The sequence below is a fragment of the Lytechinus pictus genome, chromosome 4 (assembly GCF_037042905.1).
Source record: "Lytechinus pictus isolate F3 Inbred chromosome 4, Lp3.0, whole genome shotgun sequence".
In the NCBI taxonomy this organism is placed as follows: Eukaryota; Metazoa; Echinodermata; class Echinoidea; order Temnopleuroida; family Toxopneustidae; genus Lytechinus; species Lytechinus pictus.
Genome location: NC_087248.1, coordinates 31,447,031 through 31,591,209, shown reverse-complemented (window position 1 = coordinate 31,591,209; position 144,179 = coordinate 31,447,031). Strand labels below are relative to the sequence as shown.

The window sequence follows — 144,179 nt, the reverse complement described above, 5'->3', positions numbered from 1 at the left end:
GAAATATTGTTAAGTCCTAGGCCTTTTTTTTCTGGACCAGCAGCATCCTGTTTTATTTTAGCATAACACTGAAAAATTAATTGAAATCGGATGTAAAATAAGAATTTTTATGTCATTTTAAATTTAACATTAACAAAACAGTTATATCCTCATCCGCATCGCTATGCTGATGACGTCATCTACTCACTATTTCTTTTCTGGATCTGGGGACCGTTTCATCAATATTTTTGTCCGACAAGTTGTCAGATCTGACATCTTTCCCAGACTCTGATTGGCTGTGAGGCACTGTTACTATGGTAACTGTCGGATAAAACGTCTGACAAGTCCTTTCATGAAATGCTCCCCAGGGGAGCGTTTCATGAAAGGACTTGTCAGACGTTTTATCCGACAAGTCCCATTTTATCCGACAGTTACCATAGTAACAGTATCTCTCAGCCAATCAACATCAGAGAAAGATGTCAGATCTGACAACTTGTCGGATGAAAATGTTGATGAAACACTCCCCAGGATGTACCTGCATGGATCTGGATGAATACGATGCAGGGCCCTCCTGAGCATGAACGCATCGGGTACTTGATCTGAATTTTGCCGGGACCAGCAGGTGCAATACACCGGGTGAACACCCTACTCTTTGACGAATAGTGTATTGGTTTTAACGTGCATAATTATATTGTGATTCTCCTATAAACGGGACCAACATTTGCGTCCTTTCCGATGGACGGAGTGTTTTCCAACTGCATTCACACCTGCACTGAATACGTGAGACACGCTAACACACAACGCTAATAGCATCATACTTTTTTTGTTGTATTTTATGAAATATGAAATATTCTAATTGTCGAGTGAAATCATATGTTACTTCCTCCCTGAACACGTGGAATTATAGCATTCTTTTAATACTACAAGGTTCGGTCAAACTGATATTTTATTCCATGAAATATGAAATATTTTAATTTTCTTCTCATTGCCATGCATGTAAAACAAAGTTTAATTCCTCCCGAATGTGTGATATATGGCTCAGTCAAGTTGATCCTTATTGCCAAAACTGTAAAAATGAAATATTGTATATTTCAAACAGTAAAAAACAAAATAAATACTATAGTGAGGGACATCATCGACTGTCTCATTTGCATGTCACTGAGTTATGGATAACTGTTTTGTGAAAATAAGCGAAACTTTAAAATGTCATAATTTTCTTATTTTACATTTGATTTTGATGAAATTTTCAGCGTTATGCTAGTTTGATTTTCATCTTTTTATCCAAATCAACATTTTTCTGGGGTGGACTTGACCTTTAATTGAATAAGGGTGTTGTGCAATGTTAACAAGGTGCGAGAAGGGAGAAAATGTTTGAGTTTATGAATGATTCCAATGTGCGCGTAAATTTTCCTCATATACGCCTGAATTAATTCCAAAATTATTGTGTGGAACTAGAACGCTCATGTCATACTTCTTAAAAAAATATTTATTAGTCCAGGATAGAAGAGGCATAACCTTGTTTTTTTATATATACAATATTTTTTTATGGTTTCTTGTCAATTCGAGGGTGCTGATTACGAATCTGGATGATGCCACTCGTGTAACCTTGAGCATTTTCCGCAAATTGGCAAAATCCAATATGGCCGCCAAAATATGCAAATTACCCATGAAAATCATAAAATTGTCCGCACATTGGCTATGAAATGCATGAAATCGTGTGACAGGAGTGAAATACTCTCTGAAAAAAATATTTTTTTATACAAAATATTTATTTTCCTAATATTCAAAATGGCCGCCATAGGCCCTTGTATACTCTATTATGTACAATATGAACAGGGAAAACTAATTTTCAAAAAAATGTGCACTATAACTGCAAAAAATCTCGATGTATGAACGAAATAATATATGCAAATCATCATTACTGAGGAGATAATATCATTTATTATGTCATACATGTATATGGGAACATTGCTGTATTTTGATATCTAAAACAGCCACCACTGGCCCAAACAGTATTATGTAGAATGGCAATGGGGGCCAAAAAAATCACAAGAGTGATCACTAAAATGCATATTATTAAGATTAAACGAGTGGAATACTGACTAGAACCACAATTGTTAACGAAATATATTATTAAGATGCCATGTATGTGATGAATGTTGTATTTTGATATTCAAAATGGCTGCCAAATACCCTAAAAGTATTATGCACAATGAGAAAGAGGAGCAAAGAAATCACAAGAGTGAGCACTAAAATGCATATATATGTGATGAATTAATGGGATGCTGTCTAAAAACGTATTTTCTAACAAAATATATCATTCAGGTTTCTATTTTGTGTTAAATACTGCATTTTTGCGTTCAAAATGGCCGCCATAGACAATAACAGTATTATGTACAATGCAAAGTTGGAAACCAATATTTACAGGAGTGAGCACCATAAATGCACGTAATAGTGATCTATGAGTAAAATATTGTCTGAAAGCATAATTTCTATTAAGATATATCATTTATTCTGCCAGTTAGGGGATAAATACTGTTATTTGAAAGTCAAAATGGCCGCTACAGGCCCATACGGTATTATGCACAATGTGAATGGGAACAAATTATTTCAACAGAATTTGGCTTTGCTTGGCCAAATGGTGATGTATGCGTGAAATATTGTCTGAAAACATGATTTATAACAAAATATATCATATCTTATGTAATTTAGGTGATAAATACTGTATTTCAACATTCAAAATGGCTGCCATACTATGCCCTTTTGTGAACATTATTTGTCTCCACTCAAATTGTATATTATACGATAAGGGCCTATGGTGGTCATTTTCAATTTAAAAATGCAGCATTTATCACCTTAATTACACATTATGATATATCTCGTTAGAAACCATGGTTTTAGACAATCACTCTTACATCACAATTCACAATTATATGCAATATTTAGAGTCAAGCAAAGCCAAATTCTGTCAAAATGATATGTCCCATATTACAATGTACACAATACTTGTAGAACCTATGGCAGCCATTTTGGATTTCAAAGTACAGCACTTTATATTACCTCCACGACCAATATGTGATGTATTTAGTTTTAGAGATCATGTTTAAAACAATATTTTTACTCGTACATCACAGTTATATGCATTTTATGATTCTCACTGTTGTGAAAATTAGTTTCCCTATTCGCATGTTACATAATTTAGTAAGGGCTTGTAGAGGTTATTATGAATGTCAAAATACAGTATTTATCACCTATATGGCAGAAGAAATGCTATATTTGTCATGAAAATCATGTTTTCAAATAATGTTTTATCATACAACAGGACATATGAATTTCATAGTCAAGTAAATCCAAATTCTTACAAAATTATATGTCCCCATTCACATTGTAGATAATACTGTTAGGACCTATATAGGGACAATTTTGAATTTCATAATACAGCATTTATCCCGTGCATGACAATAGAAATGATATATCTCGCTATAAAACATGTTGTCAGACAATATTTTACTCGTAGATCACAATTACATGCATTTTATGTTTGTGACTCGTGTGAATATTAGTTTCTCCATTCGCATTGTACATGATAAATATAGGGCCTATGGCGGCCATTTTGAATGTCAAAATACATCATTTATCACACAAATGGCATATTAACAATGATGTTTTTAGTCTATATCCACTCGTTAATCTTATGATATGCATTTTAGAGCTCACTCTTGTCATTTTTTGACCCCGGCCGGCCATTGCCATTTTACATAATACTCTTTGAAGTTGGGCCAGTGGCGATAATTTTAGATATCAAAATACAGCAATGTTCCCATATATGGTAGAATAAATGATATATCTCGTTAGTAATGATGATTTGCATTATTACTTCGTTCATACATCGCAATTTTTTTGCGGTTTAGGGCTCGTTTTTGTGAAAATTTGTTTTCCCTATTAAAATTGTACATAATAGAGTATACAATGGCCTCTGGTGGTCATTTTGAATATCAGGAAAATAAATATTTTGTCAAAAATTATTTTTTCAGAGAGTATTACACTCCTGCCACACGATTTCATGCATTTCATAGCCAATGTGCGGACAATTTTATGATGTTCATGGGTAATTTGCATATTTTGGCGGCCATATTGGATTTTGCCAATTTGCAGAAAATGCTCAAGGTTACACGAGTGGCATCATCCAGAATCGTAATCAGCACCCTCGAATTGACAAGAAACCATCATTATATAAAAAACAAGGTTTGGTCAAGTTTCTATGGGGGCTATCCTGGACTATATTGGTCTCACTTCAGCGGATTTGAATACACAATCAATTAATATGTAAAAGACAAAAATAGTGCTTTTCAGCCCATTCCAATTTTGCATGCAGCACTGCTTTGTTTTATGCACGTATATAGCATATCAATGTCTTTGATCATCCAGAATCCGACCAGGGAAATCTCCATGATCTAACCAGGATCACTAAAGCAAAACATTGAGCATGATGTTCAGAAAAACAACGAGCGAACATGGCGAAGCAAGGGAGAGAGTGAAGCAGAGCGCCAGGCCTAATTCGCTTTGCGAATTAGGAAATCCCTCGCTTCGCTCGGGAAGCAGCCGCTAGGGCCTCGACAAGAGGCTATATTTTGGGGGACGCGCCGCTCTTCTATCAATATGAGGCTTCCAGGATAATTTGTTATCAATAACACCACAACATCTGGTAACATAAACATTTTCAAGAACGAAGTTGTCAATCCCGTTGTCAATGAATATGTATACTCTCTGGTAAAAGTATTTATTTTGTTACTTAAAGTATACATCCAAAGAATCAAAAGTATTTTATAATGACTTTATGTGGTCATCATTGTAAAGGGGAAGTATTACTAATCAGATATATAACTTCACTTTTCAAAATAGTGATCAGAGATGGCAGAAATCAGCTCTCAAAAATGATTTATTTTCATGCCATATTTCTGCCTTCCACCGGTCCTCTTGCGAGCTCCAGCTGAGTGACGTCACACAATGAGCAGTGAGCAGCTGAGCTGACAGCAGCCCATTGGAGACGATCTTTCCAATCAGCGTTTTTTGCTCTTAGAATTGTTTATTCCTCTTAAGATTGGTCTTGTTATATAGATAAAAGTTTGAATATACTGAACAGTGAAAAAAAGTGCACATTTAACGTATTTTGGTAACCGATATTTAGCTTAAAATTTTTTTTTTTCAAGAAATATATGTGAATAAACAAAGCATATTTTCACGTAGAAATCACACTTGCGTCACATTAATGCTATAGTCAATATAAAGCATAGACATTCTTCTTTATGACTGAACAAAAATTATGAAATTTCATTAAGTAGCAAAGTCAGGAACCACAAAAAAAACACGGCAATATCCATCGCGAAATGACTGAAATTGCCGAAGCATTATTAGGAAACAGCGGCGAGCGGACTTTCTTTCATATATCTTAAAAATGCCTTCCCGTTAGGGCGATGGTCTGTGGCCTAATGCGTTGGCCATTGTTTTGTCATGTGCGAGGACCCTGCATGGTTCGAAACTCGGATTTTTTTTCTGGGTATTTTTCTTTTATTCCTTCCCCGTCCCTACCCATCTTTTTTTTCTCTTTTTATTTTCTTGTGAAATTCTATTCAGACCTTTATTTATCAAATCTTGCTTCTTAGTTGCTGCTTTTGATTTTCAAGTTCTTGATTAGATTATTTCTACTCTTATTTGGGATGGGAGGGGTAGAGTTAAAAGTCAAGTCCGCATCAACTAAAAATTATTTGAATAGAGTAATTTCCCTTGTTGTTTTTACTCAAAACAGTCATATACACAAAACAATGATATGCAAATTAGAGTTGTCACTCACATCACATTCGTTTCTATTTTTTTGTGGCATTTTGTTTTTTATTCTTTGCAGATTTGACGATAGGAAACTCTTCATCTGATCACAATAGGTTATATTTACGGAACTGTTAAAATAGTAATTATATAAATTTGAATCAAAGTTTTTATGAAATTTCCTGCAATATCTTGTTATTTTTCTTTAAATTCAAATGAATTTTTGATTGCGTGGACTTCTCCTTTACTCTTAATGTAGGGAATGCATAGCAAAATTTATCCAGAAACAAAATTGTCTTAGAATATGCAAATCAGTAATTGGACACATGTTCACTTTTCTTTCATCCAGGCCACTTCCTCACATCCACCAGGCTTTCAGTCTTATAACAAAAATGATGAACCATCACACAACATTCACAGTGCTTCACAATAAATATTTCACTTCTGTTCATACATGCAATAAATATTGTGGAAAACAAATAAAAGGCGTACCCATATTCAAACACCGTTTAAAAGGACAAATATATTATACCTTTCGAGAAAAATCAGCACGTTAAATATCTGATAACAAAACATAATTATGGGGCACTGCAAGAAACTTATGTTCAATTGCAAATCAAGCGTAAGTCTTAAATTCAAATTCAAGCGTAATAAGGTCGAGTTGCAATCGCAATTCAACTACATGTTTAATCAAAGGACTTACCCTTGATTTGGGACGTGTGATTGAGTATAACATTTCTCGCAAAATTAAAATTAAAATTGTTCTTTCGTTTAAATTGTGTGTTATTATTTTTGACAAGCTGTATTCCTGTCCAAGTCAAATTTCTTAGTTCTCTCCAAAACTGTGCTCAAAATTGTTTCCAAGATTGATAAAGAAAAATTTTCTTTTGTATCATTATCAGTCCACAACTTGCAAACCGTAGGTCCTGGAAAGAGTGAAGAAAAAAATGGCTATACCCAAATCATAGTAAAAGGACATGATGGAATCTCCCAGATTGAGGTAGCAAGCAGAGACCAGAAGTCACCAGAGTCAGCAAGTGTGCAGATCTGTGTGTAGAAGAGAGAAAAAAAGAAATAGTTTAAATAATCAAATCAAAGTATGAATTTAATTATCGTGATGATTGATGACGTGCGGTGGCATGTAATTCCCGGTCAACAACAAATGATAGTAGGTTTAGACACCTGAAAAGTTCCACTCAGAACACTGGTGCTCTACCTCAAGTGATGTTTGTGTAGGCCCCACTCCACTTCACTACCGCTACACTACCGTACATGTACGCCACACCTACCCGGGTAGGTGTGTAGCGTAGTGTAGGCTGTAGCAGTACTCCAGTAGTGAAGTGGAGACTACACGAACATCACTTGAGGTACGGTGCTCTCTGAGTCTCTGTGTCATTACAAAGATTGCATTTATCTTCATTGTTGAAGGCATTACGCATACATATATGCAGCAACACTCTAATCAGAAAGAAACACCAGACTCTAATTTTGGCCCACCCAAGGGTTCATTACATGCCGCCGCGCACAGAAAATTCAAGCCATAGAAGTCGTGGACCCAAGAAGTGAGATCCCAGCACGCGCGACCCACTAGTTAAAAATCCACTGCCAAACGCGGTTCGTGGTAACCTCGCAATACGTACTAGTAGTATACTAATACTAACCTCGCAATACGTGTGAGTGATTTTGGCCAGGAATCAGGGTAATCACTGCTGAAAATTTGTCTGGCTTCATGACATCGGCATCATGGTGATATAATTCTGTGTATAATAAAAACTTAAACATTCCTCTGAAACAGCAGATTTTCAGCCATGGTCCATACCACTCAGTGCTCCTAAATAATTTAATCGCCTGCCTGAGTCCTGACCAGTTTTAGAAATCTGAAGAAAAAATCTGCTGGAATTGTGCCACTCACACGTATTAAGTATACTAACCTCGCACCACGAACCGCGTTTGGCAGTGGATTTCTAACTAGTGGGTCGCGCGTGCTTAGCCTGGAGGCGTCTGGGATCTCACTTCTTGGGTCCACAACACACGACTTCTATGGCTTGATTTTTCTGTGCGTGGCGGCATGTAATGGGTGGAATTGTGCAAAAACATTATTTCTAAAATAAAAACTTTTTAATTTTAATAGTAGTTATGCCAAAATGCATGATTCTAAACTTATATCAGATCTGTATCTGTCATCTGACCTGAATGCATCGTCAGAACAAGTACAGTTTCCAAACATGCTTACCTTGACTTTTGACTGGATCAAACAGCGTAGCCTGCAACATGCATCGGGAGCAAGTGAATGGGACCGTGCAGCTTGGAGTTTTTCAATAGTTAGTAGAGCAACACAACGAAGACTGTCGAGTGGACAAAATCGATCTTTCCAGTTCACAATTCAATAAAAACCGGGCAAAATAACACAGTTCTGGTTCCCTTATAGTCTGAAGTTGTCGAAAACAGAATTCGGATGTCACATTACATGAAGAAAACGGTAAATTCGGAAGATATTGAAGAGGTCAGTAAGGTGATTCAGTGTATTATGCACAGAGGGATGATGAGCTCGATGATTGTGTGACGTCATTATTCTCGACTGTTTTCACTGCGTGAACTGTCGGTCTGGGGGCGGCTGGGGGGCTGAGAAGGGTCTCTAATAATTTCATTTCTTGCATTTCCACGACATCAATAAGACTTTTTAGTGACATATTTGTGTATAAAAAGACAAGACCTTTCCATTCATATATAATTTGTCTATAATCATCACTTTCGTGAATTTTCTTTGGATGTATACTTTAAGAGCATGTATTTGTCTTCTGATGATTAAGCGAAGTCTTGTTTGCCTTGATCCAGTCTGTAACATTTTTATTTTGTTAGTTCAGAACTTACGATTCAAACGAGTTGGTTAACATCAAAAGAAAATATTGGAGCCGTCATCTTACCTCCGACCAAGATACCTATAGTCGGATGTTGGAGGATCTTGGAATGTCTTAATAACCCTGTCCAGATGGGCACTACTCCAACCTTTCCTCCGACTGGGCTTCCTCCCAAAATTTTGTCTGGGTCATGATCAGATAACCTTGGAATATTATTCCATGCATAATATTTTACTCCGACTAGAATCCTCCGTCCGAATGAGTCTACATTAAAATCAGTCAGCCACAGCAGCTCCAAGGGAATTAAATGGATCTCTATTAAGACGGGATTCCGTTTTCTTCTTTTACAGGATGAAGTCATGGCTTGTGTACACTGGTGCCTCCAAACATGCCAAAGAGCATTGCCCTGGGCTTTGGCAAGTAAAGTTGCAGTTCTTAAAGGTCAAGTCCACCTCAGAATAATGTTGATTTGAATCAATAGAGAAAAATCAGACAAGTATAATGTTGAAAATTTCATCAAGATCGGATGTAAAATAAGAAAGTTCTGACATTTTAAAGTTTCGCTTATTTTTCACAAAATAGTTATATGCACAATTTAGTCACATGCAAACGAGAGAATCGATGATGATTGTCGCCATGACCAAGTAGAGTAAGGACGTGTTTGAGCCGCTCCTCCCCTTCGCTATTCATTTTATACGCAACTTTGAGCTGGTGTTATATCGAGTAAAATGAGCAAGGCTACCTCTGGAAACGCCGAGTCAAAGCGGCGTCGACCGCTTACGCCAACAAGCCCCATCTATACAGCACGCCAGAAAGCCCGCAATTACTTCCTTCAATTGAGAAGATATTAGATTCCCATATGGGAAAAATAAATGAACGTTTAACTAAGCTGGGAACTCATCTATCCCAGCATGTTGAAAGCTTTGACAAGCGTTTGAAGGAGTTTTCTGAAGCGCTTAGATTTCAAAATCATCAAACAGAGCATTTAAAGAAGGAGATTCCGCGTCTGGAAAACTAAATGAAAGAAGAACAGCTGGAAAGAGGAAAAGAAATTGACAGACTCGCCGCTTATATTTGCCGTGAAAAGGTCGTGATTATGGAAATCCCTGAGAAATCGGAGAAGGAAGATACAGAAAATATCGTGAGAGAATTCTACAAAGTTAACTTGGGGCTAACAGATGAGCAAGTGGAAAATATTGAACACCAACGTGTACATAGAGTCGCTGCGTCGCGACCACGCCCTATCAGAGAGAGGTACCTTCGCTACAGTGACAAGATGTTGGTTATTGGCAATGCTAAAAAGTTGAAGGGGAGCTCTTTGCGGACGATTTGCCGAAAAGAGTGAGAGATGAACGACGATTGCAAATGCCAGCCTTGAGGGCAGCGAGAAATGAGGGACGGCTTGCCTTCTTTTCGAGAACGGAGCCTTGGAAACTGTATATTCAGGGGAAATACACCAGCAGAGAGGATCAGAGGAAATTCTTGGAAAAGGCCGAAAGACGCGACAGATTACCTCGTAGAGCTTCAGATCGAGGAGGTGCCATGGAAGTGACAGAAGGGACCCAGAAGAAAGGTGCAGACTTGGAAGGTGCAGTAGGGGGAGAATAAGCAGAGATGTGAGACTACAAATTACCCATCATTAACTATCATCATAAAAAAGCATGGAAATTGGTAAGAATCATCTATTACTTTTATTAATTTAAGTAGCGAATGTTTCTGAAATTCTGTGAACATGCTATATAAATCAAGACAGCTTATCAAGAACATGGAAACAGGAAGACGAAGAAAATAAAGTTGACATAAAGGAAAGGAATCAAGAGAAATGATAAACATACATGCTGTATATGAAATTGTGAACATCTGCTGAGTTTTGAGACGACAATTATGATTTGATACAGATGGAATAGACTAGAAACAATAAACATGTACTAGAGGATTGAATTGAAATGATGTTCTTCTTCGGAGATGATGAAAAATGTTCATCGATAACTTGACTGATAAGTGCCTATATAATGACAGCAATTTATGATCACATTCTACTTTCTAAACTATCATCATAAAAAAGTAGATCATGTTGAAACTGCATTTATTACAAGATTAAATTCTAGCCACAGATAGAATGTAGAACAGCGTGTAAATTTATTTTATGGCTATGATAATGGTTTAAATGATTTGATTCAAGAGAGGGAAAGACGCAGGGGGATGAAAAAAAAAAGACAGTGACCATTTTGTTTGTGTCTTATTGAAATGTAATAATTTACTATCATTAACTGCATGACATGAATATTGATACCTCATTGGTAAGGTTAAAGTCCTCCCCCCTGTCTTTTCTTTCGATTGTCAAACCTTCAATCAATTTAGTGGATGATATTCTAACCGCAATATGCTCTTCCATCATTTTTACATGAAGAGGTAATACATATTTATAATGTTCTTATCGGTAGTTTATATCACTTCATGTCATTTAGTTATTATTATTATTGTGTTCTCTCTCTCTGTAGAAAGGTGACTGCATGGTATACATATATAATTGAATGTGACCAGAATGCAGTAAATTTATTTATAACGCTGATTGGACAGTAAATGCAAATTTGAGAGGTGCATATAATAACATCACAGTTATGGAATAACTTCAAATTGGAAGTTAGCGCCTAATCAGAATTTTGCCTTGTTTTTGTTTTTTTGTTTTTTTGGAAAAAAGAAGACTTTATTATGCGACAGAGGCTATCTAAAAAAAAAAAGAATCCACATAATATATTGAACGGTAATTGGTAAACTGATTTGGTACTAAAGTCGCAACTCATAATCATTTTAATAACAATTTAAAAAGGAAAACAAATAGTCTGAAGGAAATATCATATGCACTATAATGCACGAGAGGGAGTAAGGATCGATGGTGGAGAGAAAGGAGATCAAATATTAATATTTGCATATTCAGGTCGATTTTGGGCCTAATGCCTGTTATTATTTTCTGAGAATATATAAGTTGATAATACTGGACATAGATGTTCACTTTGTAACTCTGAGTTTGGTGTATATGCAGAACTGAAAGGTGCATGAATTGAATATCGTGACACTAGAAGTTTATATTTATTCATTACTTCGCCTGAAGAAAAAAAAGTACGAGGTAGAGGCGTTTTAAAACAGACCACATTTTAAGTGGAACATTTTGAACCATTACATTGATAAATCTCATACTGCGGGACTGAATATTCTGTTTACATAATTGTCAAGAAAGTCACGATACCTTAGTATTGTGCCCCATGTTCCGCTTTTGCCAATATCAAAGACGTGTATGTAAACAGACGAGAAAGGCAGAGGGGGGGGGGGGGGGTAGAGCCAGATTTCTAATATAGAAAATATTATTGTATGCATGTGAAAATTTCCGTTTATATTTATTTAGTTTTTTTTTTCCACTTAATGTTTACGATCACCCCATGGACGATTGCTAAACTGACATATGCATTATCTTATGTCTTCATAGTTAGAAAAAAAAGTAATGAAATTGATGTATAGAGCATTGACTCACAATGGCATTTACATTCCTGGTTCGCCATCATGGCTGTAATTATCACTAATGAATGGGAGTCTACAAAACCATGCATGTCTTTTGGCACATTCTTTAATGGTACACTTTTTAAAGTGCGCTTTGTAAAAATGTAATGGAGATAATATACTTGTACTCGATCGGGTGTTTTAAGACATGAGCACAATTGAAAAGATTGCCTGCATTAACTTAGTGGGTGTGTCAGGCAAATCGGATAATTATCCATTACTTCAGCCATCTTTTTAAAAATGAAGTTGTTTAAAATGCATTCTTTAAAGAGGTAGTTAAAAGACAAGCCACATATTTTAAAACGGTCAAAACAATTTTATTGATGAACCTTATATCTGCATGTATAATGAGGTCATTGTCAAAAAGAATGAAATGTACACCTTGATTGATAAACCCACTAAACACATTGCTTTTTTTTTCATTACATTATTTGCATTTGTATTCTAATTCAGACAGTCATGACTAGCTACTCTAACTGAATGAGTCTTTTGGTACATTCATTAATTAAAATAACAATCATGATGACAAGTGGTCGTTATTGAGCTTTTCTATAAAGAAACATAAGGAGATGATTGTACTCATCGGGTATGTTAAATGGATAGAACTGAAAAGCTTGTCTTTACAAATGTTGGAGATAATTATGTGAAACAAGAAGTCTGATGTGAATGTATTCATTGTAATCAATCATCTAAAAAGTCTCTTTTTTTTGTTGTTGTTGTTGAAAAAAAAAGGTCTGGTGTGTATGTATCCATTGTAATAGAAAATCTGAAAAGGCTTATTTGAAAAGGTGATGCAATGCAGGCCACATGGTCAAGATATTTTTTATTGTTGAACCATACATGTAGTCTGAATATCTCCATAATATTTATTCTGAGATTATTGTCAAGAAGAACACATGAAAGGTAGTTTACAGTAGATCATACCATAAATGACGAGGCTATTTTGGTACATTGCATTCTTTATCACCTCATTTGCACGGGAATTTTTTCAATGCTATTTTCGGGTCATGATTACGGTTGTTATTTTTTCCGGCACACTCGTTAACGATACAGGTGATTTTTAATAATAAGAACTATTGTCACTAGTGTGCTTGGTTAGAAAGATATTGAGAGGTGCTCGTTCGCGGGATGTGTTAATTGAAAAGTTGTTTTGTATTCTTTCGTAGGTGTGTCAAACAAGACTATAGTGTTACATAATAACCTTTGAGTTATTGAGAGGTGACTTGTTTCTATTCACTATCTTATCCACCACTTTAAATGCAATCTTGAAGGAGTGATTTAGTACCAATCATGCACTCTAAATATCCAAGGTTGAATAACCTATTGAATATCTCCTTGTATACATTAGGAGGTTCCAATTAATACAGCAGAGCCATTAACCCAGTATATTGGAAATGTTATTATCCTGATCAAGCCAGGATTTCCTGTAATGCATTTGCTCTTTGATAATGAGGGTAAATGGTCGCACTTTAAAGTCATCTTATGAAAATAGAACACTGTACGTTTATCTGCATGAATAGATTGTGTATTAATGAGTTATCTATTTCGAAATACCTTCAGCTCAGACTGTTATGTTTTTACATCACATTGCCTGTGCTATGTATTTCTTTTTTTTTTGTATAGGCTGGCTTTTATGGCTTTGTGGAGTTGATATATTTACTATGCCGGTTATAAGGTCAGATATAAGCACTGAAAAAGAAGAATGGTAGATTTTACTTTATACAATTTGAAGAAAAAAAAATTCTCCAAAGAACCAATATTAAAGTAATTTAGGCTACAAAAGCCACTTTTTAAATTTTGCTTTGGATTTAATTACATGTACTGGATTATCCAATTAGAACAGGTTATTTTTTAATCAGAGGTCATTTTAAAATGACATAGATTGAATGTTATGTTATATACGAAGAAGGGGAGGTGCTCAAGCTTTCGCACTACCAAGTGTATGTGTGCAGTAGAGCGTGCCAAACACGGGATGTATGTCGGTAGGGGTGTTTGGGGGTGGAAGGTTTGGGGGAGGGCTTGGTTAGGGGTAGTGTGCATGATGTGTGGCTGTGTGTATGGGTGGATGTATATATCGCGACCCGTTTGAGATAAGAATCAACAACAAAACTGAATTGTTCTCGTTAGCTCTGTCGTTAGCATTCATATGTAATTGGAAAAGGCGAAAAAGAAGAGACTTATTACTACTCCCTTATAATTCTGTATGAATAGTGACGTACCAATAGATTAAAGGAATAAGGGAAGAAGCAAAAAGGCGGAAAATTTTTGAATGGTGTAAAGATAAACATGCGGATATTATACTCTTACAAGAGACATTTAGTACAGGAGATATTGAGGAAAAATGGAAACAATATTGGAATGGAAACATAGTTCTTAATCACGGCACAAGTCATAGTAAAGGGGTTATGATATTATTAGATTCAAAATTAGATGTCAATGTTACAAAAACAGTTAAGGATGAAGGTGGCAGATTTATTATTTTAAATTGCATTATGCAAGGGTTTAATTTAATCATAGCGAATGTGTATTTTCCGGTTAGAGGAAAGGAATTGGAACAAATAGATTTTTTGAAACACTTCAACGAAAAGTTGGATGAGTTAAACGCAAACAACAATCCAGTTATATTAGGAAGTGATTTTAATATTATTAGGAATATAAACTTGGACTATATGGGAAGTAGTAAACAAAATATAAACACCCGCTGTAATCTAATATTTGATCAATTCTTAGACCAACATAAATTATAAAGTCAAAAAGGGGCCTAAGCTTTCGATCCTAGCAGAATCTTCGTCGGAGGCAAAATGACAAACATATAAAGTGGAACAACCATAATATAGACCACAAACAAGCTACAGCAACACTAGAAACAAGGAGACAAAAGGGGCATTAGTGAGTAGAGAAGACCAATCAGGTTAGTGAAGGGGATGAAAGAAAAGGAGTAGGCAGACACAAAGGGAAGTTAGTGTAAGTAAGGCCAAGAGGGATTAAGATAATGAGGCAGGCAACATCAAACAGGATCTGGAACAAAACAGTGATAGAGGGATGAATAACTAGAGAATTAGTGAGAGGTGGGTCAAACAGGTTACAAAGAAAGGCTTAATAAACTGGTGCATAAGAGTGGGGGGAAAAAAGAAGAAAAAGAATGGGGAACAACTGATAATGTGCAAAAGACATATAAGTATATATGATAAAGCATTAAACAAACTAAAAGAAGAAGGTAAGTGTAAATATGTATCTATAAGTGATATGTATATAAATATATCCAAAAAAGAAATGTATATGAAAAAATATATAAATATATACACATATGGTGTAACTGATATGGTAATCCGCTAGGTGTGACGGGAAAAAACATAAGACTATATAGTAGGAAAGAAAAAAAATCTGTATATGTGAAAAAGAGGAAGCAAATTGCCTAAAAAGGTAAAAGCAAATATAGAAGAGAGGGGGTCTATTATGAAGAAACCATAGTATACATGTAAATAAGCAAATGTGGTAAATCTAAAAGAGGTGAGTGGAGAAAAAACAAATATATATATATATAATAATTATTATATCGCCTGAATAAGGAAGGAAAAATTGGAGCTGAGCTTGTATGAGATATGGGAGGAAAGTAGAGTAAGAAACTATAATGTAACTATTCAAAAAGAGCTGAGGGGAAAAATTATATGTATATATAAATTGAAAGTGGATAGGAAAGAAAAATCAGTCGTTCCCCTCTTGGATGTTCAGGCCATGAGGTTGGGTGGTGCGAAGTCGTCTCATCCAGAGCTTCTCCCTGCTAGTACGGACTGAGTCAGGACGGGTACCTAAAGATTCGATGCCCTGTAGCATCATGTCAGTGATGGAGTGGTTGGGGAGGTTAAAATGGCGGCCAACTGGAGTGTCCAGCTTTGCTGTGTTGACGGTGGATCTGTGCCCGTAGAATCGTTTCTTGAGTGTGGTCTTGGTTTCCCCTATGTATTGTACCCTACAAACTCTGCAAGTGATGAGATATACAACATTAGTGGTAGTGCATGTGATGTTGCCCTTGATTTGGTGAGACAGGCTGGTAGAGTTGCTGGTGAAAGTATCGCCCTCGTGAAGGTGTATTTCACATATGATGCACCTGTTGCTGGTGCATTTGAAGGTGCCATGCTGTATGGGAGAAGAATGGTTAGTGAGGGAGGGCACTTCAGCACGAACAATGAGGTCCCTGAGATTCGGTGGGCGTCGGTATGCTAGAAGGGGAGTATCGGGAACGGCCTGTTGGAGACGATCAGAAGTGTGTAAAATGTGGTGGTTATCAAACAGGATTTTGCGGAGAGGGGGTAGATTGGGATGGAAGGTGGTCACAAGCGGTATTCTGTCGGTGGTCTCCTTGTCACTTTTTGGTTTGAGAACTTCAGATCTGGGGAGAGAACGAACTTTGTTAATTGCCAGTTGGACTGCCCTGGCAGTTGATAGATATATATAAATTGATAGATATATGGAGGGAAAGGAATGCAAATAAAAAACAATTTACTTACAGGCAAAATAGCCCGTTCATGCAAAGCAGGTTGGATTATTGGTTTGTGTCTGAAAATATAGACGAAGTCGTGTGTAAATGTCAAATAATACCTTCTGTGGCACCAGACCATTCGGCAATCCAAATGCATTGTTATAACATGCCATCAAATGTAAAATTCAAAGGTTCTTACTGGAAATTTAATAGCAGCCTTTGCAATGATGAAGAATATAAAAAAAGAATGGCAGAAGAGATTTTAAGATTAAAAGAAGAGTTAGAGCGGGAAGTTGAAGATAAAAGGGTTCGTTGGGATTTTTTGAAAATGAAAATCAGCAACTTTACTAGGAAGTATTCTAGAGATAAGGCAAAGCTACGGAAACAAAAAATTTATATTTTGGAAAAAGAAATTTATCTTTGGAAAAGGAGTTATTAGAAAAGGTCGATGAGGGTAAGTTAGAATTGTTAGAGAGCAAAAGGAACCAGTTAAAAGCAATTTATGATTATGTTAATGAGGGTGTTAAAATAAGATCCAGGGCCTCATTTTATGAATGTGGGGAGAGGGATACTAGATATTTCACACAGCTGATGCAATCTAATAAACGGAAAACAGTAATACGCAAATTACAGAAGGAAAAGTCACTTTTGATCAAAAAGAAATTACTAAAAAAAAGAGATACATAGATTCTATAGTGGATTATATTCTAAATCAGTAGAAATTATTACTGATGGCTTTGATGATACTTTTTTTAAAGATTTACCCAAATTAGAGCCAGCTTCAAAAGAAATTTGTGAAGGGACAATTACTCAACGTGAATGTCTAGAAGCAATGAAACAAATGCAACTCAATAAAACACCTGGAAATGATGGGCTCAATGTTGAATTCTATTTAGTATTTTGGCAATTAGTTGGAGATGTTTTGGCTGATGCTTTGAATGAGGCTAAGTCTAAAGGAGAACTTTCATCATCTCAGAAGCAAGCTGTTTTTTATGTTTGCCAAAGAAGGGAAAGATCCCCTGTTAATAAAAAGTTATAGACCAATTTCATTATTAAATGTCGATTACAAAATCTTAACTAAAGTACTATCAAATAGAATTAAAAAGGTATTACATGAAATAATTTTTATCGACCAAGTTGGTTATATAAAGGATAGAAACATAGGAGATGCAATTAGATTGATTGACGATATGATTTACTATACACGGCAAAATAATGCACCTGGTTTCATAATGGCAATAGATTTTGAAAAAGCGTTTGATTCGGTCTCGCACATCTTTTTGCAAAACGTTTTACGTTCTTTTGGCTTCGGGTCCTCATTTTGCAGCTGGATCAAAACATTATACAAAAATGCCTTGAGTTGCGTATTTAATGGGGGTATATCGACAGGATACTTTAGTGTTGAAAGAGGACAGGGGGATCCCCTCTCTCCCTATTTATTTATACTTTGTATCGAGGTCCTTGCTAATACCATTCGTAAAGATAAATCCATCCACGGAATCAGCTTTGGTAATGTAGAAGTCAAACAAGCGCTCTACGCGGATGATATGACACTTTTTTGCGAGGGACTCCCAATCTATTGATAGAATATGAAAAATATTTGGAGATTTTGCTAAGATTTCAGGCTTAAAAATGAATAAAGACAAAACATTTATATTAGCGTTGGGTCCTCTTTCTAAAAAAAATATTGAAGTTCCATTTGGTAAATTAGTTGAAGCTATCAAAATATTGGGAATAACTTTTTCATTAGATGTAGAAATTCAGGAAAATGTTAATTACAAAGAGATTGTAAGTAAAATAAAAAAAATATTAATATGGTGGAAGCAAAGAGATCTCACCCTGATGGGCAAGATACAACTTTTGAAAACATTTGCACTTTCTAAAATAAATTATGTGTCTTCACTTTACCAGTACCAATATGGGTGTTTGATGAGATCGAAAAGTTAATGTTTGATTTCTAATGGAATGGTAAAGATAAGGTCAAAAGAAATGTGATGTCTATGGAGTACGAAAGGGGAGGACTTAAAATGATTGATTTTCATTTATTTGTATATGCACAAAGAGTCATGTGACTGAAAAGGCTTTTGACAGGAGATTTCAGAATAGGATGGAAACGTTTTTTTATATATGGAACCCGTGCATGCATGAAGTAGGAGGACTTTTGTTATTATTCACTAATACTTCACTGAATATTTGTAAAATATCATTACCAAAATTTTATATGGATATATTGAAAATTTGGGCCGCTACCAAAGACGTACTTCTTAAAAAAGAAACATCTAAAAGAAATGAGATATTTTTTAACAATAAACTTATTCGACTAAACGGGCAAATGCTATTTGATGAAAACTTATTTCTTAAAAATATATATAAATTGCATCATATTGTTGACAAGGAAGGTAACATCAAATGTCCTAGAGACTTTCTGAGAATGGGGTTAGATGGAAATGAAATAGATAAAGTTTATAAAGTTTTTGAAAATATTCCAGCAACATGGAAACACCTTTTGAAGAAAAAAGACAACTGTGAAGACACTGGTCTAAATCTAGAATTTATAATTAATGGTAAGATTAACAGTTTACCAAACGTGACATCCAAGAAAATATACAAGGCACTTTTAAGTATTAAATTGGAAAAATCGTATGCGTTTAATAATATAGAGAAGACATATAATTTCTCCGAAAAGATATCTGTGCTATATTTTCAAGACCCAGAAAATGTACTCTCAGCAGTAGGCTTAGAGAGTTTCAATTTAAAATGCTTTATGAATTAATATACACGAAGAAATATTTACATTTATTCAACATTTTCTCAGATAGTGAATGTTCATTTTGTGGGAATACTGAAGAAACTTACGAGCATCTGTTTTTTTTCATGTGAAAAGACGAGAGACGTATGGATAGATTGTGGTAACTTATTCAATATGTATGAAATAAAAAATGCCAGGTGGGTGGATATACACATTGGTGTTAAGCATGCTAATATAGGGAAGGAACAGATAATTAATCACATTATTCTTTTAATAAAATATCTGATCTTTTTTTACAGCAGGACTAAAAAAAGACCACCAAGTCCCAACGAAATTGGAGAGAAGATATTAGAAAATGAACGTGAAGAGAAAATTTTAGCAGTAACGCGGGGTAAATTATCAAACCATATAAGGAAATGGGAACATTTCCTTACAAGAATATAGAGGCGACAGAGCTCACGAGATTATGTTCCTTCATTATGTGTTTTTCTTGTTTCAAACGGAACGCGGGCACCATATGCAAGGGCGTATGAAGTGTGTGAGTGTTTGAGGGTGTGAAGTGTGGGGGTTTGCGGAGGGAAGGGGGGGGGGGTGAGGAGGGGGCAGGTACAACGCATATACTTTAAAAAGTTTTTTTTCTCTGATATTTGTTTGTTAAACCCATCTGGTAGTGGTACGATGCAGTGTCTTAGAATATTATTTCATGATGTGCATAATGTATACGAGTTTAAGAAATTTGTTCGAATTATTATTTACAATTGTTACTTTGTAAACTGCATTGTATGAAATTTCATTTGAGAGAAAAACAATAAAACATCTAAAAAAAAACAAAAAACTCACTATTTCTTTTGTTTTTTTTATTGTTCGAATTATACATTATTTCAATTTTTGCAGATTTGACAATGAAGACCAACTTGACTGAACCATAAAATGTTAAGCAATTGTAATTCAACATCCACATCCACAATGTGCTGCACTCAACCCAGGTGAGGTAAATGGGTACCGGTAGGAAGTAATTCCTTAAAAAGCTGTGTGCGCTATGAACGCCTATAGCTTAGCCGGGTAATATAGGAGCGCCTTGAGCACCTAACAAGGTGGATATGTGCGCAATATAAATACCCTATATTATTATTATTATTATTATTATGTTCAGGGAGAAATAAAACTTTGTTTCACAGGACAATGAGGATAAAATTAGAATATTTCATATTTCATTTAATAAAATACAAAAGAAATAGTGAGTGAGAGATGTCATCAGTTCCCTCATTTGCATACCGACCGGGATGTGCATATTTGTGAAATTAAGAGAAACTTTAAAATGTCACATCTTTCTTATTTTACATCCGATTTGGAAGAAATTTTCAGTGTTATGCTTGTGGGAAATTTCTCTTTTTATTCAAATCAACTTATGGTTGGGGTGGACTTGTCCTTTAAGTTCTTATTCAGAGTTGCGTTTCATGGTGGCTCAGTGGTAGAGCGCCCGCCTCATGGACGGGAGGTCATGGGTTCGATCCCCGGCCGAGTCATACCAGAGACTGATAAAAATGGGACCTTCTGCCTTCTTGCTTGGCGCTCAGCATTTAGAATGGAGAAGGGTAATAATAACATATTATGTTATGCAGGGCCCGCTGGAAGAACAGCTTACAGCTGAGAGTGGCTACCCTGGGTAAATAAGAGTTTTATTATAATTTATTAATTTATTAATCTATTGATATCTGTATTGTGCATTGTATTCAGTTTGCATCAGAATATGCTCGAAGAAGATGACCTATTGGTCATGCAATTTAGTTGGCACTTTCTACGAGTATAGGCTTCCCGGCCTGATGCACCAGTAACGGAAATACATTGAAATTTGTTTTATGTATTGATTATGAAAAATGCCAAACAAAATTATTATTTTTATCACGACTGCATATGATACGATGTCAACTGATTAAAGGACAAGTCCACCCCAACAAAAAGTTTTTTTAATTTTTTTATTTAACCAACAAAAAGTTGATTTGAATAAAAAGAGAAAAATCCAACGAGCATAACAATAAAATCGGATGTAAAATAAGAAAGTTAGGACATTTTAAAGTTTCGCTTAATTTCACAAAACAGTTATATGTACATCCTGGCGATATGCAAAGGAGGAGACTATGATGTCATCCACTCACTATTTCTTTTGTATTTTATTATATGAAATATGAAATATTCTAATTTTCTCCTCATCGTCAAGTGATACGATTAATTCCTCCCTGAACATGTGGAATTAGCATTGTTTAGTATTATATTGTTCAGTCAAGTTGGTCCTTATTGTCAAATTTATAAAAAATGAAATATTGTATAATTCAAACAATAAAAAACAAAAGAAATAGTGAGTGATGGACATCATCTACTGACTCACCTAGTTGTGCATATCACTGTTTTGTGAAAACTAAGCGAAACTTTAAAATGTCATAACTTCCTTATATTACATCCGATTTTGATGAAATTTTCAGCACTATGATAGTTTGATTTTTCTCTATTTATTCAAGTCAGCATTTTCCTGGGGTGGACTTAACCTTTAAGGAATATCCCCGAATAACGACATAGTCACACAAACATAACCGACTCGACTGATGGGATGTCACTGGAAATAACGTAATAGATTTGGTAACCCTGGAGTTGTGTTCGCCGATGTGACTGTGGTTAAACTTTTTGAAAGTCAGTTATAGATCATCAAAGACAAAGAAGTGTTATACTCTTTTGAATTGTTACTTAACAAAGGAACGTGTATTCATTCACAGTGCCTTGAAATGCTAAGTGATGATAAACATTTTGACATAGCACGGCAAGTTTTCAGTCTAAAATTAAAGCTTTCAATTTAAACTATTACGAAGTTCTAGTCGTGCAGACTGTATCTTCAAGAACTGTGCTGACTCGGGCTATCAATTAAGGATCTTTGAGTAACTTGAGAGTGCTCGGCTAATCAGCCACACTTGCATGGGTGTCGATCACGGGGGGAGGGGGGGGGGATATATCCCCCCAATATTTCAAGTGGGGGGGATGGCCTGTATTATCATCCCCCCAATAATTTAGGGTAGAAAATTTATAATAATGATGATGAAAAAATGAAAAGGTTTGATCACGGGGGGATCAAACCCTATGTCAAAATATATTAAATAGTGATCTCTCATGTACATCTATATATGGTTGACTCTATTGTCAAAAAAGCTAATGCTCGCTTGAAATTTCTATACCGGTACCAAAATTGCATGAATACGAAATCCAGACGCATTTTAAGCTTTTCATTAATACAGTGTTTATTTGATTATGCTAATGCAGCATGGTACTGCAGTCTTGGAAAGGTTGATCAAAAAAAGTTTATAATTATTCAAAATAAGATTGTTAGATTTATTACTTGCTTACACCCAAGAACACATGTTGGGAAGAATGAAATCGAAAAAGCTGGCCTTCTTCGCATAGACTTGAGGTCGCAACAACTTATACTTCACCATGTTCATAAAATTTTCTATTCAAACGAATATCATTACATATCAAACAATTTTACACGGTCATCTAATATTCACGGGCATGAAACAAGAAGTAGTCTGTTTAACTTTGTTGTACCTATGAGAAAAGGTCAAATTGGTAATACATTTTATTATAAAGGTATACATTTTTGGAATTCCCTCCCTTATCATAATAAATCGGTTAAGACTTTTACACAATTTAAAAGAGTATTGAAACAACACTTTAAAAATGTCCCCACTCTGTAATGTTAAATATTCTTTCTAATTTCATGTGTATCGTGTATAGTCTTATATATAACTATTTAGTTATGATTTATTTAATCAACTTGTTTTACATTGTTTCATCATATTTTGTTGTTTGCGTGAAAGTTTGATGTCAAACTTATTGTACTTTTTCATATCTTAGGTTTTAAGATTCATGAATTTTGTATTAGTTACGATGCATTTAGCGCTACTTAAAAACTGATTATTAGTGTAATTCTCATATGTAACTTAGAAGTAATGATCGTTTACTCAACCTGTTTTACAATTATTTTAATCATATTTTGTTGAGCTGCGTAAGTGTTTTTCATGGCAAACTTATTTGTTTTTGTCTTTTTATATATTAAGTTTTACAATTCATCGTGTAAATTTAGTGGTCTAGACTTAATTGATGTAGTTTGTAGATTTCTATAGGTGTTTTTTCATAGATTTACATGGTCTTCAATTACTGATGTAAGGACCCCATTGGAAATAAGCCATCTCGGCTTTCATGGGTAATCCTGTCAAGGTATACACTTCTGTTTATAATTTCCTTGTACTTGTTAGTTACCTGACAAATAAAATCAATCAATCAATCATGATGATTATAGTGATGATTATAGTATGCCACCAATCAGCTTGTTTCCCTCGCAATTTGTGTATATTGTTATTAAATAAAAACATTCTTTTCCAGGACTTTTAAACAGATGGGTGGAGTTTCAAGATGAAAAAGAATGAAATGTTTACGTATATGATATTTTATAACACATGACATAAAAGGACCCCGACGAAAAACAACCTTTGTTGATAGGGTGTTCCATCCCACCAGTGGTAATATGATCATATTTCTTTATTTACAATTTTTAATAAGTGAAATCAATTAATGGTTTCAGAAAGAATAATCATTCATTTCTCTCTAAAGCGTATCTTCGGATATGAACATCGGATTTTTTTTTCATGTTATTCTTGTTATTGTTATGGACTTGAATAACTAAACTTGATTGGCTCTTTCTTATTTTGGCAAAAAGAAATCTCTTTTGAGTTTGGAAAGGGATGACAGTTTTGCATTCTATATGAGCACACTCATGCGGTACGTAAATTTCATTTTAACACATATATTAGCTGATATTACACACTGATGGTTCAAGAAAATGTTGGAGAAATATCATAACATGATCGTTGAGTTTTGATTGTTTTTATGTTTGTTTTTGTTTATTGCACTTATAAAGCATTTAAAACATGTTAAAATCCAGGGTTAAAATCGTCTAAGGAATGACGGTAAGCCCGATGGCGCACGAGAAGCCACACAGTTTGTAATTTGTGCTAGTCTTAATTTGTCTGAATCTGCATTTTATCATCATGCATTAAGAAGAAAAAAGATATCGCCAGTCGGGTTAGATTTAAGAGAAGTTGTATACATCATGTCCAATAAACAGATCACTTTGTACATGGTCCAGACAATTTTTGTCATTTTTTCTTTCGTATGAGTTTAGAATAGGCTTACTTGTAACACAAATTGAATTTTCAAAAAAAAAATATAAGTACAGTACACTGCAATAATGAAAGAATTACCAAGAACACAGTGGCGTAACTACGGGGGGGGGGGGGGGGCATGGGGGCACGTGCCCCCCCAATCGGCTGGCAAAAAAAAAACGGGGAAGAGGAGAAAGGAAGAGAAACGTAGTGGGAATGAAGAAATTATTGTTCATTATAATGTTATATTATAATAATGTTATGTTATAATACATAAGAAACATTTTTTCAGAATTTTATTTTGCTCAGGCCTAGATTTCTTCATTGTTCCCGGTACTCGCATTGTCTGTTTAACGTTTTTAAGTCAATATACACCAAATATATTTCCTCGCACTTCGACTTATTGTTTTATGTAGTGACATATGGTTCTTTTTCATGACTACTTAAAGTGATTGCCCCATTTTAAGGTGTTAATATAAAACATTTCCTGTCCGTGCTTACGTTCGCACTAGTAGATTGGTGAGATATGACTGCTCTTCATGAATTCCTAAAAATCAGTCCTTAAAATGTCCCTTTTTCTGATCTGAATATCAAAAATTTTCGATCGCATCATTTGTTTAGTGAAATACGTATCGTATGGTCTTAGTGAATTCTTACAAACAGGCCTTAGAATGCCTCTCTTCAGGTCTGAATATCCTAAATTTTCAGCTCGCTTTGCGCTCGCAATATTTTACGAGTGAGATGCGTATTATCATGATTATAATGACTACAAAAAGTGCTTCATGTGTTTAGATGTAGCAAAATCAGCAAGCGCTTTGCACTCGCATTAGATGACTATGGTGAGATATGTATACTCTTAATGGATTCCTAAAATATAGTCCTTAACATGTCCTTGTTTGGGGTAAATATTTACAAAAATTTCAGCTCGCACTTCGCGCTCGCATTGTTTGTTTAGCGAGACAGGTATGTATCATGATTACAAAAATTTGCTTATAATGTCCTTTTTTGGTCTGCATATCAAAAATTTTCAGCTCGCGCTTCGCGCTCGCATTATTTGAGCAGTGAGATACATATCCGTTTAATGGCACTGTCCTTAAAATGTCCCTATATTAGGTCAGTATACCTGGCAACTGAGCGCGCGAAGCGCGCTCACTAAGTGACTCAAAAATTTTGCTGGTACCCCCCAATGCGTGACTCACGGTACGCCACTGCAAGAACACCATGCATATCAACCACTCCCAAATGTCCTAACTTGTGATTTTAGTGGGGGTAATGTTGAAAGATCCCCATCCACAAGAACATTTGTGTCAATCATCCCCCCAACTAAGAATACCGATCGACACCCATGCACACTTGTATTATTAATCTTCAAGTCATTCAGGAGAAACACTACACAGAAACTGTTGCCTTGATGTTTGGGTGACAGATTCAATCTTAAAGCCATGTTCCTTCAAGAACTCAGTTGCGGCTTCTTTTCCCCATGCTGTTCCTAGTCCAAGACTCCCTGGTGTATTGCAGGACACGGGTAGGCAATGGAACAGACTGTAAGTATACATCTTCGAGCATCCTGGAGACTTAATGTTGTCTACCATGTCTGAGCTTGCAATAACCTCGAGAGCTGACATCAGAGCTTCCGAAGCCATCACCCTCTTGACTTCCTTTAAAACCAAATCTGGACGTGCCAAGTCATGGAGGACATTGAAAAAGAACACGTAGTCGAATGTACATGTCCATTCTTCAGGAAGCTTTGCTGCATCGAGGTTGTGATATTCGACGTTCGTCAGGTTCTCATTCTTAGCAAATTCGCGTGCTATCTTCACGTTATCCTCGCCGAAGTCAATGCCAACGAATTGACTGCGAGGGAACTGTCCGGCTAAGATTCGAGTAGCCACACCGCGACCACATCCTACATCCAACATCTTAATGCCCCCACCTGCAGAAAATAACAAAAGCAGGTAAATACTTAACATTTCCTGAGCTAATGTTAAATTCGAATTGTTTGCTACACTTTCGTTATATTCTTAAATGGCATTTTCATAATGGCTTTGCGGGGGCAGGAATAAATCTTCGAGACAAGAATAACTCTAACAACCATGGTAAACGGGTAAATAATACCAACTGAACCATGGTAAACGGGTAAATAATACCAACTCAACATCGCTCTTTCTGCGCACTCCTTGCTCTTGATCTTTATTATATTAAGGCAAAATCATTCTATGTTATATGCATAACGGGCTTGCTCATGAAGTATTCCCACACTCATTTAAAAGAATGTTTTGCAAAGCTAATATCATCCCTTTTAAAATGATATCCATTTAAAAAAATCATCCCTTTCAACTATTTTATTTCTTTGAAAACATTTTCTTTGTAACAAATTCTCTAACACCTTCACAAAGAAATGATGAATTTAAAGTAAAATTTAAACAAACTTTCATCGTGTTCATGTAGAAAAAAATCCGCTACACCCTTACTCCATCCCATCAAAATTAAACACACACAAAAGTAAATATTGATACATTATACACAAAATAAATTGACTACATTTATTTCAATGTCTTTATATGCCTTCTGTGCGACAACACACGATATGCATTTTATGATATTTGTATTTGTTTTCCTGTAACAAAGAGGAATTATAGAAAATATATTTACGTTCATGATTTTCAATTTCTTCGGCGTCAATCTGTTAGGTGTATTGGAATTTCATTGAATTAATTCTTACCAGTTCTCGATGTTGATTCTGAAAAATAAAATATTACCTCAATAAAGATCTGCCTCGCATGGATCTGTTACCATAAATCAATGATTCCAGTAAATTACGTTAAGTATTACGATGGTTACGGTAGAAAAGCAATTTAAAATCTCTTACTTAGTTTAGTTTGAAGCGGAGGGATGGACGGAATAAAAACCTGAAGGAGTTGTGTCTTGTAAAACCATTCTGATGAATCACATTCATACTCTGTGAATGTCTCAGCCTTGGAAAATGGAAGACCTTCAACGATAAACGAATAACAAACCAATATCAGTATGGGTTCAGGAGGAGGTAGGAGACAGATAATCTTTTAATGAAGCTTTTAATTGAATAATTTTTTTAAGGACCAGCCTTCATAATCAATTAAAGCGGTTGTTAAATTATAGAATTCATGTTTCCATTGTTCAATTTTATAATTCATCTTTTGGTTAATAATATGTCATGCGCATTGACAGTCCTTAGCAGATAGTCGAATTAGCAGCATAAGTGTAGCAATGAACAGGTGCAAGATGAACTTACCAATTGGACCTTCCTTTTTAACTACCTCAAGCATGTCATTGAAGACCTCACTGAGGAAAGGTATAGACTTTGTCGAAAGGAGGATTTTATTCTGAGGGGTCCATTTCTTGAAGGCGTCGAGTATTTGTCCAGGTATGTGGAAGCGCTGTGTGGCAGGATCGAGAAGAACGATGCGAGCCCCTGCCATCGCTCCAAGCCATTCACGGACGTACCTATAGGGTATTTAAGATAATGAAAGAGAGGGAAGAGTGTTGATGATAAAATGGAATATCTTTTGAAAAGACGGGAAAACTGAGAAGAGAGGGTAAGGGAGGAAAAATCGGTACAAACCGACAGACGATATATTTTTTTGAAATAAGGTAATATATTTTGATGATCTGGAGTCGATTTGCCTGTGGTGTACTTGAAGGGTGAGAGTGGAAAGGCTGGTAAAAATGATTAATAAGAGAAAGAAAAAGTGACCAAAACCACATACAGAGACAGATCCGAAATAGACTAGCGCACTTTGCATCAGTTAATAAAGGATCTCAGTGGGTTACGTGTGGGAATAAGGGTATGTCGGTATGCAATGCACCAGACTCCCGAATATTTTATTTTGCAATTTACAAAAAGAAAAGAATAAAAAAAAGTAGAAGAAAAATATCAGAAAATGAATTGTACTAACATTTGGTAGATTCTCCCCACTCCTCAAAGTAGCGAGTGTGACGTCATCGTTTCTCTACTTTGCTTGCGACTTGTTTTGCGCATAAAACTGTATTGAGAAAAGCGAAACTTTGAAATGTATAGCTTTCTTATTTTAAATTGAATTTTGGTGACAAAATACCTGTTATGCGTATACTCCGAGATTGACTGTGGACCACGATTACTCGTTTATATATATAGGACCATTTTAAAGGCCAATATGTAAGAGCCTAAGAGCACGTGTACACCTTGTAGTGTCAGACCCCCCCCCCCCATCCCGGGGTTATATACCCTCGTCATTCGACAGCTAAATCTATTAAGAAATTTTGTTACCAAAGTTCAAGCGCGTTATCTTGCCATCCCCAAGACACCGCTCCTGAATGACATTGATTTTGAATCCTACCTTTCTTTCATACTAGCAGCATCAGCCAATTCTTGTGACGTCATCGGTGTGTGGTGGTTCTCTACAAGCACATCAAAGAGACCTGATTTAACACCGAAGGCGATCGATAGAGATGTCAATCCATTCTCAACTATTTGACCCAGACGATATGAAAACTGGTCCAGAGATTCCTCAGGCTCTTGTTGAACCGCCATGTCTACTGAAGTGCAAGCTGTATTTGAGAGAAAAAAGGAAGGACTCAATTTTATAGTTCTTAAAAATTAACTTTGACCTATTTGGACAGGGATGAAATATACCTTCAAAATAAACGATTACCACATAAATCAATTCGAAAAGGAGAAATTTGACTTAAAAGGGCGAGAGGTGCATAATCTGCTCTAAAAATAGTGTCGACTATTATCGACGTATGCAACATTACCTTAATTTTTGTCAGTTTTATAGCGCAAATCTCACCGCAATGAAGGCTCTTTAATCTCTTAATTAAATAGTATAATCGATAACCCAGCTAGCACATATATATTATAAAAAAAAACCAAAAAAACAAAACAATGATGTTAGCTAAAACTACATTTTTATAATTTCAAAATTTATGTTAACAGGGGCCGCGGAACGGTTTTCAAAGTGGGGACTGACCATGCATAAAATAACAATTATGGTAATTTTTACGTCTTTGAACACGGTTTTGGAAAAAAGTGGGGGGGGGGGGGCTGAAGTCCCACAGCCCCCCTCCGCTTCCGCGGCCCCTGGTTAAGAATACATGAATGTATACAAATTTCGCCATAATATTCCAAAATTGTTATACAAATAGTTGCTGTTTTATGTTTTCTTTAAATCGTGTTATTAATATATTTTTAAAATATCAAAAGCGAACTTTTATCTTTAATAAAAAATATACTGGACTTAACATTAATAACAGAAATATGTTACCTTAATAAGACATATACAGTGCGTCCCACAAAAAACGAAACCGAGATTTATCGATGATTTATCATAACTTAATCGCAAATACAATAGACAAATGACCTACCATTTTAAAGCTTAGAATCTCCTCTTTTATTTGAAATTACTGAGATTTTTTCTCATTCACGCATAAGTGAGCAAAAGAAATTTGAAAAGGGGATACCAAAAAGTCACTTGGCGGGCCGTATCTGGGTTTTAAAAAGAAAACCACATTTTTTTAAAGTTAAATATCTGCTCTTTCATTTGATATCTCAATTACAGAAAATGGTCAAGAAATAACAAAGTTCTGGTTATTTGAAATAAGGCTTGAATTTCAATAATTTCATAAAATGAAGAGGTTTTACAGGCTAGCGTTCAAACTCACTCGACACTCCGTTTTGTTGACGATTAGCCATGCATTAAGTCTTTTGTTACCGTGCGATAGCTTCAGTGGGAAACCGGTGAAAACACGTTTATTTAATGAAATTATGGAAATACAAGCATTGTTTCGAGGGATCATAACTTTTTTACTACTTGACCATTTTCTGTGATTTAGGTATCAAAGAAAAGAGAAGATATTGAACTTTTTAGTCATGTGATTTTCTTTTTGAAATTCAGATACCCCCCGCCAAATGAGTTTTTGGCATCCTTTCTTCGAATTGTTTTTGCTCAATAATGCGTGAATGAGGAATAATCTAAGTAATACCAGATGAAAGAGGATATTCTAAGCTTTACATTGGTATAGGTCATTTGTCTATTTTGTTTATGATTAAGTTATGATAAATCATCGCTAAATCTCGGTTTCGTTTTTTCTGGGACGCACTGTATAATGGTGCTTTTTGACAGACAACCGTATTCATTTGTAAAGATCGGACCTGTTTGTATTTTCTCTTTCTCTAATTTGATTAAGATGGGAAGTGCACTATGCACAGTCAATGTCCTATTCTATTTTGATGAAAGCATTTTGAAAAAAATGAATGAAAAACATATCTGAGATCTTATATAAATGTTAAATTATAACTTTATGTGTTAGCTGGGTAGTTGTTGTTGTGGGTCAGAATGAAAATTAGATGTCATTGGAACATGATTATCTAGTTGTTTTGCATCACTTTATTGTGCGAAAAGCAATAAATGAACAGTGTAAGAATGACAATACATATACATTTACAGAACAGAAGAGAGCCCAGGACATGGTCACATTACTGACACAAGCAGGGCATAATAGTGGGAATAATCATGTCCATAATAATTCCAAAAGCATTAATCGGTAGGCCTATTTAAAGCGGCTACCTGTCGTGGGTTCGAGTCCATCTCGGGCGGATGACTGAAGCCTGCCTTGTGTACAAACGTGTCCTTCCCCTGTTCCATATATGCAGGCTACTAGTATGTAACAGTGGAAAAAATAAGTCCTTATAAAATGTTTCCAAAGATTTATTTTAGTAAGAGCTTCATAATTTCGAAATGCTATAGAAAATGATTAATTGTTGATGTAATACATGCATTTTATTTTTTTTTTCAAATGGTTTCATAACCAGTCATAGCTAACGTTATTATGATATGTCTATTATAGTCCAGGGGGGGGGGGGCAGTAAAATATATTGCTGTATACATGCGTGACCAAAAAACGCGTTTAAAGGGGTGTTTTTTCAGTTTTGGACGCGGGCCTCGCATGCACTCGTTAAGGGTATCAAAAACACCAATATAAAAAAATAAGGGTGGTTTTGAAAGACTGGTCAAGGGTCAATCGCGAGGTCAAACGTATTTAGGGTATGTTTTTCCAAAGCTTTTTTTAAGACTAGCCAAACGTGTTTAGACTTTGAGGATATTTTTTCCCCAAGCTTTTTCCCGGGGGCTTTTTCCTCCTCGTTTCAGGTTCTTCCCGATTATTTTAACCCTAACTGCACTGGGGGGTATGCAATATCCATGAATATAGTTTTGTCTATTTGAATATATTGTTAGCAAGAGGACAACACTTGTTTAGGGTCATATATTCTGGCGACAACTTGCTTAGGGGCCAAAATGTGTAAATGAAGCTCGCGAAAACCTTGTTAAGGGGGTTATTTTGCACACAGAGAAAAACTCGTTTAGGGGGTGTTTGGAAATAATTTGGCCAGGCATGTGTACAGTAATAAATTTGACCCCCCCCCCGGATTATATAGTGCTCTAATGCTGGATATTGGTTCGTGCATTCATGAGTGAAGAATACATTAATGACACTGTTGTGGGAATACATGCCCAATACATGTAACTATATGATTTTCACAAGCCGAAATAGATTTTCATTAACATATCGAGAAGCTCGTTAGCTGTCGTGAAAGTATAGCTTGCCTCCCGGGGGGGGGGGGCACTCAGTATATAATGCATAGTGGGTATGTGCCGCGGAGGGGACCCCCATTTTTACACTCAAATTTCCGTTCCAAGGCATAGCATTTTTGTCTTATTGAGAAAAAGAACAAAGAAAGCCGCTCCAAGGCATAGCATTTCCTTCTTAATCGAGAAAAAAGAAGAAAGAAATCCGTTCCAAAGCTTCGCATATTTTTCGTTACGCCGTTCCGGTCGCATTGATCTGCTACAATTTTGGTGAAAAGCGGCCGTAGAGCGCTTTTCGACCATCGCCTAAGCGCGAGCGCACCCGGCGGAGGCCGCGCTAGCTGCGTTATGCACGCGATTGCCCGTTCCATAGGGATGCATACGCACTCACAGAGATACGGAGATCCGTTTCGAGGACCCCCGTTTTCACAAACATTTGTAGTTCCGAAGCCCGTTCCAAGGACCCTCCTTTTTAAAATAAGCCCGCTCCAAGGCCCCCGTTTTTTGCCTCGCCCGCGGCACACCCCTACCACTTTTTTGGTCGAGTGCCCCCCCCCCCCCACAGTAGCACCATCAAAATTTTGCAGTGGACCGTTCATATACACATACTAGTACACGTTCACACTCGCATATATGCAAACACACGCACACTATAATAGTCAACGGCTACTTGTAGCTATGCACACACACTGTGTAAAACTAAATGTGAATACACTTACTATTATACTTCTGCCTGCATGTCTGCACAGATATAGAAATACGTCATGTAGCTGCAATGTAGCCTATCCACTGTCTTGACCTCTTACATGTTGAAGAAATACCATACATTCATGACATGACATGCACGCCTACCACGATGTCTACATGCTGTTCGTTCATTTGTGTACAAGTATTTATTATTGATTGTGCTTTTGATTAAGTCCACAGTTCAATAATTTTTGACACGATCGGTACACACGTACAAGAACTAAAGGGAGGTGAAGGAGAGGTGAGGGGGCGTACCCACAGTGGGCGGGGATATTACAAAAATAGGTCTCGATAGTTTATAGGCGCACCACGGTGGTTGATTGGGAAAGGGTATACGTGGATCGGGAGGGAGGGGGGGGGGGGGCTTCTCTAACTCGCATCTGTAATTTCTTCAACACACTATTATGTTAACGGCACATTGGGTCAAATGCATGCATAAAAAGTAACAATTGCTTTTGATAGGCTTTTGCTTGAATCCGTACGCATAAAAATTAGTTGTTTGCGTTTGCTTTGTACTATAAGCTCAAGCAAATGCTAATGCCTGAGAGCATATTTGATTCACGATTAAGCGATTTCACAGCGTAGGTCCTGGACCCTTTGCTTGTGCGTTTAGGCATGCCAATTGCTTGTTTCTTTTTTCAAGCTCCGTCATAGCTTCTTGAGCAGCTTGCTTGATCCAGAAGTTCATGTTTTCTTATCATGCACCTGAGAGAGAACCCCCAAGGTGTATACTAGTAGCTTAACATGAAAATGTTTTAGCGAACTGAATGCCAACTATAAACGGGACAGTTTTGAAAAGTATCTATATTTTTATGTTAATAAATGCTCTGAAATCTTATCTTTGAAATGCCATTAAAAAAAAAAAATTTCGTTCATGCTTGAGCGAACACGGGACGTTTTTGTCGGGGGTTCAAAAAGAGGCTTGCGCCAAAATGGCAGAAATGAATAATATGATAATCAGACTTCTTGCTAATCAGCAGACTTCCTATTAACCTTTTCATTATCTTTGCCATGATTTCCGAATTATTTCCGAAATTTATTTATTTACTTGAATTATTATTATTTTTCATTAAAACTTCTTTAACCTTTGAATTTTACTTCATAAGTAAGAAAAGAAGACTTTTTGTCAACCCATGCAAGCAAGAAGATTTGCATTGAACTTGTAATTATTCAAATCGTATTTTATTATGTGAAACAAATTATGTTATGGTACCTTTAAAAACAATTCAAGGAGTTATTGATTCCTTGACCAAGTTTAATTATGTGCTTGACAAACAGGAAAGGATTCATGTCTTTCAATGGCAATGGTGTATTGAGTCAATTTTGAAGGAGCTAGATATGGCAGATTGGATAAAATGTATTTAAAAAGTTGTGGGCGAGCGAAGCGAGCAAACAAAAATTTCCACTTTTTTATTAAAATATCAAATTTTGTGATAGATTTTGACATAATTTTCAAAAAATAAATCATATTTCACTTTCTATCTTTCCTTTTATTTCCTTTCCACTTTTTTTATTGGGGGAATACCCCGAGCCCCCGCCCATCTGTATGCCACTGTTCAAAGGCACCATAAACTTTGTAGCACACAATGAAAGGATTTGAAAAATACACGCTCTCCCATACTTCGGTGGAAATTTTTTATTTTTGCTTAAAGAAGGAATATTGAAAGCTACAAGAATACATATTAAAAAGAAACTAAAACAGAACAATTCAAGCAAATAAACAGATTTGAAAATGAATTTTGACCGCAAATTCGAAATTATGGCAAAGATAATAAAAAGGTTAAGAGGAAGTCTGCTGATTAGCAAAAAGTCCGATCATAATAATTATTTACCATTTTATGCCATTTTGGCGCAAGCCTCCTTTTTAACCCCAGACAAAAACATTCAAGCATGAACGAAACTATTTTTTAAATGAAATTTGAAAGATAAGACTTCAGAGCACCTATCAACACCAAACTATAGATATCATAATTTGAAACAAAAATTGTATAGACTTTTCAAATCTGTCCCGTTTTTTTTATACGCACTGTATAGGCCTACATTTCTTAATTATAAACAAATTTAGAGGGATAGTTGGACACCGCGCCTCAGAAAAAAAGTTTCATGAGAAGGTATTTTCTACGTACTGCCATGTAAGGAAACCCTACGAATCCCTTTTTGTTCTGTGAGTCGTTTTCGCACCATGAACATGATGAAGCGTGACGTCGACCGCTATTACTCAAACTGCTAACAATTTGCTTTCTGAATTTCTGAAAGCAAGGAAAGGGTTTGAACACAAGTAAGAGCTTCTTACATAAGAACTAGAGCAATTGCTAAGGATTGATCTTTTGCTTGGCGAGCGATTGCTTGTGCTTGAAGCTATAGCTACTTTTATGCATCTGACCCAGTAACTTATATCTACTCGTGAGTCGATTTTGAAGCATTCTTGCAAACTTTTGGAAAAACAAAGTGGCGATGGGTATGTCGCAGAGGCGTCGATCCTGGGGGGGGGGGGGGCGATCGCCCCATCAATGAAAATATGGGGGGGGGGGCAAACATATCATTTTGCCCCCCCCCCCAATAATTCCGGATATGCATTAAAAAAAAACAAGATTGTAATGTTCAGCAAGCGAGAATAATGCGAGATTGAGATACACAACTCGTTCTTTATTTAAAATCGTGCTCAAAATGTCCGCTTTTCAGATTGGAATATAAAAATTTTCAGCTCGCGCTTCGCACTCGCATCATTTCTGTAGCAAAAACCCATACTTTTCATGATTAAATTGGTGAATGTAAATGTCCCGTTTTCAGTTCTAAGCCTCAAAAGAACTGCTTCAATTTGCAATCATCTTTTCTTGGATATATAGCTTGTTCTTTATCAAAAACGTCCAGTAAACTGTCATTTTTTCAGATCGAAATATCAAAATTTTCAGCTCGCGCTTCGCGCTCGCATCTATTCTCTTTTAGATACAAATCTTAATCATTGGTACCAAAAATGCTTAGAATATCAAGTTTTTAGCTCAGAATATAAAGAAATTTGAGCTCACTCTCGGCACTCGTACTATCTGTGTAGTGAGATACGTGTCTGTGTCTCATGAGTCATATATATATATATATATATATATAGGCGTAAATAAATCAAGCATTAACGCTAGACGTAGCTTCCAAGTATCTCTTTTATTGCGAGCTTTCGGCCAGTGGGGCCTTCATCAGGCCTATAATGCATTGAAACAAACAAAATAGAACAAAACCATACAAATAAAATCGTAATAACGTACCCTTTGTTACACACTATTTACTTTGTTGTTATTACGATTTTATTTGTATGGTTTTGTTTTATTTTGTTTGTTTCAATGCATTATAGGCCTGATGAAGGCCCCACTGGCCGAAAGCTCGCAATAAAAGAGATACTTGGAAGCTACGTCTAGCGTTAATGCTTGATTTATTTACGCCTATACGTAGAACATGACGCGCTGCAATACACGTTGTGCAAAGGGCCCTCTTCCTTTATATATATATATATATATATATATATATATATATATATATATATATATATATATATATATATTTGCGAAGAAGCTCAAAAAGCATTGAAGCTAGAGACGTAGCCTGTATTTCTTCAACTTTTATTAGTACAAGCTTTCGGCCATTTAGTTAGGCCTTCTTCAGGTATCTGAAGATGTAAAAGACATAATGGCTTAACAATTACCATGCATATATTTGGATCAATTTACTAAATATAGGTATATCTTAAAAGAAAATGTTTTACATCGGAAATGTTTAATTAGGATTATCCAATAGCTATTAAAATCAATTAAATTTACGCAGATTTTTATTACAAACATTTTTTTGAAAAAAAAAACGGGGAAAAGGAGAAAAAGAGGGAAAAAGGAAGAGAAACGTAGTGGGGAAAGAATATATTATTGTTCATTATAATGTTATATTGTGTTACATTACATAAGAATAATTTTTTCATAACTTTATGAAACATTTGTTAAGCCATTGTGTCTTTTACATCTTCAGATACCTGAAGAAGGCCTAACTAAATGGCCGAAAGCTTGTACTAATAAAAGTTGAAGAAATACAGGCTACGTCTCTAGCTTCAATGCTTTTTGAGCTTCTTCGCCAATATATTACTCACTGAAGCACCCACGCAATGTATAGGTCCTTGCTCATCACAATTATATATATATATATATATATATATATATATATATATATATATATATATATATATACATATATATATATATATATATATATATATGTGTGTGTGTGTGTGTGTGTGTGGATGGGTGTTTTGTACGATCGAGCGCCTTTGGAACGTTAATGATTTTACCCCCCCAATCTGAAAAATGGATCGACGCCCCTGTACTATGTCGTCACCAAATATAAATAATACCCCGTGAAAACGAAGAGGGGATTTATGACCCCCGGTTACGGCCGTCCAATAATAAAGTCCTTTTATTGAATGAATTACAGGCTCCAGGGCCGGATTAATATACAGTGCGTCCCTTTCTGAAAAGGCTAATAATTATGATATTTTATTTACCATGTTTTCATCATCCAATTCAAATATTCCTCTACATTTTGAAACCTAACATGTAACGAACACTTCACTGACACTGACGAACCGGTGTGTTGGCTCAGTTGGAAGAGCGTCCGTCTCACAACCGGAAGGTCGGGGGTTCAAAACCCGGCCGCGTCAGACCAAAATACGTTAAAAATGGAGTTGCTGCTACCCTGTTTGGCGTTCAACGATTAAAGGGATAGAGCCTCGTCGATCTGGCGCTGCACAGCGGCTGTCGGACCCACGATCAATTGGAAAAAGCAAATTTTCGGAGTATTTCATTTCATGTTTATTTCGAAATATAATACATGGATTTTCATCTTATTTTTTTCACGCATTTATGAGCAAGAAGAGTTTGAAATTTTAATGTCTAAGATTGGTTCGTGAGACGACAACCGTGCTGATTCGACCGTCGATTGGCTCATTAGCATTTCTTTTGTATTCTTTGTTTATAAGTTTCTTTCACTGATCCCTGAAATGAGAGTGGATTCAGATTAACAGGTGAGTTTCTTCGCAAATTGTTTCTGATAGGCCTCAATGTTTATTGTAATCTGCCATGCTTTATGAATGATTCGCTAAGCTGTTGGTCTCATATTAAAGATGAGAGTCCACTCTTCTACCATAGGTATATATCAAGTTCATAGTAAAAATAAGTTTGATTATTGTGAAATCTATCTCTGAAAATGGGTTTCCTTTATAGTGGGACGCACATGACCATGATAACTAGTTTCGTGTTGTAAAAGTTGGGACATTTTAGGTAAAATGCATAAAAAGTAGCAATTGCTTCAATCACAAGCACTTGCTAGCCAAAAAAAAGATCAAGCCTTAGCAATTGCTTTATTTCGTATGCATTACACTTTCCTTGTGCTTAAACAATTTTCTTGCTTTCAGAAAGCAAATACTAGAGGTTTGAATAGATAGATAGATAAATGGTTTATTAATAAAAATCAAGACATCATCGCGGCTAAGGCCGAATTGCGATGTATTCACAAGGTAATAAATGTAAAGACACAAAAAATATTCAAACAATGACAAAGATAATTACAAAATGAATAATACGGATAAAGTATGGTATTGAAACTACTTGTGTTGCGGAATTCTAGAAAGGAAAGAGATGGGGAGGAGGAGAGGCAGATAGAGAGAGGGGGTGGAAAGGGATAGAAAGAAAGAGAGGGGGAGTGAAGGGAAGGAGTGGAGCAGAAAGTCAGATGAAAAGAAGGTACAAACATGAAAGAGGTAAAAACATGAAGTTGTAAGGCTGCAAAATTTTACGTTAGAATAAACAAAGTTAGAAGAATTTGAAAGTAAAATATTATCCTTAACACATATTGGTATAGTGGTCCAGATTATATGTACCGGTATATACTTCTTGTACATTTAGGGTGCGTTTATCCGCCACTTTTTTACCCTATAATCATGATTCGAATCATGATTCAAATCATGATTCTGCAGAATCACGATTGCGTTTAGTCGAAATTGAATATAATCATGATTAGAATCACAAACATGAAACACGAAAAAAGGGGCGTTTGGAAAGACGTTTCTGCAGAATCACGTACGAAAATGTTCGAATAAACGATATCGTGATTTGAATCATGATTATATGACCTCACTGTGTCGGGCTACGGCTTTCGGTTTGACTCTTGCCAAGCTCAAGGCTCTCTATGTGCTCATTGTATGTACATGATTACTCTGCATGCATTTCTTGTCATGTTCAAATTCTGTGTTGGTCTTCGCATCGTCCACTACTTTTCATTTTTTGGTCATGTCTTCAACTTCAAGTTCTAGTAAATGAATTAACTGGACAGACAATGATCTCAGTTGTTGTTGAGTATAGAGTGTCAATATTAAATTGGATCTACGCTGAAATTCACTTCCGAACACCATTTTGGATTAACTAACAATATGAATAGAAGCATATGGACCCTATATGATAGAAGTAAAAAAAATTGGGTATAGACTGAATTCTGGAAGCAAAAGATTTTTCGAGAGCCGAAACACGTGCGAAAAACGTCCTCTGTCAAACTGCGCACTAGTGATGCGCACTGGATTGGCTCGAATCTGAGGAGAAACAGCATTGGAATGAAGGTCGACTAAACGCTGATTCTGTGATATCGTGATTCATGTTTGTGTTTTGAATCATGATTCAAATCATGATTCAAATCATGATTCTGGCTTGAGGTCGCATAAACGCAGCCCTAGAACACGTGTCATAAGGGAAAAAAGCAGTAGTATTTACATTTCAAAGAAAGAGAGGAAGAGAGGTGGATAAAGAAAGAGAGGGAGAAATATATGAGGCGCCGCACAGTGGGCCAGAATGAGTTGAAAGTGCGCCAAAATTATATTCCGTTTTATATTTTTACTTTAACATGTTGATTAAGGGTAATTTTGGGCGTAGAATCGACTGAACATAATTTAAAGCCGATATTACGTCACTTTGATACCAAATTTTGATTGGCTACTTAAAATCTATCTGCGAAAAGACAAATTACGCTAAACAATGTGCAGTATATAATCTTTGTAATATGTGTTACTTTAAGATTGACCAGAGTGAACGGGTGAACAGGTTTTGGGGGTGTTGTGTCAAGTAAAATCGGCTGTAACATGAAAACGGGCAAAAACGGGCAGCTAAATCTGGTATCATCTTAAAGCTTAAACATCTAGCAAAATGATGATGATAGAATTTAAACGGAAATCCACGGAAATCTAAACTTTTCTAATGTAAATTAAAAAAAACATGGATTATCAGCCTATTACAAGGAATAATTATCCTATAAACCTTCTGAAATGTGTCTTTTATCTAATTTAAACCCTTTCACACGAAAAAAGAATATATCAGGATTATGTGGGTGCCATTTCAGATTCCTACATGAAAAACCTTCTGTGAAATGGCTTGTTTTTCAACTAAGTAGTCATATACGCGGCATTTCGCAAAATGTCACATTTTAAGATTTGAGGTAGGAAATTAACAACCTTTATGCAAATTCCCGAATGAAATATTTTGCTGAAGTATTCTTCAAAGTGTTGTCTTTCAGCTAGGCATGACAAAAATTAAAAATCTGAAATTGCCCAAAATGACTTTTGGCGCACTTTTGCGTCGCCCCGGCCCACTGTGCGCCGTTTGTACCAAAATTATATAGAACAATTATTTGTTATATAATCATTATTTAACAAATAATAACAATTATATATATATAATTTCCATTTTATTTATAAATAATTACTATTTTATAATTAAACAATTTTCATTATTTATATATAATTATAAGCCACGCTTCATTATTTATAAATAATAGCAATTCAACACTCCATTATTTATAAATAATGATTATTTGTTTTCCATTATTTATAAATAATAGCAATTCAACACTCCATTATTTATAAATAATGATTATTTGTTTTCCATTATTTATAAATAATGATTATTTGTTTTCCATTATTTATAAATAATGATTATTTGTTTTCCATTATTTATAAATAATGATTATTTGTTTTTCATTATTTATAAATAATGATTATTTGTTTTCCATTATTTATGAATAATGATTGATTGTTTTTCATTATTTATAAATAATGATTATTTGTTTTCCATTATTTATAAATAATGATTATTTGTTTTCCATTATTTATAAATAATGATTATTTGTTTTCCATTATTTATAAATAATGATTATTTGTTTTTCATTATTTATAAATAACGATTTTTGTTTTTCATTATTTATAAATAATAACACTACATACTTCATTATTTCTAAATAATTGCAATTCGTTTTTTCATTATTTATAAATAAGTTTGTCAAGTTTTCTATTATTTGTAAATAATAATTATTTATTAACAATGCCAGTAGTGCATATTTCTTTATTTATAAATAATGATTATTTGTTAAATAATGAAAACGTCTACTTCATTATTTATTAATTATTTTTTCGAGTGCGCCATTATTCTCATTATTTATGAATAATCATTATTTAATGTTCGACTTTTCCATTATTTATAAATAACGATTATTTGTTAGATAATTAAATATCTACCTCATTATTGATAAATAATGAAAATTCATCGTGTTTCATTATTTATAAATAACAATTTTGTTTCAATAACCCATTATTTATAAATAATCATTATTTATAAACAACTTTTACAGTTTGCCATTATATACAAATAATCATTATTTATATACAAATAACCACTATTTATAAATAATGGAAAACTCGACTATACCATGCAAATGTGGGACCGCCGAGGTCGGTGTTCGTACAATGTCTTTCGAGATGTAATTTTTGTGTCCCTTGCTTTGAAGCAAAATTTCACCGTGTGGATTTGTGATCGAATCTCCTGGATTTACATAATGTTCTTTTGATATGGTATCCACTATCCGTATATAACAATGGATCCTTCAAAGAGTACACGTCAGCTGGAAAACACTCCAAACAAATCGTCCCCGCTCCCCAAGAAGCCGAAAATTGTTGACTCGAGTCCCACCGCTTCCCAAAGCCGTATGGAAACGAACGCAGACGCTGTTCTCAAAGGACAGTACAGAAATGATTCGGCTACGCATTTGGCTTCAAGTAACACTAGCGCCAGGCGTTCTCTTGGTTTAGAATCCACAGATGCTCCTCCTACTTGGTTTGTCACTTTTTTTTAATGACTTTGAATCAAGATTTGACTCGCGCATTGAAGCTTTGTTGGATAAAAAATTTCGTTAAAGGTGTCTGATCATGATGAAAGAGTCAAGAGCATTGAGTTTGATATGGGGTCCCTGAAGGATTCTGTCAAGCAGTTAGAGAAGGAGAAGGAGGTGATCATTGCCAAATTGGATGACCTAGAGCAGTGGCGTAACTACGGGGGGCATGGGGGGGGGGGCACGTGCCCCCCCAATCGGCTGGCAAAAAAAAAAACGGGGAAAAGGAGAAAAAGAGGGAAAAAGGAAGAGAAACGTAATGGGGAAAGAATATATTATTGTTCATTATAATGTTATATTGTGTTACATTACATAAGAAGAATTTTTTCATAACTTTATGAAACATTATTTGCTTCATTGTGTCTTCATTGTTCCTGGTGCTCGCATAGACTGTTTAACAAGATATATAATCCTGTTGTACTAAAACCTCCCGTTTTCAAATCAATATACAACAAATATATTTTTCCTCGCAATTCGAGTTATTATTGTTTTATGTAGTGACATATTCTTCTTTTTCATGACTACTTAAAGTGATTGCCCTATTTTAAGGTCTTAATATAAAATATTTCCTGTCCGTGCTAACGTTCGCATTAGTGGATTGGTGAGATTTCTGCTCTTCACGAACTCCTAAAATCAGTCCTTAAAATGACAATTTTTCTGATCTGAATATCAAAAATTTTCAGCTCGCGCTTCGCGATCGCATCATTTGGTTAGTGAAATACGTAGGGTCTTAGTGAATTCCTACAAACAAGCCTTAGAATGCCCCTCTTCAGGTCTGAATTTCCTAAATTTTCTGCTCGCGCTTCGCGCTCGCAGTATTTGATTAGTGAGATGCGTATGATAATCATGATTACAATGACTTCAAAAAGTGCTTCGTGATCTGTGTTTAGATGTAATTCTAATTTCTAACAAAATCAGCAAGCGCTTGGCACTCGCATTGGATGACTATGGTGAGATATGTATACTCTTAAAGGATTCCTAAAAAACATAGTCCTTAAAATATCAATGTTTGAGGTCAATATATACAAAATTTTCAGCTTGCGCTTCGCGCTCGCATTATTTGGTTAGTGAAATACGTGCGGTCTTAGGGAATTCCTACAAACAAGCCTTAGAATGCATCTCTTCAGGTCTGAATTTCCTAAATTTTCAGCTAGCGCTTCGCACTTGCAGTATTTGATAAGTAAGATGCGTATGATAATCATGATTACAATGACTACAAAAGGTGCTTCATGATCTGTGTTTAGATGTAATTCTATCAAAATCAGCAAAGGATGGCACTAGCATTAGATGACTATGGTGAGATATTTATACTCTTAATGGATTCTGAAATATAGTCCTTAAAATTTCCCTGTTTAGGGTCAATATATACAAAAAAATTTAGCTCGCGCTTCGCGCTCGCATTGTTTGTTTAGCGAGACAGTTATGTATCATGATTACAAAAAAAATTGCTTATAATGTCCGTTTTTAGCTCTGAATATCAAAAATTTTCAACTCGCGCTTCGCGCTCGCACTATTTAATCAGTGAGATACATATCCGTTTAATGGCACTGCATGTCCTTAAAATATATCTATTAGGTCAGTACTGATACCTGACAACTGAGCGCGCTTCGCGCGCTCCCTAAGTGACTCGAACTTTTTGCTGGTGCCCCCCCCCCCAATGCCGTGACCCACGGTACGCCACTGACCTAGAGAATAGGGGAAGGAGAAAGAACATTGTTCTGTTTGGGATTCTTGAACATCCAAACCAAGATCATGAAGATTGTTTGAAAACTGTCACCGATTTCTTACAACATGCTGATGTCTCGGAGGATGATTGTTCGCAGATAGAAAGGCGTCACCGTACCCCCACATATCGATCTGAGACCAGTTCTAGGCTGCCGAGAAGAATCCACATTGCTTTTTCTTCCTTCACAACCAAGGAACGGGTGAGGAAAGCGTGTGTGAAGAAGCTGAAGGAGTCCAATTCCAAATATCGGGATCGAAAGGTCTTCGTTGCTGAGGACCTATCAAAAAGAGTCCTTCAGCTACGCCAGAAGAAGCAGGAGAAGTTCAAGCATCTACGATCAGAAGGAAAAAAAGCCTTTTTTCGCATACCCAGATAAAATTCGGTACAGAGACCCAACCACTGGGAAAGTCTTTTCAGCAGATTGTTCTTAATGTGTTACAGAATGTCTTTTTCAAATGAAAACATCTACCCATGGAACTTATGAACACTCTTCCACGTAGTTCTACATATATAAAGGTTAAACTTAATGTACATGCGTTATATTTTTAAGTGATAGTTATGGACTTTGAAATTGTTTAATCTCATATGATATTTAATATTTTTTTACCTTTTAACAGCTAGAGTGAGAACAGCAGTTGTTATGGCTCGTCTTATTGGTTTATGTCTTTGACTACAGGCTGTTTAACTGTTTATCTTATTTTCCATACTGATTATCTCTCATCTACATGTGCACAGGAGTGAACTTTATTGTTGAATTGATATATTTTTAGAAGTTTACCTGTTCAGATACTTACCTTTACAGATACTTCTTTATCACATGTATAGGTACTACGTGTTTCAGCGAAGCTTAATGCTAATTTTTTCATCTCCCTGCTATAGTGACATTTTTATCACATTATTTATAAGGTAATGTTTTTTTCATATCTTTTGAAAATAATGTGCACATGTTTTAGTGTACACTTTGATATATTTTCAAGTTACTACCCCTTGGTTTTACTCTCGTTTGTGATGGGGAACTGAGGAGTTTTCTTTTTTTGTTTACATTGTGTTCCCAAGAGATGCTTTTTCCCCGGGCTACTCTAGGCATTTGTGAACATCTTTTATATATTGACTTTGTTAATCCGATTTACTTGTAAACCATACATGTACATGTACGAGTGTTTTAATTTCTGCATTGGCTACTGACTTTTGCCGATAATATATTGTGTGTCTCTTATTATGTCCCTTTGTAGCTCATGATTTATGTGATTCAGAGAGACCATCTTGTTTGTTTTTTGTGGTTACACGGTGGATTTTGCTCAAAGCTGTTTCATATTTCTCGTTGTATGCACCTTTGGACCAGGGCTGAGATTGATTTGAAGTCACTGGCCACTATTCTTGGTGCCATTTGCACCCTGCTATCGATTTTACCTAATTTGTTGTTGTTGTCCCCCCCCCCCCTATTTGTAACATGTTTAAATTCAAAGCAGTCAATTGCTCACTTTGTTTGTATACAAGCTCTTATTTGCTAGATATGGTATCTTGTGATTTTACATGGTGGCAAGCAGTCATGTGTCTTTTACAGGGTTTATTTTTTTTTCAATTTATCGTGCAATGCAGATACTTCAAAGAGTGGTATGGAACCAGTGATATTGTAGAATATCATTTATGTCATTAAAGCTAAGTACATTTAACTGTCGGGGTATCCAAGATTATGTAAAAAGAAGAAAAATATTTCATTACTTGAGGTCAATTGACAGTGATGTTATTTTTCTTCAGGAGATACATTCCTCCCCAGAAGACGAAACATTTTGGAAACAGCAGTGGGGGGAACATGCTTGGTTCTCAAGCCATACTTCCAATAGTCGTGGTGTCGCTATTTTGATTCGTAATCATGTTTCGCTGCTAATTCACTCCTCGTTCGCTGATCCAAATGGAAGATTTTTGATTTATTCTGTAACAATAAATGGTTTATCTCTTTTACTTGCAAATATCTACGGCCCCAATAATGATGATCCAGATTTTTTTCTAGATGTCTTTGCTAAAATAGAGCAGTTTAATTATACTTCATTAATCTGTGCTGGTGATTTCAATGCAGTTTTGGGTCCTCTGGATTACCGGGGTGGTAGACAATGCTAATGAAAAAGCTAGTGAAATTATTGAAATATTGATGGAAGAATACAATTTATGTGATATTTGGAGAAACTTTCATCCATATTTAAAACAATACACTAGGCATCAAATTAACCCTAAGGTTCTCTCCAGATTAGATTTTATTCTTGTTTCGGAAAATTTTGTTAACAATTGCTTACAATCAAAAATAATTCCTGGGATCCAATCGGATCACTCTGTAGTTACCTTGAACTTTAAAGATGCTCAACCTCAGAAGGGACCCGGGTTTTGGAAACTCAACTGTAATTATTTGCATAATGATGCTGATTTTGTAAAAACAATGAAAGAGAGGATAAATTATTTTAAAACAGATAATTGTAACAGTATGTGCAACCCACATATTATGTGGGATGCCCTCAAATGTACAATAACAGGTACTTGTAAAGAGTATAGTTCTAGAAAAAAGAGAGAGAGGAAAGCTGCCAAAGATAAATTGTTTAAAGAAATAGACAATGTAAAAATGCAAATAAACAATGACCCAGATAATGTGATTCATATTGAGCACCTAGAAAGTTTGCATAGTGATTTGGACAAGATATTAGAATATGAAACTCAAGGCTTAATTATTCGATCAAAAATGCGCTGGGTAGAAGAAGGAGAAAAAAGTTCCAAATATTTTTGCAATTTAGAGAAAAGACACGGTGAGAAAAAATCCATTCATAGAATCAAAGATGTTGATGATGAAATAATTTCAAATCCCCAATCCATATTAGATGAAATTCATAACTTGTATCAAAACTTGTATAGAAAACAAGATACACAAAATTTTTACACTACATACACCTTCTTGGAGTCTTTTGAAACACCAAAGTTAAAAGATAATGACAAATTATTTTTGGAGCATCCTCTTACTAAAAAAGAATTATATGAGACAATCACATCTATGAAGCATAACAAAACCCCAGGGTATGATGGTTTACCAGTAGAGTTTTACATTGTTTTTTGGAAAGATATCTCTGATCTGTTATTGGATTCATTCAATTTTTCTTTAGAAAATGGCTTTTTGTCTACATCACAAAGAAATGGTATTATTACTTTACTTCCCAAGAAAGACAAGGACCAGTTTTATTTGAAAAATTATAGACCCATATCATTGTTAACTGTGGATTATAAGATTTTAGCAAAAACACTGGCAAACAGACTAAAGAAATGCCTCAATGATCGTATTCACCCAGACCAGTCTGGCTTTTTAAAGGGTCGAAATATTGGGAACAATATGAGGTTGATTATGGATTTGATAGAATACACAGAACTTCATGACATTCCAGGTGCCATTCTTTTATTAGACATTCAGAAAGCATTTGATAGTGTGGATCATGAATTTTTGTTGAAAGTTTAAAAAAATTTTACTTTGGGGATAAGTTCATTGGTTGGATCAAAACTCTATATTGTAAGCGCAAGAGTTATGTTGCTAATAATGTTTTTTTTACTAAAGCTGTTATGATGGAAAGAGGAATTTTCCAAGGGTGTCCGATCTCCCCCTATTTGTTTTTATTAGTTATTGAAACAATGGCTCTTAGTGTAATAAAGGGGATCCCTGTAGAAGGTCAAGAGGTAAAAATATCCTTATTAGCTGATGATTCTACCTGCTTTCTTGATGGTTCACTTGACTCTTTTAACAATCTTTTTGATTTGCTTAAGAAATTTGCAGCTTGTTCTGGTTGCAAACTTAATATATCTAAATCTGAGGCTGTTTGGTTGGGGGCTAAAAGGGGCTCACAAGTGAATCCCTATTCTGAAAACGGTCTTAATTGGAAAACCGATACATTCAAAACTCTTGGAATTGTTTTTTCATTAGATACCAAGAAAATGTTTGATCTTAATTATAAACCCAAACTGAAGTCTATAGAGGTAACCCTTAACTGTTGGCGATGTAGAAATTTATCCTTAGTTGGTAAAGTTTGTGTCGTTAAAACTTTATTATTACCTCAGCTACTGTATCTGTTTTCCGTTCTATGTATACGATGATGATGATGATGATGCACAGCATTTGTATAGCGCCATGTATCTGTCAAAGACATTCAAAGGCGCATTGGAGGAGCCAGCCAATCTGGGTCGCCTACAAGGGCGCGCACACAGAACTGTGACCCGCAGGTCTCTCCTCCCGATAACTGGGGGAATGCAGGTGGACCACTACACCGGGGTTTCCCCCTACTCTTATTCGAATAGTGCAGTGGGTTCTTAACGTGCAAAGGTGGCGATTCTCCTCTACACGGGGCCTCCATTTAACGTCCTATCCGAGGGACGGAGTGTTTTCCACTGTAACATAGCCTGCATCTATGAAACATGGGAGAGACGTTTACACACAACGCACTGGCTTCAGTCATCCGCCCGGGGTGGACTCGAACCCACGATCTTTGGTTCGACGGGCAGACGCGTTACCGACTGAGCCAACTTCGCTCTCTATACAAACTCCAACCAAGCTATTTAAGGAGTTAGAAAGGATTTTCTTTAAGTTTATTTGGAGTGGTGGGAGAGATAGGATAAAAAGAAAATGTTTTTATAATGATTATTGTTCAGGTGGTTTGAGAATGGTTGACCCTTATGTTTTTGCTTTGTCTCAGAAAATGGCATGGGTGAAACTTCTTCTTGATAAAGAATATGTTAGTCTGTGGAAGACAATTGAATTGTCAGTACGAGAAAACTTTAATCAAAACAAAGATATTTTGTTGAAATCCCATGCTCCTGATTCCATTTTGAAAAGTCTTCGTTGTTCTCAACTGTCAGAGTGTATTAGAACATGGTATATTTACAGGGAGGAAGCAGTGAAGAAGGAGTTTAATACAGTATTTTCACATATGGGGTCATGTCAATGTTTATGGTATAACAAAAACATTAGATCCAAGACAAAACAATATTTTTTTAACCAAGAGTGGTTTGATTGCGGAATAATTTTTGTTAGCGATTTATTGAACCCCCCCCCCACTCCCAGGAAGAAAACTTTTTGAAGAACTAATTCTTGATTTTGACATTTCTCCAAGGGGAAGGAAAAAATTCAACTTTCTAATGAAAAATATTCCAAAAACTTGGTTACTTATGTCAGATTGGGACCATGAAGAAATTTTTAATAAAATAGTAAACAATCTATGTCAAGCAAAGAAGGTCCCAAAGTATGTTTACCCTATTTTGCTCGGGATTTTTATTCCAACAAAACGCACTGACTTCTGGGAAGAACTGTCTTTGTCTCCGGACTCTGAAGAGTGGGATAAGATTCATTTGAGAAATTTTTAAAGTTCAATTGACTCGCGTATACGTTCTTTTTATTTTAAACTCTTTCATAAAGTCCTTAAACGACTTCTTACATAAAATTAAAAGGAAGGATTCTCCGAATTGTACATTCTGTCTCTCCCTTTCAGAAACCATTATCCATGTATTTATTGATTGTAACATTGTGAAAATCATTTGGAACGAAATAGTTCTTGAAATTTCTCGACATACCAAGAAGGTTTTTAATCCGTCCCCCTTTGAAAAGATTTTTGGAGTTAAAGATGACAAATTTATCACTTATATTTTTCTGATCTTTAAATATTATATTTACTTATGTAAATTCAAAAATAACATTCCTTCATTTCAGGGTTTTAAAGTCTATTTGAAAACTTGTAAGGAAACAGAATATCGCATTGCCAAAAAGAAAGGTACTTTTGCACTTCACTTTAGGAAGTGGAAATATGTGTTCTGATGTACAGTGTACTTGTGTAAGAAACTGCTTGTATATTAGATGTACTTGTTTTCTAGCTGAGCTCCTTTATTCCATGCAATACTGCTTTGATCTGATTCATTATGATTATGTTATTGTTTTGTTCTGTTTTTTATTGTTTGACTTCGATTATATTTTGATATTTATGTAATCATTTTATCGATCAATAAAAACTTAATGAAAAAAAAAATGTGGGACCGCCCATGATATGAATATTCATGATGCGATTACCTTTTCGTGATTTTTCTTAACAAATTTTTGTCCATTTCTTCTTCATAATGACTTTTCTAGGGATATGGTCTGATCGTAATTTTCTTCATTTTCTATATAACTTCGTCTTCGTAGAAATATCAAAAAGTGTAATTTTATACGATTTTTCCTACAGTTCACAATCCCCATAGGCGCGCGTGTATTTCGCCTTTTCCATCGTAGGGACAACCGGTGAATCGACGGAGTGCTCTTCATCGAAATACTACGTTGGTTGGTCCCCTGAACTGGCGGGCGGAATTTAGCCCGAATCCTCGATGGAAGTGGATCAAGTGTATAGGAGCTGAGAGAGAGAAGTATCAGTGCACGTGCATCAGGCCCTTCTACTTTCTATAAATATTTTTTGTTTCTGTTTTTGTAAAGTTAATTTTTCCTAGCGTAGAGTAAAGTTTCAGTTCTGATAATGCACTTCAATTACTTTTTGGAGTGTCTGTTTGAGGCGCTTGGGGCGATTTTACCCCGCCCCCAAAACGACAATACGGGGGCATGATGACCCCTAAACTTTTGAAAACTTATTTTTTTATTGAAAATTATCACAAAATTCACCAAAAGTGTGCACGAGCGCCTTCATATTTTACTTTTAAAACTAAAAAAAGTGCCCAAATGACAAGCGTGGTCGCTTCGCTGTGTCGCTTTCAACTTGAGAACGTTTACGCATCTGCTCCCCCCCCCCCGAAAGAAATTCTGCGTACGGCCATGCTCAAAAGAGCATGACACAATGATTTATTTTATATCATCATGGTCTTACTCAGATGCGAGTAAACTTTCTCAAAAAAATCTTGAAAAAGCGAAGCGACCAAGCTTGTCATTTGAGCTTGGTCGCGTCGCTGTCTTGCTTTTCAAGATTTTTTTGAGAAAGTTTACGCGCGTCCTGCTCCCCCCCCCCTTGGAAAAAAAAATTATGCGTAGGGCCATGATGATAATGTGATAAAAATAATGAAAACTTATATATAAATCAATGTGCCAGGGTCTTTTGAGCATGGCTGTATACAGAATTTCTTTCAGGGGGGGAGCTAGCAGACGCGCGTAAACGTTCTCAAGTTGAAAGCGAGACAGCGAAGCGACCAAGCTTGTCATTTGGGGTTGGTCGCGTGGCTGTCTCGCTTTCAAGATTTTTTTGAGAAAGTTTACGCGTGTCCTGCTCCCCCCCCCCGGAAAAAAAATTCTGCGTAAGGCCATGAGATAAAAATAATGAAAAGTATATATAAATCAATGTGCCAGGCTCTTTTGAGCATGGCAGTACACAGAATTTCTTTCGGGGGGGGGGGAGCAGACACGTAAACGTTCCGAAGTTGAAAGTGGCGAGACAGCGAAGCGACCAAGCTTGTCATTTGGGGTTGGTCGCGTGGCTGTCTCGCTTTCAAGATTTTTTTGAGAAAGTTTACGTGTGTCCTCCCCCCCCCCCGGAAAAAATTCTGCGTAAGGCCATGAGATAAAAATAATGAGTATATACAGTGCGTCCCAGAAAAAAACGAAACCGAGATTTAGCGATGATTTATCATAACTTAATCATAAATAAAATAGACAAATGACCTACCAATGTAAAGCTTAGAATCTCTTCTTTCATCTGATATTACTTAGATAATTCCTCATTCACCCATGAGTGAGCAAAAACAATTTGAAGAAAGGATACCAAAAACTCATTTGGCGGGGGGTATCTGAATTTCAAAGAGAAAATCACATGACTGAAAAGTTCAATATCTGCTCTTTTATTTGATACCTTAATCACAGAAAATGGTCAAGAAGTAAAAAAGTTATGATCCCTCGAAACAATGCTTGTATTTCCATAATTTCATTAAATAAACGTGTTTTCACTGGCTTCCCACAGAAGCTATCGCACGGTAACAAAAGACTTAATGCACGGCTGATCGTCAACAAAACGGAATGTCGAGAGAGTTTGAACGCTAGCCTGTAAAACCTCTTCATTTTATGAAATTATTGAAATTCAAGCCTTATTTCAAATAACCAGAACTTTGTTATTTCTTGACCATTTTCTGTAATTGAGGTATCAAATTAAAGAGCAGATATTGAACTTTTTAGTCATGTGGTTTTCTTTTTAATACCCAGATACGGCCCGCCAAATGAGTTTTTGGTATCCTTTCTTCAAATTGTTTTGCTCACTCATGCGTGAATGAGGAATTATCTAAGTAATACCAGATGAAAGAGGAGACTCTAAGCTTTAAAATGGTAGGTCATTTGTCTATTGTATTTGTGATTAAGTTATGATAAATCATCGATAAATCTCGGTTTCGTTTTTTGTGGGACGCACTGTATAAATCGATGTGCCAGGCTCTTTTGAGCATGGCCGTACACAAAATTTCTTTCGGAGGGGGGGGGGGGGGGGAGCAGACGCGTAAACGTTCTCAAGTTGAAAGCGAGACAGCGAAGCTACCAAGCTTGTCATTTGGGCTCGGTTGCGTGGCTGTCTCCCTTTCAAGATTTTTTTTTAGATTACGCCCGTCCTGACCCCTCCCCCCCCTGGAAAAAAATTATGCGGAAGGCCATGATGATAATGAGATAAAAATAATGAAAATGAAAGTATATATAAATCAATGTGCCAGGTTCTTTTGAGCATGGCCGTACACAGAATTTCTTTCGGAGGGAGGGGGATTAGACACGTAAACGTTCTCAAGTTGAAAGCGACACAGCGAAGCGACCAAGCTTGTCATTTAATTGGGCACTTTTTGGAGTTTAAAAAGTGAAATATGAAGGCGTTCGTGCACACTTTTGGTGAATTCGTGATAATTTCAAAAAAAAAAAAGTTTTCAAAAATTTAGGGGTCATCATGCCCCCGTATTGTCGTTTTCGGGGCGGGGTGAAATCGCCCCAAGCGCCTCAAACAGACACTCCAAAAAGTAATTGAAGTGCATTATTAGAACTGAAACTTAACTCTACACCAGGAAAAATTAACTTTACAAAAACAGAAACAAAAATATTTATAGAAAGTAGAAGTGCCTGATGCACGAAAACTCAACAAATTATTTATAAATAAAGAAATATGCACTACTGGCATTGTTAATAAATAATTATTATTTATAAATAATAGAAAACTTGACAAACTTATTTATAAATAATGAAAAAACGAATTGCAATTATTTATAAATAATGAAGTATGTAGTGTCATTATTTATAAATAATGAAAAACAAAAATCGTTGTTTATAAATAATGAAAAACAAATAATCATTATTTATAAATAATGGAAAACAAATAATCATTATTTATAAATAATGGAAAACAAATAATCATTATTTATAAATAATGGAAAACAAATAATCATTATTCATAAATAATGAAAAACAAATAGTCATTATTTATAAATAATGGAAAACAAATAATCATTATTTATAAATAATGGAAAACAAATAATCATTATTTGAAGGAGACAGTCGGACGGACAGTCAACCTGCCCGAAACGTCGAGTCTATCTACTACTCATCATCTCTACTCGCCGACTCAAGCCAGCATCTCCTCATTAGCTCTACTACTCAAGCTGTTCTCAACTCATCAATCTTTCCTGGTTTACAGTCCTTTTCAGGACTACTTTCAAGAAAGAATACTCTACTCTCAAATCTCCACTTTCTCGCCTATCCATTTCTTCTATTCTTCTATCCACTGTTTCTATAACACTTCACATGGTGTACCGTAAACCACATCAGCGAAATAATCATTATTTATAAATAATAGAAAACAAATAATCATTATTTATAAATAATGGAAAACAAATAATCATTATTCATAAATAATGGAGTGTTGAATTGCTGTTATTTATAAATAATGAAGCGTGGCTTATAATTATATATAAATAATGAAAATTGTTAAATTATAAAATAGTAATTATTTATAAATAAAATGTAAATTATATATATATATAATTGTTATTATTTGTTAAATAATGGTTATATAACAAATAACTGTTCTATATAATTTTGGTACAATCGGCGCCTCATAGAAATATGGATAGAGAAAGACAAACAACAGGAAGAGAGAAGTTGCAAGGAAGGGAAAGGAATGCAACACAGAGATCATACGAGTTCATCAATTACATTGAAAAAAAGTGTCAAATTTAAGAGTTATGGATTTATATCCGCACATGTATATATGCGCAAGAAAGATTACCTTTCAAAATTTGTTCAATCCTTGTGTAATACAATAATACCTGGGGAGCGTTTCATCAATATTTTCATCCGACAAGTTGTCAGATCTGACATCTTTCCTTGATTCTGATTGGCTGAGAGGCACTGTTCCTATGGTAACTGTCGGATAAACTGGTACTTGTCGGATAAAATGTCCTTTCATGAAACGCCCCCCAGATTTTCAAAGATCATGTATTTTTAAATGATATTTGATTATATATAAATTGGCTAATTCTATAAGTATGTCAAACAGAATATTTATTTTTATATCATCTGCAATACTTAAAAACACAATGATTGTATACAAGTGGCGAAAATAATTGACTAATGTTCATAATTGCGAGTAAAAATAGGGTACATATTATACAAATAATGTGACATACTAATAATAAAAAATTAAGAAAAAAAAATCAATTGACAAGAGCAGCAGACAGAGAAGTACCATACTATAGATGTGGGTTAATTATTAAGTCATGATTGACAATTCATGCAGGAGGTCGATCAAGTATGGGATGGGACTGTTCCGAAATCTATTAGTTCTACATTTTAACTGTTCTCTTGTGTTTGATTTGCGCAAAGTTCTGGTGTTCTTAGGCATGTTAGGAGGGGGTATAAGATAAGATACCCTCTCATTTGAAATCAGTCTTTCGGCAAAAGTCAAACACAGTGCCTTTCCTCTGTCTGCCAGAGAGGGGCGGTCCAATACATTCAGAGCAGAATCATATGACTGGAAATTGGGTCCCAAGATTATTTTGAGGGATCTTTTCTGCACCCTCTCTAGACAATTCACTTGTTGTTTAGTTAGTCCTCCATTCCACACTGGGCAGGCGTACTCTAAAAGGGGTCTGAGGAAACCCATGTAGATAGTACAAAGGTCCTCAGTTGGCAATCCGTGTCCTGTTAGGATCATAATAATATGTATCCTTCCATTGGCACGTTTTATCATGAAGTCAACATGATCATTCCACTTCAAATCACTACGAATATGAACCCCCAATAATTTGACAGACACAAATTGCTTCAATGGCTGGCCGTGTATTGCTAGTAACGCTGGTTCGAGTGGCTTTTTCATAAAGCACACCTGCATACTTTCACATTTGGCAGGATTTAGAGACATTCCATTAGATGTGGACCATTCAGCAAAATTGTGCAATGTCGTTTCCAAGACATCTGGTTGATCTCCTGCAAATCTTGTGTCAACCACGGTCACATCATCAACATATTATCACTGTCATGTAGGGCATTATTGATAACGATTAGGAACACAATGGGTCCAAGTTTAGTTCCTTGAGGTACTCCTGCATTAAGGGTCACCCACTCTGACTTAACACCCCTGTACCGAACACACTGAGTCCGTTCTGCAAGAAAATCGGCTATCCAGCGGATCAGTGTGGGTTTGATACCAAATGAGATCATCTTTTGAATGGCAACCGTGTGATCTATGCGGTCAAAAGCCTTGCGGAAGTCTGTCATCACCAGAGTAGACACTGCTTTACCCTTTTCTGCATGATGGAAGAGGTAGTGCAGCATATCTACTAAACAGTGTGTCGTTGATAACCCCTTTATATTACCAAATTGCTTACTGTCGAGTTCCTTTCCAATTGCTTGTATCAGCCATCTCGACACAAAACCTTCAAACACCTTAGCGAAGGTGTCGGTCAAGGAGATTGGACGGAGCTTGTCGATAGTAGCAGGGGATGTTTTAGGTACAGGGACAACTACAGCTCTCTTCCACAGCTTCGGAACGGCACTTTCAGCGAGTGAGGTGTTGAAGATATGGGCCAAGGGGATACTGAGTTCACACGAAAATTCTCTGATGATCCGAGAAGGCATCATGTCGGGGCCAACAGCTTTTCCAATCTTCACCTTCTTCAGCTGCTGGAAGACATGCCAAGATTGGATGCTAGGTGGTGGAGAGGGATCAGGTAAGTATGCAGGTAGGTTCCCAACATTCAATGCCGGAACATCTTCAGACACAGACCTGAAGAAGTTATTGATCCTGTTTGCTATTGCGGGGATGTCATCCTTATCGACACCAGGAACAGTGATAAAAGTATTACTATTCTTCATATTAGTCATGATTTTGATTTCTTTATACCACTCCGCGGGATTTGCTTTCTTATGCTTCCTGACACGATCATTCCCAGGTAACAAGCCAACGTTGGCTCCACGTTGGAAACTTGAAAGTCGTTGGACGTTGGAAAAACTTGATGGATTAACGTTGAATCGACGTTGGAAACTAGTTTGATGGAAAGATGATGGACAATCAACAATGATACGACGTTGGCAACGTTGGAAACTTGTTAGTTGGAGAGTTGTTGGACAGTCGACAATGTCACAACGTTGGAAACACGTTTGATTGGATAGTTTTTGAACAACCGACAATGGCACAACGTTGACAAAGTTGAAAATTAGTTTGTTGGAGATTTGTTGGACGGTCGACAATGGCACAACGTTGGAAACTAGTAAGTTGGAGAGTTGTTGGACAGTCGACAATGGCACAACGATGAAAACATGTTTAATTGGATAGTTGCTGAACAGCCAACAATTACACAACGTTGGCAACGTTGGAAACCAGTTCGATGGAAAGTTGTTGATCAACCGACAATGAGACAACGTTGACAAAGTTGGAAACTAGTTTGTCGGAGATTTGTTGGACGGTCGACAATGGCAAAACGTTGGAAACTAGTAGGTTAGAGATTAGTTGGATAGTCGACGATGACACAAGATTGGCAACGTTGGAAACTAGTTCGATGGAAAGTTGTTGAACAACCAACTATGGCACAACGTTGTCAAAGCTAGAAACTAGTTCGATGGAGATTTGTTGGATAGTCGACGATGGCACAACGTTGGAAACTGGTAGATTGGAGATTAGTTAGATAGTAGACCATGACACAACGTTGATAAAGCTGGAAACTAGTTAGATGGAAAGTTGTTGAACAACTGACACTGGCACAACGTTGGAAAGTGGTAGGTTGGAGATCAGTAGGATAATCGACGATGACACAACGTTGGCAACGTTGGAAAGTTGTTGAACAACAGACAATGGCACAACATTGGAAACTAGTGTGTTGGAGATTTGTTGGACAGCCAACAACGTCACAACGTTGGAAACGTGTTTGATTCGATAGTTGTTGAACATCAGCCAACAAAGGCACAGCGTTGACTACGTCGGAAACTAGTTCGATGGAGAGTTGCTGAACAACCGACAACGGAACAACGTTGGAAACTATTTTCTTAGAGATTTGTTGGACAGTCGACAATGGCACAACGTTGACAAAGTTAGAAACTAGTTTGATGGAGAGTTGTTGAACAACGGACAATGGCACAACGTGGACAGCGTAATTGGAATAGTTTATTGGAGAGTTGTTGACAGTTAACATTGACACAATGTTGGAAACTATAGTTTGTTGGATATTTGTTTGACAGTCAACATAATATCCAGGCATAATATACACAGTGTTGAGAACGTGAGAAACTGGTTCATTGGAGAATTGATATACAGACGACTACTCGCATAATTTTCAATGGGGCCAAGGGGGGGGGGGTCGATAAAGTAAGTTTGCTTGTCTATCCATGTCACCCTTGGTATCCCCCAGCAATAAGGGGAAAAGAAATCGAGAAAGAAGGAAAATAATGGGAAGGGAAAGAGGAACTAAAACAAAGGGGAAACAAAAATAAAGATGGGGTAGAATAGAGAGGCTGCATGCACCGGGGGATGCAAATGTGTCGATTAAAGGACAAGTCCACCCCAACAAAAATTGATTTGAATAAAAAGAGAATAATCCAACAGGCATAAAACTGAAAATTTCATCAAAATCGGATGTAAAATAATGAAGTTATGACATTTTAAAGTTTCGCTTAATTTCACAAAACAGTTACATGTATATGCACATCCTGGTCGGTATGCAAATGAGGAGACTGATGATGTCATCCACTCACTATTTCTTTTGTATTTTATTATATGAGATATGAAATATTCTAATTTTCTCCTCATTGTCAAGTGAAACAGTGATTAATTCCTCCCTGAACATGTGGAATTAGCATTGTTTAATACTTTATGGTTCAGTCAAGTCGGTCACTATATGCAAATCTGTAAAAAATTAAATATTTTATAATTCAAACGATAAAAAAACAAAAGAAATAGTGAGTGTTGATAGACATCATCGACTGACTCATTTGCATGTCACTGAGTTGTGCATATCACTGTTTTGTGAAAAATAAGCGAAACTTTAAAATGCCATAACTTTCTTATTTCACATCCGATTTTGATGAAATTTTCAGTGTTATGCTAGTTTGATTTTTCTCTACTTATTCAAATCAATTTTTTTTGTTGGGGTGGACTTATCCTTTAATATAGAAAATAAAGGAGAAAAACAAGAAAATAAATGTAGTTCAAGACCAGAATTTCCAGAAACGCCCTCGTCCTTTGCAGCTGGCTAGGCCTCTCACAGTAAGTACGAGATATATATAGGCCTACCGTCACATAACTAGAAGAAATTGAAGAAGGAAATACAAGCATCAAATGTGCCTATTTAAAAATACCATACTATTCTGATACGCAGAATTAGTCGCGACGTCGGACTCCTTCTGTGTAGTCTGCTTCCTTCAATCATCTGGCAGAATTTGGACTGGATATAGACAATTAAATTCCTGAATATCTAGTGATCTGGAACCAACGTTGTAGCAATGTTGTATTTGACTATTTAGCCAACATTGGATCAACGTTGCCAGACAACGTTGGAACATTGTTGCTGGACAACGTTGAACTGACGTTGGAAATGTTGTTGGTCTGACGATGTATGCGCGTGCACTTCTATCGATGATGCAACGTTTGCCTGCCAACGTTGAGGCAACGTTGGGAAAAAATTTCCCAACGTTGATCCAACGTTGGTCCAACGCTGTATTGTTACCTGGGTTGTAATACTCATGTTTTGCTTTTCGTATTTTCCTTTTGACACAATTTGCAAGCTTCCTTGCCATTTCCCGATTATTATAATTGAATGAAGCTTGTCTGTCCTTAATCAATGATTTAATGTAAGGGGTAATCCATTTCTTGTCACGACAGTGCATTCTAATGGTCTTCGTTGGTAAGAAATTGTAAATTTGGGAATTCCATATGGTGTAGAAAGATTCTGTCTGTTCATCTGATGAAGTCCCAGTGATAACTGAACTCCAGTCATACTTAGTGATCCAGGACCCAAAATGTCTCATGTCGGAATCTCTCAGTGGCATTGTTGTTCGTATCAAACTAGAATTTTTTAAACGAGTAGGGGCAACGGGTGACCAGATTACTGTATTGTGATCACTTGCTCCCAAAGGACAGCATATCAGTGGCCGATGGTAAAGATCAGAGAAGTTAGTCACAATTTTGTCTAGGATCCGATTCTCTCTTGTCGGCGAATCGACGACTTGTTTGAAATTGGTATTAGCAAGCAGGGTTGTTAGATCAAGTTGATTAAAGTCCCCTATGATCGCAATACCGACGTCTGGATGCTGACCCATGATCTGATCCATGGTGTCCTGCAGATGGTCTATCAGCATGTCTGTAAGCAGGCTGTCGGGCGGATGGTACACTACTGCTACAACCACATGTGATATTTCTCTCGGAACCCGATCCGGTCGCATTTTAACCCAGAGAACTTCTAGCTGCGTAGGAACTTCAACTTTCATCTCCACTGGGTTGAATGCGTCCCGTACGTACATAGAGTGCTACACCACCACCTTGTCTAAGTAGACGCGACTTTGTGAACAGATTATAGTCAGTCATTGCTACAAGGTGTGTTGGCATATCAGACCTGAACCAAGTTTCTGTTACAGCTGCAACATCGATTTTCCTTTCTCTCAGAATGATTTCCATTCCATCTAATTTGTTGTTGAGGGATCTTGCGTTGCAAAGTAAAACAGATGGAAGGTTCATACGTCTGTGTTGGCTATTTTGTCCATGATGGCTCTTTGTAATTTTTACACTCACAAGATTGGCATGATTTGACATTTTCCTGTGTTCAGAGGGATGCTGATCTCGCACACGCCTCAAGACTTCAATTTCTGAATAATTCCTCACCTCAAGACTTCTATCAGGAGGAACCGTTATGTGGCGAAGGTTATTCATATTTGGTCCAGTTTGTCCAGGCATTGGTATCCGTTTGTTGACACATGGTGTAGTTAAAATTTGTATCTTCCTTTGTTTTCTCCTTCCACCTCTCTTTGTCCTCTTCTGATAAAAAGGGCGAGATGGACAGATACCAAGTGCAGTAATATTCTTCCATGTCCGTTCTGTAATACTTCCTTTCTTGCCGGTCTTCCAAAATGGGTTGCATCTCAATAGGAAGGATCGGTCATACACTATCCGTTTAATTTCTCCATTCAACAGGCTGCCACTGTTTGAAGAAAAATAATTACCATAGTTGGTTGGTCCTGGGTTTGGATTCACATCTCCAGACACCAATAGTTGAGACTGAAATAAGAGCTATATAGCGAACAATACTCGGAGAGCAAAGGAGGGACTTACAATGCAGAGGGTTTCCTGACATGGCAGTGCAAAATATACCTCTTCCCCCGTGTAACAAGTTTTTCTTATATATAGACGTAAAACTATAGGCCTACTCCACGAAATTGTTCCTAATTAACCTATTTATTCAGTTTGCACTTGTTAGGAAGAAAACACGTACACTTTGGCCACTGTCCACCATTAGTTTCTCTCTCACGTGCATAACATGATGATGAAACACAAATTTCTTGATCAAGCAAATGCTCAAGAAGCTATGACCAGAGCTTGGCCCTTACCCTTACCCAAATTCTTAAACGCACAAGCAAAGGGTTCACTTTATATGCATACGCTTTTTAGCAATTGCTTAATCGTGAAGCAAATGATAGCAGGAAGTTAGCAATTGCTTGAGCTTACTAGCAAAAGCTTTTGCTTGCAATCTATTGTTCATTTCTATGCATACGGATTCAAGTAAAAGCCAAGCAAAAGCAATCGTTACTTTTTATGCATCTATTTATATTTACTTATTTTGTCTTATGCAAAATGATCATTGGCATACAGATCGGAGGAGGGGTCTCCCCGAAAAAAAGTTTAACGATCTCGAAATAAAAAGATAAAGAAAAAGAAAGAAAGAAAAGCTATGGAAAACGGGTTAAATTTGACCAATTGATGAATATAAAAAAAAAGATTCCCCCACATGTTGTACCTACTCGCACATTTCGGCTCATTACGTCACTGAAAATAATAAATTGTGACATAACGAAACTCGCTCATAGATTTCCCATTCTAATTTTGTAACATACACTTTACAAAAAGTAATTTTGTATTATAACGATTGGCTATTGAAAGGTATTGCAAAATTCAGTGGCGATAACACAGAACCTCGATGCACCCCACTTTCAACTGCTTGGATAAATTTGAACCAACCCAAACAAACTCCTCATCACTCTGACCTTTGCATCCGGTATACCTTTCTTTCTCACCACTCTATCACCTTCCCAGGGACTCTATCACCTTCCCAGGGACTCTATCACCTTCCCAGAGACTCTATCAATTGGCTTCTCTTGATCAATATAACACAACTTCTTTCCCTTTGTTCTGTCATGTCTGTGCTCTTCTCGAAGTCTCATATGAAGCATCTATCACCCCCTGGCATTAAGTAAGACTCTATCCCGTCCATCCTATTTCTAAAATTCTATGTTCTAAACCCATTCCACTATCTTCATTCCATGGTCCACCATCTTCACCCTCGCAGTATGCCACACAGCTCAAAGAAGCACCCTTCACCTTGAGAATTGGGACCACCACGCCCAGTACCCGCTCATCCGGCATCCCTCTATACCCGGCACCCTCTGACACATTTTCATAGTCATGGCAATTCCTATCTTAAGGCTGTCTATTTGTGAATCCAAGAATTGAAACGAGTCTTTGGGCATAGTTTTCAAAGTGTGGCATGTTTTTAATAGCGGATAAACGATGGCTTGAGCTTAATGGATGCGAATATCGAAATGCACGTTGGCCTGTTGGACAGAAACATATAAATTCTAACATCTGACGTAGAACCAACTCAAGATTTTGACTTTTTACCATGGTTAAAGCAACCGTTGGAAAGGAGGAAATGATGGGTTGGTCTAACGTTTAGGTGTAATGAAGAGAGAAAATACGATATGATACAGCGGCCTAATGACCAGCTTATAATTATATTCTTGACACCCTACTCCTAAATTGCCTATCTGCTTCCGTCAGAGATGTCAGACGCGTAATATCTGGATATACTGAAAAGCAGCATTTATATTGTTCCTGGTGACTGTAGGCCTATCTACAAGACATTTGGATATGTAAATCAATCGACTCGGTTATTTATTTATTATTCACTTATTCATTTATTTATTTGTTTATCGAAGATTCCTTTGGCTCTTTGTCCGCTAGAAGCGAGACTTTCATGTTCAAAACCTATAAAGAATTTGGTAATCACTAGTCGGCGGGTTAAGGTATTCGATAATCGAGGCATGCGGTTGCAAAGCCACATTTAATATTCTCCGAAATCACGTGCTTTAAGTCACTTGGGTGAAAGAGAGCACAAAAAGTGTAGCTTTGGTGACTCGGTGATAGATTCGATCTTAAAGCCATGTTCCTTCAAGAACTCAGTTGCGGCTTCTTTTCCCCATGCTGTTCCTAGTCCAAGACTCCCTGGTGTATGGCAGGACACGGGTAGGCAATGGAACAGACTGTAAGTATACAACCCAGCGCCTCCTGGGGAGTCGATGTTGTCTGCCATGTCTGAGCTCGCATTGACTTCAAGAGCTGACATCAGAGCTTCCGAAGTCATCACCCCTTTGACTTCCTCCAATACCAAATCTGGACGTGCCAAGTCATGGAGGACATTGTAAAAGAACACGTAGTCGAAAGTACATGTCCATTCTTCAGGAAGCTTCGCTGCATCCAGGTTGTGATATTCGACGTTCGTCAGGTTCTCATTCTTAGCAAATTCGCGTGCTATCTTCACGTTATCCTCGCCGAAGTCAATGCCAACGAATTGACTGCGAGGGAACTGTCCGGCTAAGATTCGAGTAGCCACACCGCGACCACATCCTACATCCAACATCTTAATGCCCCCACCTGCAGAAAATAACAAAAGCAGGTAAATACTTAACATTTCCTGAGCTATTATCGTTTTAATCATTTGAATTGTAAAAATAAATTGAATCTTTTATTTTTATTTTCATTGAATTGTTTATTTATTTATTATGCGCATGTGAAAATCACACCGCATCCCTTTCCTGGGGGTCACCCTACAACATTGTAAAGGTTCTGTGAGCACGGATAATACTAGAGAGGGTGTAGAAGATCGATTGACCTCGAATTTTCCCATAGTCGATGTCAAGAATTATCCAAGCGAGGTGTTTCTCTAAGTCACTATCTTCCCTTTGAAATCGAATTTTATTTCTTAAAACATAGTCGTCCACACCACTACAAGAAAGAGATTACTTCGAAAATATATCCGTAAAATCAATGTTAGCTATCAGAAACCGACTGTAGTTCCACACCCGCCCCTCACGAACACACACAAAACACAGCTGCCTACAAATTTCCACTAATATATATATTTTTTAATTGTGTAGGCTTTCTTGCAATATACGATATCCATTGTCTGATATCTTTGTTTGGTTTTTGGTTTAGATAATAAAGATTATATAACTCAAACAAACGAAGATTCTTGCCATCTGATTGGTTGAAAGGTGTTCAATATTTGGTCCGTTTTTTTACTGCATGCATTTTGTAATTTTCCATTGCACGGTGACCGTGCATTTTTTATTTTTCCATTGCACGGTACGCGCGCTAGCGCTCCCTCAGTATAATCCTTGTATGTCTACTTATTGTGTATGTGTGTGTGTTCGCGCGCATGAAGTTAGCGCAGATCAAACTGACTGTGCGCACTCGACTCAGATCCATGAAGCAATGCGCGTCACAAACATGAAATTAAAGCAAAGGGCTGATGAGCTGTCGATACATGGTGTTATCCACCGACTAGCAATTATCAGAGAAAAATTAGTTGCTGGAAATAGGCCAACCTAATCTTTATCTGGTTATTCCTTTTTTTACATTTTTAAAAACTTTGTAACTTATATGAGTTATATAAAACAAATAATGAATGTAAATATTTGTGCAATGGAAAGAATATTTACATTCGATGAAAGATTAAAAGTTCCATTCAACTCGGCTAACGCCTCGTTGAATGGAACTTTACATCTTTCATCTCATGAAAATATTCTTCCCATTGCACGCATACACATTCATTATTTGTATACTAATGAATGACTATTGAAAATGTCGGAAAAAAGTTTTATTTTCAAATAATTTTTTTTCACGATCCATTGATTATAATATCCCGATCCCATATTTGCTAACATGTAAGAATGCACAAGCAGTAGAATTGGCGGGGAGGGTCTAGGAGGGGGCTTGCCATACTGGCGATTTCTTTGGCGATGTCTAGGGATTTCTCATCAAGATTAACACGAAATGAATTAATCTTAAAGGGAAACCCAACCCAAACTTGCTTTTACAGGAAAAAGGAAAATCAGATAAGTTGATAGGTGAAAGTTTGAACAATATAGGACAAACAATAAGAAAGAATTTTTAAAAGTTGTGAATATTGGTAATCACTATACCTATGGAGTTTTCAAATTGGCAACAAATGTGATGTCAAAGTGATGTAAGGCAAGGACTACTCTTCCATGTACTCCAGTACATAAAATAACTAAAATTACATTTTTTTTCAAATGTTTTACTTCAAATTATATTTTTCTTTCATGAGGACATAAAACAATATACTACCTAGGCTATATTTAGATTACAGCCCCAGGGGAATGGGTACTTGGGAGAAAACCACAAATCACTGATAATAAAGTACATGGCCTATGGGAAAGTTGTCCTTGCCTCTTGTCATAATTTACTTACCCAGTTGCCAATTTGAAATCTACATAGTCTTAGAGATCTCAAATTTTAAAACAGCCATAACTTTCTTGTTGCTTGTCCGATATCTTTCAAACTTTCACCATTCTGTTTTATTTATTTTTCTCCTTTCAAACACAACATATTGTGGCCAGGGCTGGATTCCCCTTTAAATACTCAGATGTGCCTTTAAAAGCATGTCCAAAGCATAACAGTTGGAGGAAATACTGACATGTTCTATAAATGTTGAAGATATATGTAATTCACCACACTGTAGGCCTATGTGATATGCAGGTGATTTTGAACTACTCTTGATCTCTAGTGATGCTCTCAACTACATTTCTCATACCTCCCGCCACAGTGGCCACACCCTGTTCGACATCCTATCATGGTGTTAACACGGAGCGCTGGGAGAGAATCAGTATCACGATCCAAATTAGATCTTAAAAGAATACTGGGAACACAATTGACAAAATATTTAATGTTGCAGTTTTTGAAAATGTATTTTCGCATTTAGGTATTTGACAAAGCGGTAGATTCTATTAAAATGAGAGTCAAAAGCGGTAGTTGGTGAAAATACTTGACAAGTGGTAGACTACCGCCAGATGCAGTTGAGTTGGCAACTTTGCGATCTAAAATAATGAAACAACCTTGCATTTTAATTCCTGATGATATGAATAAAAGATAATATTCTTACTTCCTTAAAATACTAGAATTACCTTGAATTTGGACGATAAAAGATATCTTACTTAGTTTAGTTTGAAGCGTCGGAATGGATGGAATGAAAACCTGAATGAGTTGTGTCTTGTAGAACCATCCTGATACATCACATTCAAACTCCGTGAACGACTTGGCCTTGGAAAATGGAAGACCTGCAAGATATCAACAACAATGATTAAATTGCATCAAACTTAATATCAATCCGAATGATGATAAATTCCCACATATTCTGTGTTAATTTCTTGCGTTCGAGTTCAGTACATATGGTCGTTCAGTCTGGGATTTTCATGTACGTGCATGATGGTATTGAATTGCTTTAATTGATTGTCAGCCTCAACTGCTAGAGAGACTGGATTTAAAATGTGTACTAGAAATGGCAAACAAGTGAGCCGTGGATATCTGTCCGATGACAATTTATCGGAAGCGATTTCACTACTTGGTGACCTTGATCATGACATTAAACCTATCACATTCCAGTTAAGTGGGAAGGACAACACAGGTTGTAAGATATATTGAAAAGACAATGTAATACTTTTTAGGTGACACTTTGATGTCATTAGCTAAAGTGGTGGATCAGAAGGCCCTAATCTAATCGTCGCATGAAAAAAAAAACCAAGCATAGGCCTACGTTTAGGTAGACTGCATTCTATACTACGTCGGCTCCACTAAAACGAGCTCAAGTCGAATATAACACATAATATTTGACCGTTGAAAGATCGCTCATCATCCAGTCTCCTTCGCCAAGACGTCGTTTTGCTGATATTACGTCATAGAATAGAACTTTGCTGTGAACTTACCAATCGGTCCTTCCTTTTTAACCACTTCCAGCATGTCGTTAAAGACCTCACTGAGGAAAGGTATGCCTTTGGTAGCAAGGACAAGCTGATTCTGAGGGGTCCATTTCTTGAAGGCGTCGACGATTTGAGCAGGTATGTGGAAGCGTTGAGTGGCAGGATCCAGAAGAACGATGCGAGCTCCTGCCATCGCTCCAAGCCATTCACGGACATACCTATGGGGTATTAAATTTCAGAGTTGTAGACTCGAGTCGTGCGACTTGGTTTCAATGCAGTCACGACTCGAAATATTGCTTACTTGCCGTCGACTTAATTGCTAAATGGCCAAATGACTTTAGACTTGACTTGGACTTGCATGGACTTGAGACATACATGATCAACTGAGTTTGGATTGGCCCTGTTCCGGGGGGGGGGGGGGGGGGCAGTCAAATATATTGCTGTACACACGCGTGACCAAAAAAACGCGTTTAACGGGGTGTTTTTTCAGTTTTGGACGCGGTCCGCGCGTGGACTCGTATAAAAACACCGATTTTCAAGAAAAAGGGTGGTTTTGAAAGACTGGTCAATGGTCAATAGCGGGGTCAAACGTATTTAGGGTATGTTTTTTCCCCAAAGCTTTTTTTTAAGACTAGCCAAACGTGTTTAGGGTATGTTTTTTTCCCCAAGCTTTTTCCCCCGAGGTCATATTTTGGCGACATCTTGTTTAGGGGCCAAAATGTGTAAATAAAGCCCGCGAAAATTTGTTTAGGGGGTTATTTTGCACAGAGAAAAACTCGTTTAGGGGGTGTTTGGAAATTTCTTGGTCACGCGTGTGTACAGCAATATATTTGACTGGCCCCCCGGGGCCCTGTTGCCAAAAGACATGGGACTTTTATTGGGAAGTGCAACAATGATTTCAGACTTGAATTTGGACTTGCAACAGATGACTTGAAGTTGAACTGGTACTTGTAACAAATGATTTGGGACTTAGTTTATTTGGACCTGCAAGAAAATAATCTGCACACAACTTTGTCAAATGAGAAGATGATGAATCTAGCTAGATTTCTTTGATCTCATGTTCCAACCTGACATCAATTTAGGCGCGATCATGCAAGCTTGGAACTGCTATATCACAAGCCAAACAATGAATGCTTTCTCATATATCCTTGCCAAAAAGCAAGAATATATATAATTTACCAATCATAAGCCGATTTTTTTTTCAAAAAATATATATATATATAATACATGATTGCAGTCTAGAGAAATGTTGCTTAACTTCCCACACATCATATACATAGAGATCCCCTAACAAGAGGACATAGGATGCATCCACTGCTCAATTAACATAATGGGTGATTAATTAACAAGATCCTGTCACGCGTTTCTGTACTTGACTTTTGACTCAATCGTTCTTCAACTATAGGTGGTGATAATTTATTTTATTTTTATAATATATTTGAACACCGTTGATTTTTTTCATCTCCGTGGTCTGAAGAAAGACTAGACGGATAGGCAGAAAAAAAATAACTAAACGTGATCGGCCGAAGGTCCCGCAGAGTAACCCCTGGGGCCCGTTGCAGAAAGAGTTACAATCGATCGCAACTCTAAAAATCAATCGTAACTTGATTTTCAACCAATCAACAGTGCGCATTTGGGAGTTGCGATTGATTTTTTGACTTGCGTTTAAACGCAACTCTTTCTGCAACGGGCCCTTAATCATGTTAATGACATTGATATTGATTCCTACCTTTCTTTCATACTAGCAGCATCAGCCAATTCTTGTGACGTCATTGGTGTGTGATGATTCTCTACAAGTACATCAAAGAGACCTGATTTAACACCGAAGGCAATCGATAGAGATGTCAATCCATTCTCAATTATTTGACCCAGACGATCTGAAAACTGGTCCACAGATTCCTCTTGCTCTTTTCCCGCCATTTCCTGTTTTTTTAAATAAAATAATGTAAAGAAAAATAAAACACATTTAGATTTAGCTTGGTCGACCTTCAAACTATTCAGGACATAGAACATATTATGCGGGAATAATAATATAGAGTATTAAAGAGAAATTCCAGTAGTTGCAGTAAACACTGATTTCATGAGAAAGTCTGTAAAACCAGGCTTAATTGTCAGTATATCATCGATGATCTAGATCTGGTACAGTTACATAAACTGAACTTTGTGAAATCTTGAAATCTACGCTGAAAAATGTTCAGACTGAACTTCCCCAACACAGATAAGCGCACGTGGGACAGTGTATAATTATTGCTTTGAGCGTCGGGCCCGCCGCTCTACTCGAATCCTGTGCTTATTTGCTGATTTCTCAGCAATTACACAATTTCTTCCAGAATCCTTTGGCACATGCGTTTTATTTATACAAACAGACACTTTGGTGGTCATTTCATTGGATTCTGTAAGAACTCATTTTGATATCGTTACCAAAACTAGCATTTACCTTTAATTTCGCACATAAGACGCTCCAGTACCAGTGGGGGGGGGGGGGATTATTTCCTGTCGGTTTTCTTTTACCTCACCTGGGTCTAATGCAGGGTCGTGCAGGTTGACTGAAGGACATTACGCCATGGCTGAGATTCGAACCCACAACCCATGGTTTCAATGGCACATAGCCTAATGATTTACTCAGGTCTCGAATTCATACCAGTAGATCAACAGCTATAGGCATGATAGGGGTGGAGAATCAGGGTGCAATTAGCTGTTGGTTAGCTGACATGCAGGTTATTCGACACCATGCTTTTCTGTAAGCATATACATGCAGCCAGAATCACGTACTGTACGTGCTAGGCCTTACAATCCAAGAACAAGTTTTCTGATCTGATCTGTGTGAGTGTGCGTACGCTTGCTTGTACGTGGGTAATGTTTCTGTTGGGATCTTTAAATACCTTGTAAATAGTTGGGTGTTTTTTCTCATAGTTATTTTATGTTTGAGTAAAATACCATAGTATGCAAGGGCCCCTGATTACAAGCTGTGCTTCTTTGGGGTCTCAAACCTGTCAAGTTTTTCAGTTCTTTATGTAACCATTTATTCTGTTTGTACTTTGCTCTCCTTTTGACTGGTTTGAATAAATTCAAATCAGTTTAATTTAATGTAATATTAGTGCACTTTGTCAGACCGCGACCAACTTGATGTTATAGAGAACTATCATGCTTCATTATATGGACTGCATCCCGAAACAAACCATGAAAAATGTATCCATCAAAACACCTATAAGCTTATACACACCGGCCTAGGCTTACTCATGCACCCAGTTTCCCCGCCACTTTCATACACACCCACCCCACACACATATAATTAAGAAATTATTGAATAAACATCACTGCAAAATAATTTCACTTACCATATACATGTAGGCCTATTTATGTATCCAATGCCTTCACTGCGATTGTGTCAAAATAAGTAAGCCAGTCTCGGGCAAATCTACATTACCTTCGTACGATATAGTCTACACACGTTAACCATGTACCGCGAAGTGCACATGTCATATTTACTTTAGTTGTTTCCATTTGTCCACACGATTGATTGTGCTATTGATGAGTCCACAGTTCATGATTAGTGCATTTAGTCTCGGTAAATGCAGGAGTTTCAAGAGTTTAAGATGAGGAAGTGGGTTATGATCCTATATCCTTATCGTCTCCTAACCATTCGATTCATAGGGAGAATCATATTGAGAATTAAAACAAAAAAATAGAAGAGAAACTGATGCTGTTAGAGCTACATGATAGGAAACAAAATCTGCTGTTGTATGGAGTCCCGGAAAAGAAAAGTGAAAATGTGTATTCTGCAGTACACAGAGTTATTGCCAAATTCCTTCAGATCCCTATCCCCCGAGGCAGCTAGGAGCTACTTTTCAATGCACATATCGACTTCCGAGCCCGAAGCAAGGAAACCCTGGGAGGGCAACGCCGCCGCCGCACAGTGGGCCAGAATGAACCCAAAGTGCGCCAAAACCCATTATTCACAAATTTGTACGATTAAATTTGGTACGGAGGGGTAATTTCACCCGTAGAATTCAATAAAAGTACTTTCAAATATTGATGACGTCGTTAAAATACTGTTTTCTGATTGGCTGTTAACATTTGAGAAGAAATACATGTTTCTAATTCTACAATAGGTTTCAAATTTTCAGAAACTAGTTTTAGAAAAATTTCAGCAATAATTAAAAATATTAGCAAACAGCAAACACACAAACAGGCAAACAAACAAGAAAAGTCTGTGCTCGGGGTACAAAATTAATAATTCAATTGGTGACTTGAGTATCGCTTAAAGAGGGCGCCCTACCATGAATCCGGAATTGTAAAATTCAAAGTGAAATTGTAAAAAAAATGAAAAGGAGTATTTTCATTCCCTGGGTACAGTGATTAACCACACCTACATAAATTAAAATGGATTGATACCAGAAGTGGACAGTGAAATCTTTAAAATAATGATTCCAGTGATAAATAATAGAGGCCGGGTCCTCTGCAGGTTAATTAGTACAAGGCCCTACAAGGCCTACCTATTACACCAAGAACGGCGTATACAAAGTTATTCCGAATCAGAATCTCTCTCTCTATCTCACCAACTATTATGTATTTGGTGAGAGGATCTTTTAGCATACTTTGAACATCAGGAGGAAGAGGCTGTGATTGTTGTACTCTTAAAAACTTGCTACTAATCACAATGTCACCTGTTACCATTAGTCTGTGGAAAACATATAAAGTCAATGAGAGTCATAAACCAAACAATCCTTGAAATGATAATATACACTTCCTTCCTGATCGATACTAACGATTATAGCAAATTTAGAATGAGCCAAGAGATAAACGAATTCATACGTGTATGTGAAGTTACAAACCCTTTTGGGGGGATAAATACTAATAATGATAATGCAACTTATACATGTAATAGAGCCCATGTATATCCCATCTCTGTCCTATACACATTTCATATTTTGTCAGAAAACTGCGTGAGACCTATCACATCCCTAGTCATGTGTGTTATAGCGATATAGAGTAGCCCCTACTTGGTTTATGAACAACAAAACAAATATATATAATCTACCCGGGAATCTTACCTTAAGAATTAATCTTCTCAGGATGACAACATATCAGATATGGAACACGGGATGGAACAGTTTGGCATAAAAATGAAGTTGTGTTACATGTATTATCATACAGTTAGTGGAATTGGAAATGAAAGCTTGCCTTTACGGATGTTTAACGAAAATATTTCAAAGGCAGACACCAGTCACAAGAGCCAGACACCCCCCCCCCCCCCCTATCTCTCTCTCCCAGCACGCGACGGGGAGTTTGTTTAGTCACCCGCAACGTTCGGCACGCGCATAATGGGACACTATCTTGGAACGATTTTTGTGATAAATACGGCGAACATGTGGTTGAAAAATTGGTTATATCTCCAGAAAATGCACGTATATGCAGCTAAATTTGGTATCAATGTAAAGCATAAACTATAACAGAGACCGTCATGGTATTTACAGCGCAGCAATCGGCAGCAATTTGTAAAAGAAATGCTCATGAAAAAAAAAAGTTGCTAAAACCCCCCATTGTGAAATGGTTTCGTCCAAAATTGCCTCTGAAGGGATTATCATTTTATCTTGAAAATATTTGATCACTTAAAACAATCATTCATCAAGGAGCACCGTGAATTAGAAATAAATTAAGCAATCCGTTTTGTTAAAACAGTGAAATATCTAAAACGTGTCATTTACACATGCGGTAGCCGTAAAGAGTCATTTCCCGGTAATATTGAATAAAAATGGGCAACTAAAAATCAATTTAATGGAGAAATATTGTATGGAGGCATTCTACAGGTTCTTATCTTTGCTTAGAACATGAAAAAAACAAAATTTGTTCCATGACCAAAAATTAGTTTTGGCGCACTTTTGCTCTCTCCTGGCCCACTGTGCGCCGCCACGCCCTATTATTGTTCGATTCGCCTGTATGGAAGACCGCAATCGACTGCTTGAATCCTTCGAGAAACCCAACCGTCAACGTCCTGCTAATTCCGCTCATCCAGATCAACATACCTCCCAGCAACCGCAGCAGACACCTGAGAATTGCTACGATCGCGTTACGATTCGTACGGATCTCCCAACGGATATGAAACGTGAACGTGGACGTTTAGCTTCAATCGCCTACAAGATTAGGAAAGAATTCAGCTTTCTACGAGAATTCGCGTCAACGGAATCAACCTATATGACCCGCAAGAAAGCGTCAAATGGTTCGCCCCAATCACCATGGAGCAACTGGGACGAGTGATGCAGTCTGTAATGCTTATAATCTTTGTTGATTTTGATCCACATGAAAGTGATGAATCTATTTTAACATTTCTTGTGGATCTGAGTGTCTACGTTTTTCGTCAGTGATGCAATAAAATTCCTGAAAAAAAGTATTTTCAACCAGAATATTTACTGTCTCAATTATATTTTGTGTTGCATCCAAATTGAATGATGTTTGGTTAAAGGTTTACGTTTGATATCAGCCAATAAACATCAAGTAATCATAACTCGTCTTTGAACCTTTAACTTCAGAGAGAAATGATAAAATCAATTTGTTTTTTTCTAAGCAACGCTTATTTGCCATGCCTAAAACTTAAGGTGCCTTGAGCTATATCAACAGTCCATAGAGTAAGACAACTACATTGCATTAACAAAATTTGTTTTTCTTTTTTGTCATGATAGTCATGTTAATGATAATGATTATCTTCCATAATATATCAAAATGCCCTTTTATTTTTCATTAAAAACATACTCTTTAGAAACATGCACTGACTGATTTCAGGTATATCATTGTTTTCAATGCTAAACATGATTAGTATTGCCACTTGTCTCCTTAAGCATGTTAAGCATGTTTGGTATTTTTATCTTTGAAAAGCATTTTCTTTTCATAATACCATAACCAAATACTGAGTAGTGTGTTGTGATATTTATCGCAGACATATTTTGTATTTCGCAAGCATTCTTCTTTCACAAGGTTTTTGACAACTCAAAATATTGCATAAAAACTAGATAACTTGGAAAGTGACCATAATACATCCATCTAAAAACAAATATTTTGTAATAAGATTTTTCCACTGGCATGCCTAAATAATAGTAAATTGGTTCTTACTATACCATAAACATGTTTACTTAAAATTTGAAATATGTAACACAGAATTATTACTTGTTTTATTCTTTAGAATAAAGCAAATGATATTGCACTTGAGGAATTATCAGTTGACATGATCTCGTTTGACCTGATGTTTCAATAGTATGCATATGCAGATGTCACAAAACCTTTATCATTGATGATTAGATTTCTGGCTTATATCAGTATTGTTCACATTTATTCGATTGTCTCTAAAACGTCTCTATACAGAAATAGTATATACTCCGAATGTGCATTTTGTTTTCCCGGCATTAAGCTTCCACCAATTATCTTACCAAGATTATGGTAGTGCAGTTTAAGGTAAGTATTATCCAGTATGGTAGCTTCAAATCATTTTCATTTGAGCTGTATTAGCACAACATACTTACCTGTTTATTGGTCTTAAATACTTTTTACAATCAAATAATAGCTTTTTTCATTGGCATCGATCAGTGTTGTCTGGTCATCGCAGTATTTTTCCCGCTGAATTTTAATTAATGCACATGCCGAATTCCTGCATACATTAACTGATAATGAACATGGATAATGAAACTTTTCGTACTTGTGATCGGTTCTTCTTTTTTATTTATTTTAAACATCTTTCTTTGTTATACAACTTGTGCAGATCCTTTACATCTGCCATTTGTGTTATACGTATTCGTAATACATATTAAATGCACCGTGTGTTGCTGGGTTGAGTGGATCTTAATGTTTGCCTGACCTATATAGTGTTTGAGCCCGCGTTTGCATTTGGACCGTTTGGATTTTGAAAGGGTTTTATCGGTTGAGTGGATGATCATTGATCAAACTTGTAAAAAAAGAAAAGAAAAGAAAATTAACACATTGCGAAAGTGGTTAATTGAAATTCCTATTGCTGAAGTTTTTATTTTTTTAAAGCACATGTGCCTTCAAATGTAAAATCGTTTCTATGGATAAATTTCATTCATACTACTGACCTGGTAAACATATCTGGCCCAGTCTACTCTTAGTAAACCTAATTTTATCTTGATGTGAATAAACTATTAGTAAAGCAGTTATGTCACGCTGATTTGTTTTGACTCAATTTTCTTCTTTTTCAACGATTAGAATCGAGATGTATTTTAACAGCTTAGTCAGATATACAGTTCTTAATTCGGTTAAACACAAATGCCGTCAAACTATTATTTTTTTCAATCGTTTATTCTCAACAATGATTTTTTGTATATGCAATGATTATCATTGATCCATTGTCATAATAACTGAGTAGCGCATGTCTTCTTATGAATACAAAATGCTTACTTCGATCATATTCCTGAATCTAATCATTTTTATACAGTCGTGTTTATCCCACATATCAAAATACTTGCCATGATTAAATGTTGGATTATTCTGGCACTCGTTCATTACAAAATGATTGTTTCTTTCTATGAGATCACAGTGTACGTATTGTAAGTAACACTTCTATATTTTCTGTGCGGATAGCCTTATGTGTGTTTTTTTTTTTTTTTGGGGGGGGGGGGGTTGGCGTGAATGTCTTTGGCTTTTGATTTTGATTTACGTTCATGTACGCGTAAACTTATTATCTATTTTAATGAAGAATACATCCTCAACCTGTTTGTATGTTTATCCTTTTTCGTTTGTCCTTAGTGGTGCGAATGAAATATCTTCCAAGTTATCTAAATTAGGGTTGTTTTATCAGTATAGTAGTATTTGCTACTTTGTAGAAAATATTGCCATTTTTTTCCTCATTAGAATGAATTTGTTACAAGTATATCCGATGATTTATACCTCTATTCTATCAAAATTCCTCAATATACAAGTTCTTGTTATTAGCTCTAATGCTGATTATTTTCTCGTATGATGTTCCAGCCTTTAGATTGCCCTACGTTAGTTGTGCCATCAGAGACTCTGTGTTTGTATCTCTTTTCTTATTCATCTTCATCTTCATCATCATCATCATCATCATCGTGTGTTCATTTCTCCAATCGTTTCTTGTTCCTTATCACCACTTTCTTCCATTTGCATTTGTTATCCATCTTCTCGTCTCCAATCTTACTTCATGTGGACGTTGTTCATTCCCCATATCTTCTATATCTTGCTGATAGCGCCATTTTAGACATGATTTATTTTAATCGCCAAATATCTGTAATGAGAAAATACTTTTTAATCTATGACGATGTCTGATTCGTTTGATAGACAATCATTGCCTTTCCATAGGCTTAGTGATGACGATTTCTTCGAGTTACAACGACCTATTCAATTTAATGATGCCTCTCTTACCTCTAATAATTTATACGACAATCTTATCAGAGATAGCATGAACTCTTCATCTGTAAACTTGGAGTTTGATTTTGATTTTGATGACCCAGCCCAACGAGGAATTACTAATTACTTAACCGTCAATCAGTTTTCCAGTGTCTTGAAAGAATTTGAATTGAATACATTTTCCTTACTTCACCTAAATATCAGAAGTTTTATTCGACATTTTGATGACCTTCTTTCACTTATATATAGATAAGCCCATGTCAAACCCACTTTCTCTGATCGGCCTTACGGAAACTTGGTTAAATCACGATTTAAATCACCCATTTCATATAAAGGACTATGAGTTCATCAATAAAAATAGAAAAAATAAAGTTGGTGGTGGTGTTGCTCTCTACGTTCGCAAATCACTTAACTATACTATTTTGAATGAAATTTCTGTTTGCAACAACATCATTGAATCCCTCTTCATTGAAATTATGATTCCTGGAAATAAGAATATCATCGCCGGTGTTATATATAGATCCCCTAGCTCTAGTACTCAAGAATTGTTACAATATTTTCGAGATTTATTAAGAGATATTAATTTTGACAATAAAGATTTTTTTCTGATGGGAGATTTTAATATAGACTTATTGATTTAGATTTAGATTTAGATTTTATTTCCGTTCAACAATTTTTTTCAAAATATAATCAAAGTAACAATACATATTCAATATAATCGATAATACAGACAAATCAATGAAATTTCGTAACAAATGTTGAATATCAATTAAACAAAACTACAATTTGTTGCAGTAATATTATCAATGAAAAGAAACAAGAAGTGAAGGAGGGACTTGCCAATAAAAGCAAAAGCTTGTAGAGAAGGCAAGCCCCTAAACTTAGTTTCAATACTAATTATAAACAAACTATATACAACTCTATACAAAATTCGAGACGAACACAGAAGTCAAACTTAAAACAAGTAATCCACAAATATCAAAATAAAACGAATAAGCGACAACAAAAATAAGAGAAAGTAATTCAAATAATAATAATTACAGTGGTAACACAAAAAAAAGTACTTACAAAATCATAATAGGGAGGGAAAAGTGGCAAAGGAAAGAAAGAGGGAGATAAGGGAGGTGCAAATAAAAAGTGCAAATGAAAAGAGGAAAATGGCAGGTGCACAGGTCGTAATGTATTGTATCATGTTGTAGTGTTGTTGTTGTTTTTTTATAAGTAAAGTTTGACAAATTTATTGGCAGTCAAAGGTTAAGTTATTATGTAGTTTTAGTTTAGGTTATGTGTTAGCTTGACTTGTTGGTGTGGAGTATTGACAAACGAGCATCTTTTTAATTTTGCGTTTAAAAATATTAAGGTTTGTAGATTCTTTAAAGTCGTTGGGCAGGGAATTCCAATACACAGGTCCAAAAAAGATAAAAGAGTTTTTCGCTAATATAGTACGGGTAGGGGGTAGGTGATAACAATTACGTTGTCTCGTTGGGTAATGGTGTATAGAGGAGTTTTTACAGAACATATTTGAAAAAATTATTGGGAGATCATCTTTGTTTAGTTTATACATAAATTGGGCGAGTTGGAAAAGATATAAATCACTCACTTTAAGAATATTATTTTGGAAGAATAGTATATCTGTGTGTGATCTGAATTGGGTTTGAAAAATTATTCTAAGAGCTTTCTTCTGCAGCAACAGTATTCTTTGTAATTGTGTTTGGATCGCACAACCCCATGCCAAATTGCCATAATTAATGTGTGGTAATATTAATGTTTGATACAGTGTAAGTAAAGTGTGAGATGGGAGAAAATATTTGAGTTTGTTGATAATTCCGATGTTTCTTGAAATTGTTTTGCATGTATTATTGATGTGTGGTTTCCATGATAGCTTATTATCAATAGTAACCCCCAAAAATCTTGTCTCTGAAACATGTTCAAGAACAGTATTATCAAAAATTATGTTATCAGGTATTGTATTTATTCTGTTACTAAAAAGCATAAAATTCGTCTTTTGTAAGTTGAGTGATAGTTTATTCGCCTTAATCCAGTCAGTGACATGTATAAGTTCTGAGTTTACAATTCTTACAAGTTGGTTTACGTTATCATGAGAAAAGAAAATGTTCGAATCGTCAGCAAACAATACAAATGTTAGTAAATTTGAACTTTTTTTAATGTCATTAATATATGTAATAAAGAGAAGAGGACCAAGTAAACTACCCTGTGGTACTCCACATGTAATAGGAAGAGTAGAAGAAACAACGTTGTTGACTGGCACAAATTGAGACCTGTCTGTTAGGTAGCTCTTGAACCACTCCAAGGCCTTCCCCCTGATACCATAAAAAGAAAGTTTATGAAGAAGTATATCGTGGTTGATGGTATCGAAGGCCTTGGAGAAGTCCAGGAAAATACCAACAGTATGACAACCTTTATCTATGGAAGAAGTAATTTTATTAATAAAAGTCAAAATTGAATGCGAGGTGCTATGATTTTCGCGGAAACCAAATTGCGAGTTAGAAAAAGTATTGAATTTATTAAAGAACGTAATTGTACGAGTATGTATAAGTTTTTCGAGAATTTTATATAACGAAGTGAGCAATGAAATAGGACGGTAATTAGAAACAAGTTGATTATCACCTTTTTTGTAAAGGGGGATGACTTTGGCTATTTTCATTAGGTTAGGTACCTTCCCTGTGTTCATAGAAACATTAAATATGTGGACCAGAGGATCGACGATAGTTAAAATAATTTTCTTAAGTAGGAAGTTAGGAATACCATCGAAACCTGGGCTCTTCTTGGTCTGTAGATTATTAACAATATTAATAATTTCTCTTGTGTTCGTAGGATTAAAAAATATAGAGTTTGGATTTGGGTTGTCAAGAAAACTGTTGAAAGATTTATGAGTTTGAGGGACTTTGCTTGCCAGATTGTTGCCAATGTTTGAAAAATATGAATTAAATTATTGTGCTATTGAGATGTTGTCGTCGGTAGTTGTATTGTTTACTTTTATTTTTGTTATAGAAGTACTTTTTTTGTTTTTATTTAATGCTCCATTAATGATTTTCCATGTGTTCCTCATATCGTTTTTTAACAAATTGAGTTGGGAGGTATAATATTCTCTTTTTGCAATGCGTAATAAAGTAGTGAGTGTGTTTTTGTATGAAGTATATTTAAAGCGAGATTCGTTACTTTGTTTAGTTATGTATTTATAGTAAAGGTTGTTCTTTCGGTTGATTGATCTCAAAAGTGATTTAGTAATCCAAGGGTGGAGTGGAACCTTTTTATAATTTGATTTTCTGTTAGTGGTAAAAGGAACGTGAGTATCTAGAGAAGAGTTTAATTTGGAAATGAAAAAGTTATATGCGCCATCAACGTCTGTGGATTAAAAAACAGTTGACCAGTCTGTTGTATTTAAATTATTAATTAGATTGTTTATGTTGTCATCAGTTATCTTTCGAAATGGAGTATTGAATGCTTCTTTCATGATAATTTTATTTGTAGATAATTTAGCAAAAATTGGAAAGTGATCAGTAATGTCACTAAGGATAATACCGGCTTTGGGAATTTGTTGAGTTATATTACTAAAAATATTATCAATTAAAGTGGCCGAGTTATCTGTCACTCTTGTCGGTTTAGTGATAAGCGGTAAAAAAGAATATGAAAGAAACATTTCAAGAAACTCATGTGAGGTGCTGTTTGAATTACAATCTAATAAGTTAATATTAAAGTCACCCATAAAAAAGCAATCTTTATTTTTCAAAACAGGATTTGATAAAATTTCATAAAGAGATTCTAAAAAAGTATTAACATTAGATTGAGGGGGTCTATAAAAAACACCAAGTACTAAGTTTTTACCTTTGGGGTTTGTGACTTCAACAAATAAGGTTTCTAGAACGTCGTTTGATATGGTCATGTTAGCTATAAGAGTATGGTCGTATTGTTGCGGTATGTAAAGAGCTACACCACCCCCAGGTCTTAGCGTTCTATTGTTAACAATCAAATCAAAATCAGGGAGTGTGAAGAGGGAACATGGATTATCAGAGAACCATGTTTCGGTTAAACCAATAAATGATGATTTCGGAAACCGGTTTTTATCTAGAAATAGTCTAAGTTTATCAAAGTTTTTACTGGCACTTCTGATATTAAAATGGAGAAGAAAAAAACTTTCGCCAGTGTTATCTGATGTAATGTATGATTTGAAATGTTGTTCTGTGAAATAATGTGATGTAGTGAGCTGTCCGAAGTGATCATTTGCATCCAAATTGTAATTAAGATCGGACGTATTATTGTCCATAAAATTCTGTATGTGTGCATCATAGTTGGAGTTATCATGATTATCTAGTGTGCGAGTAACGCAATGTTGCGCCGAGAGAGACAACAAGTCATCGTTATTTAAAGAGCTAAATGGAAACCTAGAAAAATCCGTCATTAGCAGGGGAGATGGTGGTTAAATGAAACCTAAAGGAAACAATACACTGTGCTACGTGCCTGTTCCCGAGTATGTGTAGAAGAGGAGAAGAAAAAAATGTGTGTCAGTGAAAAGGCAATAAAAGAGGAGTAAAAGAAGAAAGAACAAAAATAAAGCAGGGGAATTGAAAACTAGTGTAGGATATATAATGACCCTGTGCAGTGCAAAGTTTGGAGGGAGGGGGGTTGGAAATAAAGGTGATGAAAAACAGGACAAAAATGAAAACAAAGCAAACTTGACTGATCCTTAGTGAATAACTTAAAATAGGCCAAATGTAAACAAACAAGCAACCATGAACTCAACAATGTTTCTCAAGAATTTCTTGAGTTGATTTTATCGGCCTCTTGTCTGCCACTAGTTTCCAAACCAACGCGCGTTTCATATACATCTGCTACTTTAATTGATAATATATTTTCAAATGTAATTCCACATCCTGATTCTTATATAATAATTTCGGACATTACTGATCACTACCCTATTGCAATGCACTATCCACTGGGACAACCTATAAACACCAATAGTTCCTCACTATTCAGACATAAAGTTAACGCCGAAAGATTGGCACGTCTTGGTATTAATTTGGAAAATTATGATTGGTCGAGTGTTTATATAAATGAAAACATTAATAATTCATGTGAAGATTTTTCCCAAATATTAAGCAATCAGCTGGACATTGTTATGCCGAAACAAAAGATCAAAACAAATTATAAAAAAACACCAAAACTTCCTTGGATTTCAAAATCTTTTCTACGCTCAATAAATCGGAAAAATAATTTTTTTCATAAATACAAATTAAAAGGTACTGAAAAATCAAAATTAAAGTATACGTCCTATAAAAACACGTTAATCAATATCATTCGTTTAGAAAAAAGAAAATATTTTATAAATCGTTTGGAAATGTTCAAATACGATACCCAAAACACATGGCAAATCATCAAACAGGCGATGAACCTAACTAAAGGAGTTTCTGAAATAAATAGAATCAGGAATAATAATGAAATTTTTGAAGATCCAAAATATATAGCGAATATTTTCAATAATTACTTTTCCTCAATTGGTAACGATCTGGCTAAAAATATTCCCCCTTCTAATAGGTGTTTTACTGACTTTTTCGGTCCTGCTAATCCAAGTTCTATTTTCTTTTTTCCTACGAATAGACAAGAAGTCACAAACATTGTTTCCAACTTACAAAATAAAAAAAGTTCCGGCTTTGACGGAATCAGTAACGTTATTTTAAAGGCCATTATTCCTTACATTGTAGATCCATTGGTCCATATCTTTAATTTATCACTGCTGCATGGTGAATTTCCTAATTCCATGAAACTTGCTAAAATCATACCATTATTTAAGAAGGGTGACACACTTGAAGTAGGTAACTATCGGCCAATCTCGTTATTGTCTTCTTTTTCCAAAATTTTAGAAAAAATAGTGTTCACTCGAATGATAACTTTCTTGAAAAAAAATAATATCTTTTCAAACTTCCAATTTGGTTTTAGGGAAAAACATAGTACTGTTCACGCTTTAATGACTTTTGTAGAAAAGGTTGCCCATTCAATTGACTCTTCTTCTCACACAGTTGGTATATTCCTGGACTTCTCCAAGGCCTTCGATACGATAAATCATGACATTTTACTTTATAAACTCAATCATATCGGTGTCCGTGGAAAGGCCTTGGATTGGTTCAGGAGTTACCTCTCTAACAGAAAACAATTTATTTATTTAAATGAGCAAGAATCTGATTTTAGAAATATTACTTGTGGTGTTCCACAAGGGAGTCTTTTAGGCCCTTTGTTGTTTATTTTTTATATAAATGATTTTCATAAATCGTCCAATTCACTATCATTCATTTTATTTGCAGATGACACTAACTTATTTTTTTCACACAGAGATCCAAATGTTCTTGTTGATGTCGTCAATGCAGAGTTGCGAAATGTTTTAGAATGGATAAGAACCAATAAACTGTCATTCAATCTTTTGAAGACGAATTAACATATTATTTAGTAACTCCTTAGCTTCATTACCGACTCAAATTATGTTTGACAATACCCCACTTAAGCAGGTTTCTCATGCAAAATTTTTAGGTGTTTTGGTTGATAGCAAGCTCTCCTGGAAATTACATATCGAAAATATTTGCAAAATAATCTCTCGAAATATTGGTATCATTAACAGACTAAATCACATCTTCCACAACCGTCTTTGCTTATTCTTTATTATTCTCTTGTTTTACCCTACCTAAATTACGGACTTTTGCTTTGGGGAAACACTCATCAAACTCTGTTAGAAAAAAATATATTGTTACAAAAAAAAGTAATTCGTATAATCTGCAATGCTCCGTTTCGTGCCCACTCGGATCCACTTTTCCATGAACATAATATTCTCAAAGTAAACGATCTCTACTTGTTTCATCTTGGAGAATTTATGTATAAATTCAATTCAGGTGCCCTTCCCTTAGTTTTTCATGACATGTTTATAAAAAATCAAACTATTCATAAATATCCCACTAGACAGTATGAAGAATTTCATTTACCTTTACTAAAAACACATTCAGCACAAAATACCTTCATTTTTGAAGGTCCTAAATTTTGGAATACTTTGTGCGTAGATTTGAAAAAGTCCCCTTCACTCGCAGTGTGATGAAGCAACCTCGTTGAAATAAGAACTCACGAGACGATCATGTACATTTACTATGTACAAATGAGTATTTATTTAGGTTCTTCAAAACTTCACAAAGTTCCAAGTTACAATCTTTGATAAGAGAGTGACCGTATGTACACTCAATGAGTTAGGACGGCGTTCTGTCGTTGGTTGAAGACTAACTGACTACTCTCCCCCAATTTCCCATATCTATACCTAGATTTATTCAAATGAATCTCTTGCCACTCCTGGCAACAATATGATACGAAGCATAACATTATAAGGTGAAAGCCCTCCCCTTGGAAACTGGAATTGACCAATCGAATATTTACATCTCAGAAAGTTTCAAGCATCCCAACCCAAGGATGCTGACAGGACTTTCTTCCTCTAAAAGCAGCTGACCAGTAAACAACATGATTAAATGGATGAGATGGGAACATGTGCAACATGGACCGAGCCATGGTCAGAGACTGGTCAGAACATAACATGAAATATCAGCATGGACTTATAATTGTGACAGGTAGGATAGACCTGGGACCTGTCCATTTGAAAACAACAGGTGTCATGTTCTACTACCCAAGTCACATGTGAAAGTTAACCCCTCATAACACAAGTGACACGCATTGTCACACGCAGTCTTCAAAAGAAAACTTAAGACATTTTTATTAGCTACGTATAAAACCTAGCTCTCCTTGTTGTACTTAGATTGTCCCTTTTTTGTCAATATTATCACTATTATCATGATTATTTTTGTTATTAGTATCATGATTACTATTATTATTGTGATTATCAATATCATTAACATTATTATTATCTCTATTATTACTGTCCTTGTTATTATTGTTGGTATTCGAAGAACTCGTCACATCTTCTCAACCAGGCAGAAACTTTGATCCGTTTCCTTTGCGCGTTTACTTCATACTCGTTATACATCACCTGTGAAACATTTTCTTATTTTAGTCCACATGCAGATATGTTCTCCTCATACATCGTCTCTCCTCGTTATTCTTCGTAAATTACTAATTTCATGCATTTTGTTATTGTTTATTTCACATTTTTCTTCCCCTCTTTTGGCCACTATTATTATTTTAATTATGTAATTTAATATTAATGAATAATTTGATTTGAGGTGTCCACGATTTCCAAGCACAGCTTCACAGTGGACCTCTCCATTTCCAGCATGTTATTTTCAGCCACAAATATATCATGATCCATATTTAGGTTTCAAATGTATAATTTAGATGAATATATATATATATTGTGTTCCATGTTTCTTTATTTATAACACTAAAAAAACTTTGCGACACAAATAATTTATATAATACAGAAGGGATGAAAATTAGTACATGCCAATAGGTTGGAAAAAAGGAAGAGAGTGGGAAAATAAGTAGAGCATGGGTGTCGATCCGGGGGGGGGGGGTTATCCCCTCATTATTTCAGATGGGGGATGACCTGTGCATAGAATTCTTGCTGAAGGAAATTATATCATGGCTGGGATTCGAACCCATGACCCTCTGTTTCCATAGACAAATCCACTGTGCCATAACGCCATATGATTATGATAAGGAGGGAGTACAAGATGAGAATGATTATGATAATGGTAGTATAATAATATTGATTGTCGCATATACTCATGATGACTATTATCTTCTCAGAATTTTCTTGTTATTGAAGGAAACCATTTCTTTTAGAAATGATGAGAAAAGATAGATGGAGAAAAATCCAGGATGAAATACAATAGCATGTTTTTTTTTTGTTTTTTTTTGCTTGTCAATTTTATTTCCTGCGTCCCCCCTAAAATTTTGGGTTGATAACCTTTGTTTATTTTATTTTTTTGCTTGTCACAAAATTTTGGTGGTCCCCCCCTAAAATATTTGGCTTCCGCCGCCATAGGGTGCGCCACGTTTATTTTTTTTACCAACCTTTAAATGTCACTTAATTTCTGTTTTAGTATTCTTTATCCCGGTTATTGATGTAAAGTAAGTAGAGAACAAACTAAAGAAATTAAATCTGACATTCAAAAGTTGAAAAAGGAAATAACCATGATAGCCGACAATAAACTATTTTCAAAATGGCTCACTTTCATGTCAATTTTTGAATAAATTCAGCTCCCGCTTCGAGCTCGCATTTTTTATCGAGTTTGTAGGCCTACATAATCATGTAGTACCTAGTATTGTACAATAGAGCTACAATACAGTCGTGAGAATTACACCTCACCTCGTTGGCTTACATTATGTAGGGGGCACTGGACTATCCCCAACAAATAGGAAAAAAACAGAAAATGAAAAGAAAATGGGTGAAATATGATGAATATCATGGCAAAATCTATAACAAAATTAAATATTTTATGAATAAAAAAGATCAACATTTTTTATACGAGAATGTATGGACACTTAAAAAAAAAAATGGGAACTCGTTTACACATAAGACGGGTCCTTTAAAAAAAAAAGGGGGGGGGGTACTGAACGCGTTTGTAAGGGGGATCTTTCTTGGGTAAAAAGGTCACCTTTTAGTGCTTCAAAAAGTGTCTGTGTGTGGGGTGGGGGGACTGCACCCCTGCCCCACCCCGGATCGGCACCCCTGCAACAACTACGACATGTAAAAAATCCATTAAGGTCATGTTGATGTTTCACTCCGGTTGCTTTGTGTATGAATTGTCTTTTCTTTTTTCCTTTTCCCCTTGATTTGCATATTTTAACTGTTGATGTTCATTTATATATTCAATAAATATTGAAAGATAAAAAAGGTCATGTTTATCTAACGTATGACTTTTCTGTTAAATATATCACATTGGGTTCATACAGGAATAAATGTCATCAGCTGTATTAGATAGGCGAAATATTGAATATTTTCAACTATATACATGAATCATTTCCTTTTCACAGATGCGGCGCCTGGGTATTTTGCTGGTGGGGGGGGGGGCAAATTTTTTTTCAGTTGCATGACCCGGGTAATATACGACACAGGCCTCTTTTTTTTCGATACTCATCTACTTCCTTCCTCATTTTCATTCTTTCCGGCATTCTTTTACTCGCATAACTTGAAGCAGCTAATCTACTGTTCGGGGGAGGGGAAGGGTGTGATACTGTGTCATTCCCCGATTTGAATAGCGATCGAGTGACGTCGTGTATTTACGCCCGTTGCTTCTTTCTCCCATTTTTATTTAAAGTTAAAAAATGATTTTCAAGATTTGAAAATTAATAGAGAGGGAGGCGAGGTGCATGGCCCTGGGAAGCGGGGTTGCTGCGTGTTTTATTCTCCATAGGCAGCACCCCCTGGAATTCGTCAGCCTTGAGTTACCCTTCCTGGTGGAGGACTTCAGGGAATGGAACTACAAGGTACGAGGTACAAGGTGTGAAAAAAATGTAGAGATGTAATAGTGTGAAACCCTTTTTTTCTTTTTTTTTCTTTTCAAATTTTCATCAGCACCCCAGTAAAAAAAAAAAAAAACAAAAAAAAACAATGGTTCCCAGGGCCCTGGCGAGGTCCCTCGCCCCTTGTTATTGCATCGACCCTGATTTTCATACTATCAGACATAAGATGGAAAACATGAGAGCAATCATAAAAAACGTCAAATATAAACAAAATATACCACCTTTGTTTAGCCTTATGGTCTAATAATTATATGTCAATACAGCGTGCGGCAAGAAACAAAAGAACGACGTGTTGTTGACAGTTTCATATTTACAACCCACAACCAAAGAGGTAAGTCATTATTAGCGATTACGATGGAGGGAGGAGGAGGATTAATACCAACCAGGTTTAGCGATGTCGGATCGGTTGAGCTGAACCAACTATCGACATCGTCAGGCGATGTTCATGTCGAGATGAACCACGACTACCAACTAATGAGTACATCGTCTATATCTGTGAAGTCAAAGAAGGATGGGGACGATAAATCCCTGGTAAGAATGATAAAATTATTATTCATGATTTTAATCATTAAGCTAATGAAATGCCAAATACGTTAAATTATCATCACTATATACTCTAAGTAAGTATCAGTGCATAATATCACACCTCTTTCATTTTTTCATTCCTTTCATCTGTTGTGAGCCAATGGCATTTTGCACAGGAATAAAAAAAAGTAGTGTTTCGTGATGCGTGGTCCTAGAAACATGATCAAGATACCATTTGAATGGTAATATCATGAATAGGATGCACTGTAAGGAAATGAGTTTTGTTGTAACTGATCCTAATATTTTTCTCTGGAAAAGACATTTAAGTTGTATCTGATTTACGCACAGTATTATACTGCATCGATACTTTAAGCTGTTAAGTGGTAGACTTTCATGTATTTTGCAATTATTTCATCCTAAACGTAATAAACAAGTATAATGATAACTGCTCGATGATTAAAAGCCGTAGAATAAAATAAATCAATGACCTAGATAATCATTTAACTACATACTAATGATGATGGTGCTGATGACGTCCCATTAAATGTGTACTCCAGGCTAAACATAGTTAAATCTAAATAAAGAGAATAAGATTCACCGAGCGAAAGGCTGAAAATTTTACAAAAAATGATAATAATAATACTAATAACAATATATACAATTTCTAAGGCGCAGATTATCGAGTTGCATATTTAATGGCGCACTATACAGTGCGTCCCAGAAAAAAACGAAACCGAGATTTAGCAATGATTTGCTAATCAAAAATAAAATAGACAAATGACCTACCAATGTAAAGCTTAGAATCTCCTCTTTCATTTGATATTATTTAGATTATTCCTCATTCACGCATGAGTGAGTTAAAACAATTTGAAGGAAGGATACCAAAAACTAATTTGGCGGGGGGTATATGAATTTCAAAAAGAAAATCACATGTCTTAAAAGTTCAATATCTGCTCTTTAATTTGATACCTCAATTACAGAAAATGGTCAAGAAATAACAAAGTTCTGGTTATTTGAAATAAGGCTTGAATTTCCATAATTTCATTAAATAAACTGTTTTCACCGGTTTCCCACAGAAGCTATCGCTTGGTTAACAAAAGACTTAATGCATGGCTGATCGTAAACAAAACGGAGTGTCGAGTGAGTTTCAACGCTAGCCTGTAAGACCTCTTCATTTTATGAAATTATTGAATTCAAGCCTTATTTCAAATAACCAGAACTTTGTTATTTCTTGACCATTTTCTGTAATTGAGGTATCAAATTAAAGAGCAGATATTGAACTTTTTAAAAATGTGGTTTTCCTTTTGAAAGCTAGATACAACCCGCCAAATGACTTTTTGGTATCCCCTCTTCAAATTGTTTTTGCTCACTCATGCGTGAAGGAGAAATAATCTAATTAATATCAGATGAAAGAAGATATTCTAAGCTTTACATTGATAGGTCATTTGTCTGTTTTATTTGTGATTAAGTTATGATAAATCATCGCTAAATCTCGGTTTCGTTTTTTCTGGGACGCACTGTATATTACAGCGGCTGTAGCTCCAGCTGCTAAAGGCGCTTGGCGCTTTTAAGGAATTAATCCTGCCGGGTATACTCATTCACCTCATCTGGGTTGAGTGCAGCACAATGTGGATGATTTTTTTACTGAAGGAAAGCACGCCATGGCAAGGAATCGAACCCACGTCCTTCTGATTGAAAGACAAGATTCGTAACCACTATACCACGACGCCCCCACGATATGTGTGTATTTGAGTTTTGTCAGACGTGTATCAATCAGATATGATTATTTACGTCTGGGACCGACCTTTAACGTCACCATCCGAAAGACGTGACCATTGCTCGAACCTCGAACCTCTGCATCAATTTGTAACTTCCCCGCATAGCTTGGATTACAGGCGCACGCCACAACGCCCAGATATGATAACGAAGAACGAAGTTATTACATTTTAATAGTTATTAAGTTCTATGCACGTTGTCATGAATATTCATTAGGTTGGCTGATGCACATCCCAACTGTCCCTTTTCTTAAGTTATAAGATGAAATCATAATTATTTCATATTCACGTTTTTAGTTCTTGAAGGACAAAATATGATTAAACATAATCTCACGTAATAAAATACAAAAGAACAAGCGGGGATATGACATTATCAGTTTGCTGATAAAATATGAATGAAGATATGCATAGAAAAATGTCATAACTTTGTTATTCCTTGTCCGATTTTGATGAAAATTGTCAGTGTTTTTTAGTCTGATTATCTTTATCTGTTCAAATCATATTCATATTCAGCCTTTAGTACCCCAGTGATACTCCGGGCTGAAGATATCTATTTCTAAATAAATAGAGTAAAATTCAAGAAGCAAAATGCTGGAAATTTCATAAAAATCGGATAATAACGAAGTTATTGAATTTGGAAGATTTGCATTATTCCGATGAAACAGTTCTAGGCATGTCTTCATGAATATTCATTAGGTGGTCTGATTATGTCATATCCCCACTTTCCTTTTTCTTATGTTATTACATGAAATCATAATTGTTTCATTTTTTTCATAAATGTGTAATTGATGTGTCTCCATTATAATGAAATAAGCTGCAACAATAAAAAACTAATGTACTTAATCAGTTGTCAATCCGATTGTTTTAGTTCTTGGTAGAATTTTTTGAAAAAACCTTATATCATATAAAAAAATACAAAATAACAAGTGGGGATATGACATCATCTGTCCACTTAATGAATATTCATGAAAACATGCCGAGAACTGTTTCACCGGAATAATGCAAATCTTTAGATTTCAATAACTTCGTTATTTGTTATCCGATTTTGATAATTTTTCAGCATTTGGCTTTGTGAATTTTACTGTATTTATTGAGATATAAATATCTTCAGCCTGGAGCATCCCTTTAAGTACTGTAGGCGCCTCCTCAATTACCAACTCGTCTACTATCATTTGGTCTACCATCAGTTTGTCCGCTATCCACATGGTCTAATTGCTATTTCGTCCAATCATCATTTCGTCTAATAACCAGTTGGTCCAATAAGCCATTTAGTCCATATACCATTTGGTCTAATTGACTAAGTGTTAATTGGACGAAATAAAAGAAAATAAAATAGATATTAGACCAACTGGTGATAAGACGAAGTGATGATTGGACCGAATGGTTATCGGACCAAATGGTTGTTAGACGAAGTGTTGATGGACGGAATGGCATAAGACTAAATGAAGGTAGACCATGTGGTGGTGGACGAATTGGCAGTAGACGAATTGGCAATTTACCCTCCTCACCCCCCCTTCATATAGAGGTATACTTACAAATTCACCATTCTTGACATTCCTCGTTTATCGATAAACTGATCGCAATTCTTCTCATTAATCCAGCCGTGTTCAATATTAAGAAAACAAAGCAAACTACTGGAAATAACAGTTACATTTTATTTCCGTTTTTTTTTAGATTATCTTCTTTTCTAACAATATTTTTGTCTTTCCACTGCTGACAATTTATCAAAATGAATTCTAATCCGAAAATACTCCTTCATCTAACAATTTTGATTCAATTAGTAATTATAAAGGGATAGAGGAGTTTATTTTCCGTGGAAACAGATGTTCCGATCGAATAAACATTTTGTGTCTGTACTACAACAGTTTGCACGTATTAGTTCCGCTAGGATAATGTAGTGAATTTATGATAACATCTTAAAGCGGAAATAAATAATTCATGATTAAATCAAATAGACCATAAACAATGTTGAGTATTGTGCAATGGTATTTATCATCATTTCTTGATCATGGCTGATTGACAATGAAAGTCGAATACCTCTGCGGCATGCTGAGTTTGCATAATCACGCTATTAGTAACATGTAAACATAAACGATTGCAAAATTGGTTCTTGCCAAACCTCAACAAAGCAATGTTATACCAACAACATGACCCACTTAAAACAATGCAATGAGATCAACAATACAATATTGTATGAATGTATGAAACAACATAGATGTACTTGTCATTATTTTGTCAAAGATATTAGCATACTGTGGAACATAATCACCACAACTTTCCTATTGTTAAACCTAGCTAGAGTGAATCAAAGCAGATACAATTCTTAACAACTCGAAAACTCTCCCAAACATTATCCTATCATGGTTCCTGCAAAGGCAAATAAACACTTGATAATAAATATTTCACAAACAACGGACTGAATCAAAACCAAGCCTTTTCGGCGTTGCAAGATAGTTGTGCTGTAATTGAGAATATTTGCGTTAAAGGGATGCTCCGGGCTGAACATATTTATATTTGAATAAATAGAAGAAAAAAATTACAGAGTAAAACGCTGAAAATTCCATCAAAATCGGATAACAAATAACAAAGTTATTGAATTTTTAAATTCAGCAATATTTTGTGAAAACAGTTTTATGCACGTCATCATGAATATTCATTAGGTTGGCTGATGATGTCACATCCCCACTTTCCTTTTTCTTGTGTTATTACATGTGTTCATACATGTGTAAATGATGTGCCTCCATTATGACGAAATAAGTTGCAGCAAGAAATTACTAATGCACTTAATTAGTTCATTCCAATCTTTTTAGTTCTTGGTAGAAAAATTTTGAATAAACTTAATTTCATATAATAAAATACAAAATAAAAAGTGGGGATAATTATGACATCACCGGAATAAGGCAAATCTTTAAAATTCAATAACTTTGTTATTTGTTATCCGATTTTGATCATATTTTCAGCAATTACTCTATTTATTGAGATATATATATCTTCAGCCTGGGGTATCCCTTTAAGTCAAAGGACTTATACTCGATTTGGGAACTAATTTTCGGGAAAATATTTGGACAATCCTAAGTAAACACGTTAATATCGCTATCAATTATGGTATGTAGGCATGCGGGGGCGGGTGGGGTTCACCTACTCCCTCTATCTTCCCCCTCTTCCTTTCTCCATATCACACGCCCTCCCCTCTCTATTCTTTACAACTCTCGATCTCTTTTTAAATACAAATATTGCTTTGCAATTTATTCATTTCGGACTTGAAATTGGAACCGACCATCTGTCAAATTGATCAAATGATTTTTTTCCCCGCACAGGAACAAGATAGGGGAGAGTCTACAGCCCTGTGTCACGCATGCGCATCTGGTAACAAGGATGGTGCTCTGCTACTTATCAACGAAGGAGCAAATATCTTCATTTCTGATAGACATGGAGATCTACCATTACATATAGCAATACGGCATTCACATACTGAGATCGTGAAGGCATTGCTAGAGGATGGCCTTCGCGATGGACATATAACCAAGGTATTCTGCTGTATATATTTTTGTTGTTGTTTTCTTTCATATGATCATGATGGCAAAGCCTGTCATAAGCTTTGTTCTACTCAAACTAGCCAGGCCACTCAATTATATCGCCGTTAAATATCATCTTTCTTGCTTGAGAGGTTATGTAGACTTGACACTTTTAAAACGTCCCAAACTTAGAAAGGAAATCATGATTTTGAATACTAGTAAAGGAGATAAAGATCATAAAATATGTCGATATCAAGAGATAGCAAGAGATATGCTGTCGAGTTTGTTGTAATGAAATACGACGAATTATTAAATGACGAAATACATTAAACAATTGTAGTGAAATTAGTGAAAATAAACGTCGGTAAGTGATAATAGGCAACCCATGCATGGACACTGATTTCATCTAGATAAAGTGTCTGATATTTATCGATATTTTATTTGAAAAAGAATTAATTAATGGATTAATATAAACAATCACATATTAACCTTATTTATCAGATGCTGATGTGTCATAACAAAAGTGGATTAATACCGATGTATGATGCTGTGAAGAATGGCAATACAGAACTTTTCCACTTGTGCTTTAATTATGGTAAGGATGTTAGATGGGCAAAGGTATAAAACAGGGCAAATGTACAAAAAAGAAATGTGCCTCACATGTTAATTTATACCTAGCATTATTAAGGTATATCGAACTTAATTATGTTTTTGTTTCTTGGGGTTTCAATGATTCCCTGTAGATCCTTAAAATTGTACATGTCGTACTGGAGACAAAAAAAAATATTTAACTGCAAATTGCACAGGTTTTCTATAATAATTATTTTCTGTTTTTTTTTGTTACATACTTCCATACAAAAAAGTCATGTGAAATTTATTATATATTTTTGTACCAATATTAAATGTTTGTCCTACTAAATAGTGCACCAATAAGGCTTGAACTGTTTATTCCTTTCAACACCTCAGATTAGGACTGTTTTAAATTTACCATCTTTTCATTTTACTGCTGCCCCCCGCCCCCCAATAATACTTGTCTATACCAAGCGCAAACGTGATACTGTTAATGGAACATGTATATTCATAACTCAATGAAAGAGTCAATGTTCCTATTAATATAACTTGAGTACCGTGGATTTGCTCTAATATGCACTAATCATTTCAATGATATTTGTATATTTTTTGTCGCATTTATATTAGAAATGTAGAATCAACGGATAATCGTTTTTTTAACTGCGTGGATTTTTTTTGGGTGTTTAAAACCTGTTTTAGTTTCAAGTGAAATGGATCGTCACGCCATCCTGGAGTGTACAGATAAGAACACAGAGTCTCTCCTTCATGTAGCGTGTTCACATGGATACATAGATTTGGTTCATGCAATGATACAGCAAGGTGCTAAGGTAAATTGTGTGAACAAGGACCTACACACCCCCCTTCATCTAGCGTGCATAGGGGACCATGGGGACACAGCACGGTTTCTTGTTGAACAGTAAGTTGGATAACATTCACTGCTTTATGCCATGTACTTGATACCCGGACTTGATAGTACGATGTCTAAATGAGTTTCGGCGTCACCACTATCTTGCATCAACCCTTTATCATGTTTAAAGACCCTGGCCGGACCCAGAAATAATAATAACAAATCTTATACCACCAGAGGCGGCATCAAGGGGATGGGGGCATTTTCTCCCCCTGTCAGGATCCCTTCCAAAATAAAATGAGTATTGAAAAAAAAAATGTATAGTTAATGCTGTCATAACCACCCTACTCAAGCTGTAAAGTGCTACCAAACAGCATTTTCACTCTTCAAACTGTGAAAATTTTCTCATCCATTCACCTTTAGCTCCAAACAATATTAGTCACTAATGTAAATCTTTCAGGTCATTATATAAAATTCGCTCGCGCTTCGCGGTCACAGTGGCTGTTGATTGAGATAAATGATTTCTTCAATAGGATAACATAGAGCTTACAAATCCAGTGTTCAAGTCAATATGCACAAATTATTCTTATCGCGTTTCGAGTTTCATCATTTGTTTCAGCGAGTTGCATGTTCATAATGACAAAAAATGCCGCTGAAAAGAAATGAAAAATTCTGCTCGCGCTACGCGCTCTCAACAAAAGTTTAGTCAGATACCTATCCTGTTCATTGTTACAAAAAGCGCCTAGAACGTCCACTTATCATCTCACGATATTAAAAGTTTTGAATCAGTAGGGCCAATATTAAAAATGTTAGCTTGCGTTTTGTGCTCTATTTTGTGAAGCAAGCAAGCAAAAATCGTGTCCGTCTTCCCCCCTCAAAATAACGTTTTACTGCCCCCATTTGCCCCCTAGTTTAAAAATCCTGGGGCCGCTTCTGTATAGGGCCATTCGAAAGCTTATAAACTACAAAACACAGCAATACAAAGTTTATGAATTTTCACCGCTTGTCAGTTTATTAGTTTGTCTAATAATGGCTCTCAAGTCATTATCAGGCTTCGAAAATAGGCTTTATTTTGTTTTTTCAGGGGCCTAAAGTCGGTGACGTCATTCAGTGTAAGAAGCGTTGTGAATCCATAGGTTTGTACACAGAGAAAAAAAAATTATATATATATATTTTTTTGGTTTCCAAATTATGCATCTTATTTTCTTTACTTCACATCAATATTATCATAAATAGCTTTTCCTGAATGAACATACAGCATTGGACTAGTTCTTGTCATTTTTTATTTTCCCGCCTATTTGGGGACAGCTTCCCATTTCTGTCTCTATTCTTATTATGTGTAACAGTCTTTTCCTGACATAGCAATCCAGTCCTAAGTACGAGCCAAACAAAGAAATCCCCAAACCTAGCCAGGAGCTGCATATCTCCATCAATTCATGGATGGAGTGACAACGAACTGGAAGTACTTGATGATTGTATATTATTATAGTTTATATTATTATAGTTTATAAAGGAAATTATACAAGTAATGATTTATTGACTCTTGTTCAATCTTCTAGTGGTTGTGACGTCACATTAGAAGATTACTCTGGATTGAATGCTCTCCAGTTGGCAGTCAATCACGATAGTTTCAACTCTCTAATGATACTACTCAATACTACTGGACTTCAACCACATATAGCCAAAGATGTCCTCATCTGGTCTGCTGAGCAGAATAAGGCACAGGCTTTCAAAATGGTAAACAGTGTCAAGAAACTTCCTAATCTGAATTCACATTCTACCATGAAATAGACACATAATTATGTTGTTACTTAAAGGAAACCAAAACCCAAGAAGAGAAGCATTCTTATTGGAAAGAGTAAAATGAGAGGAACAAATTAAACAAAGTTTCATGAAAATCGGTTGTGAAATAAGCAAGTTATGGATGTTCAAAAAGTCTTGTTGTACTTTCTATGGGATCCTCAAATTGGCAAACATGCTTCAAAATGGCTGATTTTGTGGACAACTCTCCATTTGTTTTGTACACAATTTTTCAGATTTTCCCTATTATCTTTCAAATTGCATATTGCCTCATTCTGAGCATAATATATGTCATGGGAAAATATAATTCACACCACATATGTCAAGGTCAGGAGGAAATGATGTGAAATGTATAAAATAAAGGGGAAAATCTGAAAAAAAATCGTACAAAACAAATGGAGAGTTGTCCACAAAATCAACAATTTTGAAGCATGTTTGCCAATTTGAGGATCCCCATAGAAAGTACAACAAGACTTTTTAAACATCCATAACTTGCTTATTTCACAACCGATTTTGATGAAACTTGTTTTAAATTGTTCCTCTCATTTAACTCTTTCCAATAAGAATGCTTCTCTTCTTGGGTTTTGGTTTCCTTTTTTAATACACTCTACGAAGTTGATTTTCATCAATACAATAACAATTAAAAACGCATTTTCAATATCTCCATTGTGTGCGATAAGGTGAGGAATATGAATTCATTTGTTTGCTTCAATTAGAATTAATTGAAAAGTTCAGTATAATTTATTTTCAGCTATTGCATCAGGAAGTTCATATTCCAAATGAAATCGATGACGCAATGCTTACGTCATTCATGATGAACGCCGTGAAGAACAATTACAAAGAGTAGGTATTGATGACGTAATAGTTATAATATCTGATTCATATAAGGAAAGTCGAGCTATGATATAAAGTGTGAGGTGAATTTAGCATATCATGTGAATTTTGATTTAAAAATAAAATTCTATGTCAACCTATCATCATCATCATCAACATCATTATTAATATTATCATCATTATTATTATTGTATTCATAATTATCACCTTCATTATCAATTCCATAACTATCAACGGCAGCATCTCAACATAACTTTTGTTTTATCATTGCTGTTGACGTTTAATGATACTTTTAGACATGTATATCTAGCAGTTTTATTAATATGTGGTAATAAGGTAATTAGTACAAAATATTCCATAACATCTCTTCATAATGTACGCAATGCTTTCCGTAAGTTTGTGTATTAATATTTTGTTTGTATCTTATCTAAAAATAAGTAAATCCTGCATCATATTCAAACTACGTTTCTAATAGTATTGTTCTAGTCATGTTGAGATGGAAGCGTTCTATTGTCGAGAGCGTAGACGAACTTGGAAATACTCCATTACATTATGCATCCGATGTTGGGTATAATGACATCATAAAAGAACTTCTAAGAGCAAAACCACCCGTTGATGTGAGGTAAGTCTTTGTCTTCCTTTTTTAATGGAATCATCAGTATGATACAATTTGATTTGATTTGAGTTTTTCAACTCTTGTTTTTCTTTAACAATAACACTACTAATTAATACGTCACATTCAGAACACAAGTGAATTATGTATTGGAAAAATAACAGTTTAGATTAAGTAATAACATTCAGTTATCAATTTGAGTATCTTATCTAGAAGTGATTGAAATAATTAATTTTATAATATATATATTGTTCATTCTTATCGATTCAGTATGCTCCAGTAACATAAAGCATATTTACTCTATAATTTAGCATTCTCCTCCAAGTGGATTATGTTCCTCCTTCTTGGACAAATCCCTTTTCTCTTCCCCTAATGTATCTTTATCTGCTTCTACTACTACTAATTCTACTACTTCTTCTTCTACTACATCTACTACTTCTACTTCTACTACTTCTACTTCTTCTACTACGTATTCTTCTACTACTTCTTCTTTTACTACTTCTACTACTTCTTCTTTTACTACTTCTTCTTTTACTACTTCTACTACTTCTACTCTACTACTACTACTACTACTACTACTACTACTACTACTACTACTAACCACTACTTCTACTACTTCTACTACTTCTACTTCTTCTACTACTTCTACTACTTATACTGCACTTCTACTATTTCTACTTCCTGTACTACTACTACTTCTACTACTACTACTACTACTACTACTACTACTACTACTACTACTACTACTACTACCACTACTACTACTATTACTACTACTTCTACTACTACTACTACTACTACTACTACTACTACTACTACTCCTCCTCCTACTACTACGACTTCTCCTACTTCTACTACCTCTCCTCCTCCTCCTACTACTTCTACTTCTATTTCTACTTCTTTACTTCCACTACTTCTACTTCTTGTATTTCTACTACTACTACTTCTACTTCTAATACCTCTCATTCTACTTCGACTACTTTTACTACTTCTTCTTTTACTACTTCTACTAATTCTTCTTTTACTACTTCTACTACTTCTTCTTTTACTACTTCTACTACTTCTACTCTACTACTACTACTACTACTACTACTACTACTACTACTACTACTACTACTACTAACCACTACTTCTACTACTTCTACTACTTCTACTTCTTCTACTACTTCTACTACTTATACTGCACTTCTACTATTTCTACTTCCTGTACTACTACTACTTCTACTACTACTACTACTACTACTACTACTACTACTACTACTACTACTACTACTACTACTACTACTACTACTACTACTACCACTACTACTACTATTACTACTACTTCTACTACTACTACTACTACTACTACTACTCTTATCTAGAAGTGATTGAAATAATTAATTTTATAATATATATATTGTTCATTCTTACTACTACTACTACTAACCACTACTTCTACTACTTCTACTACTTCTACTACTTCTACTTCTTTTACTACTTCTACTACTTATACTGCACTTCTACTATTTCTACTTCCTGTACTACTACTACTACTACTACTACTACTACTACTACTACTACTACTACTACTACTACTACTACCACTACTACTACTATTACTACTACTTCTACTACTACTACTACTACTACTACTACTCCTCCTCCTCCTACTACTACGACTTCTCCTACTTCTACTACCTCTCCTCCTCCTCCTACTACTTCTACTTCTATTTCTACTTCTTTACTTCCACTACTTCTACTTCTTGTCTTTCTACTACTACTACTTCTACTTCTAATACCTCTCATTCTACTTCGACTACTTTTACTACTGCAACCGTTTTTCATTCTAATTCTACTATTTCTACTTCAACTTCTTCTTTCATTGCTTCCTCATCATTGTCCTCTTGTTTTACTTATTCTTCTTCCTCTACTTAATTTTCTTCTCTTTTGTTTACCTCATCTTCTTTACATTCTCCTTCCCTTTCCCTTCATCGTCCGCTTCTTCTTTTGTTCTGCCATCTAGTATATTTATCTGTTGTAGTTATTCTTATTCTTTTAATATAATTTCATCATCTTTTTTCCACTTTGGCCCCAATTCTCAAAGGTTAGCTCATTTAGCCCGGGTTATATTGGGGCCATGTGTGTCTATATCCACTGTGGGCTAATTTAGCCCACTGACGGAACATTTTACAATGCGTAGGCTAATTAGCCAATTGACTGAAGTTAGCCTGCACGGGCTCACTTTAGCCAACTATAGCGAATATCCACCAAAGAACATTATATGAATTTACATAAAAAATGATTTGTTATAAATGTGTTTGAATTCGTTTTGCAACTTTTTAAAGAAATTGTGCATTAGAAGGTGAGCAGACACCGCTTCATATGGCAGCATCGGAAGGGAGGACAGAAGCAGTTCATCTTCTTCTCAATTCAGCTTCTAACATTAATCAAACAGATCTCTTTCAAGTAAGTCTCATTGGTCAGGAGAGTTAACATTTCATTTATTTTTCTGGTATTGCTCCACATTAAGTTTTAACAACATAACAGATAAGTTGTCACAGAACAATATATAGGAAACGGGAAATACGATTTTTCGTGTAAGTTTATGATAGCTAAATTAAAGGGGGGGGGTGTGAAATGTTTCATCATGCCCAGGGCGTCTGTTTAATCATCATAGGTGACCGTACGTTACCGAACTGTAACGAAAATTCCCTCATATCAAGTACAATAGTGTGCATTCTATTAAAAAAAGTTTCAGTCCAATCGTATGCATTCACAGTATTCGTTTCTTTGAATGATTCTCTTTTAGCGAACCCCACTTCATCTTGCTTCCATGAATGGTCACATAGGGGTGGTGGAATTGCTTCTCTTTGGAAAGAGTGACGTCACACAAACAGCAGACATAACCCTCTGTGATGCATCCGAAGAAAGCTGTCTAGATTACGCCATTGATAACGGCCATGAGTAAGAGTTATCTTCATTCATCAATGATATATCCGACATCCCATTTCGATAGCATATTCAGAAGATTAATACATCTTTGTATATGTAATGCTATAAAATCTCAGTACAAATAAAATATGAAAATACAGTACAGCGCTGTCAGACAACTGTCAGACATTTCACAGGTTGCATGCCTCAGTTGCAAATTGGGGTTATACGAAGGCATTGGTATGTTTTTGTTTAATATCATTGGTGGAATAATGGACCAATTCGTAAACTTGTACGATCAAATTCCTTACGAATTTAGAATATACATTGCACTAATTTCATTCACTAATTTCATTCAATTGATAAAACAATGGTATCTACAGTCTCCTTCCTTTTATCAAATTCATAGATCCATGTTGTATTTCATTATTATTGATGTTGCTCAGTGTGTGCAGAGGATCAATACATACTGCTCTCATTCTGTTTGTATAGGAAAGTCGTGAGGATGATAATAAAGCATGAAAGATGGCGAGAGGTCATGAAGGCATCGAGTCTGGATAAAGAGACTAATTATCAGACTACGCCCATGAGAAAACTAATCAGTCATATGCCTGGTAAGCATTTGCAAAACCACTTTTAAGAACATTAATGAAGTTTCATTGTCAAGTGAAGGACATTATTAAGAAAAATAGAGATGAGTAAAGCTTCAAATTTCAACACGTTACATGGACGAAAACTATATAAACATGATTTGAAAAAGTGCAGCGATCCCGCCATCATCTATCGATCTGCCCCCAAACAGGCATAACGTATATCATAACGACAGTTAAGGTTTCATGACCAAGTTCTCTCAGGTGCCTGACCAGGCACGAGGGGGCAAGCAGGGGTGACGTGCAACAGACGCTACTTTCAGGCGTGGAAAGTTGGAAGGGGGCTCTTGCCTTTGTGGTCAGATACTGAAAGGAGTGTCATAATAATGTTTGCTCTGATTTCCTTTGATAGCTATCTCTTGCATTTATACTCAGTAGGCATACTAACTTCTAATTAACTAATAAACAAGTGTGATTCTCTTTCAACATGTCCATTCTTTAAAGATTGTACCTTTCCGGCATTGATCCTTATTCGATTTTTGCTTGGTGTATTCTCCTCAAACGAATGATAGCTAAATGCCTTTCTAAATGTAAAATTCTAGGAATGGCAAGGCTGGTTCTTGATCGATGTATCACAGTAAAAAAAGACAAGAGAAACGTAGACGTCGAATTCTATTATGAATTTTTGGAGGATTCCTATTCGACATGGATGCGGCCATCACAACAAACAGGTAATACAAAGTTGAATGGTATGTGTAGTTTTATTACTTTTGTGAATTTATTTAGAGTCCCCAATTTTGCACCATACGGATAACGGAAGCATTTTTCAGTTTTTTCAATTTTTTTTTTTTTTCGTGACTCCCGAAATTCTTTCATCTAACAGTTTGAATTGTTTTATGTAAGAATTTTGGGAAGAACCCGGAAGTTCACGGAATTTCATGGAAAATGTAAATGTCCAGCCCCCCCCCCCAAAAAAAAAAAAAACATGAATCACAAAAAATATAATAAAAAGGTATAAAGATCAAAGGATTTTTTTTTTTTTCGTTTTCAACTAAAATACAAACCAGGAAGGTACAAAAATTTTCCATCAAATCATTTCGCTGTGTTTGCCAAGTATAAAAAATTAAAAAATTATTTACTAATAATTTATGTTTGGTATGTATTATGCTTGGGTCCACTAGCGTACCTAAGGGGGGCAGACTGCCCTCCCTGACGAGTCACAACTCATGCAGGGGATGTACCCCTGCCCCCCCCCCCTGACGAGTCACAACGAGCCACACATTTGCGGTTGAAGACCTTTTTTTTTTGCTTGTCTAAATTTTTCGCGGACGAAATATCCTCCAAAAAATTGCCCCCCTTTTGAAAAATCCTGGGTACGCCGCTGCTTGGGTCTCTAATTATATACAAAACAAACCAGTAAGTGGAATTGCGAAAGATAGAGCGTTAATATTCACTTTCATATTGGTATTTTATTAAAATTGCAGAAGATTTGAAAAGTGAAGAGAACACTAATGATGATGATGGATTGGTAAACGAGTTTCTACGTCGTGTCTACCGTCCTATAACATCAAATCAGAGCATAGAAGCAGACCAATATGACTCCGATCATCGTCTTAAGAAAGATGCCACGTCATATATTACAGATCCTACAGAAAAAACGATCAACCATCCTCTGTTTCTCATGGTAAGAATATAGTTTACATTCATTCTCTTTCTGTCTAAGCCCGTCTTAATCTTTGGACACTCTAAAACACACATCGAGAAGGATGGAAAATTGCCGAGGAGTTACAGCATTTTCCATCCAAAAACACTGTCACTCTTCAGCCTTTCCAAAGGGCGTCACGGCTCAGTAATGTGAATCATACTCGACGAATACCATCTAAAAATTGTTACAAAATAATCGAATGCGTTTTCCAGTCGTTAGAATTCAAATTTTGTATTTTCCAGCCATTGGAGCTCAATCTTGGGATCCAGCGTTCTGTCTTAAAAATGGCAATTTGAGCATTAACTTTACACATTTCGCAATTGGATTGTGAAAGCTACAGACGAAGATTATATCCTGAAATTTTTTCAGCCCACTCCAAGCTTGAGAACGGGTTTTACTTAAACAAGACATAGGTCGATATCGTATTTAGATCGGGCGCCTAATCAAAATAAATTCAAATATGAAGTCTTTAAATCTATTTAACAAAACAGATTTTGTTTAATTTTACGTCCTTCACATAACCAAAAAGAAACAACAACTAAGTTTTAAGGGCATACAAGTTATATTCAAGTAATAAATTGAAAGAGGTACATGAATTTTGTAGAAACATAATAATTGTTGAATGTTTCACGAATCTAATTAAAAACAAGGGAGCACGGGTATCCAATAGTTTACATCAGTGTTCTTATATATATATATATATATATATATATATATATGTATATATATATATATATATATATATATATATATATATATATATATATATATATATATATATATATATAAATAATATTTATATTTTCTTCTTGATAAGGTGTCATCTCCACACATGGAGCTTCTTGATCATCCACTGGTGACTACATTCCTGCAGCATAAATGGAACGCGATAGCTCGTTATGTCTTCCTATCAACTTTATCTCTCTATCTATTCTTCTTGGGCATGTTGACTGGGTACATCGTTATTGTGCCTCCAAACTTCTACATAAAGTCTTCAAATCGTTCGATTGATCCACCTGATGTAGTCTGGTTTGCAGACGGAGAGGAGCGTTGGGTTCATTCAGTCCAGAGATCTACCTTGGTATTCTTCGATCAGTTTGGACCAGCTGTCATTGTCGCTCTCTCAGCACTCAACCTCTTTCGTGAGGTAAGCCTGACAAGTTGATCCTTTGGCTATAAACTCCCATTGCCATTATCACGATTCAAGTAACTTTTTTAGAGGGATAAGTTAATTTTCTTGAAAGCAAAAATGCTTGTTAAGAAATGAGAGTTACACCACATCTCTTTTTAGTTTATTATCCACATTACAAGGACAGTTGTGGTCTAGTCATTATTATTATTATGGAGAGAAGTTATCAACGATCTAAAAAGGTCACTAATTGAGATTCGCCGTACCGATGATCCCCTGAGTGGTCTGGCGCATACAGCAGCGTGCAGGGAACGTGCCTGTCTGAAGAATTATCAACGCTACATGATGGGACCATATGCATGCTCTAGTAATGGATAACTGACCTCTTGTTAGCTTATAAAGATCGTGCCATTCTTGTATGAAAGATATGACTAAAAGGATTGTCATTCAAATCGATTTTTTACATTCTTATTTTGAACCCTAGACAAAGTTACTTAACTTACTGGTTTTGCACTTTCAAAACCTACAAAGTACCAATCTATTTCGACTAGTTTAAACTAGGGTTACAATGTTGTCATCATCATTGTCCCCAATAATAGGGGGCCTAATAATACTACGACGTTGCTTGTATGGCGGCCCATGGGCGTCTCTATGCGCCTAATAGGAAAAAAACCCTACAGGTTCTACAAAACCCTAAAGTTTTGTAGAACTGCGGTGGCTAAGTCTCCTGACTTTGAACAACAAGACCTGGGCCCGTATTCCATAAACGAGATAAGCTTTTTGCTTAAATTTGAGCAATTTGTCTTAGCATTTTGGTTCTCTAAGAAATCTTCCCTAACGATATTTTATGAACTTTAAGACATTTGTCTCAAGTCAATTAAACGATATGGCTAAGCAAAAGTCTCAAATTCTATGACGTCATGAGAAAATTGCAATGTCACGCAACTTTTGTTGCGAACGTAACAGCTGCTCCGCGGTAAAAAGGCTATGCGTTTTATGTGTTAAAGCAAAAATTGCATTAAACCATTAATATCGAGATGGAGGCTGAGAAAAAAAGGAAGGCCAATTTCACTGGAAGAGAGAAAATTATGCTAATAGCAGAAATTAGAGAAAGGGAAAAGATCTTTAGACCCACGCTTAATTCACGTATTACGTTTCAGGATAAAGGAAAGGCGTGGGCTGAAATTGCCTTGAAACTAAAACAATTAAGAAAACTCACAGCTGTCTTAAAGTTAGGGCAAAAACTTTAGCAAAGTTGTATTCATGGAATACAGACTCTGCAGTTTTAAGAAAAGTTGCTTAGCCATTCATCCTACAAAATTCTTAGCCAATTATTTATGGACTAAGAATTTTGTCTTAGACAGAAAATAAGAAAAAATGCTTAGATTTTTGACTTAAGTATTCTTATCTCGTTTATGGAGTACGGGACCTGAGGTTCAAATCCCAACTCAGCATTCGCGTCCTTTGATCTACCTTGCCATTGTCCACCGCGTTGTAGTAATTGGATCCAATGAGAAGGAATTTCTTGAATGCTCAAGCGCCTGATCATGGTAACCGTGCCATGCAGGGGAATTGATGCAGCACAGTAGAGCTACATGTATGTAAATGTTGTATTATACATATTTATTATAATAAATGAAGAAACCTGTCTTGGTTTTCTACCAACTATTCTACCGTAGATTGTACAAATGGTTCTTCAGAGGTTGGCCTACTTCAAAAACATGGACAATTATCTTGAGTTGTTTCTCTACATCGCCGCCATTTTGTTTGCTCTGCCGTTTAGTGAGGTTGAGTATGTAGACAGTGGACACATAAAGAAGGTTTGTGAGAAATAATTACTCTATACATTTTATCATTTAATTGTGCTTTCTAGAAATTATACTTTATTCTCTCTGTATTATACCTCACCACCGCCAAGAATAGTATAGATGGAGAAAAACCAAAGTAAGATGAATCATTAATTTACACATTATTCTTCGATTATGATGCTTTGTTTAAAAAAATGTAAAATGGCTTTTACCGTTATCGTGTATTTCCCTAAACAATGATAAGATTACTTGACTTTTAGCAGCCAGTAATTAAACAAACTAAAACAGATTAAGAAAACTCTTTGACGTTCCTGACAACCATCTTTAATCCCATTTTATTAATCAATTCACCTGATATTCTAGGACTGGCAGTGGCAGTGTGGAGCAGTGGCAGGCTTTTTTGGTTGGATAAATCTTTTGCTCTTCATTCGTGGAAACTCAAAGCTTGGGATCTACGTCATTATGTTCATTGGTAAATTTTGAAGAATTCTACACAAAACGATGGAAATCACAACTTTATATAATTTACTTTAACGGAAGACAATGACATAAACGAGTAAAACCCAACTGGACTTAACATTATTATATAGTCACTGCCATATAGTTTAACCTTTCTCGTTACATATGCTTTAGGAATTTATTTTTCGAAATTTCTGGGGGACAATTACCCACCTGTGTACTGCCATGGTAACTATAGAAACATATTGGACGTAAACAGAGAAAAGGTCTAAAATATTTAAGTTCTGAATAGGCCAAAGGACAGACAGAAAGAATTCCCAAATACTACTGACTCTGATGAAAAATGTTTTGGCACGGTTTGCCCATATAACAGGGGCTGTTACAGATAGAATGATAACCGAAATTATCGTCTTAGTACTGTCCAGTCAACTTTACTTTTTTAACCCAAGGAAAAGAAAGAGAGACATTTCTCAGTGCTGACATGTTAATTTATTGAATTTTCTTTCCAGATATCATATGCACATTCCTCAAGTTTGCAATCATTCTGGTTTTGTTCATCATGGCATTCGGCTTAGCATTCTACGCTCTCTTGATGAATCAGGTAATATTAAGTCCTATAGGGGAGACACATCCTGAACAAAGAGACAAGATACAAAATCTAACAAAGCCTGCTACAAATTGGTTCTTTTGATAAACTTAATTAGCTATTAAGATTGTATTGCTAATATTTTTGAAAGTATAAATTTCCAGGCAGTAGTGCACATGTCTTATGATCATGACATGTCTGCACTCTGCCCACTCTTACTAAAAAATCTGTAAACTTTATTTTAGACCAAGAATCCATTCAAATATAATTAATGAATTATCTTCCTGGCTAAAATCAAAGCTGCTATTTTAAACTTTTCCTATGAAATGTCTATGATCATTATCTAGCTGAAAACCCATTCAATATAATCTTAGCAAGATATCTTTGAGTTTGAACGATATTCCTCATGATGATAAAAAATGATGTTGATAATAATAACAACAACAATAGCTACAATAATAATAATAATAATGATAATAAATATAATAATAATTCAATTCAAAGTCTTCTTTATTCGCATAAAAATACACATACAAACATTATAAAATATGTTTTCTAATATACAAAACAAACAAGTTCAATATATTAAAAAAAACACTTTAAAACATTCATAAAGAGCAATCCCGAGGTGGGACCAGGAAAGCCAATCAGTTCCTTCAATTCACTTTCAGTTAAACAAGATACATCATAATAACAACGATAATAATAATAATAAATTATGATTTTATTTTATAATCTTATTTTAATTTATAAACAAATTTATATAAATATATTCTATTGCACGGCAAGAGATTCAATCTAACATTAGCAAGATAATTATTTTTAAACGATATATTCTAGAATCCATTCAATCGACTAGGCTACTCCCTGGCAAAGACCTTTGTAATGATGATCGGTGAGCTCGATTACGCTAGTATATTCTTTGCTCAAGACTACCTTGGAACTCAAAACACTCGAGCTGATGGCGATGATACCTATTTCTTGAATGCTATCTTCTTCAAAGGACTTACCTATGTATTCTTCTGTACATTTCTCGTTGTCATGGCAATTCTTATGATGAACATGCTTGTAAGTTCACTCTAAAATAATTGCATAATCTCTGGATAAAGAGGGGTGTTATTTTTGTAAAGATTCGATATAGTGTATCTGATGGAATTTGATTGAACATCTTCGCCAAAGATAAAAAAAACAAAATCCCCAATATTTTTTTTTACTTACCGCCTTTCACACGGTTAAAAAAAAAATCGTAATTTGAATGATGATTCCAGTGAAAAATAAGGCTAATGACGATTTTTAGCACGTGTGAACCCAAACTAAAACATGATTAGAATCACGAACGCTATCACAGTCACGAATTCAAATTTACTCCGGAGGTGAATTACAGTTCCATTCCATTCAAATCAAAGTTTTCGAGTGAGCGTGTGAAAGGTCCGATGATTCTAAAGACGAAGGCCCTTAGTGGCGCCACTACTATCATGCCCAATGAATAGTTCACGTTTTCATTAAAAGTTCAGAATGACCTATTAGGAGTCGATTGATACGGCGAGGTTGAACTGAAACAACCAAGGTGCAGATTAATATGTTTAGTGAAACCCACCTGAGAGATTAAAAAAGAATTTGAATGGGCCTTCGTGTTTAAGCATGGAGCTATGGTTTCAGTATATGGTACTGGTATACATTATAGTTTGATTTGAGGTGATTAATGTGAGTCTCTACCTTTGACCCCTTATTGATAAATATATTAGAATATAAGGTAAATAGGGATTATTTTGCTATAAGTGTTAAAACGTGCATAAAATCGTAAACGTATTGTCTACACCATAGACAAAATTATTGGTCCACTTAATCTAATATAATAAAAGTTGTGCAAAATATTTTTTAAAGGTTGGATTAGCAGTTGATGATATCCAAGCAATTCAGAAGAAAGCTAACCTTCATCGACTCAAACTACAGGTAAGTTTTTTTAATTGAAGTAAAAATAAACAGGAATGGGTCTCTTTTATAGAGCACAATTTATTCACGAAAAGTCTATCTTTCATTATTTTATTCATCACTGAGACCCGTACCGTCATAATGCAGCCCCTATCAATAAAATATAAACAAAAAATAATCTACTTTAGAATGATGCACATCTGAAAACATTTTTTGACATGATTTGGAATAATGCTTGTCCCTTGATCATGCTGAAGGAGTATCAATTGTTCTATTGAGGATCATCTATGGTCAAGTTGCTACTTTGCGATAATCACTTAACTACACACAGTTCTGAGCATACTGAATGGTCACGATATTACCTTCTGCAAAAAATAAGAGCTGCTAAAATGCAACATCGACTTCCATACTGTCACATGCACTTTTCTTTCAAAGAATGAAATCTTGATTGGATTCTAGCACCAACATTCCAAATTTAACTCTGTGATTTCAATGAACAATGGCAGCATCAATATAGTCCCTAATTGCAATCTTACTTTATAATGAATCCGAATATCAACATTAACTGAATAATTTGCTCGTTGATATCGGGTCTCTTATTCTCTTCAAACCTTAATATTGGTATATTTGGCCTCTGCGTTGACATCAATCCATAAAGATTACCGCATCCTAGGGTGCCCTGCAATGCCGACTGCCAACTTCAGTGTAATAATGCATTAACATAAAAGTGGTTGGCAGAGATTTTCATATCAGCCATGTCGCCTAAAGCATGGAAGCTTACAATTACCATCCAGATGTTAAGATAATCTGATCATCTCTCCAAAAGGATATAGACATGATATCAAGATTATCATCTGGTCACTTGTTCTAGACATAAGAAGATGATCATCTGGGCGGCACTTTTAAGCTTCCTTACTAAACAATACATAACATAATGATGTATATTATCTCAGTCATTTTCTTTTTCCCCCTTCTCTTTCATCAATCAGGTGGAATCAGTAATGGGGGTACAGACCAACTTTCCATTCTGGGTGTGGCGCTCATCAATCATCCGACAGAAGACATTTCATCTAAGAGACATCAAGATACAGAAATGGCTTCAACGTCTGGTCAACGTTAGGAAGCAACTAAAACGTGCTGTAGAAATAGGTGGTTCTCAACAGGTAAACATCACTTGCCCAACATCATGAAATTACTGGGGTGTTTCACATAAGTTCAATGGTGGCTATGAAAAATATAGTCGCACTTCTTTGTGGTATATACCGTGTCACCCCCAAATATGGCCAGAGTTACGCTCAACTCAATAATGACGATGACGAAGATAAAGATCGGATATTCATGGTAATAATAATAATAATAATAACATGATAAATTTGTATAGTGCAGCCACTATAAAGATAATACTCTATTGCACTTTGGTTACTCTTATTGTTTATACTACACAGTAAAAATCATGACCTACTTAAACGCTTCTCTACTCAAATGTGTCTCCAATAGTGTTTGGAAAGCAGTAATAGATTTGTAGTTACTTAAGCCATCAGCAGGCTCTCCTAATACGGGCCCGGAATCATGTAAATATTAATGTGTTTCCCCTGATATGCCGATCAATGCCTGACTAGAAGAAGCAGGCAGTAGGGCCTATACATGTATATGATAAAAATTTACCAAGAAACCTGTTTAGAATTTCACTTTACATGTTTACATCTGTTTTCCCAGTCGACTTACAATCATACTAGGAGATCACTCTTCATTACATTCCATAATGTGATATAAAATATAGGTTCTTAGGAAAAAATAATAATGGAACTTTTTTTTCTCTTGACAGGATTTCTCTGTGGCTGAGGAGAGTGAAGAGACGTATGGTAAAATACATGAGAAGATTGAGGAGATGGTGATGAAAATGGATCAATTATCCAAAGAATTATTGGAAAGGGAGAAGAAAAGAGATGTACAGATGAATGAATTACAAAAGGCTCATGATACCTTGAACGACCGATGCGACATTCTGAAAGCAACACAAGAGCGCTTTGAAGATCACTGAGATGAACCGTCTTACAACGTCTCTTAATGCAGTTCTTTAAAAATTTAAGGAAGACTAGCAGCCAAAATAAAGTTTAAATGAGATCTAGGCCTATTTTTTAGGCGCGCCCTTTGGCGAGGCGTCAATCCAAATTTTGCTATTCTCCACCCATGCAGATTTTAAATGGTATACGCGGTCGGATACAATAACCTATACATGTATATAGTATTCCCAGGCTCGCTAACTCTTTTTATAGTCACATTCGGTTTATATGAGTGTGCACAAATTAATGTCCCTAAAATACACGCGCGTTCTCTATTATTAATGTAGATAATATATGAATTTTATTGTAAATAACAAATCATAACCGTTACTTTAGGAGCATGAGGGGTCATGATTTTGTAATCATGAAAAAGTTATATACATACATTCATAACAGACAATGGTTATATAAATTATATACATACATTCATAACAGCTTTGGTTATATACATTATATACATACATGCATAACAGATGTGACAATGGTTATATACATTATATACATACATGCATTAATAGACATTGGGTATACATGCATATATTTATAGTATTAAGATTTTATTACTCCGGAGTTGATAAACACAAATAACAACAACAAAAAGGAATTAAAGAATCCTTAAAAGTATAGAATTACACAACAATATTATTGTTTTCATTTATTCATCGGCGGATCCAGCAATGATTAATCAGAGTGAGGAGGCACAATTGGGCCCCACTTTTAGTTTAATAATATCATGAGAGGCAAAAAGCGATCAAATGTCACCATTTCTATCTATCCTCTTGATTCTTGTTTTTTTCTATCTTGAAAAGGTTCCCGTCTCTTAAAAAAAAAATAATTACTCAACTCACAACGCCCCCCTACTGTCTTTTATACAACCAGGGGAGCCCCCCCCCCCCTTCCCTGGATCGGGCCAGTATACTTGGTATACACTGTTAACAAATTTATCCTTAAAATAAAAGAAGTTCCTGCAGCAGAGTCTCGAGAACACCTGTAATCTTACCAGATTGCGTAATCTTACAGAAAATTGGTAATTGGTGTTTGGAATCTTACAAATTTCCTTAAATAAAACACCCTTTTCCCCTTTTTAAACAGATCTGTTCTGTTAAATTGCAGAAAAAACCTGTTTTATGAATTTACAGAATGATTCTGTTATTGCTTTCTGCAAATTTTTTTTTTTCTGTGAAATCACGTTTTTTTAAACAGTGTATACGGTATATATGCATAATATATTTGTGACTCTAAATGAGACATAATGAACGTTGTGAATAAGAATTATGAGAAATTTATTACACAATCATAATAACAATTAGTCATAAATTATGCAAAATAACAGATTTAAAACAAATCCATAATGTAACCACAACATGATTGTGTATGAAATGAAATCCAGCATCTTTGGAAAGTTTAAAAGCGGACGGAATGGCAATAAAAACATGCATACATATATAGACAGGAAACACAATCACGTAGAATTCTCTAGATTCAAATCATTTTATTTTCTTCTTTCTTTATGAACTTCTAGAAAAGGGAAAGTCTTGCCAAGAATAGAGTAAAAAAGAAAGTACATGTAGTCAAAGCCAAATGTACTATTATCAGTCACGCCAACGAAATTGACCCAAACCTACGGAACGAATGTCATTAATCATGTTAATGTACTAGTTTTGATGGGTCTGTATCGGTTCGTTTGATGTGACCATGACTGAGAGTCTAGTTGGGTCATAAACATAACAAAAGATGATGCACTCTAAAAACACTTGAGTGAAGTTTTACACAATATTGGGTAGAAAGGGAACATGCATGTTTGCTGGGTATTTTTTTTTTACCCCATATGCTCGATGGATACAGAGCGTATAAAACACGTATGCAAAGAGTACACAACGGATACATGACGTTTTCCAACGGATGGCAAGATTCTTTTCCGTTTTACATCCTCTCTGCATCCGTAAGTGCAGTGGGACTAGGTCTTAAAGGGTAAATTTCAACGCAACATTGCGTAAATTTTACAAAATATTTGGTATCTCTTTACTCAACCAACATGCATGTTCCCATTTTACCAAATATTGGGTAAACCTTTTTTGTAGAATGTGAGGCTATGTAAATCATATTCGATTGGTTTCACAATTCTACTGCACGAAGTTAGCACACGATAAAATGGAGCAGTTGTATGCCAAGAAAGAAAGCGTTGCATGACATAAAGAAATCATAATTATGAGTTTCGCATTGAAGGAGCAGAATAATTGATATTACTTTGTAAAGTGATTTATATGAAGAAAAAAATGCGGGAGAAAAAAATAATGTATGTCATAGAGAATATCAAAAATGGTAGTTCTGATAATCAGCATATAGGCCTAGGTTTACAGCTGACTCATATAACTTGGCCATCTATTACTTGATAAAAGCATGCAATGGAATTTTTAGTGAGATGATTACCATTATGATAACTTAATATTAATATATCAACGACTTTATTTCATCATAAAAAAAAGATCTTGTTTGTGCACTTTGCATATTATTTATTTCATCGCAAATATATAGGTGCAATTATTCTGCTTGAATTTTAAGAAGCAAAATAGCAAAGAGCAATCGAATTTTGTTTTCACTTCCTTATTTCATTCATTTGTAAATAAAATATAAAATGCAGAAAAAATGACCTTCTTGAATTTAAGTTCACAAGTAACAAAAGTCTCGTCTCGATAATTAGGATATCACAGTTATTAAAGTACTATTTTCACTTACGAATATATTCTGCCATGGTATGATAAGTGCTTTAATTTCTATCTGAATAAGCGTTATACAGTAAAAATATTGTAACATCCTTTCATCCAGTTTCATTATTGTGTTGTTACTTAAAGATACGGTATCACAGACAGTATTTCCATTTTTACGGTAACCGTAAAAATGGAAATATTGTCTGTTAATGGCAGTTTATGGGAGCTTGGAAACTACATTGGTATTTGAATTTTATAAGCAATAAAATCATTGAACATGAATAACAAAGTGTAAATGGATTCTGTCAATCGAAAACAAAATAGAATATTTAAGTGTGGCGGAGTTTTTACAGCCATTGTACGTTTAGTTCAACACGGTCAGTGAAATGTCGACAGATCAAGGGTTCCGTCATTTCGGCGGGATAATTTTAATCGAATTCATCGATTATGATAGCACAAATTGCATCAAAATGTATATCGTGCACTGGCGTAATTCCCGGGGGGATATATCCCCCCCCCCACTTTTCGAGGAGGGGGGATGGCCTTTACAAACATCCCCCCACTTTTTACGAAAGAAATGAAAAAAAAAAAATTCACAAGAGATAATTGTTCTATTGGTGAAAATTCTTCCTAAAATACCGCTTAACAAATAAAACAATATTATTGAATCATAAAATGCAAATAAAGAGCCAGTTCACCATTTCCAAACGAAATACTTATGTCCTTATTATAACATTGAAGAGAAACCCCCGTTTCTTCCAATTCATCAATGTTGGGTTCTTTGGGAAGGGAATAAGATGGAATGTCAAAAAAAATTGAATGTAATCTCTAATAAAACCATTAAACCATCATGGGGTAAAAAAGATAATAATATTGGAGGGGTATTTGCCATATGGACATACAGTGGCGTAACTACGGGGGGCATGGGGGGGGGGCACATCCCCCCATCGGCTGACCCAAAAAAAAAAACGGGGAAAGGGGGGAAAGGAGAAAAGAGGGAGAAAGGAAGAGAAACGTAGTGGGAAAGAAGAAAATATTCATTATAATGTTATATCATATTATAATTATGTTATGTTACATTACATAAGAAACATTTTTATCATAACTTTATGAAACAATTTGGCCAGGGCCTACGTCTTCATTGTTCCTGGTGCTCGCATTGTCTGTTTAACGAGATATATAATTATGTTGTACTAAAACATCCCGTTTTCAAGTCAATATAAACCAAATATATTTCCTAGCACTTGAGTTATCATTGTTTTATGTAGTGACATATGCTTCTTTTTCATGACTCAAAAAGTGATTGCCTCATGTTAAGGTCTTCGTATATATGAAACATTTCCTGTCCGTGATTACGTTCGCATTAGTGGATTGGTGAGATATGTCTGCTCTTCATTAATTCCTAAAATCAGTCCTTAAAATGTCCCTTCTTCTGATCTGAATATCAAAAATTTTCAGCTCGCGCTTCGCGCTCGCATCAGTTGGTTAATAAAAAACGTATGGTCCTAGTTAATTCCTACAAAGAAACCTTAGAATGCCCCACTTCAGGTCTGAATTATCTAAATTTTCAGCTCGCGCTTCGCGCTCGCATTGTTTAGCGAGACAGGTACCTATCATGATTACACAAATTTGATTATAATGTCCCTTTTTAGGTGTGAATATAAAAAAAATTAAGCTCGCGCTCGCATTATTTGATCAGTGAGATACATATCTGTTTAATGACATTGTCCTTAAAATGTCTCTATTAGGTCAGTATAACTGGCAACTGAGCGCGCTTCGCGCGCTCACTCAGTGATTCAAAAATTTTGCTGGTGCCCCCCCCCCATGCCGTGACCCACGGTACGCCACTGTGGACATATCAATGACAATTCCTTGCATATCTAAAAACATGATTGCAAAAAAAATGCCAAAATATTTCAGTCATCCCCCCGATCCATCAACACGGATTTACGCCAGTGATATCGTGATAATAGAAATCTTCAATCGAACCATCTTGCAAGATGCTTGCAAATCGGCAATTTTTTATTTATGTATATTTTTGCCCAATCCGAACAAATAGTGTCGTGTTCCAGTTACAAGAAACCAACTCCAAACCGCCCGGTGGTACGTCTTTGAACAGACGTGGTCGGTCTTAACAGTCAGCTTCGCCTGTTGACTAGGTCATTAGGCTTTTAGTATATCCGGACTGATTCCTGTAGCTTCGCAACTCACATCCCACAGCTGTTTAGCCAGTTTGTCATCTTTAGCAAGCTTGGATTCCTTTGCTTTCCGACAGTTAGAGAAGTATCCACCAGAAAGATGTGTGATTGACTCGTCAATAGCGCAGTAAATGGTTGTCTGGGCACCATCCTTCTCACTTAACATACAGAACCTATAATAAGAAGACCATAATTACATAATAAGCAAAGAAGAAGCTAAGAAGAAGGATATACAAATGATCAAAACAAATAAGAGGGCAATACAAAATAATATACTCACAATTAAATACCGACAAATTAATGATTACGTGTATGGTTAGCGGAAAGGAAGTAGGTCTACTTGTATAATAAATGTGTATTCTTTTATGAAAGTTTCATCTCTCGATCTTAATCTCTTTGTTCAAGTAAAGCTTATTTCAGATATGATTTTAAGATTTTATTTATCAATGTAAAGAAAACAATGTTTAATGTAAAGCACATTATCAATGCAGTAAAACTTTGGGTAGCAATGGAAAGTAAGAAACAGAGAATGTCATCTGACTCAATAAGTGACATCACAGATCCGTCGTCACAAAGTGAGACAAAAGAGGAAAATATAGATTCCCTCGAAAAGAGGGAAGTTATGTAAAAGGCTTGCAGTAAAACGAAATTATTACAAACTTGAAATAAAATAATTTTTACTCTTTTTAACTTTCACGTTGAATGGAAGTTGTGATCTGTTCAAATATCTAGTTTTGGTAGGATCACAGACAAGGTAAAAACTTTGGTGTTTATATGGTGTTTACAAAGGATAGCACCTGTCATTTCACTTCATTCCGGTGTGTAAATTGTATTGTTAGCCCAACACCTCTGGGTGTTATCAAGACATCTATGGTTGTGACTTTTATACTTTCTAGTGTTGTATTCAATCTCTAGGGTGTATTCTTAACACCCGAGGGTGTGGTCTCGGGGGACACTATCTAGTGCCGGTTTTTACACCTCAATTTTTTTAACAATTCATAGGCCCGTATTCTCAAGTCTGGTTTAACTTCAGCCATGCTCTAACTCTGTGCTAAAATTATGGGAAGCTGCCATGTAAAAAGTTTGATTGAATTTTTAGGTTTCTTTTATTTTTCTTGCTCTTTGATCATGCATTACTAATAAAGAAAACAATAACGTTATTATATCCTGACAATAATGAATGATCTGAGAGTCAATAATGAGCTCATAAATTGAACTTTTACTGTGAGAGATTAAAGTCACTTTTACCCATCCAAAATTAAACCACAACTTTAGACCAGAGTTTAAATTAAACCCGAGTTCGGAATACGGGCCCTAGTATGCAGCGGGCTATAGAAGGGTTAAAACTCACGTGAGAATAGGTAGGAAGAGATAATATAGAAATTTTGTCCCGCTCGATCCCCAGCTGGTCTCCCATATATTGGAATAGATAGCCCCTGGATGAAGGGAGTAAGATGTGACACCAGTCCCCTCTAGGCGGCGTGCTAACTCTCGGGCAAAATGAACGTTGGCCAGTTTACTTCGACCGTAGAATTCCATTTTTTTCACTCCTGTATAATAATAATAATAATTCAATATCTATACAGCGCCTATCAAAATTTCTCTAAATATAAGCGCTTTACTTCACATAACCTAACTTAACTTAATAAACTAAACTCACTTATCAACTTAACTACCTTACATAACTAAACATCCAACATAACTACCTTATACCTAATACCAACTTAACTACGGACATATTAACTGTAAAGAATAACACTATTTAATTAAGAATCATACTATATAATTAAAGGATTTGAGAAAATGTTTAATGTCATCGAGAGACGTTGTGGTGATCTTCATGTTACAGTGACACCAATGAAACTGACTCCAAACCGATCGATGTCATTTGAAATAAAGGAATAGATTCGGTCGATGAGATGGTTTTGCGGTGTAGGCCTACTGACTGCAGCATTAATAATATAGGGTATTTATATTGCGCACATATCCACCTTGTTAGGTGCTCAAGGCGCTCCTATATTACCCGGCTAAGCTAGGCGTTCATAGCGCACACAGCTTTTTAAGGAATTACTTCCTACCGGTACCCATTTACCTCACCTGGGTTGAGTGCAGCACATTGTGGATCAGTTTCTCATTAGAGACGAATTTACCAAATGAATTTTCTAAGCAAGTAGATGGAGGGCCCAGGCCAGTAATTCATCGGCCGGAGCATGACCCAAATGAAAAAGAACAATTGTATATGTAACTCATTGAATTACATCAAATGTTTAATAACTTGATGCAAACATCATTCTGTACAAAATCTTTCTATTTGATGGGAAATTTATGTTAAAGAGAAACATGTTAATTTAACATAAATTCGAACAAAGCAAAGTTGCCAAACAATAGAATGCAATAATAATCACTTTCTTAGAAAACCATAATGAATAGCCCAGATGGGTTAAATGGTATATTATCATCTTGAATGATGGAATGAATAACTTCTAAGTAGTAATAAACTGATAATCTCGGCAAAATGTGTTACCTTTTCCAGACTTATTGGTGTAATCGATATTGCTGATTGAGCTATGTAGAAGAGATGAAACATTGATAATCCGACTGGGGGCGCTCTTCTTGATTAGGTCAATCAAGGTCAATGTAAGAACAAAGTGGCCCACGTGATTGGTTGCCATGACAATATCAAATCCTTCTGGTGTTGTCCTATATTTGGTTCCACCGATACCTATATGGTTTATTTCGGACATAAAAAAAGTTCATGTTAACGAATAATAACCGAGGGTACTCTTTTGTATATGGCGCGTAGGAGATATTTTGATATGGGGAGGGGGGTGGGGGTGACGTTAAGTAGACATCACATTTTCTCGATTGAGTTTTAGGGGTAGGCCTATTATAAAATTGCACGGCCAAGAATTTTCCTCTTCATATTCTTCTTCCTTCCCTTTTCTCTCTCTTTCCCATCGTTTCTCATCGTATTTTCACTGTTGCAGGGGCATCCCCGTATTAGCACCGTTCTTGATCTTACGGTCCGATCCGGGCTTCATGAACTGCGTAATCAAGCAACCCGGCCTTTCATCATGAAACAACCCTTTCATTATTTTTCAAAATGGTGAACTCAAGGAGAGAAGAAATAAATATGAGCAAGAAGAAAAGCGAAAATAACGAGAGGAAAATTTGCAAAATATAAATTATGCAGGATTGTAGGTCATTATATCAAATATATTACATTATCTGCTCGTTTTTCTATTTCACTCCAATCGTGTTCATTGCGCTTAAAATGGTTCGTTTTCAAGTCAATGCACAAACAATATTTCAACTTGCGCTTCGCGCGTTCAAATTATTTTGTTTTCACATTCAGGTCATGCTTGACGTTCGAATGATTAATGGGAAAGTATCACGTACATGAATTCCTAAAAAGCAGCCTTCAAAACATTCCTTTTTTATCAGTATATATAACAATATTCAGCTTACGCTTCGATCGCGCCCGCCTTAGGCCTATTTCAGTGACACACATGCAAGGCATGTCCTGTTTGCAGATCAGTAGGTATCGAATTCATTTGCTCGAGCTCCGCGTTCGCATTGTTTACTGACAACGTATCGTATGTAAAAAAAGCTTAAATGTCACCTCTTTCCCAATCAATATACCAATAAGTTACGACTCGTATTTCGCACTCGCAAAATGTATCATGTTCCCAATTACAATTGTGTCCAGTTGATATAGGCCTAAATATGTGTGTTAAAAAATAAATAAATAAAACAGCTTGTGCTTTGCGCTTGCATCGTTTTAGTCAGATAGGACATTCTAGCTGTTCACCAAAATTGCAAAAACATGAAAAAAGAGCTTGAAACGTCTTAGTTTGCAGGGTTATATATAGCTCAACCATTGCGTTAGCATTGTTTATTTAGGCATAATGCGATACCAAATCTTGGTTGTAAAGGTAAAGCTAACTTCGCTTTATCAAAATGCTTAAATTTAACAGTGTGACACACATTCACATAGTCCATTATGTGAATGCACTGTGAGCGTTTACACTGTAGAAGTGCCTCCAATGTGAACTCATCTTCCCACTGTTAAATATAAATATTCGAATCACCTTTTCACATACAGTAGTCACAAGGTGAATGCACTGCGAACACACTTGGTGGCAATGTGTTCATTCCTACATGATATGCGGCATGGCTCTCATCAGAGATCGGAACCAAAAAAGTTCGACTTCCATTTTTCATTCCTTGATCGACTCGAATTTGAAGAAACATAATTCTTAAAGAAATGTAATTTCTAAAAAATGTCATAATTACATTGTGATGTTTTCCTTCAAATGGTAATTTATATTCTCTTGGTTAGAACCTCACATTCAGGGGTGACACCAGGGTACCATGAAGGGGGGGGGGTAAACTCGGATCTAAAAGAGGTACATGTAAATCACTTTCCCAATTGATTAGAGATACACCAAAAACAGGTCACTCATATTTATAATTGTTTTCCCCTTCTTTCTCTCGTCCACATTTTTCACTTCTTGACAAAAATCACAGAGTAATCGTCATTCCCGCTCCCTTTGTCGCTACTCCTGCTCATATTCATATAAGAATTGTCTTCTTTAGATGACTGATCCCCTTTTATTGGGCTCATACTGCTCAATGATCGAAACATGAAACTTGGAAACTTAAATTATTTTAGGTCTGCAGTGCACATAATGCAGATCGTCTAATATATACAATAAAACCGGTCATTGAATTTTAAACAATTTTGTATGTTTATATCGACTTGTTTATTTCAAGTAGTGAAGAAAAAAAAAGTGATTAGAAAAATGGAAATGACGAAAAGGTAAGAACGAATACGAAAAAAGAAAGAAGATGATAATACAAACCATCTTGGGATCGTGTGAATTTCTGATATCGACTTATGGAATGAACCATTTTGGGATTCATCATTACTAATATTGGTAGTTTTCATACCTGCGTTGTTGATGAGAATGTCGAGTCTCTTCTCTTCTCTTAGTATCTCTTCTGCAAAGTTCCTAACCGATTCTAAGTCAGATACATCGACTAGCTTGAAGATGACATTTTGATTATTAGATCTTCGGCGAACCTCGGCTACTGCTGCTTCTGCCTTGGTAGGGTTTCTACATCCTAAGATGACACGAGCTCCTCGACTAGCTAGATCAACTGCAGTCTCACGACCAATACCTGAATTGCCTCCTATACGACGAGTATCAACAGGTAAACCAAATTAAGAGAGCTAACATTTTGCTTAAGATCACAATTTGATGAACTTATTAAGATATTAAGGAATCACTCGTCATCAACATAACCCTAACCAACCAATATATATCACCACCATTATGAAGAGCGACCAGAAAGGGCGGGGGTGCACACCCGTAAAATTGTTAGAAACAATGATGACCGAGGAATTTTTTTTGGGGGGGGGTGGATCGGGGCTTATCAATTTTTTCGGGGGACGAAAAGCCCTCCCATTTGTGAATGGAAATTTTGTGTTATCAATATGAAAGGGGAAAACTGAATATAGGCCTACCTGTAAATTTGAGAGAGAGAGAAAACTTATCAGTTTTATGAAATAACCAAATAAATGAATATATATCATTTATTCAAACAATACATCAATAAAATGTCTTGGCCTACGGTCGTAGGCAGATTATTTTGCGGGGGGAGGGGGCAGGACGTGTAAATCTTTCGAGAAAAAATTGTAAGCAAGGGAGCGAAGTGAGCGAGTTTGTCATCGAGACGCCTTGGCATTTTGTAAACTGAAAATGAAGGATTTCGTGCCTTCATTTGGTGAATTTATGAAAATTTTCAGTAAAAAATGTAAGTTTTCAAAATTTTGGGGAGGGGGGTGCAAAAAATTTCTACCAAGAATTAACACGATTCGATTGACAACTGATTAAGTGCATAAGTTATTTATTGCTGCAACTTATTCATCATAACGGAGACACATCATTCACACATGTATGAAAAATGAAACAATTATGATTTCATGAGAAAAAAGGTAAGTGGGGATGTGACATCATCAGCCCACCTAATGAATATTCGTGAAGACATGCCTAGAACTGTTTCACCGGAATAATGCGTATCTTGTTATCCGATTTTTTATATTTATTAAGATATAGATTAAATATCTTCTTTCCGGAGTATCCCTTTAAGTGCAGAGCAAACAATCATAAGAAAACAAGAATAAAAGGAAAGCGGGAAAAGGAAGAAAAGAAGAACATGTGAGGAAGTACAAAATATCCTGAAATATTAATACATTAACATCATTAAAAAGAGAGGGATACAAAATCAAAAAATATATGTCTCAATGGCAGGGGCAAGAATGGCGGGAAAATGGGAGAGAGAGGCAAAGCCTTCAACAACAAGCTTTGCTTTTCAGAAGGTTTCTATTTCATTTCATAATGTTATATTATATTTTGCTTTACTTTGTAACCTTGTTGAAATTTTTGCAATGAATAAATTCGTTATCAATCAATCAATAAAAAAGAAACGGGAAATGAAGGTAGAGCCAAAGCCTAAATCGGAAAATCAGAATATGAAGAAAAGGGACAAGAACACCACCGGGCTGCCGAAGATTAAACAAATATAAAGACCGGAAAGAAAGGTGGATGGCGTCCCTTGGCGTCTATTATAAGCTTGCTTAATTTTATGCAATAATGGTCACAATCAGGACAAAACAAGAGTGTCGCTAAGGCGAGCACAACATACGTCCGTCTGTAACAGGCGGGGGGGGGGGCAGGGGGGCAAGTTGCCCCCCCCTGGCGGATTTCACCGGGAAAATAAAAAAACGGGGAAAAGAAAAAGGGAGAAAGAGAGAAAGGGAAAGGGAAAGAAAGGGAAAGAAAAAGAGGAAAGGGAAAAAGGGAAAGGGAAAAAATGAAAAGAAAGGGAAAGAAAGGAAGAACATAGGGAAAATGGAAGGAAAGCGGGAAAGGGAAGGAAAGAAGAACACGTGAGGAAGTACAAATATCCTGAAATAACAATATATTAGCATGATTAGCAAGAGAGCGATATAAAATCAAAAGATATGACTCAATGGCACGGGCAAGAATGGCGGGAAAATGGGAGAAAGAGGCAAAAAGAAACGGGAAATGAAGGTAGAACCAAAAGCTTAATTGGAAAATCAGAATATAGAGAAAAGGGACGAGAAAAAAGAAGAGAAGAACTTAAGAACACGACCAGGATTGAAAAATATATAAAGAACGGGAAGAAAGATTGATGGCGTCTATTATAAGCTTGCTAAATTTTATGCAATAATGGTCGAAATCAGGACAAAAAATCACGGGAAAAACTGTTAGCCAAAGGCTAGTTATATTCCCCGATATTATGTCCTAACCTAAGTAAAGCTTTGCACTGGCTAGATATAAAAGTCTGTTAACTTTGGCTAAATTTCCAAAGCTACATGTACTATCACATAAGCATAATTTAATTTTAAAATAATTATTAAAGGCCAAATTTTTTCCTGGCTCGCTTCGCTCGCTGGCGACTTTTACAAAAAATTTCCACATTTTGCTATGTTGTGCTGCCTCAAAGTATTTCGTTTATTATCCGCAACTGCGTTGAAGTGAAATGTACCCGCGATTTTACCCGCATCCTGCGTATTATAATTGTCATGAATAAAAAAAAATTCAGCTCGCGCTACGCACTCGCATCAAATGTTTATTTAGATAGCCATTCAGTTCATGATTACAAAAATTGCTTATAGAACATGCAGTTATCATCTCAGGATGTCAAAAAAATTTCAGCTCGCGCTTCGCGCTCGCAAATTTTGGTGAGATATCATCTTCATGATCCAATGCAAACAGCTAGTCCTTTACAGGTCCCTTTTCGAGTCAGTAGGGTCTACATAAAAAAAATAGCTCGCGTTTCTTGCTCGATTTTGAGAAATAGGCAAAATATTTGTGTGTTGACTCGCCTGACAAATGTTCTTTTGCCTCCCCCGAGGTTAAAAATCCGATCCGCATAGTACTGGCCCCCAAAAGTTCTACAACCGCGAACAAAAAAGAAAAGATGAAAGAAAAGGAAAGGCCAAGATGTAAGATATGATTCTCATGAATAGCTGATTTTTTTTCTCGCTCGCTTCGCTCGCTCGGGACTTATATTAAGCAACGTTTTGCTGCGCGTGCCCCCTCTTTTTTTTTTTTTTGGGGGGTACCTATCACGCATTGAGCTTCGCCCTAATGCTCGGGACACAATCATAAAAAAAAATCATGTTCATACCATGATGACCGGGAAATTTTTGGCTCTTGCCCCCCCTGGCCACCAACCCCTGTTACGCCCCTGAAAATGAGCCATTGGTCAAGCAAGAAAAGTTGAAGATAGCGACTTCACCTTTGACCTTCTGACCTCAAAATCACTAGAATTGCTGGGATCTATGCTAGTATCATACACACCAAATTATATGAGCATAGGTTAAGTTAAACTAAAGTTATCATGCACGTTAACAAGTACTCAGAAGGGAGATGAAAACATGTCACTGTGATCTTGACCTTTGACCTTTTGACCTCAAAATCAATAGGCTTCCTGGGACCCATGCTAGTATTATACACACCAAATTATATGAGCCTAGGTGAAGTTAAACTAAAGTTATCGCGTTTACAAGGAAAAGTTAACGGACGCGTGCAGACAGACAGACGGACGGACGGACACCGAGCGTGATACCATAAAACGTCCCGTCGAGACGGGCGTATAAAAAATCCTTACCCAAGAGTTAGCCAGGGGCTAGTTATATCCCCCTATATTATGTTCTAACCAGTTTTACGCTGGCTAGATTTACCGTAAAAAGCCTCTTAACGTTTACTTTGGCTAAATTTCCGCAAAGCTACTATCACAATAATTAAAATTAAATTTAAAAGGCCAAATTTTTCTGGCTCGCTGGCGACTAAATTTTTTTCCCCACATTTGCTATGTTGTGCTGCCTCAAAATATTTCGTTTATTATCCGCAACTGCGTTAAAGTTAATATGTGTTGTGTATATGTACCCGCGATTTGATAAAAAAGTGGCCATCTGCAATGTTTAAAAATATCACGAGGTTCCGGGTGCTCCGCCCCAGACCAGTGGCGGCACCAAGGGGGGGGGGGGGGTGCACGGGGGAGTGAGTAGCCCCACCCCGAGATTTTGAAAAATAAAAAAGTATAGTAAATGTTGTCATAAACATCATACTAAAGCTGCAAAGGGCTTCAAAACAGCTTTTTCGTTCTTGAAATTTTGAAAATTTTCTAATCCCTTCACTGTTAGCTCCCATTAACAATTTTTGTCACTAACATGAATCTTTCAGGTCATTATCTAAAATTCAAAATGTCGCTCGCGCTACGCGCTCGCAGTAACTGTTGACTGAGATAAGTAAATTATATGTTCACATGGCCGGCTTAAACATCTAATTTTCAAGTCAATATGCTTCTCGCGATTAGAGTTTTCATTATTCGTCTTAGTGAGATACACATCCTGCGTATTTCACAATTGAAAATGTTTTAGCTCGCGCGCTACGCGCTCGCACCAATTGTTTAATTAGATAGCCATCCAGTTCATGATTAAAAAAAGTGCTTAGAACGTCCAGTTATCATCTCAGGATATACATTTTTTTCAGCTCGGGCTTCGCGCTCGCATTATCTATTTGGTGAGATGTCTTCATGACCCAATTCAAACAGCTAATCCTTATCCCATTTCAAGTCAGTAGGGCCGATCCACATTAAAAAAAAAGCTTCTCGCTCGATTTTGAGAAATGGGAAAAATATTTGTGTGTTTCCCCCAAAATGTTTTTTTTTTTTTTGCCTCCCCCTAGGTTAAAAATCCTGGTGCCGCCATCGCCCCTGGCCCGATCTGCATAGCACTGCCCTCAACAGTTCTACCAACCGAGAATATAAAAAGAAAAGATGGAAGAAAACGAAAGGAAGATGGAAGATATGTTATTTTCTGAATACCATGTCAAAATCAATCTCAGAGTTACATTCTCATGAAAAGGTGATGTTTATTCTCGCTCGCTTCCCTCGCTCGGGACTTTTTGCTGGGCGCGCCATATGCTGTACCCCCCTCTTTTTGTACTAATCACGCATCGCTTTGCCCTAATGCTTGGGGCACAATTCCATATGACCGGGAAATTTAGCTCCTGCCCCCCCCCCCCTGCCCCGCGCGTTTCCGTTTTACACCCTGGCGATGGCATTTTCCGGAAAAATAGCCACAAAGCGACTTGTGAAGAGTCTACGTCTACGTTTGTTTACATAATCAGCTGGGCGCGCGATCCAAAAGTCCGCACCGAAGATATCCGCAGAACATACATGCAAATGCAGCTGAGCTTATAGACCAAAAGCTTCAGTCTCTGTATTTTGGTTGTTCCGCTGAACTATATACGTTGGCTTCATGATTTTTTTTTACTTTATCGCACATGATCGTTTATATGAATGAAAACGAATAATAGCTAAAATATTGAAAAATAAAACACATAATTACTTTTTTTTTCATATTATATCTATCCTTATATCTATCATATCTGTCTATCGACTATCTATGTTATAAATCAATCTATGGTACTACATGATATATCTATCTGTTAATTTGTCTATCTACTCTGTCTCTCTCATTCTCTATCTACCTATCTATCTGTCTATCTATCTATCCATCTAACATCTATCTCTCAAATTCTCTATCTATCCATCTGTCTCTCTTTTATTTCTCTCTATCCATCTGTTAATCTACTCATGTGCAATGTCAACACTGCTTCGACTTCCTTCGGGAGTCTATTTCCTCAGCTCTACTTTTCCCTTTTTTGTGCTCGATTCGATTCAATTACTACTTTATTTACTTGTTACCATTGTTAAATGTCTTGTATTGCATAATGAGTTTTTTTTCTTCTGAAGGTTGCCTCCTATTCTCTTTCAAATTCCACCTCTTGCTTTCCCTTCTCTTTGTCTTATCCCAATTTCTTTCCCTTAATTCTCTCACCTCTTTCTTCTTAATCTTTCATTCCGCTTTTTTCTTCTTTGGTGACACTTTACTTTTGGCCTTTTGTATTTATTTATGATACATTTATTTTTATCTGTATGAATTTGTATTGTATTTGATATTTATTTATAATGTTTACTTTATATTTTGTTATGATTCTATTTGTATGTAAACATTCACTTATTTCAGTCTTTGACTGCTTGTGATTTTATTTTGATAGTTTTTATTGCAATAAAATCCAATATATATATATATATATATATATATATATATATATATCTCTCTCAAATTCTCTCTATCTCTCCATCTGTCTGTCTTTTTCTTTATCTCTGTTTCTCTCTATCCGTCTATCTATCTCTCGAATTCTCTCTATCCATCTGTCTGTCTGTCTGTCTCTCAAATTCTCTCTCTCTCTATCTATCTATCCATCTGTCTGTCTTTTTCTCTCTATCCGTCTATGTATCTATCTCTCAAATTATATATCTATCTATCTATCTATCTATCTATCTATGTAACTACAGTATCTATCTATTAATCTTCTCTGTCTCTCTCTCTCTATCTATCCATCTGTCTTTCTCTAGTTCTCTCTCTCTATCAATCTATCTATCTATCTTCTATCTATCTATCTATCTATATGTAACTGCAGTATCTATCGATCTGTTAATTTGTCGCTCTTCTCTGTCTCTCTCATTCTTTATCTATCTATATATCTATATCTATTTATCTATCTATCTATATATCTATCTAACATCTATCTATCTTTCAAATTTTCTATCTCTCTCTCCCTCTATCTATCTCTCCATCTGTCTTTCTCTATTTCTCTCTATCTATCTATCTTCTATCTATCTATTTATCTATCTATCTATGTAACTACAGTATCTATCTATCTGTTAATTTGTCTATCTTCTCTGTCTCTCTCATTCTGTATCTATCTATCTATCTATCTATCGATTTATCTATCTATCTATATATCTATCTATAACATCTCTCCATCTCTCAAGTTCTCTCCCCCATCTATATATCTATCTATCTATCTTTTATCTATTTATCTATCTATGTAACTACAGTATCTATCTATCTGTTAATTTATCTATCTTCTCTGTCTCTCTCATTCTTTATCTATCTATCTATCTATCTATCTATCTATCTATCTATCTATCTATCTATCTATCTATCTATCCATCTAACATCTACCTATCTCTCAAATTCTCTATCTCTCTCTCTCTCCCTCTCTCTATCTATCTATCCATCTGTCTGTCTTTCTCTATTTCTCTCTATCTATCTATCTTCTATCTATCTATTTATCTATCTATCTATGTAACTACAGTATCTATCTATCTGTTAATTTGTCTATCTTCTCTGTCTCTCTCATTCTTTATCTATATATCTATCTAACATCTATCTATCTTTCAAATTCTCTATCTCTCTCTCTCCCTCTATCTATCTCTCCATCTCTCTGTCTTTTTTTTTCTCTCTTTGTCTATTTCTCTTTTTCCGTCCATATATATATATATATCTATATCTATCTATCTATAACATCTCTCCATCTCTCAAGTTCTCTCCCCATCTATATATCTATCTATCTATCTTTTATCTATTTATCTATCTATGTAACTACAGTTTCTATTTATCTGTTAATTTGTCTATCTTCTCTCTCTCTTTATCTATCCATCTGTCTGTCTTTTTTTATCTCTCTCTATTTCTCTTAATCCGTCCATATATCTATCTATCTATCTATCTATAACATCTCTACATCTCTCAAGTTCTCTCCCCCCATCTATCTATCTATCTATCTATCTATCTATATATCTATCTATCTATCTATCTATATATCTATCTATCTATATATCTATCCATCTCTCTGTCTTTCTCTCTCTCTCTCTACTTCTATCTATCTATCTATCTATCTATCTATGTCTCTATCTATTTATCAGTCTTCTATATCTATCTTTCGGCATCTAAGTGTATCAATCCATCAAACTTCAATTTTCTTTCTATTATATGTATCTGTTTATTTTTATTTTGTCTGTCATTCTATTCATTTAGTTAATAATTTATATTTAGAAAAAAAAAACTTTTTCATAACTTTTCATTAAAAAAACGTAACTGCAAAAGCATGTTCGGATTTCACTCATATGACTGCTCTCTGTACATGAAGTGCCGAGGAACTCATGCTCTGATCAGTAACTGTGCAGATTGCATGCGGTGGTGTGGGACTCGCCTGTGTCGCACGCTGCAACCAGCGACGTGTGTAGACTCTTCACTGGTCGCTTTGTGGCTATTTTTGCGGAAAATGCCTTCGCCAGGGTGTAAAACGGAAACGCGCCCCCTGCCCACCGACCCCTGTTACGCCCATGCACAGCAGACGAGGGCGTACCATGGACCATGGACCTACTATACACACTAACCTGTTATGATAACGGTTTTTCCTTTGAGCGTTACACTACTCTTCACACGTCTGGTTCCTCCATAGAACCACACACAATATAAACCATATGAAGCAGCTAAGAAACCTACGGTACCAACAGCAACTTGTACCGGGAGGGAAGCGGCGTGAAACCAATCTGCAGAATCCCTCAAAATAACTTTTCCGTGTTCGAGCAGATCTTTAGCGATTTCCATTGCCATGGTTAACTTCTTAATACAATTACATGTACTGATATAATTAATACGACCTTACAGAGTGAGAGGTATATGGTTCTGCGAGCTGTTAACACTGTAGGTATATACTTTGCTATTCGCTTGTCGGCCCGTGTTTACCAAGAAGCTTAACATTTTGTTTGAATACCACTTGGAATGTTATTCAATCATTGGATTCTTCGCATTGTATCTTCATGATGGTTCGGATAGTGTATATAAATAGCACTCATTGATAAGACATATTTATCCCTCACCTGGTCACACAAGTGTCCCGACCTACAAGACCGCGGCTTCAAGTTCAGGGAACAATACACATGCGCTGTATGCAGCAATCCGAGCTCGTAATGAATAGAAAGTTCAAATTGATAAATTAATACATGAATAGATCGACAGTAGACATACGTAAATGAATAATAATGAATCCATGAATAAAGAAATAAATAAATGAATGAATAAACAAATACATGAATACATACAAAGATGAATATAAATGAATGAAATAGATCGATGAATAAATTATAATAATAAATAAAATACATGACTACATAAATAGATGCATATAGATGAATATAAATAAATGAATAAATAGATAAATGAATAAATGGATAATAAATGAATAAACACACGAATGAAGGAATAAATGAGTAAATAAGTAAGTAAATGAATAAATAAATAATTAAACAAATCAGCAAATAAGCTAGTAAATAAATAAGTAAATAACATGCGAAAAAGATCCGTGGTAACTATATCCCACTCAGGTCGGGGGGGGGGGTCGGAGTCTAGTAGATTTAATTTGAGAATCTCAGGTCATTAAAGGACAAGTCCACCCCAACAAAAAATTGATTTGAATAAAAAGAGAAAAATCCAACAAACATAACACTGAAAATTTCATCAGAATCGGATGTAAAATAAGAATTAAAGTTATGACATTATTAAATTTCGCTTAATTTCAGAAAACAGTTATATGCACATCCTCGTCAGTATGCAAATGAGGAGACTGATGACATCATCCACTCACTATTTCTTAATTTGTATTCTATTATGTGAAATATGAAATATTCTAATTTTCTCCTCATTGTCAAGTGAAACAACGATTAATTCCTCCTGAACATGTGGAATTAGGATTGTTTAATATTACACTACTCAAAAAAAGTTAAGGACCACTTTTTAATGTGTGTATACAATTTTCAAACCGGGTGTTGTATTTCTAGAAATACCCGAATATGGCTGTCTTGAATCTCCTCAAACACCCTGTAACAATTTCACACATGGGTGGTTTCAGTTGTTGCATGATGTCTCTCGCATTATTGCATATCCTGAAAAGTGGGCCCATTGTGAAGTGGTACAAATGTGGATTCAAATGCATTTTCTGTCTTTAGTCTCTACAATCAACAAATTGCTGACAACAGCAATGCCAAGATACAGCTGTCCAGGATGCCATCAAACACAATGAAATCAATTTCACACATGCAGTTCTTTCATGTCTCTTGCATCATTGCAATGTGCCCGTACAAAAGTGGCTTCCAAAGCATTTTCTGTCTTTAGTCTCTACAATCAACAACTTGCTGACAATAGCAATGCCAAGATACAGCTGTCCAGAATGCCATCAAACACAATGACATCAATTTCACACATGCAGTTCTTTCATGATGTCTCTGGCATCATTGCAGTGGGCCATAAGACAAGTGTCTTCCAAAGCATTTTCCGTCTTTAGTCTGTACAATCAACAACTTGCCTACAACAGCAATGCCAAGACACCACCTAAGTGAAACAGATGTAGCCAGAGCCCTAGGGATGCTGGAAGCTGGCCTCAGTCAGCGAAGAGTAGCCAGAATGATGGGCGTGTCACACAGTGTCATTAGCAGAGCTAATCAAAGACACCGAGAGACAGGGCTATACTCCGAGAGACCCCGCAGTGGCCGACCAGTTTCGACAACCCCTAGAGATGATCGCTACTTGACGAATCTCAGCCTCCGCAACCGCTTTCACAGTGCACGCCGCCTCAACAATGACTTCGCTGCAGCAACTGGAGTGATTGTTTCCACTCAAACAATCCGTAACCGACTTCACAGAGCCAATATGCATGCCAGACGGCCAGCTCAGTGTGTCCCACTCACCCCTGCTCACAGAAGAATTCGTCTCAACTGGGCCCGGGAGCATGTCAGATGGACCAGACAGCAATGGCGTAGAGTTCTGTTCACAGATGAGAGCAGATTTTCCCTTGACCACAATGATGGACGTTCGAGAGTCTGGAGGCGACCAGGAGAGAGATTTGCAGACCCCTGTATTGCAGAACATGACCGTTATGGGGGAGGCAGCGTCATGGTGTGGGGAGGCATCACCTACGCCAACCGTACTCGTCTCTACGTGGTCCCAGGGGGAGCAATGACAGGAGTGAGGTACAGGGATGAGGTCCTTGAACCTATAGTGGTGCCATTTGCAGAAAATGTGGGACAAAACATCATTTTCATGGATGACAATGCCCGTGCCCACCGAGCTAGGGTGGTGACCGAGTTCCTTGAGGGCCAGGGGATTGAGCGTATGGAGTGGCCAGCGAGGTCCCCGGACCTAAACCCGATAGAGCACGTCTGGGACATGATGGGGAGGAGTCTCGACCAGCTCGAAGCCCATCCACTTGGACTGCAGCAGCTGGGTGTGGCTCTGGAGGCTGCATGGGATGCACTGGACGTCAGAGACATCAATCGCCTCATCAGCTCCATGAGACAGCGCTGTGAAGCCGTTATTGCTGCAGGAGGTGGTCACACTCGTTACTGAACTGCCTGAAAGACACTCAGACATTCGTTTTTACCACTTCATGTCGGTAGCTGATACCCCTCGGGGCCCACTTTTCAGGATGTGCAGTGATGCGAGAGACATTGTGCAACAACTGAAACCACCCATGCGTGAAATTGATTACAGCGTGTTTAAGGACATTTAGGACAGTTGTACTGAGGTATTTCCAGAAATAAAACACCTTGTATAAAATCTTTATGTACGTTTTAAAAAGTGGTCCTTAACTTTTTTTGAGTAGTGTATTTGGTTCAGTCAAGTTGGTCCTCATTGTCAAATCTGTAAAACATGAAATATTGTATAATTCAAACAATAAAAAACAAAAGAAATAGTGAGTGAGTGACGTCATCGACTCTCTCGTTTGCATGTCACTGAGTTGTGCATATCACTGTTTTGTGAAAAAATAAGCCAAACTTTAAAATGCCATATCTTTCTTATTTAAAATCCGATTTTGATGAAATTTTCAATGTTCTGCTAGATTGATTTTTCTCTATTTATTCAAATAAACACTTTTCTGGGACGGACTTGACCTTTAAACCGAAGGCAGAGAAAGAAGCAAAGATACCACAGGGGGCCCGGCCGTGGGGGGGGGGGCGTGCTCCCGGGGGGGGGGGGGCACTTACAATTGACGAGTGGATACATGCGCGACCAAAAAACACGTAAAAAGGATGTCTTTTTCAAGATAGGGCACGTTACGTACGTAACGTGATAAGGGTGTCAAAAACACTAAAATAATGAAAAAGCTAGGTATATATATTTGCTATGAAAGTGTTTAGGGTCAAATTTGCGAGGGCGTAAAAAATTAAAACAAATGTTTTATAAAGGATGTACTTTTGCCCCAAGAATCAACACTACGTGTTTAGAGTACGATTTGCGCGAGATGTGAGAGGTGGGGCTGTACTAAACCCAATGATGTAGGTGAAGGTAAAACCGACGACCGACGTCCGTGACATAACAATTAGCCACCTTTCGCAAACCTCGCCGACGCTAATATTAGGGTCCCCTAACACAAAAGTTAACGCTTAATCATACACTTGATTTTAAGATTGATTGTACATTATAGTCAATAGAATCAAACGTAGAAAACTGCTCTACAATCATTGCTAAGCTTTGTGTTACAGGGGGGTTACAGGCCCTACAGATCTGCTTTTCGTGTGCAAAATTCTTTCCCGCGACACCCGCACCATACATGCATGTACATTACGACTGATGGTCATCATCGTATATGCCCCCTGAGCCGGCGGCGAGCCTCAACTATGACAGCTGGCTGGAGATATTCGAAATGCAGGGCCTACAATAGATTATGACATGGATAAGAAAGTGGTTTTTCAAACAAACCGAGTACATATTGAGTGAGGAAAAAGTTACTGAATTAAGCCTTAGATATAGATCATTACAGTCCATCGAATCGATCGATATTGCATTTAATGTGGATTATTGGTGGATCACTGGTAATTGATTCCATGGGTCAGATCACCTATCCCATGTCTCCAGCCGAAACCATTTCGCATGCGTTGATATGTACACGGCATAGGCAATAGGCCTAAACATGCTAAACGTCTGAACACAAGCCAAATTTGCGAGTGTTTTTCTTTTGCTTACTCCTACACAAACGATATGTCTCTAGCACACAATGTAATGGGCATTATGTTTTACTTTCCCAAGAAATTGGGGATTAGAATCAAATCCCCGGGGGACCACTTCCATTGATAAGTGGATACCAGGCGCGACCACCGGGGGTTTCGAAAAGCACCCTAAACAAGGGAAGCAAGTCTTTTCCAGATTATGAAAATGCATCTCTTAACAAGTAGTTTCCTTGTGAAACCCTACAAGTATTGGAAATATACCCCCCTTTTCAGTATTTTAAACACCGTTTTTGACACCCTTATAATGTTACATAGGCCTATACGTAACGTACTTGCCCACTCTTTCCCTTTTTACGCGTGGTCGCGCCTGGTATCCACTCTTCAATGGAAGTGGGCCCCCGGGCGGTCTCTCGAGCTCTGGGAGGAACCAAATGTGGCTCTGGATAGTCGTCCTAAATCGGATATATCACTGTTACCATAGTAGCAACCAGAATTTTGTAGACGAAACGCAGATTGAATGTTTCCGTTCCAGATGGGAAACGAAAAAAAAATCTCATGTCACCCAATTTGCATTGCAGGACAGAGTTTTACGACCATGACGACGGGCCCAAAAGTGTCTTCCAAAATCAACTACCGTCGCAAATAAGCGTTCGCGTTCTCCAACGAAAGGTCAGGAATATCGCTGTACTTGTTTAGGGGTCAATTCAGGGAACTTGCCAAGAGTATCGTTTTGTTTCCAATACTTGTTAAGGGTAGGGTTTCACACGCCAGTACTTGTCAAGGGGTGCATGCATTTTCAGAAAATGGAAAATACGTGTTTAGGGTGCTTTTCGAGACCCCATGGTCGCGCATATCCACTCGTCATGGGAGTGGCCCCCGGGGGCGTGATCCAGTTCCGTTCATGGAATATCAATACAAAGTCATAGTTGTATAGGCCTGTATACACATGGTTTTGCCTACCCATTTTCATCATTCATGGTAAGACAATACCAAGATATTATTGGTTATATACCAGCTTGGCGTTTACAAGCAAAATGCTGTCGTGTCGAGTTCCTGCAGGAGTTACCATAAACAGAAACAGAATTATGTCTGACTGTAGTAACCTCTGTTGGTGAATAAGATATCACACATTACAGTAGATAATTGGTTTACAGAAACGGGGCCCCAGATCCAGGATTAAATCACCGAAAATGTGTACGAATCCTAATTGAATTTAACTTTTGAAAATGTAAAAGCACCCACAGCCCAATAAGCAGGGGTGCTAAGCACCGTCCCATAGGCGGATCCAGGGGGGGGGGCCCGGGCGGGCCCGGGGGGCCCTATTGGCGGAGCAAAAAAGGAAGAAAAGAGAAAAGAAAGAAAAAAAGGGGAAAAGAGAGGAGAAAATGAAGAGGAGGAAGAAAAGTGAATAAAATAAGATGAGGGGAAGACTTGGAAAATAAAAGGAATCTTTCATGTCACTATATCAAATTTTCGCTCGCGATTCGCGCTCGCATTGCCTGTTTTCATATATTGTTCAATATCGAGTTTCAGTATGAAGTTTGGAAGTCAATATACAAAACATATTTCATCTCGGAAATCGAACTTTCATTATTTTGTGTGAATTTACAAATTGATTTTTTAAAAGTGCTCTGTAAAAAATGTCAGTTTTATGGTCTGAATAGTAACATTTTCTGCTCGCGCTGCGCGCTCGTATATTTTGATTTATCAGGTACCAGTTATTTTCGTGTAATGCATAAAGTTTTCAAAATATCCCTTTTCAGGTCTGATTGTCGAAACGTATTAGCTAGCGCGCACGCTCGCATTTTGATTGGCGAGTTATGTATGTCTCAATATTGATTATACAACAAACTACTTAAAATCCCCTTTTCATGACAGCGTATACAAAATTTAGGCTCGCAATTTGCGCTCGCATTAATGGTTAAAAATATGTTAACTGATGTATTCTATTTATAATTACAAAAGTGCTTGAAATGTCCAGTTTTCAGGCCATAATATGATAAGATTTCGCGCCCTCATTAAGCATTATAATGATATTAATTTAATAATTGAATTGTCCCTTTTGTTTCATCTCGCACTTGGCAAGAGGAATAGGAAGAGAGTCATCATTTTCATATGATGACATATCCTAAGGAAGTCCCGGTCCTACAATGTATGTCAAAATTCAAAAGTAATTTTATGAAAAATATCAGCTCTTTATTAGGTGCGATCCACATCTACCTCTCAATTTTCCTACAAAGTGCTTGAAATATAGAGATGAAATTGAATATTATTTTCACATCGGAATATCAAATAGTTTAAGCTCGCGCTTCGCGCTCGCTTTGAATTTCATGATAAAAGATGTATTTAGAATGCCTATATGGATTCTAGGTCTAAATATGAAACACGCGCGCGCATGTTTATTCAGATACTTAACTTTTTCTCTATTTAAATCATTATCCAGTTTCAGATCACAATATAAAAAAATTTCTGCTCGCGCTTTGTGCTCGCATTATTAATGTAGAAATATCCCCTATTACTGGAAGACCCCCAATTTCTCATTTTTTTCATCATTTACAAATCATGAATATAGTGTCCCTTTCAGTAGGTCTAAATCTCGAAATTTTCAATTGTTTAGTTATATACCTATTCTATTTAAGCCACAAAACATGCTTAGAAATTCCATTCTTTAGGAAATAATGTCAAAAAAATTTCAGCTCGCGCTTCGCGCTCGCATTATTTGATTTAAAAAATAGGTAACGTCTTCATGGCCAGCTGCAAGCAGCCTTTATCAGGTACCTTTTAAATCAGTTCATTTCTTCTCGCGCTTCGCGTTCGTAGTAATTATTTATTGCATACACCTCTTTTTCAGGATAACAAACATTGCCAAGAATGTTCAAATTTTAGGGAAAAATACATTAATATTTCCAAAAATTTAGCTCGCACTTCACGCTCGCATTCTATAAACAAGAATTATGATATATATTTATTTTGATTTATAAGAATAAAGCTAAGAAGTGACTATTAAAACTACCCCTTCAAAGAAACCAAAAATCATCTTCGAGCGGTCGATCTGGGAAAATGTGGCTGAAAAAAATTCCGGGCCCCCCTATTAGCAAAGGCTGGATCCGCCCCTGCGGCGTCCTAAGATTTACGTGCTGCGTGTATTATTTACCATAGAGATCTGGTAGGTATGCTATGATAGCAGAAATTTTAAACCAAAATGACCATCATTTTGTATTGAAAACCATTTTTGTTGCTTGTCAAATTTTTCCTAGACCAAAGATCACCTCTATTACGTAGTGAAAAACATCGTTGTTGCTTAAATGTCAAATTTAAACCAGTACCCCCTGGACCCCCTGTTAAATAAAATCGTACCCATGCACATAGCCCTAGCTCTTCAATGCATCAACGTGGTAAGTTCGGTCACTTTAGTTTTTCCCCATTTTGTTTAAAATGCGTCTTGCCCCCCCCCCCCATCCCCTGACAAAAAATTGTGCATATATATGTACGACTATGATCATGATGATATTAGCAAATGTAAGTGCTTTAGGGTGGGGATGGTGGCTGCAGGTAGGGGGAATTCCCCCCTGACCCCTTTTTGGCAAATTCAAATTAAATAAAAAGAATACGTCTCCCCTTCTCATGCAGCCCCCTTTCTCCCTCCCTCCCCCTCTGCCCCCTCTCTCTCTGCCCTCTCTCCCTCTCCCCTTTCCCCCTCTCTCTTTCCGCCCCCTATATCTCGTTTGGAGTACATATCTAGTTCCAATTCAAATAATCTCAGTATCATGGCAGGAAGGGGGGGGGGGGAAATAGAATTCTAAATGTTATTTTCATGGTATACGCACAAAGTTGCGAATATAATAATCCTCGAAACTCTGAACTTTACACGAATTATACACCAATGTTTCCTAAGCAAAATGCAAATATCTTTGGTATCTTCACTTGAGTTGTTTAAGATATGAGACATGTGAGAAGGAAATCTGAGTGCGGGCGCATGATGGAAAAGATTATTGATATCCCAATTAAGGGCGGGTAACAAATAAGCCAATCATGGGTGTCGATCACGGGGGGGGGGGGGGGAGAAGGGCACACTCCCATCTATAAGGTGGCGGATGGCCTGTCCCCCAACCAATGATTTATGATAGAACATATTCATGATGGTCGTGATGACGGTATAGTGACTTTACTATGACAATCGGGTGTTTTGGTCGTAAATTTCATTGATGGCCCATGGACGGCGACATGAAAAGAGGTCCAGGACGAAATATAAATTTACCCCTCCTGGTGTACAAATACCGAGGTTTGGGTGCTATGGTCCCCCAAAAGTGTCACGACCAAGATAAAAAAAAAAGGGGGAAAGGAAAAGGATGAATAAGGTTATGCAATTGAACGTCTTGTATTAAAAAGGACAACAAACTTATTTTTTAATAGACTAGATATCATTGCTCCCAGTAACCATGCAAGCGCACGGGTTGTGCCTAAGTTTGTAATACCACTAGATCTACTTTCTTTTTGTTAATACTATTCTTTATCATTCAGATTTATGATGTAAAATAATTTGAGATGATACGTACAAAATAATAAAAGTTTTGCTCTCCCTCACAGCGTATACACTATTTGTGCCAGTCACCCCATGAGAGAAAAAAAGAAAGAAAGAAAGAATAAGAAGAAAAAAAAACGGCGTTTTTGGCAAAATATATGCGAGTGAGCCAAAATTTTCACTTTCAAATATAAAATCTAATTTTATCGTAAAAATACTATCATAATTATTTTACTCTATTAGCTCCTTTCCGTCCTTTTTCTTATCTTTTTTTTCTTCTCCACTTTTCGGGGCGACAGCAAATCCCTTGGCTATGCACCCGTCTTGTGTCGAGAACTAGCCATTATTTTTCAGAACCATAGTTATATCCATGCCTTCATAATGAATAATTAATGTATATCATCTCAAAAGCTGATGGAGAGGATGAATAAAATCGTCATCCAAGGCTAGTGTAATATGTCATCATCCAGGCCAGTTTGAAATCCAAAACGCCCTCTTCTGACAGATTTTAGATAGGATATAGACCTTGTCCGAAAAATGGCTCCGTCTACTGAGTGGGGAATATCAGCTTCTGAAAAGCAGGCAGAATTACAGCGATCACAAATCCGCGCAAGGATTAGGAATGACTACCAACGGAAGATAAACAATCCAGCATTCAAAGAGTCTTTGGTATGTTACAATATCCTCTGATTGTTTGCCATAAATATCATTGAGATCACTAGCCTTCGTGAATGTCAAACTGTTTCGGTCAGGGCGCGCGATGAGCCACGCACGCAAGTTAGATGCGGGTAACACGATTCTGTGGTGTGTCCGTTGAAATTGCACACTAGATAAATCACCGATTTAGCGTCATGGGATGAACTAATGGAAATTAGGATGTGTCCGCGTCCGATGTCACTCACACGTATTGCGAGGTTAGTGATGGGGTGACCTAGTCTTGAGGACGCAATGATGATGACTTTTAAAATAATGATATAGGCTATACGGTACTTCTTCATCATTGACGTCTTGACACTCTCGGCATAGTCTCATCAGTAGAGGCGCACAGCCAATATGGGAGACTCTCTCCAATGGGGAGACAATCTCCCACATTGGAGACTTGCTAAGTTGCTTTGCAAAAGGACAAAAGAAACAACACCAACAAAAGCATGATTTTTTCCACCCAAAATTTTGTCTCACTGAGGTCAGAAGCCCATTTGTTTTGTGTGTGATTGACAACAAAAATCCTTATCAAAACAAAAGTAGATGGTGAATTTTTTAAGTAGACGGTGAAAAGGGGTAATTTTTCATGAGGAATCTGCTTATCACATTTTTATTTGCCGCCAAGGTAATCCTTTTGCAGCAAATGTAAACAAAGGAAATTGGACTCCAAAACTGGAGACTGTCTCTAAAATTGGATACCAAAATTCTTTACAAAAGTCTCTGATATTGGACTCTTTTGGAGATAATCTCCCACATTGGAGATAGTCTCCAATATTGGCCGTGCGCCTCTACTGCTCATAACTTAAGTCTAGAGAAGGTCCAAAACAAAGTCAAAGTCAAAGATGGATTTCCCTCACTCACACAACATGCGAGGTTAGTTAGCCAGGCGGCTTCTAGAGAGTAAAAATCATTTACTAACGTAAGGTCACTCTCATGAAGCCAGGCCTTCTATCCCATAGACCCACACAATGGAAGCCAAAACCTGAAACTTTCACCCCCGAGATTTCTACTTTCCTTCTAAAAGATCTAGCTCTAAATCATGTACATGGGATAAAACTTCATTTCCGACATTTCTACGCTCTCGTTGTTATTTTTAAAACAAGAATTCATCAAAAAAATGAAAAAATATTGTGAAAAGACGGAAGAGACTTGCCCGATGTTTACGCCGCCATCTTGTTTCTTATTGTACTTCCCCAACGTTACGGACGCGAGCGTCTAGATTCAAGTCGCCGGCGCATAATAGGAAATTGTACCAAAAATCAGCAGGTTGCATGTCACGTATAATCGCTGATGGCGCTACATCATAAAATAACGCTGAACAGTGAAAAAAATGCGGAGCGCCTAGAACGCAGCCAGCAGTACAGCTGATCTGACGTAAACGACGTAAACAAGCAAGTTTATTAAATAATATCGCGCGCCCTCTCTGTGCGTATAGAGAGAACCAGCGAATCGGGGCCATGCCTGCTTCGACATCAAGAAAAATCATCGATATAAAGTACCAGAAAGACAGAGAGGAATTGAAATTGGCTTCATATCGTTTTGTAAGTTTCATATCCAAAGCATATCTGATCTTAAATCCATATATATTGCTGATTTAAAATATATAGCCCGAAAGGCATTGCAAATGCCCTGCAAGTGGTTATCCTGTGGACGGCGGCGGTAATGTACCCATAGGTGGATTTCCCTAGGAAATCCATCCTTTATCACATAAATGAATTTAGATTTATGAATTTTATTGATTTTACACCTTCCTACGCCTAATGCGTAGGAAGGTCTTAAAAATTTTCACTAGAAAAGTATAAAAAATTAAGGTTTCTTACCAGACTGATGTCGCGTAGACTAGCCAGGCGGCTTCTAGAGAGTAAAAATCATTTACTAACGTAAGGTTACTCTCATACGAAGCCAGGCCTTCTATCTCATAGACCCACACAAAGGAAGCAAAAACCTGAAACTTTCACCACCGAGATTTCTACTTTCCTTCTGAAAGATCTAGCTCTAAATCATGTACATGGGATAAAACTTCATTTCCGACATTTCTACGCTCTCGTTGTTATTTTTAAAACAAGAATTCATCAAAAAAATGAAAAAATATTGTGAAAAGACGGAAGAGACTTGCCCGATGTTAACGCCGCCATCTTGTTTCTTATTGTACTTCCCCAACGTTACGCGTACTTCCCCAACGTTACGGACGCGAGCGTACAATAAGAAACAAGATGGCGGCGTAAACATCGGGCAAGTCTCTTCCGTCTTTTCACAATATTTTTTCATTTTTTTGATGAATTCTTGTTTTAAAAATAACAACGAGAGCGTAGAAATGTCGGAAATGAAGTTTTATCTCATGTACATGATTTAGAGCTAGATCTTTTAGAAGGAAAGTAGAAATCTCGGGGGTGAAAGTTTCAGGTTTTGGCTTCCTTTGTGTGGGTCTATGAGATAGAAGGCCTGGCTTCGTATGAGAGTAACCTTACGTTAGTAAATGATTTTTACTCTCTAGAAGCCGCCTGGCTAGCGTAGACCCCTCGATCCACATCATACATGATGTAAACGGTATTGAACTATGAGTAAACAACGCAAATACAATGGCGACGACCCTTGAACCGCTTATGTATTACGTACCATTACGTACTTCCGATACGCAATGCCGTTTTGAATAACAATTTATTGATAAAAAATATTATTTTACAAATATTGAAAAATTTTACGTAATTATAAAAAATTGACATAATACTGCTAATTATTGATAATCACGTAAAAAATTTAATATTTGTAAAAAATATTATTTTTTATCTATAAATTGTTATTCAGAACGGCATTGCGTATCGGAAGTACGTAATGGTTCGTAATACATAAGCGGTTCAAGGGTCGTCGCCATTGTATTTGCGTTGTTTACTCATACCGTTTACATGTGGATCGAGGGGTCTACGCGACATCAGTCTGGTAAGAAACCTTAATTTTTCATACTTTTCTAGTGAAAATTTTTAAAACCTTCCTACGCATTAGGCGTAGGAAGGTGTAAAAATCAATAAAATTCATAAATTTAAATTCATTTAAATGTGTTAAAAGATGGATTTCCTAGGGAAATCCATCTTTGTTTTGGACCTTCTCTTATGAGACAATGCCGAGAGTGTCAAGACGTCAATGATGAAGAAGTATATATCATTATTTTAAAAGTCATCATCATTGCGTCCTCAAGACTAGGGGTGACCATAGTTTGCGCACATTTTAAAAATTAGCATAAAGTTGATTTTCAATCAAAATTTCTCACATTTTACACAAAATTAATCAAAATCATAAATACCAGACGGAAGGCAAGATCCCAATGTCAAATTTGCTTGACGGAATTATAAAAAAGGCCAAGAGTTTCGCCAGTATCGCGATCTCAAAATTCCATGACGATCGACTAGTGCACGCTCGGCTGAAAAAGTGATATAAAAAGGTGTGACCTTAATTTGCGCACGATCGTTTTGCAAAGCTTCAGAAAATAAATAAAACAGACAATAAATCAAACAGACAAAGGAACATAATGCGTGGCATTATGTTCAGGCATGGGAGTATTAGTCACTGCACTGGCACAGCAAAGCACAGATAGCAATTTATCCAAGCTAGGAAGACAACGTACAGTACAAGATAGACCTGGAAACTTGACTGCAGACACAACTGTATTTTTCCAGTAAATGCGGTATAAAGGTATGATTATATCAGATGGAGGTTAAAATGCCATAAATTCAGTTGGTATAAAATTTGACTTATTTGGATACCTCTGCTTGCAAATTGGGGATTTCTTGATGCTTGTCGAAAAGTTTGGATTTTCTCGGAGCGGACGCAAAAGGTAACAAAATTTACCGATGTTTTGTCAATATTTTCACAAATTTAGACCTTACCTTAAAAAAAAATATCATACAGAGTAATTTTGGGCTGCTCTTTCTGTTGGTGATATCAGTTTTTCAGGATATTAATTAGTTAAAGAGATATTCGACTGTGCGCAAAATTAGGTAACACGCGAATTATGGTCACACTACCATATACTAACCTGCGTCCGATGTCTGGAAACTCAAAAGGGATACCTAGTACTAGTAACTGTTACATGTACGCCTTATCGACTACCTTATTTTCTAAGTATCATATCTGTGAAAATGTTCACTAGTCTAATACTAATTTGCATAATTTTTTACTCACATGTTGGCTGCAGGCTGTTGCAGATTTAATTGCAAATTTCAGATGCAAATATACTTAACTGTTACAAGTGGTACATCTATATCAATTTCAACTGAAGCAAATTTGTTGATGCAATAAGCAGACCATTAATCACTTGTAAATTTCCAGTGAAATGCATGACATGTGAGTTTGTGACATTCAAATGACCTAAAATTGACTTGCAATTAATTGCAAGTTTCTTGCAACACTCCATTAGTAGCTACATGATGGAAAAGACAGCTGCAATACTCACTTTTGTCATGGAAAGCAATCATGCTTTGTCAATGGGTTGATAAACACTCAACTAGACAATCAAAACAATGCATGAATTCATTGAATTCAATTGTCTGGCTGGTGATCAGGCCAATTGATTGCACGATAGAGTGTATCATATTAATAAACTTGGATATGATGATGGTAGTGGAAACTAGGAGAGTATAATTTTAGGTTACTTACTGGGTCAAGGCCAACGGTTTAAGATCAATTAAGTTGGATTGATATTTTTTAGAATATTTTATTTTAATCATTAAATAAACTTGTATTAGATTGTTATTGGATATCACAAATTAAAGGAAATGAATCACACATTTTTTTTTAATTGAGGTTTACATTTACATGTAGGTCATTTTAGGTCAAACCTTGGATTTTAGTATCAAATAATGTTTTTATATTTCTTGCTTAAATATTATTGATCTTTTCAAAGTCACTACAGATCAACAGTTAACTAACTTGGATTAGAATCGATTATGTTTTATAGATTATTTTAAGAATTCATATATTCAACCAAATTAGATGAATATTGTATAAGATGGTTATTGAATATATCACAAATGATATAGTCTGAATAAGAAGTCAAAGGTAATTTGTGGTTGACAATTTTTTCTCTCACTCTTTAACAAATTATTTAAATGGCTTTAGGACTACAGTCCGACCTCTCTTATCCGGACACGTTGGGACCAGCACCAATCCGGATAAGGGATGTATCCGGATCTGGGAGACCCAATATTAAATACACGCAGCTGCTGCCTTGATCCCCGCAACGACGGTAGCTACATGTACACGTTATCTATTGTAGTGGGCGTACAGACAGTATTCACTGCAGTGTCAGTGCAAATTATAGGCAGTATTTTTACGGAAATGAAATCGAACGATGGCCAAAAGTGTTGGATAATTTACCTGCTAAAATGATTGAGGTATAAATCGAGCATACCTCGAAAAAAAGAGAATGAATGACTCGATGAAACTAAGTTTTACAATTAGATTATCGCAGTGGGTATCGCAGCTTCGCAATGTCAGCCATTGTTATACTGACAGTAGGCTCAAACATGATAGATGGCGCTGTCTGTATTGAGGCCTAGCGTTAGCTAGCGAGACATGTGTTGTTTTTCCCGGGAAACAAAAAGATAACGTGATGAAATGTTTGAACTGCGCCCCGATTTACTGTAAGATTATCCTGCCTAAGTTCTTTCGGTGATTTGGGTGAGATATTTTCATGAAAAATTATGTTTTAGGTAGACTATATTGTAAAATATATGTAATCAAAGTGAGTTTGCGTATATGATTGAGTTCAGATTGCAATCTCATATCCTCACGTACTAGATTAAATTGAAAAAAAAAATCTCGGTAAGTGTGCGTCCGGATAATAGAGAGATCCGGATAAGGGGAGGCCGGATAAGAGAGGTCAGACTTTATGTGATTTTGCTCTCCTCCCACCCTTTCAAAGTGCCTTGGCTGAG

General features: G+C 36.1%; 6 protein-coding genes across 7 annotated transcripts in view; 3 read left to right on the top strand and 3 right to left on the bottom strand.

The window, feature by feature from the left end:
- Nucleotides 1-22,702: 22,702 nt before the first annotated feature.
- On the bottom strand, nucleotides 22,703-33,340 carry LOC129258704 (S-adenosylmethionine-dependent methyltransferase Rv2258c-like). Its single transcript, XM_054896936.2, has 5 exons — nucleotides 32,975-33,340; nucleotides 29,007-29,217; nucleotides 27,923-28,134; nucleotides 27,521-27,643; nucleotides 22,703-26,584 (listed from the first exon to the last, which is right to left on the bottom strand). Exons 2-5 carry the CDS (start codon nucleotides 29,198-29,200, stop codon nucleotides 26,025-26,027), a joined length of 1,089 nt encoding a protein of 362 aa, XP_054752911.2. The 5' UTR covers nucleotides 29,201-29,217; nucleotides 32,975-33,340; the 3' UTR covers nucleotides 22,703-26,024.
- Nucleotides 33,341-62,133: 28,793 nt separating this feature from the next.
- On the bottom strand, nucleotides 62,134-70,695 carry LOC129258705 (S-adenosylmethionine-dependent methyltransferase Rv2258c-like). Its single transcript, XM_054896938.2, has 5 exons — nucleotides 70,000-70,695; nucleotides 68,391-68,584; nucleotides 66,668-66,879; nucleotides 65,900-66,022; nucleotides 62,134-63,317 (listed from the first exon to the last, which is right to left on the bottom strand). Exons 1-5 carry the CDS (start codon nucleotides 70,006-70,008, stop codon nucleotides 62,758-62,760), a joined length of 1,098 nt encoding a protein of 365 aa, XP_054752913.1. The 5' UTR covers nucleotides 70,009-70,695; the 3' UTR covers nucleotides 62,134-62,757.
- Nucleotides 70,696-86,851: 16,156 nt separating this feature from the next.
- On the top strand, nucleotides 86,852-95,520 carry LOC135153845 (inversin-like). Its single transcript, XM_064098023.1, has 4 exons — nucleotides 86,852-87,028; nucleotides 92,115-92,324; nucleotides 93,698-93,798; nucleotides 95,289-95,520. The coding sequence occupies exons 1-4, from the start codon at nucleotides 86,852-86,854 to the stop codon at nucleotides 95,518-95,520; spliced, it is 720 nt and encodes a 239-aa protein (XP_063954093.1).
- Nucleotides 95,521-96,844: 1,324 nt separating this feature from the next.
- Nucleotides 96,845-113,148, top strand: LOC129258637 (transient receptor potential cation channel subfamily A member 1 homolog). The gene is made up of 14 exons (XM_054896876.2): nucleotides 96,845-96,985; nucleotides 99,304-99,424; nucleotides 99,768-99,922; nucleotides 100,382-100,503; nucleotides 101,082-101,210; nucleotides 101,964-102,163; nucleotides 103,002-103,331; nucleotides 104,993-105,133; nucleotides 105,485-105,593; nucleotides 106,090-106,181; nucleotides 107,007-107,234; nucleotides 108,051-108,119; nucleotides 109,088-109,261; nucleotides 109,924-113,148. The coding sequence occupies exons 1-14, from the start codon at nucleotides 96,852-96,854 to the stop codon at nucleotides 110,137-110,139; spliced, it is 2,220 nt and encodes a 739-aa protein (XP_054752851.2). The 5' UTR covers nucleotides 96,845-96,851; the 3' UTR covers nucleotides 110,140-113,148.
- LOC129258707 (retinol dehydrogenase 12-like) lies at nucleotides 111,428-128,807 on the bottom strand. The gene is made up of 5 exons (XM_054896940.2): nucleotides 128,418-128,807; nucleotides 120,021-120,263; nucleotides 117,592-117,789; nucleotides 116,419-116,617; nucleotides 111,428-115,240 (listed from the first exon to the last, which is right to left on the bottom strand). Exons 1-5 carry the CDS (start codon nucleotides 128,635-128,637, stop codon nucleotides 115,033-115,035), a joined length of 1,068 nt encoding a protein of 355 aa, XP_054752915.1. The 5' UTR covers nucleotides 128,638-128,807; the 3' UTR covers nucleotides 111,428-115,032.
- Nucleotides 128,808-138,055: 9,248 nt separating this feature from the next.
- The window catches only part of LOC129258709 (NADH dehydrogenase [ubiquinone] 1 beta subcomplex subunit 4-like), a 9,180-nt gene continuing 3,056 nt past the window's right edge, over nucleotides 138,056-144,179 (top strand). The window contains exon 1 of one of the 2 annotated variants that reach the window (XM_064098821.1): nucleotides 138,056-138,216. In XM_064098821.1, the coding sequence (XP_063954891.1) occupies nucleotides 138,085-138,216 (132 nt within the window). In that variant the 5' untranslated portion in view covers nucleotides 138,056-138,084. Of the gene's footprint in view, nucleotides 138,217-139,682; nucleotides 139,791-144,179 lie in introns of those variants that run through there. The other variant, XM_064098822.1, reaches the window with a different exon arrangement.

Bases quoted from the DNA above. Each gene is read 5' to 3' on its own strand.
- LOC129258637 (XM_054896876.2), top strand. From the start codon at position 96,852: ATGTTGAGATGGAAGCGTTCTATTGTCGAGAGCGTAGACGAACTTGGA. The intron at 96,986-99,303 runs GTAAGTCTTTGT...AACTTTTTAAAG, and splicing joins AAACCACCCGTTGATGTGAG to AAATTGTGCATTAGAAGGTG. The intron at 102,164-103,001 runs GTAAGAATATAG...CTTCTTGATAAG, and splicing joins ACCATCCTCTGTTTCTCATG to GTGTCATCTCCACACATGGA.
- LOC129258707 (XM_054896940.2), bottom strand. From the start codon at position 128,637: ATGGCAATGGAAATCGCTAAAGATCTGCTCGAACACGGAAAAGTTATT. The intron at 116,618-117,591 runs GTAACACATTTT...ATTATTATACAG, and splicing joins CACCAATAAGTCTGGAAAAG to GAGTGAAAAAAATGGAATTC. The intron at 115,241-116,418 runs GTGAGTTTTAAC...TTCTTATTATAG, and splicing joins CTCTTCCTACCTATTCTCAC to GTTCTGTATGTTAAGTGAGA.
- LOC129258705 (XM_054896938.2), bottom strand. The intron at 66,880-68,390 runs GTAGGAATCAAT...AATACCCCATAG, and splicing joins GCTGCTAGTATGAAAGAAAG to GTATGTCCGTGAATGGCTTG. The intron at 66,023-66,667 runs GTAAGTTCACAG...GATATCTTGCAG, and splicing joins TAAAAAGGAAGGACCGATTG to GTCTTCCATTTTCCAAGGCC.
- LOC135153845 (XM_064098023.1), top strand. From the start codon at position 86,852: ATGGAGGGAGGAGGAGGATTAATACCAACCAGGTTTAGCGATGTCGGA. The intron at 87,029-92,114 runs GTAAGAATGATA...TTCCCCGCACAG, and splicing joins ATGGGGACGATAAATCCCTG to GAACAAGATAGGGGAGAGTC. The intron at 93,799-95,288 runs GTAAGTTGGATA...TCAATCTTCTAG, and splicing joins GCACGGTTTCTTGTTGAACA to TGGTTGTGACGTCACATTAG.
- LOC129258704 (XM_054896936.2), bottom strand. From the start codon at position 29,200: ATGGCGGTTCAACAAGAGCCTGAGGAATCTCTGGACCAGTTTTCATAT. The intron at 27,644-27,922 runs GTAAGTTCATCT...TTATCGTTGAAG, and splicing joins TAAAAAGGAAGGTCCAATTG to GTCTTCCATTTTCCAAGGCT. The intron at 26,585-27,520 runs GTAAGAGATTTT...TATTTTCTGCAG, and splicing joins TCCGCTTCAAACTAAACTAA to GTGGGGGCATTAAGATGTTG.